The sequence below is a fragment of the Mastigoproctus giganteus genome, chromosome 11 (genome assembly GCF_048544385.1).
Source record: "Mastigoproctus giganteus isolate SK-2022 chromosome 11, ASM4854438v1, whole genome shotgun sequence".
Classification (NCBI taxonomy): domain Eukaryota; kingdom Metazoa; phylum Arthropoda; class Arachnida; order Uropygi; family Thelyphonidae; genus Mastigoproctus; species Mastigoproctus giganteus.
The window spans coordinates 60,747,891-60,892,069 of record NC_143585.1 but is presented as its reverse complement, the minus strand read 5'-3'; the positions used below and the strand labels follow the sequence as shown (position 1 = coordinate 60,892,069).

Sequence of the window (144,179 nt, the reverse complement as noted above, 5' to 3'; positions counted from 1 at the left end):
TTTTGAGCAATACCTCAAATTCATCAAATTTATTTACTAAACTCCTAGCATTGGTGTACACGCAAGTATACCTGCACCTGTTTCTATTCTTAGCTACCCTAACACAACCCATGTGTTTACTTGTACCGCAATGGCTCCCAGCAGTCTCTGAAATACCATGCATCTTGTTTTTCAGGCTTCTGCTCATTCTAATAGAAGCAGTGCAAGAATCTCTTTCACCTTTGCCAGTGGCTACTGTCAATCTATTGGTCTTTGTCTCCCCCCAAGCTAGCAGTTTTCCGACCCACCTAACACTGCCTCGATAGCATCAGCAAATATTCTTGCACCCTTTCTATTTAAGTGTATCCCATCCCTGTAGAAGCAATCTCTCCTGTTAACAAGTACAGTCCAGGCTGAAAAAATTCTACCCCTTGAGCCTTGCACAATCTTTCCAGGGCCAAATTGATCGACAAGGCTCTCATCATATACTCCCTCCTATCGTGTCTGGGCAGAATTGCAGACACTTTCAAATTCAACCCTAATTCTCGGCTTTTGTTCAACAGTGACCTGTACTTGTTAAGTAATTCTGCCGGTCTCCTACTCTTAATATCATTAGTGCCAACGTGTACAACTATATCACCTTTTGTGCCCTTAAAAGATGATATTCGCTCTACAACATCATCAACCTTTGCCCCTGGCAGACATACCCTGGTCCTGTTCCACCTATCTTTTTTACAAAGCATGTTCCCCGTTTCCCTGACAATAGAGTCACCAACAACTACTAGTTCCTTCGGGACCAGCGCATTCTGCCTTGGGGGTGTCTCTGTGTCACGCGATGCCCAAGTGCAAGCTCTGGCGTTGATGTGGGCAGCTGAGAGCTTGATGGGCCCCTCAATTTAGTTTCTTCGAGGGCATCCACCCTGTCCTTCAAGCTCTCATATAGGCCCACAAGAACGCCGAGTTGTTGCCTGATATCGATACACTCCTTGCATCGCGCACACACAAAGACATCCCCCTTGGCAGTATCATGTCCCGTACCCGATTGCTCTGCAAACATCAAGCAAACAGTGCATTTTATAAGGCTGTGAGTCAGAGGACAACTGCCCCCCTCAGTTCTGCTCTGAGCCACAGCGCTTCCATTAGCTTGAGCCTTTTGCTTTGCTGCTCTGGTCTGAGTCATGATTCTATTAATTTATTAATTAATTATGTTATGTTATTAAAACGTAACATTGAAATACAACGACTGATAGCTACAATTAAAATGATCACGGGTCAGATCTCAACACCGTCCATTTGGGATTCGTGTTACTGGCGAATACCCAAGCCAGAACTTCGGTCAACCCCGATGCTCTGCTCGAGGAATGGGAGGCTTCATATCTCAGACCGCTTCCTCCCAAACCAAATGCTACCGGAAGTACAGCACCTCGACGCTGACTTGCAGAAGTTTTCGCTTTAATCCCAGAATCGAATAAGAAGTTCGAGAAGTTCGCCACGAGAAAATTCGTTTGACAGAGAAGTGCCATTCATGTATATTATATATTTTTATTGTAAATAAAATTGTAAATAAGATATTTTTATTGTAAATATAACCGTACGATGTTACTTGTAAATATAGTTAATACTGTGCAATGTGAGGAAGTATAATGACATGTTTACATGTTACATTTTTAATATTAGAATGTGCATTATCATTATATATCCTGATGTGAGCATTATCTATTATCCATGTGCATTATCTATTATCTAATTATCTATTCTGATGTGAGCCCCTGGCCATTGGCTGTGACGGGACAATTGCAACTTCACTTAAATCTATATATGTACATTGTATTCATTTAGTTGCAATAAAGATTTTTTCTCTCTCTCTCACTGTCAAATATTTCTTTTTAGTTATATGGAATTCTAGGATTTCTAGCTCTATTTTATACTATTGGCTCAATATATCGCACATCGTATGGAAAAGTGGCGCCACTCAAAAATTGTGGAATTTAAGTTAATGTAATAGGAAAATGCATAAGGAGAATGAACACTACAATCCTGGATAAAGCGACAAATTTATAACTCCAATTTTAAGCCATTGGAGTGCACTTGTGTCGCTTTTCTAGTAAGCAGGTATCACCACTGGTCACAGCAGAAAAAATGACATATCAGACAAGATTGTATTTGTTGCGCTGGTAAAATGACACTTTTTAATTGTGACTGGGCGATAAGGATGATATTTCCTTATTCTATTACAAATCTAAGTTAAACTGCTATAACTTTATTATTTCAGAACTTAAAAAGCGATAAAGTACAGTGTTTCTTCTGGCACGAAGGTGAAGGTATCCGGGGGACCATAAAAATAGACACTTGCGTTTACAAATACATATTTAGAAGAGACTGCCAGATCCGTGAGTACTGATCTTGAGATAATCTTCTACTCAGACAACTGCAGTGGACAACAGAAGAATAAATTCACTGTTGCCATGAACATGCATGCTGTATCTACGTTGAGTATTAAGTCCATCATTCACAAGTTCCTAATTAGAGGACATACGCAAAATGAAAGGGATAACGTGCATTCCGTGAGAGAAAAATCTGTAAAGAAACATTAAAATCGGGACCAAATTTATATTCCTTGGCAGTATGTTAGATTAATACGTGCAGTGAAGAAACGAGGGAACCAGTGGCGGCTCGTGACTCTGATGTTTGGGAGTGCTGCGTCTTAAATAAAAGTTCAAGTCTGTTAATGGTAAATGTCTAGTTAATGTTTTGTAGTATTTTTAACTTGCTTATTATTATTACTGTGTATGTCTACATGATGGAACTTCATCATGTAGACCATTGTTACATTGCCTTGGTCTTATAACCAAGGCAATGTAACTTTAAAAACAAAATCCATTCTTCGGTTTTTATTTGTTGAAAATAGATTAATAACTTTTTCATTCAAGTTTGGTGCACTGTTGACCAAGCTTTTCTCTATTGAAAGCATTGCTTGAGCATTTAACCTTCCCTGATTCATAGTGCTCCTTAAAAATGTTTTTATTCTTTTTAATGTCGAATGGCAGCGTTCGGGCTCTGAAGTAGTCATCGGAATGGTCAAAATAACTTTGATGAGTTTTGTAAATTCACCAAGAACTTCAGCTAGATTATTTTCTGAGATAAATTCCAGCGTCAGTTAATTTTCAATAATTGTGTAGATCATGTGTGCTATAGAAAACTTATAATTCCGTAAGAAATTTTTCTCTTTCAATCATGGGATATGCCTCAGTGGTCTCCCGTACCTCTTCCATGGGCATTTTCGTACGAAAAATAACAAAGTTCTCCTTGTTAAACAATTTAGCAGCAATTAATTGCTTTGTAAAAAACATATCTCTCGCATATGTCAACACTTATATAGTGGCATACTTCCTTCGCTTCAATCATGAGTGTTTTTGAATGATTTTTACAGTACATTGAATTCGTGATTTTTAGAATGGCATTCTTAAAGTTTCATATATATTCATGTATTTTAACTGCCTCAATTTCTCGAGATTGCATTTGATTTTAATAACTTCGACGTGAGGCATTATCTGATGGAAAAGTAAAAGTTCTAACCAGAACTCGAATTTTTCATTACTCAAGATGTGCAAAATTCCAGTTGCTTCTGAAATCATCTTATCTGCGTTTGCTGTCACTTGTAGTTCCTCCATGCACTTTTTTAAGAATTCAAAATTTTCATAAACGCTGTTCACGGTGCGTATATTGAAGTTCCATCTTGTAGGGGAAGGTCGGGCAACACGGCTGTCCATATGCTTTCTGAGAACAGAGACACGCTGTAGTGGTCTCGAGAAAAATGTTGGTATCGACATGAGGTTCGAAAAGAATATTCTTGAATCTCGGGCACTACTTGCTGCATTTCTCATCATCAGATTCAGTTGGCGTGCATAGCAGTGAATAAAATGTGCATTTTTGTACGCTTCTTTTATTTTAGCCTAAATTCCTCCTTTCTTGCCTTTCATCACACTTGAGCCATCAAATGTCTGAGCAACCAGTTTTTGAGTATTTCCTTCGATGATTATGTCTAACTGATCTAGAATTGACTTCGATATTCCGTCTGCCGCTTGGTTTTCCGGAGTGAAAAAACCCCAAAAATGCTCAAAAATGTCTCCATTCAGTTCATATCCCAGAACAATTAACATTTGTATATGTTCTGAAACATCTGTTGTGTCATCAGCCATGGCATGTACGAATGAAGCTTCTTTAATTTCTCTTTTTATTTCATCCCGCCATATTTGCAGCAAACAGTCAAGAATATCATTCTGAATAGTTTTTGAAATGCCTTTAAATGCTGCATTACTTTCTAAATGGTTCTTTAAATTGGAATCTAATGTACATGCTAAATTTATTAATCCTCTGAATACTCCTGGATTTTTAGAATCGTCTTTTTCGTCATGTCCACGTAAAGGAATTTCAAACTGTCCACAAAATTTAATGCAGTCTATTATTTTAGATAATACCTCACAATTCTTGGTAACTTTTCTGTTTGAAGATAGAAAGTCTGTAGGCCTCACTAAGCTGTTCTTTAATATTTACGCTTCCTAAAAGCGATAGTGAAATCACATTATCAATATGTTTCTTCGAACTTTCATGTTTTATTTTTTTCTTTCATTCTGTTTATGTTTGTAAAGCCACTTTTTGTTCACGTTAAGTCACCTCTGAACAGTAAACATGGAAAACAAAACAATTCATTTTTAACTGCACAACCACAATAAGTAATAAGTAATCATTTCTTATTATTACTTATTCCCCGCTGAGAAATTTGAATCTTTGGTTTGTGGCGGCCTTCTTTTTTAATCGCATTTTTTTTCTTGGAGAGATAATTGTGAAGAACTAAGTTGCTGAAATTTATTCACTGTCACGATCATGTCACGTGTCATGAAGGCCACGATCGAATCAAATTTCACAAAATCGTGTCGTAGAAATAATGTTTTACTTACACATCACCTCATAATATAACTTCAACTTACCAAGTTCAAGCTCAATTCGCAATTCAGCTGTAATCACATAATTACTGTTAAATGTTGAGTATTGGCTTAACACTGATATTATTTAGTTATGTAATGGGAATTCGGGCGAATAACGAAAAGACACCGACATTGTGGCTATACACCCATCATGGTCAACGATGAAATCTGCACTGCGCGCTTTACAGTGGCTTTGATACGTATAAAAAATGAATATTGGCAAATTGCCAATACGCTGGTTGCCAATGGCAACCAACTACCAGATATTCACTGGAATGAAAAATGTGTCACTACCTGGCGCACGGTGAGGCTAGTTAAACTTCAAAGTTGGAAACGATTTCGTGCTTTTATTCGTTTATTATTGAAATGATTACTGGAAATAGATGTTGCGCATACTATATGCGGGTTCTGTTAATTAAAATATTCATTGCGTTGCATTGTTCTTCACAAAATTTCATATAACTCCGTTCACTTCATATCGTGGACTAATGTTATTAGTGGAGTCCCACAGGGTTCGGTGTTGGGTCCACTGTTGTTTTGTATATTTATCAATGATATTGATGAAGGTATATCAGGCTTAATGTCGAAGTTTGCAGATGACACGAAGGTTGGCAGGGTTGTTAATGACAGTAATGGCAGTGTGCTACTGCAACAGGATCTAGATAATTTGGGCAGATGGGCTAAGAAGTGGCAACTGAAGTTCAACCTTGACAAATGCAAAGTACTGCATATGGGTAGAAGTAACCCCAGAGAAACGTACCAACTGTGTGGTACTACACTTAAGGTGGTAGAAAATGAAAAAGACCTGGGAGTAATTGTGCAGTCAGATATGAAGTTTTCTGAGCAATGTAGACAGGCTTCTAGGGCAGGTCATGGGGTTTTGTCAATGATATATAGGAATTTTGCTAGCAGGGAAAAGGAGGTGATTGTCCCTCTGTATAAGGCAATGGTCAGGCCACGCCTTGAGTACTGCGTACAGGTCTGGAGGCCTCATTTTAGGAAGGATGTAGATTTGCTTGAGCGTGTACAGAGAAGAGCAACACGATTGGTGAGGGGAATGAAGGGATCCTCTTACCAAGAGAGGCTTAAGTTCTGCAAATTGCAGTGGCTGGAGACTAGGCACCTGCGCGGTGATCTGATTGAGGTCTATAAGGCCTTGAATGGGTTGAGCACGCTGAATTCTGATGGGATCCTCCCACTTGTTCAGAATACGAACCTACGGGGACATAAGTTCAAATTAAGAAAGGATAGATGTAGAATAGATGTGCGGAAATTTGCCTTTAGCCAGCGGGTGGTTAATTGCTGGAACAAACTTCTATCTGTCGTTGTGGAAGTTGATAGGTTAAATAAATTTAAGGAGGAACTGGACAGGCAATTGGAGGGTATGGTGTGATTTTTTTTTTTTTTTGGCTGATGCTGCATAAGCTCCTACACTTGCTTTCTTGCATCAAGTGCCACTACTACTACTACTACTACTACTATATCTAGATTTAAATAGCTGGGGATGCTGCAGTGCCTATGGACGAGCCGCCCCTGGAGGGAACTCATATAAAGTAACTGAAATTACATATGACGATTTCACTGATTTTAAAAACGTCTGTCAGCATTATGGGGACAACTCAAAGTCGGAAGATAATGAAAATGTAAAGTTAGGTGAAATCAAGATACTGAAGGTTGAAAAATGTAGTCCCAAGGCACTCTTCACAAAAACGTCGTACGAGCAAGAGGACTATAAAAAAATTGTGACTAACAAGAGACGTCAGTCGTCGCAGGGTAAAACTATCGAAATGAAATTAGCATACACCAAGAAGATACGAGTTTCAGATATAAAAAAAAAAAAAAAAAAAAAATCAGATATCCCGAACCTGGGTAAATCATATCCCTAAAAGAGACGAACCTTTTCTGTTTTATGTTTCGGCATTCAAACCTTAAACTTTATTTTGATTAATAAGAGAATTATTGTATTTTTTAATTAAAATTACATATTTTGTTTGCTTACATTTCATTTCAAATATATATTTGAATTGAACTGTAATTTCAAAATATGTTTTCATTAATTAACAAAATACGCTATTTTTTTCTAAACTATTTCTGTACCATTCCTATATTAAAAGTGTCACAACTGAAAAAATAAAAAAATAATAAATAAGAAAAGTGACGCAACTCAAAGTCATGGTAACACAAATTTGAATATAATATTTATAAAATCTGTTAGATTGGTTTATTGCACTTTATCAAGCTGGTAATTTTTTTCTAATCTATTATTAACGCCCTCAATTGAGATGAAACCCTATCTGGTTTCTTTGTTTTCTCTTTTCTGAAAAATCGCATTTTTTGAGTTGTGTCACTTTTCCATACGATGTGTGATATGAGTGGGTTTTTCTTTCGCGAGATATTGAAATTAGTGCAGACGCCGAATCATCTAGGTATCTAAGGCAGTGGGTTTCAACCGGGGTGCCGCGGCACACTAGGCTGCTGCAACAACATGGATGCCATGTTATTTGGGTTTAAGTTCACGTTAAGTCACCTCCGAACAGTAAACATTAAAAAAGTTTAAATAGCTTAAACTTTTTTTAAATTTATATATATTTATTTCATTATTAAAAAAGTGTACAGTATCCATTGTACGCTATCTTTTTAATTTTGTAGTGATCTATAATTGATGTTTATTTAGTACCTCTATATAAAGAATAAAATTATTATATAAGTATATATAATTTATATTATGAATTGTAATTTTGTTTATAATTATATTATTATAATAACTATCATGTAACATATATGTTTTTAAATATTATATATATATATACACACTTAGAGAATCGGATTATTAAAAGGTCGAAAACCACTGTGTTAGGTATTTCTTTTGGCCCAGGGGCACCGTGAAAAATTTACTAGGACACTTAAGGACGCCGTGAACGGAGAAAGTTTGGGAACCTCTGATCTAAGGCCATACACGGTTTCTCTGGTAGGGAAGGAGGGGAGGGTTGTAGGTGATATAAAGATAATGATATATATGATTGACAGTAATTGAAAATTAAGCTCCAGTTTATCTTGCTTTTATATAGAATTTTTAACTAGTTCTTATACAATATATACAATACCCAATTCTCGGGAGAAAAAGCCATGCAATCCTCGCTTCGCGTCCGAATTGAGGGTTGCATGGCTTTTCTAATTCAGCTACGTTGTGAAAAAAGCCTATTTATACAATATATGCTGTATAAATATGAATAGTCAACATAGAAAAATTTAATTACAATGAAAATGTACGAAAATACACATAAGAAAAATTTAATATCATAAAACACACAATTTATTCATATTCTGGGGTGGAGGAACCCGATTACAACACAAACATACGCTAACATTCATTTTTATAATTAACATTTGTACACATCCCACTTCAACCCACTCTCCCATTAAACTCAAGAGTACTAGCTCTACATTTCAAAGCAGAAGAATCTTGGCTGTTTTTCGTATTTAATATTATTATTTTCTTATATTTTAATGTTTTGTATAATAAGAGTTTCATTTGATCGACAACATATCGAAAATATAGCTACCGACGATAAAAACAGTTTTATTATGGATGCTAAATCATACGAGAACACTAGCTTAAGAATGGCACGAAACATTACGAAGGTTTAAAAACTGCCTTGATACATTCTAGCGTATGACATACAGTACCTGTTTCAAATGTCATTATTAATATTGCTTTTATGAGACTTTTACTTTTAAAAACCTGCACGTATTGAATTCGCGCCAGTTTTCATTTATTATCAATGCTAGGTTTGTATTTCAAAAGAGTTCATAAATATTCAGGCCATGTTAGTCTGCGATGGGTTTATAGAAATATTGTGTCACCATATACATATATCACAATGTACGAGATGCTCATATACATAGATTTATAGGGTTATATTTCTTCTAAAAAAGGAAATGGAATTCAAAAATTGTGAACACTGTCTGGAAGCGGAGTTATTGTAAAAAAAAAAACAAAAAAAAAAACGTATCTTACAGAACAAAAATAAAAAATGCTCAGCGCCTTAGACAGACATATTTGGAATTTCCAAGTTTACATCTGGATTTTTTATGTACGTCAAAGCAGAAAACGACGATAAAATATAATAAAAACGCACAAAAATGATAACATGAAAGTGGTAAAATATTTTAAATAGCTAAAAGAGGGATCACTGTTGAGTTGCCCGCGTTGGGAAAATCAACGAGTATCACTCACCTTCTTCGGCTTCGATGTCGTATACTTTTTTGTTTTTTCAAATTTTTCTCAATTTCACAGGCTAAACTTAACCATGACTTTAAATTAATATTAGTTACCAATGGTTAATATGCATTTTTCAGAAACTATAAATGATTTAAAAAAATTAAAATAACAAATATTTTAATTTTAAAAAGTGTGAAAACTTGTTGATGGGAACCAACTGCTAAATTTTTGACTCCTCCTTCAGTGCCCGCATTAGACTGATGAATCTGCTCTGCGCATAGTTTTACTATAAACAGCATAAATTTTAGTTTTTCTCTATTCTTGCTATAAACGGCAGCTAGCTGTAAATAACACTAAGCCACAATAATACTGAAAAAATAAAAGTAAACAAGTTTTTATATCTGTATATTTATTTTGTTTATTACTAATTTATATTTATTTTATATTTTTAACCGATATAAACGATTACATGTATATAACGTTGAACGCATTCGTACGCCATCTTAACGAAGCGAACTGGAACTGGACCAGAACCACACTAAAACTGGCCCTCATTGGTCCCTATAACAAATAACTCAACTTACGTATGCCATAATGAATCTTCAGAACACCAAAGTATCGACATCAGAGCAGTGTTGTCAACTCTTAATAATATTTCCCGCTAGCCGCATACTCAAAATCCGCTATTTTTAACACTTAACCCGCCAAATTTTTAAAATTTTCATTTGTTTGTACTTTGTACAAACAAACAAATAGTATATATAAATAGTTATTTATTTTCTGTTTTTAATATAAAATCAATATCTAAAAATCTAAATTAATTTCGAAATTCAATATCTCCTCATCATATGCTTCTTGTGTACCTATTTTGCGAAGTACTTCTTCAGGCAAAACAATTTTTACAACACTTTTCAACTCTTTTGAGCCCGTATCGTACTGATAAGATTGCATTAACCATGCCAACACTGATTCTGTTGCGTGTTTTGTTTTTTTACTAGATTTAAGTTGCTGAATATTCTTTCCACATCTGCATTGGATAATGGCAAAATTAAAATACCCAATGCAAATTGGCTAATTTCTTTAAATGGATTTTCACCGCTTGCATCTGGATATTTCTAAACTTCTGACCAAAACTTCATTGTATTGTTGATGTTTTCCCATTTAACAAGAGTAATGTTTATATACTGTTGCTCATTTTTTTCAATTTGATTCAAAAGATTTGTTTACTCTTTGTACTTCAGATAAGATAGTTTTTAAAAATAAAATATACGCCAAATTACTTTCATCTTTGAACATCGAATAAAGAAGTTGTGCAGTATAACGTTTGTCAGTCAAACGAGTTATTTCAAAATGGGCTTTTATTTCAATATACTGTTCTAAAATTCTTGTTATAGCAACTTCAATGGATAATCACCTTGTTTGACACGAATGAACTATCTTTTTCGGATCTGCACCATCGTTTATGGCACTGTATAAATATTTGAATTGATTTTGTCAGCTAGTGGATTTACTAAACCAATTATAAGTTTCAGCGATCATGAATTCTCGACTTCTAGGGAATGTTTCGCAGGTTGCATGAGATACTGCTAATTGCAAAGAATGACATACGCATTTAATTAATATCAATTTCGGTACATCGGACTTCGAATGTGTATAAACGCTGTTATTAACTCCAATCATAACGCTAGCATTATCTGTCCCAATGCCCACAAATTATTTAAATTCTGGTTTAAATCGTTTCAGCTAATTCTTCATATTATTTTTGGTATATTGTAATTATGGAAGGTAGACTAAATGATACTGAAAACAGACTGGCTCTGATGCCGTAGCCTAGTGGTCAGGCGCGCGGGTGCATAAGTACACGTGCCTTGAGTGACCGGGGTTCAAGCCCGTGACTGCTGAATACGGTACTGTTTCTTGTATTCTGTGTATCTTGTTAACTCCTCTGACCGTTTGGTCGTCCCGGAGTATAAACAGAAAATTCATTTATTTATTTAAAGTAAGTTTAAAATTTTCCAGCGTTATTTTAATTGAATTTGAAATATTTTCAGCGTTACATTGATCATTTCAGCGTTACATACTAATTCTACAAGAGCTAAGAATGTAGAAACTCTTTTATCGAATTGCTCATCATAATACACAATTGCAATACCTAATAGTTTCGTTACACTAATATCGTTTGATTCATCTAGTAACAAACTATAATTTGAAAAGCCATTGGGCACTGACTATAATAAATCTTTCTGAAAGTGGGGGTGTAGGATATATTTTATAACGCCGTTGCATTTTGTTCGATGAATTTTTAAAGTTTTGGCTGTTTGATCTTGGAATGCATTCTTACATAATTCACCAAGGTGGTCTATTGCCAGTATTGACGAGTGAGCACAAACAAACAAACTTAACTTTGCTTCAGCTTCCACTGTTTGTAAATTCTTGGTGGGAAAATTTAATTTAGATTGGTTGCCTGATCTATTAGGTGAAAATGGTTCTTCTACTGACTTAATATGTTTGAAAGTTTTTAAATGACTTTTAATGTTATGTCGGTAATTCGGATCGCATTTCTTGGAAGGCAATCAAATACGAAGAATAAAAATTATTCAATGCCATTTCTTCGCGGTTTCAAAATAAGGCGTCATTAGAATTTTTCCCACATTTTTAGATTTGATTCAACAATTAAAGCTATGACCCAACGGTCAGGTCGTTTGACCGCGGGCGTAACTACGTAAAATTGTTGTGGTTCACCTCAGGGAAATTCCAGAATAATATAAAACCGATTCTTCGCTTTATAAAAAAAAACAAAAAAAACCTATGAAATATGATATCCCTACTATGTTTACGATGTATATCAATAAAACATTTCAATTATGAAATATTTTATTGTTAATTAAATAATTAATTGAACAATTAATTTAATATTTGTTAAATAAATATTTCTTAATTTAAATGTTACATTGCCAAAATATATAAAATGCTAAACATTTATACTCTTCCCGCTAAAAAATCCGCTATCCGCTATTTCATATTTTAATCCGCTAAACCTGAAGCAATTCCGCTAAATCTAGCGGGAAAACCGCTAAAATGGCAACACTGCATCAGAGCAAGAATGTGCCAAAGAAAGCTTAGCTACACTTTCTAGTCTGCGTGATTTTGTTTATTCGCAGAGAATAAGATAAGTAATTTATTTTTAAAAATAAAAACCTTTTCGTCGCTGTCATTCCAAAATTTAAATCAGATGGACGTCTGCCTAATTAAATAATTGGGCAGACCTACATCTGATTTAAATTTTGTGAGAAAGCAATGTTCTAACGAAAAAAAAACAAAACTATTTCCACTTCCAGTTAAAATCACCATGGCCGCTTGCCCATATACACCTATTCAGCGTTATGTTAATTATATAATTGTATACTGAGTATAATAAACATTGCTTACCTTTGTATATCTATTATAAATTGAAAGAAAAAAAAATAATAAACAGACTTTCAACTGAGCATAGCATCTAATAAAAGCAACTGTACTAGTCGTTTGGCAAACAATTTTTTTTAATGCAAAAACATAAGCAGCGTCATCTAGTGACTTGCATTTTTAAAAATGCATGGAAATGTTGCCAACCGGAGGTTTTTTATTTTTTCAAGAAAGAAAGAAGGAAGCGAAATTTTAACATTCACATATCTTTTATTTTTTTTAAGGTTAAGGAAAAAATGATAATAAAATAGGGGAATATACCAGAGATGCACATATTATAAGGAATATTGGGCAAATAGGTAAACAATTCCATATATTTTTTAATACTTTCCGCTTGTTTTCATGCTGTTAATTCTTTAATTTGACATATTAAATCTGTTATATAAATAACTCTAGAAAAGACATTAACTAATACTAACGGGAACGTGAACTGTTTTTATTAAATTATTTCTTCTTAATTTCAAAAAAGCGAGTTAACTTTTACTAAAAAAAACTTTTACGTAGCTTACTCGAGTTACAACTGCTCATGAATATGTGTCGGGCAACTTCCGGAGTTTTTAGAATTACAAATCAGTAAGGCCCAAATGTATAAAATCTTGCCTCGAACATGCCAATTACTGTGTGATTCCATATAATAAACCGTAAGTGATCACATGAAATTCACTCTAACCCTTTGTTTAGAGAATAAAAACCTGTATTTATAAAGTTGAATAGAAAATGGGTCACGGACATCGTATGTGTCCGTGTGTAGAGCAGCACGCAACATTTTCAGGAAGACAGATAAGCTGTGAAAATACTTAATGGACAAAACTCTGGATATGTGAAATCAAGAGTTTTATAAAAGAAGTAATGACCACCATCATGGAAGTGCATTCGTAATCAGCGACATTTTGTTGACCTATCCATTTGTTACCGAATCGGGACCACAAATAAACACCATATCCTTGAAAAATCTTCTATAATTACCATGCATTACTGTATAAAATCACACAAACACAGAAATACCATTAGAATAAATCATCATCATCTTCTTCTTATTCTTATTCAATACTTTTCATTAGTTATTCTATTTCTCCTTAAATAACGTGCTGGTTTGTCTCAAATATCTACATAAGGCAGATTCTTAAACTGAGTGGTTGTGGTTTACGGGTTGTGTATCACGTAATATGTGCCCTGGTTTCCTCCTTGGTCTTGTACGCGCGCGCGTGTATGTAGCTATTTCATGAGTCCCTCGTATTCAACCCTTTAACTACAAGGCCAGAAAAAAAAAAAAAGTACAACTTTTTTGCTAGTCATTGTCAGTTACACCTCCAGTCTAATTCGTGACTTCAAGTCACTCGGAACGAATTAAAAAACACGATTAAAAAACTCACATTACTATGGGGGTCTAAAGAAACTTCAAACTTCCATATTTTGAGGATATTCTCTCTCTCTCTCTCTCTCTCTCTCTCTCTCTCTCTCTCTCTCTCTCTGTATGTATGTAATATGTAGCATTATATCACCAGATTCGTGATGGTTTGTACAAATGCCCAGTCAAAATAAAACCAAATGGATTTTATTTTGTCACACTTAGAAAGGTTAATACAAAAGTACAGTACATTGTATTTAGATACATTGTATTTAGATACATTGTATTTAGTACATTGTATTTAGATACAATGTACTGTACATTGTATTTAGATATTTTAGTATTAGGTAACAGATACGTTTGCGGGGCGCGAAGTGCTTACGCACGTGCTGGCATTCGGTATTATATTTTAAGCATATTGAAGCCCCGCTCTAATTCATGATCTTTGGAAATTTGAAAGACAATAGATCTTACTTTATTTAGTGACGCAAGCACATAGATTCCAACTGACTGAATATGAAATAACGAACAATGGTTATTTGCTACCACATAAGAGCGTTCTGCTGTTAAGAGCGAAGTGTGTAACTTCAAATAAATTAAATTTTAAAAAGTCTATGCAGTTTCTGCCACATTGAGCATCACAGTTGAACTAAGTATAAGTGTAAGTGTGTTTAGGTCAAGCGGCACCAGGGGTTTCCCCCATCTCCGCGCCGTTTACGTTGTGGTGTGTTACAGTACGCTGTAAATGCCAGAGATTTAAAAGTGTGTGGGTCTTGGATCGTTTAGTGTCGTGTACCGTTGTTCTTCTGGTCGTTTAGCCGCTAAACCCCTGTTGAGGCCCAACGTTGCCCCACTTACGCCCCGTGGAGGCAGACCAGAAACTCAGTGCTTATATATATATATATATATATATACTCTGGCAGGTCCTGCCACCTAATTTCCTGAGATTTCGGTGGCTAGGACCTAAAAGAAAAAAAAAACAAAAAAAAAAACGGGGGACACTTAAGTTTAGAAAAAGCCAGGAGAGGTTAATGTGGTTCAGGTTTCAATTTAGAAATCGTTAATCATCAATTGAACTGTGGGAAATATCTATACGAAATCTAAGGCTACACATCAATAAATTATAGAAATTATGATAGGCAAATCAAAATTATACACGGTTCGCTCTTGTATTTTAACTTCTTAAAACTCAAGTGTTAAAATGGGCACCCAAGAGTTTCGCTAAATACGAGTGACACTCGCTGTTTCTATCGTATAACCTCTAAAATGAGAACGAAATGGTATTTAGCTTGATAAGTGCTAATTCTGTGGTTTTGTCTATCATTTTATAAATATTAATATAGTAAATTTGTGATTATCTTGAATTTTATTGAAAAGAAATAAAGAAACGTATTTATTTGAAAGGGCGGATTAATTAAATTCCTTGAATTAATTCTTAATTTTTTCCTTTTTAAATTGGTCTTTTATAGTGCTTTATATATGGGTTTCTATTTCTGAAATAATAATAATAATAAATAAAAGAAGAGAATTCGAAGAATCTGAAGTTGACAACATACAAGGGATCCTTGTCTTCTGTTATTTTTCCCCTATGACTTCTCATCCAGGGCTGTGAAGCCAATTTTCGTTGAATGACCACTGTAATGATAATAATAATCAGGACGGGAAAATTTGAAGATAAGTGGAACGCTGTTGGAGAAGATGAAATGCTGTTATGCATGAGTAATAAGGATGGTCAATGAGAGTATGGGAATTGACCTTGGAAAGGTTGTAGACGATGTCAGTATACGAGAAACTGCAGTTGGACACGCATCACTACCTTATGAAAAGCCTTTGTATAAAAACATGGAAAATTAAGAGTAGTTCCGGGACGCCACACATGCTTTATAACTGCGACCTATGAAAGCCTGCTGTTATAAGAGGTCATTTCAAAATAAGCATGAGACCTCAGATTCCTGTAATTCATCGACCCTCCCAAGTATCTTCTGGAAAGTGACATACTTATTTAACACTTTTCATAATCGCAATTTTCATGCTAATCAAAAATGGATAAAATTATAATTATTTATGAAGTTTAACTAAGTTTTATACATTCATGTAATGTAATTTTTAGAAGAAAAGTTATTAATGCATCACCTGGTAAACATCAATGTAAATAAGTATTGTTATGTGAAAGGGAAATTTAATATTTCGAGTGAGCTCATTACCTGGAAATTTCCAGTGTCCTTCTGCAATTTTAAATAGCAGTAATATGTAATATAAACATATATTTGTATAATTAGCATGAAAATGACATCCATTTTCCTAAAATGACACCAAGGTTAAACTTAGAACTAGTTAATGAGCAAGGATTTCACTCAAAATTCAGAGGCATCAGCAATAGCAACAAATGTTACTATTGCTGATGCCTCTGAATGTGCTGAAAAACATTGGGTCTTGTATATGATATGTAAATTATCAGTTGTTTGATGCTGAAAGAATAGAATAAGATTAGTTTCTTCTTCTTTCTTCTCTCTAATACAATCCAGCTTTTTTCATGAAAAAAGCTGGATTATTAGAGTTGAATGTTTAGAATTGAATTTTCGTTAAGGTAACTAAGGCCATAAAGCATCAGTATATCGATTCTGTAAATTAATTATATTCTGTAGTCTGTTTGAGAGATGAAAATCTCGAATTTCTGGGAGGTAAAAACCTTTCATTCCTCCCTAGAGACTAACTTGTTCACGATGCAACAAACGCCAATAAAAGTTCGTTCCGTTCCTGTGGGTAGTATTTGCTACCATCGACGGGAATCGAATTCTCAACAAAACAAACATTTATAGTGATCATAGCTTCTTATATTATAAATTTTATGTTTATATTCTGGGACAACTGCAGTATAAACATAAATCTTCCCGTAAATCTTTCCCTTAATCCCAATACAGTACAGTATTCGAATAATTACGATTTCCTGGGTTCGAATCCCATCGAGACGGAAGGAAATTTTTAATAGCTTTTTTGTTGTTGTTTGTTTTTTTTTCACACCGTGGCTAATTTAGTTGGTGTTTCATATTATCCACATGCTCTGAACCGCATCACTTTTCTTTTCTATATATAAATGTCCTTTAATCTTTCGTTCATAATAGGATTTAACCTCGGGAAGAAACATATTCCTCTATTCATCTTAATTAATCCTACATCCTTCACTAGAATCAAGGTACAGAGCGATAAACATCTTGTGACAATTATTAAAAACTACGCTGTACTAAACTGGAAATGGAAGACTATCCTTTCGAGTAAAATCCTTGATTCACATAGCCTACATTAAAAGTACACAACACTATGTAACAAGGGTCTATGTGTACAACAGTTCACGCATTGCATGTTAAACTATCTCGGACATGATTTCTTTGTAAGCAAAACATCCTGTTGACTGTACTTTGCTCCAAAACGTCCATGAGATTATTCCAAATAAGCAGGCTTAGATGTATATGCTGTTATAACTGTCACTAGTGACACACACAATTACAATTTAAAGTCGCCAAGTAATAGGTTAATACTTAGTATACAAACAAGATATACGTCTTTTCAAGAGTTGATGCAGGCATCTCTAGGTTATGCGTGGGACGATTAACTAGTTTTGCAGATTAATGCCTCTCTCGAAAAAAAAAAATTTTTTTTGGCACTTTCCAATTATAATCTCATTCTCGCAGGTGCGTAATTGTCTTTCCTGATTATATTAAGCCTATAAGAATGCATTCATATACATGCAAACACGTGGGAGTGGCAACTGAAGAAAAACTCGAAACTGCTGCATGATAAATTGCAAATGATTATTATATTTAAATATTGAATTTATAACATTGTAATTAATGTTTCTGAACTTGTTCTACATCACCGGATTCTCATAGCCTGTATCCTCGAGAGTATTGGACAATCAAACACTGCTTACTTTTAAACTTTCTATACATTCTACAGGCCTTATTCGAGTTCCTTTCTGTTATCGATGACCACGGTGACATCTGGCGTACGTTGCGTGGAGGATTCCTCCGCCTTTTCTAAGGAAGGTCTCGGTCTTATATTTCGAGGCTTAACAGACTGAGGAAGACACACTGCTACTTTATAGCAAGGAATGTAAAGTTCGTTAATCAAGAACATCTCGACGCCTAGTTATGGGTGAAAAAAAAGGTAAAGTGCAGCCATTATCAACCCACTCCAGGATGGAAGCCTCCTCAACAATTCATGGTGAGGGAAATGGACCATAATCTGCCACGCTGGTCCAGTGCGGGTTGGCAGATCGACCGTATTCAGAAGTCAGGGGCTTGTACCCCGGTCTACTCAAAGAGCGTGTGCTACTGCACTCCCGCTCCTGACCACTCGGTGAAGCAAATGATTATCACTATTCATACCGCCAAAAGGTTGAAGAGTGTGCAAACTCTGACAACCCTGGAGCTTCTCATTATGCAAAGCTTTATTGCGATTTGATTTGTACATGTAGGATTAAAAATTAAATAATCCCACTATCATTTCAGTATTTCAGTTCGGTTTGGGTGCAGATCGCTTACAATGCCGTTGAACAAACATGTTTTTTCTGAAATACCCCTGAACTGTCGCAGTAAAAATTAATCAGATGGGTCGCACGATTACAAGCTGTTCATGTGCAAAGGACAGACGCACAAATTGTCATTACAACAACAGATACCTTTCTCTTGCAAGTAGGAAGAAAAAGGTATCTGGCGTTAGTGTAGCAATGACGCTAATTAGTTTTTACAGACATGCCTACTGTAGTTAAATATATAGAACACCCATTGATAAATTTATATTAAAGATTGTTAAAATATGTGCAAGACAATATACCGAATGTCTATCATTGCATTCCTACAATTCTGGTTAACTTTACCCTGGGTCAACCATTCAAAACGAAAAGAAAAACAATGATAAGGGGTTTCCGTTTCTGTGATAATCAGTATGCAGTTTGGGGTCACCAAATACATTAATCAGGCCTAAAGCATATGTATAACTATAACATTTTAATTTTATAAATTATATGCATAGCGCGTATTGATTATCGTCGATACTTTAAGAGTCAACGATAACCAATACAGACTCGCCATTTACAAAAGACGAGGCTTTCACGTGACCGAAGATGCTATGAAAAACAGGCGTATTTCGCCGGTCCAGCGTGGAATAGAAGACACGTAACTCGAGTCCTAGCTGGGTGAAAACTGAAGAAAATAGTGGTTCTGCCAAAATACATCGGATGGCCAGTGATTCTAGCAGTAAAAGAGAATTCTGGAAAGCACGAAAAGGACGAACAGAACCCATCTATGATGAAAGACAAAGTGCAGGTGCACAACCAGTCAATCGTTAACAACTAAATAAACATTCCGATATGGCAGACTGGTGTCATTAGGAGCATACAAAAATTCCTCACTAATAGCTAGAAATATTTAAAAATAACACCGAAAAGATTACTGGGCAAAAATTTACAGCAGTAGTAAAAAACAAAGGTAAGTAACAACGTTTAAATAAATAAAATGTCAAAATATGTAAAAATTTAACAAAATAAATAATGTCTCAAACACCTCACAAACATTTGGTGGAGAGGAAGGCAAATAGAAAGGGAGACAGGGAGAAACCATAGGGTGAGAAAGAAAAGCGTAAAGTGTATGTGTTTGTAAAGTGAGGAGAAATTTTACAAGGGGTTCAAGGTCACTCGCTAGCTCCCCTCCACCCACTTTGTATACCTTTCACCCACATAATTCGTGGTGCCTGCTCTATAATTATTCTTAAAACCAACAGTTTGATCACAGCCGTAGATTGTAATCCCACCCATATAATTTAAATACGTTTAAACTGCTGCACTAGTTCGGTTTGGGTGTTGCACAGCCTTTTCCAATAAATTTCTCAGATCCTTAATTTTGAAAGTATTGTTTTGTTTTTTTTTAATTCGACCTCTCTCTCTCTCTCTTCAGTTGAGCCGAGATCAGTTCTGCATAGTAGTGCGAGGAAGTCGTATAATCATGCTCCATTTCCGTTGCAGTTTCATTTAAATTAATATATTTTGTTTTTCTTCTGTATTGCCTAACTACAGTGAGAAATTCAGCGAAGGTGTGCGTAGTATCATGTGCAATATTGTTCTGCTCAACCATGCCACAATATCTGTTTTTATAGAATTAGTCATCGGAATTTTTCTTTCATGGTGGAATGATAACTTGCGTTATCCATGGCAATAACTCAACCTTCTAAACTCCTCAGAAGCTGAACAAACCATCCATTACACAGGGTACTGCTTGTCTCATCGTGATAATGTCCAGCACACTAATAAGAACACTAAATTTGCACTTCAATAAATCAATTCTGTACTGAAGCTGCATGGCAGATATGCAAATGCGATACGTTTTCAATGGGAATTTTAAGACCACCAATGGTGGCGATCCTAAACAGAGACTGAAATCGTCGGAATATAGCATCCTCTTATGATCAAAATAATGTGGATTTTTTACTGCTGCATGATAATTAAAGCTTAATGAGTTTCCGAACACTATTTTATCCCCCCCTTCTTTTAACTGTTTTAATTCCCCCATAAAAAATCCTGGGACCGCCACTGACCACCAGTGAATGCGGAATTCTGCCATGTGTATTTTATTGATCCATGTTTCATATAAATAAATTATTGGTCAAAGGTACTTTTCTAATGGAATACATTTTCCTCAAAAACTGACCTCTGGCGACGACTATATTATACCTTCGCATTAAAAATGGCTACTTCAAAATAGTTCGAATGATTATCTCTGGTAAAAAAAAAAAAAAAAAATGTTTTTCCTTTTACATTTCTTGAAATTCCTAAACTGTACGAAATAACTTCTTTTTGAATATCGTCCCATTCTGTAATCCAGTTCTCGTGCGTCCGGTCTCCCCCCCACCTTGGAGACCGGAAATTGGGTCCAGTCTTGGAACTCCTCTGCCCTTATGCATTTGGTTCAGCAGAAATCCTTTTAATTACGTTCTGTTACACCACATCCTACAGCTGCAGCCTTTTGTGTTGATGTAGAAACTGCCTTAATGTCATCACAAGTTTCAAGTCGTTTCGGAAATATATACAGTTTCTTTTGATTGACTCCGTACGCTATCGGTATGACACATCTTGACACGAATAACACAACAAGTAAAATGGAATGTGATTATGATGAGACGATAGCTGGAGGAGGAAGTTATAGCATGAGTGCTAATGAATGACAATGACTGCCTGAAGAATTTCAACTGACAAAAGACAGAAACTGATACCTAATTTAAGAAAAATTATTGCAGAAAAAGACTTCAGAATCGAACACGATGTAGAAATATTTAAAATTTATTTTCCAATGGAAAAATTATAGAACTACAAGAAAAAATAAATACCGTATATTCCATCGTATAAGTCGACCTTTAAAGCATTAAAAATGATCTGTAGTTTTAAGGTCAACTTATACGCCAACTATATAATCAAAAACTTCAATGGAATGCACGTGCTGAGGGTTGGAAAGATTTGAATTAATACCGATATATTTCCAATTTATTACCTATGTAATACTGAGTTGACTTTGTATTAGCAACACTCCCTTTGGGTAGGAATGGAATAGTCTATGACGCTGGTGAAGGCTCAAAGTCGGGAACGGCTGATATAAGATTGTAATTCGCACAAGTGGCGACTGTTTGATATTTGGAGTGGAGATTGTTTGGTTAAAGGGGGCATATGCCTCCTGTAACCAAAATTTTGAAATTAAATAAACAGAACGCAGGAGGCGTTCTAAAAAAAAAAAAAAACTCAAAAGCCTGGCCGTCATCCCACTCCCTTACTATGTTACCTCGACCTGGTTGCCATGCCCCCCTTATGATGATACCTGGATACGCCACTATCACATGGTTTAGTTTTTAAATGTATATCCTTTGTTTTCTGTCGGATCAATGATGTACTATGCATTATATAATTTCGAAATTTCTTAATTTCTGTTATATTTTATATAATCCTAAATTCTATTATTTGTTTCATAACCTCAAAACTGATTTTTCCATAGTGCACATTGATCACTACAGAAACAGAAAATCCCTTATCGTTGTTTTTCCTTTCAATTTGGATGGTTGACCCCGGAAGAAGCCACCCAAATTGTAGGTATACAGCGATAAATTTTTGCATATTATCCTTTTTTTTTTTATATGAACATTTTTGTATATTATTCTTTGTGTCTATGTAACATACTTTACCTACTCGTTCTCCATAGATTTATCTAGGTATGTCTTTTACGATACTCTTCCCCATAAACTAATACATATATTTGAATTTGATCGTATCATATTGAGGTAAATTTCTCTTATTCTACAAATATTTAATAATAATAATAATAATAATAATAATAATTAAAATATGTATAATATATATCAGGATTCATTGCAACAGGCAATCCTTTTTCGCTCCATCGCCCTATCGACACCATCACCCTATCGCTGCGCATTCTTTCGTGATGAAAGACGAACAACCTATTGCTCCTGATGGTGCAACACTCTTCTTCCTAAACTTTTTTCTAGGCTCGTGTTTTCCAGGTAACACGATCAACTTTTGTTGTCAAAATACGCGATATTTCTGATCAATGGGCAGCTGCCTGCCGCTAGCATAAAATGTTTCAGATGGAAGTATTCGAAATGCTGAGAATCTCCAAATCCATTGTACTCCAAATCATCCTGAATTATTCAGAAACTCGAGCGTGTTTCTACACGTTACATCTATTGTGAATGACATCTCTATGCCATTGCAGTGTCTTCTACAATATTTGCATGATGTACTTATTCAGTGTTCCCATACTTTTGGTACTAGAGTGTATATAATGTCAGCATATTCACGATCTTATTACAAAACAATAATTTGTATAAGGCAACTACTACAAGAATTAATTAGCTAACAAACTTGTGTTCTAACTAACAATCTGGTTATATAACTCGAAGAAAAAGAAGCCATTTTAAATGACAGTTTGTCGATATGGCTTCTTTTTCTTCGAGTAGAACTTCCAGAAAGAGTAGATAAAAAGACGGTGCCACCTTGAATGCACACAGAATGACTCATTTCCTCCTTACAGTTAGCACAGTTTGATCTTTTGTGCATCTCTGGAAGTTTTTTAATAAAAATCCCATTAAAAAAATAAAAAAGCCTTGACAGTTCTACGACTGTTTTTAAGGGTGAAGAGGGGAAACGGGTGAACTCTCCTATTATTCCATATTCCATCAAATAATTCTCTTCACATTGAGCTGGAGGGTGATTTTTCATTCAGAGGTCACATGGATGACCTGGGTGGGTGCTGTTACAGTAACCACGTCATCGGCGGCGTACAGTAACTACGGCGATATCAGTAGTTGGGGCCAGAGAGCTTTCTCCCACATCAGGATGTGCGATAGGAACCTGGCGTCTTCCCGTAGCCCGTGTGAGCTCACCAAACCACTTCCCATTTTCCACCACTCCGAGTCGGCGATTGTTGTCATTTGTGAAAGCAACAGCTACTATTTGACCGAGTGACCCACCGTTTCAGCGAGCGTCACTTTCACTCCGTTCTCGGAGTTGGCGTTCGGACGACCACGAGTTTCGGAGAGCTTCACATTTCAACAGGTAAGCACAGCCGATTGAGGCACTTAAGGAATTTAGCGTTTATTTGCGCGACTTTCAGAGAATGTTAATTATAGGATTGTAAATTCTTTCGTTGTGATTCTGATAGCGACACGTTTTGGGTGGTTCCTCGAGTAACGGTAACAATTCGCTTTAAGAATTTTAATTAAAAGGTTCTGAACGTTGTAATAGAGTTCTGGATTACCTGCAGTTCGTTCTTTAACGTCGATAAAATAGACGCTTTTTATCAATAAAGCGTAATTTGCGAAAGATATTGAAGTCGAGTTGAGGGGGGGGGACACAGCTGCTATTTGACCATGTGACCAAAGGGTAGTATGCTAGAGGGGGGGGGGTATGAAGTCTCAGACTCCCCAGAAACTTGAATATTTCCCTTATTCAAACAAATGCATGTGGCCCACCGAAGAAGCACCTCTTCTTTGGCTGGGTCCGCATTGCAATTGTCCAGGATCGGCTGCAATTTTCCGCGAATAAAGACTATCCATTAGAAAAAAATATTAATTGCCTTCCCCATCTCTGGAGATTCCCCCACCCCTTAGTGAGGGTTTGAATTCTATATTGTAGTTCAAGTATTCTTGAAGGCGCGTTTTTTTTTTTTTTTTTTTCAGTGACCTTCCCTCACAGTTTGTTGGCTGTAGGGGAATAACCAACGAGGGCGGTGCTTGCACAGAAGGTCGGCAGTAAGAAACTAATTAAGATCAGCGATAAGGCGGGATATATCCTGGTAATTTGAGAAGCAATGGCAACAGAACACCGCGAGAAAAGGTCTTCGTGAATTTTTGTTTTTTGTTATTTTTAAAATGTAGAATAAGAAGTTTGTGAACGTACTCGGACCTGCCAGAGTTGCAATTTCTATAGTTCTACTATTCCAGATATTCTCGTATGTTAAACAAAGCTCTCAATTGTCCCACAATGTTGATAAACAAAAGTTGTTGTAAATGGTTGATGAAACTAACTGTAAAAAAATAAGATAATCAAATAATGGAATAAATCGAATATAGGAAGTCTTTGATTTAAGTCAGACACGTGTTCCCATGAACGGCGACTTTAAGGTAAATACTCTTCGTTTTACATTGATTTGGAAGATGGTCCTCCTCCTTGTCTCCCTAATGGCGCGATGTTTTTATAATTTCGATGAAAACGGCATAAAAAATAATAAATTATAGTTAAAGGATTCGCATCTGTCATTTTAAAGTGCAGCTATCAGTTTTTCTTAAATGAAGATTTAAGAAAACCTTAACCTATTTAAGAATAATTGGATAAATATCGTTGTATCTCTTAAAAAAGCATATTAAACGGATATTAACCTTTAAAAATGTAGTTCCGAGGAAATTGATGGTTATCCACCCCGGTAGCCGCTAATTTCCTTAGCAGCTGTGCAAGAATTTCCCATTTCCGTTTCGTCACCGCATACATCTGGCTAATAATACTTCTCCAGATGTTGATCTAGCACTTTGATATCAGGATTAAAAATAAATAACTATTGGAACGTCTAATAAAACTTCTTTTTTTTTTCTTCTTTTAATTAAATTAGTGAAACGCACAAGCCAGTTCCGGTCCAGTCGGATTTCTGTCTGGCAGTAATGCAAGCTCACCATTCCTCCTTTCTTTGCTATTTATCTAGATTCTTTCAGCGTTCTTACATTTCCTCATTCTGACACAACTTCAACAAAATAAACAAACCCCCTCAAGAGATAGGAACACTTAATTAGCACAATGAAAAAGTTTGTTCTCTTTTAGGACTAAAACAATTCCGCTTCGAATTGTTAAAAATGGTAAATAATTAAGAGGGGGTTAAAAAAGGAAAATAACGAAGCCATCTGTTTCCTAAATACAAGCGCTTACACAGCGAACGGAAATAAAAATAAGCACGAAATGCATGCTTCAGTGAGCAGCTTACCAGCGGTAATTTCTGTGGAGAAACTCAACAGCGTTGCGGAAGCCACCGGGGGTGTTAGAGGGAAAGGGGGAATTCGTATTGACACTCGTCTCTGGGTGCTATTTTTAATGAAGTCTTCCGGAACGATTCATTAGCACGTAGATCGTTCCGATCTATTGACTTATGGTGGAACGATATAACCGCAACACTGGTGAACCATTCCAATGATTGCCAATGTCCAGTTTAATGCAAAGAAATGAAAACTACAGTACTCGCTTTTACAATTTTTCATTCGCTTCAGTCTTTGTTTGGACCAGAAAACCCTTAATGCTTTCTAATGATACCTTTCTCATTCGCAGGTCTCACCTAAAAAATCGACGGAGGTGTATGCCTCCAAGTATGGTTGGGGTGGTCCAACCTGATGTGCCGGACAAAGTTCCAAGCTGTGGAGGAGAGCCGTCCCTCGTCGGAGAAAAGACCACCGAAGTTGGCCGTCACTGGAGCGATCTTATAAGACGAGTTTGCTTGAACAGGTGGAAGGGCGGGGAGGCCGACCCTGCCGAAGATACCGTCGGTCCGGATTGCCAAGATGTAGAAGGTTGTGTTCAGGCACTGCGGTCTCCGTGTCCTACCGTGTATCTGAACCTAAAGAAAAAATTGACCGAAGCTCGTCCAGCATGGACTCGAGAATTCTTACGACTTGACGGTTTGTCTGTGCTGTTGGATTCTTTACACAGATTATGTGAACTGTCCACTATTCCCGACGTCTGCCTGCAGGTGGAGTGTGCTGGATGCGTGCGCGTGGTTATGGATTCCAGTATTGGACTTGACTACATCGTGGAAAAGCAGGAGTACACCGAAAAGTTGGCCACAGGTAAGTGCTTGTTACTTGTATTTCATTCAGCAAAAATCGTGGTTTAACAGCAGTTATACGAAGAATTGGATGTCCTGTTATTCCATAAAACTTTCGTTAATTGTGGGGTGCATTCATGGGAAGACAGAAAGACAGATCCGTCCCTTAATGAGAATTTAATAGCGTTGCGACTCGATTGAAGTAACTGCAATAAAGATCATTTGTTTTTGCCTCGACTGGCTTAATAAATACGTAAGTTACCTAAAGAGAGGAAAAGCAGAACGTGTCGTCCATTTTTGTTTAAATAAATTGCTGTAAAATTCCCTTAAAACTGGTTTAAAACTTGCATTTCTGCTTTGTTTACATATGCTGGAGTGCGGGCGATATTAATGTGATGAGGATGACTACAGGCGAAATATGGTGTACAGGTTTCTTCTCATGTGATCTACTATAAATAACGAACTATTAGAGAAAGAATGAAAGAGATAATGTTGATGTTAAACCCACAAAGTGACTTGTTTTCCTGTACGAGCTGCGCAAAAAGAAAGAAAAGAAAACGATACGAGAAAGAAATCTCATCAATTTGTTCCATTCCAATGCTAATTGCTTTTACGCTAAACCTGAATTTTTACTCTTCCGATTCTCAGTAAGATGAAAATAGAACTTCAGAAAGGTGGAAATATGTTAAAAAGTCTGCATATAGAAATGAATCTTTTATATTAATTTTTGAGCATATGTTTTTTATTTTTTTTAATTTATTTTGAGTATATTATTGTTGGTGTCCGGTTTTTAAGCGCATCAGCGACTTAAATCATATCGTCCCATTGTGTATTATGTCTGTAGTGTGTGTTCCCCGGCTGATTTGTACGTTGTGCGGGCTGAAAAACTCGGAATATCTCACAAGTAAAACCGTACTCCATCCTGAGATCGAGTAACTGAAGTCTCGATTGAAGGGTCCCTTATAAATTCCTCTAGTCAACGAGGGGATTCGAACTGAGACCTTTCCAAACAAATAACAAGAGGCGAAACCATTATACTGTTACACAGAACTATCAATAATATAGTCCTCTGTAACATCTTTGTATAAACATTCTATCTTCTAAATATCCTGTCTAAATTCTAAATACTCTTATCTTCTTTGTATAAATATTCTGTCTTCTAAATATTCTTTCTTCTTTGTATAAATATTTTAAACGTATTTAATACATTTAAACGTATTTTTTGGGCCTCCTAAGTTATAGAATATACTATTTTTCAAAAGGGGGCTTCGGACTGAAATTTCTTTCTTTTTAAATATGATAAAAATAAATTGAATATAAAGAATGTAAATTTATATAGAAAAAAATATACTACAGCATGAAAATACCTGACAAAACTTAACACGTGATTATTATTATTTTTTTTAAGGATTGTCAGCGAGAGCGGCGATTCCTTGTTGTTTTATGAAATCGAGCAGAGAATTCGCGTGCGACAAAGGGGGTTTAACCTGGGCCGTCGAAATCCCGGTTTAATCCGCCTCCTTAAAAACAGGAGTCCATTACGTCCATGGTATATTGTGCAGTATTGGAAGCATCGATCTTGATTAAAACTTCTGAAAAAAATTTTGCAATCCTGAGTCATATAAACTGGACTATACAAAAGATATATATATATTTGTTCTTCTTTGATGGATTTCTGTTCTTCTTCTTTGATGGATTCCACTACCTTTGGATTTCGAAGTAATACACAATTTTTAATATTTTCGTTAATTTATTGAAACATAAGATATTGCATTTATTCGAAAATCTGGTGAGCAAAAAATTTATTCCCATTGCATCACCTTGCAAAATATCCTGCCGGCACTGATGGTTGATATGCAATTTTTGAAAACTGGAGAAAAAGAACTTTTACCATTTTAAATCACAAATTTTATAAACATAAAATTCTTATGAAAGTGTTCTACGGTTTTGTTATTTTAAATAACAAATGTTTTGTTTCCATGATGTATACGTGCTGCTGGATGGGCTATTACACAAATTTGATAGCAATCGCGTAGTCTAGAAAGAGAGTTCAAGAAGGGGAGGGGGAAGTCCTCGTTACTAATGTACAGTTACCTACAATCACAAAGGCCATTCACGTCCTCTGCACGCTCCCTTTTGTAGGATTACGGCATAGGGTCATTTAGTATAACAAGGAAGTCCTCTTTCGATTCATATTTCTACTTGGATTAAAGCAACACCGGTGAGTCGTTGTGGGAAGAGGATAGGAAGGAGGAACATCACTTCCTTAATATACATTCTGATGACGGGATGTGTTATCATTGGCAATAATATGTAATGATTGGAGAGTTCGTTGAGACAATTTAGCTGTGGTGCGGGATTCAGTATAAGTCGTGCTGCTGAGGTCAATTAAGGCCACTTAATTTTTTCTGACAAGTTCGGGAACCCTTTTTTATCATACCAGTTCTCCCACAAATGGATAATATAATAAAATAAGGCGAGAATTAGAGTTAATAGCTCCGGCAGTTTCAGTAGGAAACAGGAACAGGAACTACTCTCCCCACGCTCCTATCTTTTAAAGAAGGCACTAACATCATTTTGAATTTGGTTGGAAGTTTTGCCGTTTTATATACCGTTCTTGACTAATTCTCTAAGGGTTATTCAGGACTTTCAGTCCTTGAAAAATTATTATTACGAGAAAAAAAAGAAACTGCCTTATCAAAAGCATTTTACAGTATGCGAATTGAACATCAAAAATACTACAGTATTTCAGAAATTGCTATACGAACGAAATATTATTAACAGAACTACAAAGATTTCGTGAAAAACAAAAAAAAAAATTTAACTGAGACTCTCTTATCTCTTTAAATCACATGCAGTAGTGGTACAGCACAGAAATATGTAAACTGGGATTTGTAAAAATATGTAAAAAATACAATTAAATTTATAAGAGATTCAAATTAAAGATCAATATGTAATTAAATATTGAATAATGCGTATTAAGTGACCAAACTATGCAACTTAAGGAGTAATTATAATGTATATTCCTCTGCATCAAAAAAACTTGGTTTTCTCTTTCGCTCTCAGCGTTACTTTTCTTCCAAACCGCAAATCCGCCCTACCGTGGAATATTGTTCCCACATCTGGGGATGGTGCCCCCAAAACCTCTCTCAGGCTTCTGATTCCGTTCAGAAGAGGGCATTTAGGTTAATTAATGATTCATCTCTAACAGTCTCTCCACTCACTGTCTCATAGAACGTACTGTTTCTGCTGCATGCCTCTTCTACAGATACTTCCATGGGCACTGTTCTTCTGAATTGGCTTCTATAATTCCTGCTCTTTCTTTCAAAACAGTCCGAACACGTGGTAATTAAAAAAAATCGTGAATAAATTATGCATGTCTGAAAAATGTGCGTGTGTGTGGGTTTTAAGCACATTCTTAACACACACCCATTTCGTATGATTTTTCATGAGTATGGTGGTTGCCCATTAAACTGGACTCCAAGCAACTTGGCGGGCGGTTCACCTTTCGGAACACTGAGTTCAGACGACACCTTTGATTTATCCTGCATCCAATTTCAGACGACACCTTTGATTTATCTTGCATCCTGTAAATGCATTGCAGTTCCAGATGATAACATGCTGTTCTTATATGTACGGTCAGAGAAAATGTGTTGGACCAAGTCTGGGCTTTGTACAGTACATGTATGAAACCCCTCTTGATTCAACAATAGTGCTCGGACTTTATATATATATGAAAACTCCAAACACGAAAAGTATTAGAACCTATAGTACTTGGTATTATGCATGGGTTGAAGGGAAGGGATGGAATGCCGGAAACTTTGCTCTGGAGACTAAATATGGGTATCAGTCACCACTTTAACCTCTGGTTGTTCTGCGTTTAGCTTAGCATTCAATGCGAAACCATTATTAGACACCATATTAACAATCAATCTGAGGATAAATAGGCCTGTTGTACTGGAATCCATAGGATATAAATGATGATTAGGTGTTTAGTCAGTAAAATAATATATTTAATATAAATAGATACTGAATGTCTTTAATTACAAATAGATACTGCAGCTTTCGAGACAAATCGTGTCTCTTCTTCAACAGAGAATGGAAACTTTAGAGATAAAATTATTCCAACAGACACAGTTGTGCGTGCAGTGAGGCGTGCGAGGGCACACAATCATTAAACTGGTGTTTATTGTTGCTGCATGGACGTGCATAGTTTTTCTCCAGCGCTTGTCTAAATCTAAAACGGTTGTCTCTAAGATGGGGTGTAGTCTCATGCCTTTGCAGCGGTTCATGGCTCTCGAATTGCACAATATATTGAGTGAGTCTAACCAGAGGCGGTGGTGAAAGTGTCGAGAGTGGTCAATTATTTCATAGTCCCGCTTGGGATTGAGGTCGTGGTGGGTGGACCAGAAGTGTTCCGCGATTGCGGACTGGTCGGTCTCAGCAAGGCGAATCGCTCTGTCGTGTTCTGCAAGGCGGTCTTGAAAACGCCTCGAAGTCTCTCCTATGTAGCAGCTGTCACAGTCGTTGCAGGCTATGCGGTATATTACACTGCTGCGTAAGAGTGGTGACCGGGGTCTTTACATTGGAAACTAGAGAACGTAAGTTCCTACCAGGCAACTGCACGCATTTTATGCGGTATTTTTGAGATCCGGCCCGACATGCCTGGATAGTAGGCGGTAGGTACATTGTCCTGAGTTGATGGTGGTCTCGGGTGGACTGTGAGTTCCTGTGCTTGCAATAAGTACTTGTCTAATATGTGTGTTGGGTAGCCAAAATTGATCAAGTCTGTCCTCACTCTAGAAATATCGTTGTGCCTAGCTAACGAACACCCGTTAGCGAACAACCGTATTAGTTGAACGAACACCCGTTCAACTAATACGGCTTCCTTTGTTCTAAATCGGAGCAGCAAACAACTAACCATCGAACAGCTCAACGTCTTGACCGTCGGTATGAAGTTCGCCGTCGAAGCCACCGATCACACAACTCGCTATGGGAGTAGAAGCAAGCATTACCAACCTCCCTGAAGAAACTGCTAATGAAATCCGTTTCAAAACTGCCTCCATCCTCCGAAGCACACGGCCCACCTGCTCAAACCTTAATCACCGTCAGCACGCCGCTCTTTCCTCTATAAGAAAGGACAGCACCATTGTCGTGCTTCCCGCTGACAAGGGACGTCGCACTGTCGTGTTAGACCGATCAGCCTACCGAGAGAAATCCCTGGTCCTCATGCAAGACCCCAGCGTATATAAACCTGTGAGAGATCCGCCCATTAAAGTCTTAGGACGTCTGGAGTCATGCGACAATAAACTTGTCTGTGCATGGTTTAAAGCAAAGAAAATTTCTGCTCCGACTCGGCGGCTTCATGCCACAGTCTGCCAACTACCACAGTTTTATCGGTTACCAAAAATCCATAAGCCGGGTGTTCCTCTCCGGCCCATAGTGTCCTGCTGCAGTGCACCTATATATGAACTATCCAAATATATTGCACAACTGCTCACTCCTCTTGTAGGAAATACCACCCACACTTCACTAACAGCGGCGAATTCATTCGCCTTATTAAAGAGCTCTCAATTTCTGACAACGCTGTTATGGCATCATTTGATGTAGTGTCGCTATTTACATCAATCCCTGTCCAACAGGCCGTACACTGCACCAAGAGGCTCCTTGAGAATGACTCAAACCTTCCAAACAGAACATCACTGTCTACTGAAGACATCTGTACCGCCCTCAACCTGTGCCTGTCAAGCACCTTTGAGGATTCCATATACCAGCAGGTACATGGCACTGGGATGGGCACCCCTGTTAGTTCCGTAGTGGCCAACATCACCATGGAAGAATTGGAAAAACAGCTATTCCTGAACCCACCAGTACCTATTACAACATGGTGCAAATACGTCGATGACATCTTCACCGTCATCCCACGTGGATCTGAAGCAACACTGCTAGACTATCTCAATTCCTTGTTAACATTCATCCAGTTCACTCTAGAGTTAGAAGTAGACGGATCTCTCCCATTCTTGGATGTCCTGGTAAAACGCGTGGGCCCACATCTAGAAACCTCAGTATACCGTACGCCTATGTGGTGCGGACATTTCACAAACTACAGATCCGGTCATGCTCCTAGTCATCTCAACAGCACTGCCTGCACTCTGTTCTCCAGGGCTTGGAGCCATTCCAGCACAGATGAAGCTAGGCACAACGAGATTTCTAGAGTGAGAACAGACTTGATCAATTGTGCCTACCCAACACACACATATTAGACAAGTGCTTATTGCAAGCACAGGAGCTTACAGTCCACCCTAGACCACCATCAACTCAGGACAATGTACCATCGCCTACCTTCCCTGCTATCCAGGCATGTCGGGCCGGATCTCAAAAATACCGCATAAAATGCATGCATTTGCCTGGTAGAAACTTATGTAATCTAGTTTCCAATGTAAAGACCCCGGTCACCACTCTCTTACGCAGCAGTGTAATATACCGCATAGCCTGCAACGACTGTGACAGCTGCTACATAGGAGAGACTTCGAGGCGTTTTCAAGACCGCCTTGCAGAACACGACAGAGCGATTCGCCTTGCTGAGACCGACCAGTCCGCAATCGCGGAACACTTCTGGTCCACCCACCACGACCTCAATCCCAAGCGGGACTATGAAATAATTGACCACTCTCGACACTTTCACCACTGCCTCTGGTTAGAATCACTCAATATATTATGTAATTCGAGAACCATGAACCGCTGCAAAGGCATGAGACTACACCCCATCTTAGAGACAACCGTTTTAGGTTTAGACAAGCACTGGAGAAAAACTATGCACGTCCATGCAGCAACAATAAACACCAGTTTAATGATTGAATGACTTACCTTGTGCCCTTGCACGCCTCACTGCACGCACAACCGTGTCCGTTAGAATAATTTTATCCCTAAAGTTTAAAGTTTCCATTTTCTGTTGAAGAAGAGACACGATTTGCCTCGAAAGCTACAGTGTCTATTTGTAATTAAAGACATTCAGTATCTATTTATATTAAAGATATTATTTTACTGGCTAAACACCTAATCATCATTTATAACAACAATCTGTTCGTGCTATTGCAGAAAAACTTCCATTACCACCAAATGGAAACGTCTTGGTGTTACTACAGCCGGTAACTATTCAGATAGACCGTAAAGACTGACAGAAAGAGACCGGAAGGTACTAAGACTAATAAATAGATCTCGTCAGTAATTATCGAATATTTACAAACCAGGAGTTCAAGGAAGCCATAAGAATAAAGACGATAAGTAGGGAGCTGCCCAGTATCGGATTTTGGAGAAGAGATACAGTGCGAAAACTAAACCTCCGGGCACGCAATGCACAGCATTGACTTTTCTAGTGCACACTCCATTGTAATTGAATCCCAGAACGTTGGAAAAGAGTATCATGCCCTGGACAACATTTTTTACTAGTGTGTGTTACTCCAACTGTGAAGTATGGCGGAGGTACCGCTCCCATCTGGGATTGTTTCTCGTGATTTAAATTTGGACCATTGTTCATTATTCCTGGAACAGTGAATAGTGTGGTGGATCGACGTTTTAAACAACTGCGCTCTTCCTACACTGTAGCAACAGTATGAGAAGGGCCTTTTCTGTTTCAACATGTCAGTTCATGCTATACTGCATAGCCTGTAGTGACTTGATTTGAATACATGGGCATGTAAAAGCTTCACTACCCTGTCCACAACTCCTACTTAACACCTTTGAAGAACTTTGGAATCAACTGGACAAACACGCCCGTGGTCAAGAACCTAATTGACTGCTCTGTTGACAGAGGAACGATCAAAATACTGCCTTTCTCTCATTAAAAATTGGTTCGTAATCTACCGAAGATGATACTGTATAATTGAGGTGGTATTTTGGGCCAACAAACATTTTATGAAATTATGAAACATTTTATCAATAAAAGATCCTTTGAAACATATGGGAGTTCTTAGCGGTTACTTTCGATAATATAGTGTATACGTATCTTTAGAAACAAAATAGCCATCAAAGAATTAAGTAGACAACCGACTACATTGCGGAGTTAATGCAGCGCATGCCGAAAATTAGAAATATATCATAGTACGTTTTAAACTAACAGCACTGGAGTACGAGGGGCCTTTGAAAAGTTCGTGGTCTGAGTGTGAAAGATTTATTCTGAAAATATTACTTTTCAGCATAGTCCCCTTAGCAATCAATACACTTTTGCCACCGACTGCAATGCTTTGATTCCAGCTGCGAAGGAAGTTTTCTCTTGAGCCTACAGGAATGCATCCACAGCAACAACCAGAGAAAGTAATACTCTTGATCTGGTTATCAGCAGTGATCATTCGTGTATTAAGAATTTGCAGATAAAGGAACCACTAGGTGGTAGTGATCACAGTGTGCTGATGTGGGATTTACTTAAAGATTTAATTACCATCAGGGGTAAAGGAAAGGGTTTTTGCTTCCGTAAAGGTGAGTACAGTGGTCTCCGACAGTTCAAGGGAAAGTCTTGTCTGACAAATTTAATAGGATATTATGATGTGGTTACAAAGGAACTGGATGCAAAAAATAATTTTGATATCATATATTTGGATTTCAGGAACTTTTGATACTGTTGCGCATGGAAGACTATTGTACAAATTGGAGCAGAATGGTATTAAGGGTAAGTTGCTACAATGGATAAAAGGATGGTTAAGTGCTAGAAGACAGAGGGTGGTAATCAATGGGTGCTGCTCTTCTTGGACTAATGTTATTAGTGGAGTCCCACAGGGTTCGGTGTTAGGTCCACTGTTGTTTTGTATATTTATCAGTGATATTGATGAAGGTATATCAGGCTTAATGTCGAAGTTTGCAGATGATACAAAGGTTGGCAGGGTTGTTAATGACAGTAATGGCAGTGTGCTACTGCAACAGGATCTAGATAATTTGGGCAGATGGGCTAAGAAGTGGCAACTGAAGTTTAACCTTGACAAATGCAAAGTACTGCATATGGGTAGAAGTAACCCCAGAGAAACGTACCAACTGTGTGGTACTACACTTAAGGTGGTAGAAAATGAAAAAGACCTGGGAGTAATTGTGCAGTCAGATATGAAGTTTTCTGAGCAATGCAGACAGGCTGCCAGGGCAGGTCATGGGGTTTTGTCAATGATATATAGGAATTTTGCTAGCAGGGAGAAGGAGGTGATTGTCCCACTGTATAAGGCAATGGTCAGGCCACGCCTTGAGTACTGCGTACAGGTCTGGAGGCCTCATTTTAGGAAGGATGTAGATTTACTTGAGCGTGTACAGAGAAGGGCAACAAGATTGGTTAGGGGAATGAAGGGATCCTCTTACCAAGAGATGCTTAAGTTCTGCAAATTGCAGTGGCTGGAGACTAGGCACCTGCGCGGTGATCTGATTGAGGTGTATAAGGCCTTGAATGAGTTGAGCACGATGAATTCTGATGGGATCCTTCCACTTGTTCAGATTACGAACTTAAGGGGGCATAAATTCAGATTAAGAAAGGACAGATGTAGAATAGATGTGCGGAAATTTGCCTTTAGCCAGCGGGTGGTTAATTGCTGGAACAAACTTCCATCTGTCGTTGTGAAATTGATAGGTTGAATAAATTTAAGAGGAACTGGACAGGCATTTGGAGGGAATGGTGTGATTTTTTTTTTTTTTTTTTTTTGTGGCTGATGCTGCATAAGCTCATACACTTGCTTTCTTGCATCACATGCCACTACTACTACAAAGACGTCACTGTCTGTGGGAAAATGGATGCCAGCCAGGTATTCTTCCAAATTACCAAATAGGTGAAAATCCGATGATGCTAGATCTAGTGAATATGTTGGATGGTCAAATTTCCCGAAGCCATAGCAATGACAGATTTGTGAGCAGACGCGTTATCCTGGTGAAACATGACTTCTTTGCTGAGTTTGAGTTTTCCTCGAATTGATATTTTCGCGCAGACTCCTCACAAAGTCTGCGTACTATGCCCCTGTGATTGTTTGGCCTTTCTGACGGTAATCCACTAGCAACACTCCATTAGCATTCAAAAAAAAAAAAAAAAACCAATGCCATCACTTTGCCAGCAGAAGGAATTGATTTGGCTTTCTTTGGAGGGGAGAACAGCTGTGTTTCTACTGTTTGTACTGCTCCGTTGTCTTTGGCTAAAAGCGTTGGATCCACGTCATCCATGGTCACAAACCTTGCAAGGAATTTTGCTGGATTTGCTAGAAAACGATGCAAATGTTCACTTGACTTAAACTCTTATGCGTTTTTGAACAAGGCCGTCGTAGCCTAGTGGTCAGGCGCGCGGATGCATAAGTACACGTGCCTTGAGTGACCGGGGTTCAAACCCGTGACTACTGAATACGGTGCTGTTTCTTGTATTCTGTCTATCTTGTGAACTCCTCTGACCGTTTGGTCGTCCCGGAGTATAAACAGAAAATTTATTTATTATCTGCTGTCAACAATTTTGGGACCCATCGTGCCGACACCTTTTTCATAGCGAGACTCTCTCTTATTGTGTGGTACATACTTTCAGATGGGATGCCCAAGACGCTGGCAATGTACCCAACTGTCACTCATCAGCAGTTCATGCGCACTCTCAACAACTTCTGGAGTGATGGGCGTTGCAGGTCTTCCACAGCGTAGGTCATCTTCCAGGCTCTCCCTCTTTCGTTTAAATTCTGCTGCCCACTTCTTAACCATGGAATAGGAAGGGCATCCTCCCCAGTGTTGTAATCATATCCTGATGAATTACGTTTGACGTTAGTTCCTTTTTTCCCAAATATTAGATGGCATCACGGTGACTGATTTAGTCCATCTTTCCTTATTCACAAAACATTGTTAGCTTCAGGATTATTGCGTTGAGATAAAATAACCTTGAAGAAATCTATCCCTTCTATTTACTTCCTTTAACTCTTCATTTTTCTATATATATATATATATATATATATATATATATATATATATATATATATATGTATGTGTGGGTTTTTTTTTTCGTGTTCCTCCAATCCTTATAATTTCTTCTTATACATTAAATATTATATTAGATTTACAGACACGCACTTTCCAGGTAGAAAAACTTCGTTTTTCTACCTGGAAAGTGCCTCCTGTTAAGACGAGAGGGATTTTTCTGGGCTGTTTTTTTTCACATCATAGCCGAGTTAGCCGGTCTCGGGAGAGGGTTGTGCATTCCTTCTCTCCGAGAATAGGCGTTTTAATTCAGCAGAGCAGAAAAATCGACATCGACCATAGAACACACACACACACACACACACACACTGCCATGTGAGAGTGTGTGCCTTCACAGCCCTTGTTATTTTGGTGCTAAATAAAAAAATAAAAATAAACTTAATGTACGTAATGCGTTGAATTTCAGGTGCATTAGCATCAGGTGCATTAGTAATAATATGTGATTTATAAAAGCAACGACTTTTAGCACAAACCGGGAGCATTTCGTTTCATACTTATCACGTCCTCCAGCATATTGTCCATTCATTCCTCAGCAACAAACACAATCCAGTGCTTCAGCTACAATATATATGGAAAGATTATGTGATAAGTACGGAAAAAAATAAATAAGAAATAATAATAACAATTGCTGGATTTTTATTGGTCTGAATTTAATGAAATTTGGAAAAGCTCAATAAATCGTTCCAAACGAGCCAAATATAAAATTTAATGAAAATCCATTCACTGAAAGTAGAGTGATATCATGTGGATGAACGGACAAAGAAATAATAATTTTCAGATTCGTATTGGTCCGATTTTAATGAAATTTGGAATGGCTCAACATTTTTTTTTCTAAAAGAGCTAAAATCCATCCATTAAGAGTCAAGTTATTACATGTAGACGGACTGAAGGACGGGCATGGTGAAGACTATAGGCACATTACGCATATGTGCTAACGCGTCTAAAATATAGTACCAAAAATACAGTAATCACTTATTATAACGATCAATGAGGAAACAGAACGACAAATTCAAACAGAATAAATGTCTTTGAGTATTAAGTATGAACCTGTAAGTTCATACTTAATTTTTTCCTTTCAGATCTGAATAAATCGATCGAAGTTAAATAATGAAAGCACGAATATCTATTAAACAAAATTATACAAAGCCACTGAATGGATATCATAGTACTACCGAGGATCCCCACCCACCAAATTTCCTACTTCCCCAGAAAACGGTCATTAAAATGTTCAGTTTCTCTAGAGCTCAATAGACCTGTAGTTCTTCACCCACAGATAATATCCACCATAAATGGACATTGTTTTGTAAATCGTGTTTCCTGTCTAGTAAAACTTCCCTTCTCACTTTGAGTTTATTTTCTCAATAAGCAGCTGCTGCAAGTGCATACAGACCCCACATGTGGGAGCACACCTCAGAAATCGACGGAATACCATTGACAAGGTGAGTGCTAAAAATAAGTAATACCAGTTATTTCTGTAATTCTCCAGTACTTCTTGATAAACCTCGTAATTCCATAATTATCATTACACAAACTAAAGCGCACCTAATATACAAATTCGAACGAGTTATGATTCGACAATAACGGGAAATAACAAACATTCTGTCTCCCTCTCCAGTGAACATAAATAGGACAATAAAGTGAGTATAATAATGGAGATATTTTTAAAACTTTGAAGTCGTTAGGTGGCAGTTGTTAGTTTATTCATCGGACTATTAACCAGTTCAAGGATACTCAGGAAATAAAACCATTCAAGACTACTTGGTTGATTAATACGGGCCATATGATGACATCTGAGGGAAATTCAGATGTCTCGAACAAAAATACTGTCATTAGCATGCAGACAACAGACGCCATAATATCTTTAAAAATCTTAATATTGTGCAAAGAGATCGCTACGCTAACAGCCATCAGGAAGCTACTCAGATTATCTGTTCAGATCTCAGCATTCTGCCTCAATCTTGGTTTCCAGTGCATCGTCATGGACCTTACTGAACTGCATTTTTACTAAGGGCTAAGACAAGAGATTCTAAAACAAAGTCCCTGAATTGATCGACATCAATGAACGGTACTGAATATTCCAGCAGGGATTCTTCACCTGCTCGCAACTAATTTCCTGTATTCATTAAAACCTCTGATTGGACCTTGGGATGCTAGATTTGAATTTTCATTGGATTACAAACTGAGCAGGATTGGAGTACATGGCCTGCAGCAGACTACATCCGAAAATCGAGTGTCAAGTGATTATCGAGGAAAGCAGTGATTGACTCATCGATGGAAATCAATGACTGATATTGTGTTACTGATTATGCATTCAGGAAATACAGTATGCCTGTAAAATTTTCCATTTGCCATAGAATTACTCAAATAAAGATGGATCACCACATCTTTAATCTTTACATTAGGACATTGTTTAAACCTGTCAATTTATATATTTTTTTTTTGAAGAGGGAGAAACAAATGAAAATATTAGATACCATCTTAAAAATTCAAAGGAAATGTCTTTTTGTTATTAAAATTCTATGTTGAAAAAATATCAATTATATTGTGCAGTATTATAATAAAAAATATTATTTCGCATGTTTATTTTCTCAAAATTCTAAGAAGGAACTAATCTTCCTAGCATCGCTCTCTCTCTCTCTGGAAATCTAGTCGTCTTAGGCAGACACTTACTAAGAATCATTTCAGGTATCTGATTAACTTGTCTAGCCTAACCTCCATAACCTGTCTATAGCTAAATTTTGAGCGCTTTGATTTATTTTCACTCACACGCTTTTGCATGATAAACGAAAAAGACTAGAAGTGATTCCTTTGGTTACTCAAGGCAACCTTAAAGATAAACAGCAGCTGCTAGCAGGAAACCATTAGTAAGTTGTGTTATTTTGTACGTCGATGTCAGTCTCCTTGCACCCATTCTTCCATCAATGTATAACAAAAATCACGAGCAGATTAACTACTACAGTACAAATTCTCATTAAAAGTTGCTTGGCTTCTGTGTTTCTAAGGTGTGTAGTACTGGATATCTCAAACACAGATCTTAATTCGCCCACCACGCTATGCTATGCGAAATGAGGAAATCTTATCAACCTTTGAGTTCAATTTCCACTGTTGAGATATTTTAAGGGTAAGGGTAGAAAGGGGGAGAGGGGGAAGAGCCGATCCAGTATTAACACAATACAACAGAGATAACGAATAAAAAATATAATAAAAAAATCGTGGTGCACCAGGACAAATCGAAATCTAATCTGCTTCTCCATCTGTAGTTGTCACAGTCCTGACAGGAATTAATAAATCTTACGAACATGTGAAGGTTTTCCCTACAAGGTCTGGCATATCCGTGAGTTGCCTGGAATAAAAACACGACTACTAAAGGCAGTCCTATCGCAGTATGACTGCTAGCAGAATAAAGGGGTGATGTAGGAGACAAGGAACTTTGTCGTCGTGGTAACCGATGAAATTTCAAGATAATTATTATACCAGGAAACTCCAGGATCAACAGCTATTAAAAAAAAAAAAGACTGAATCTATTGGCATAAACCCCTTGAACCAAAAGAAGAGTGTGTCCACTTTCTTATGTTACTGAATGAATAATTATGACCTTCATCCGTTCTGAATCTGTCAGTTCAATGATGTTGAAATAAAAAAAAAATAAATTGGTTTTTATTTTGCTTTTTAGTTGAGTCTTTTTAAGATAGAGGAGATCGAGGACAATTAATAAAGAAGGTTATTTTATAGACTGCTGCAATAAATAAATGATCTCAACAATGATTTTATTTTTATTAAAAGTAATTACCACCTGATTACATGCACCTATTATACAGTTTTAAAACTTTTTGAAAAGAATAAGCGAAGACGTCCAAAGAGATGATGTTAAGTCAGCGGTTACGTTTTTAATTTTTTTTTTAAAACATCCTGAAATCTCTTTCCTTTTGAAGGAAGTTTTCACCTTGAGAAAGAGGGAGTCTACTGGTGCTAGATCGGAAGAGTAGGATGGATGGTTTATCTGTACAATGCCATGTTTCTTCAGAAATGTCTTCGCAACAAGTGAGGAATTGGGCAGGAGCAATATCGTGCAACAAGAACTAGCTGCCTTTTTCTCGAAATTGCGGTCTCACCCAGGAAATCTGCTTCGATAGTCCTTGAGGCACTTGTACGTAGAAAGCAGCATTGACTCTCTCCCCTTCAGGTACAAACTCCTTGTGAATCACACTGTGTTTCTCGAAAAACATGATCAGTATCGTCTTGATCCTGTACTTCTGTAAACGAAACGTTTTGGGCTTTGGTGATGATTTTGAAGTCCATTGCATGCACTGACGCTTCTTCTCTGGATCGTATTGAAACACCCAACATTTATCTCCGGTGACACAACACTGTCGAAGAAATTAGAATTGTTTTACAAGTCTGCTTGAAGTCTTCTCTTGATGACACTCTTAGTGCTTTTGCTCACCCCGAGCTGTGCTGCACAAATTTTGCATAGAAGCAGAATTTGGGGAATCGTCTCCTTGTTCATATCCAACTTATCAGCTATCATTTTAAAGGGCAAACGACGATATTTTGCCACAATTTCCTGAACTTTTGCAACTCTGTCCTCATTTTAAGAGGTTGACCGACACGAGATTGACTTCTTGGGTCATCGCGAACATCCTCACGTCCATCTTTGAACGGTCTGTACCATTTAAACACTCTGGTACAACTTAACGTTTCATCACCATTAACAGTTTTTAAAATTTCATATATTTCTGTTGCAGATTTTCAGTTCAAACAAAATTTGATATTCCTTCGTTGCTCCATTACAAAATCACACGGAATATTAACCTTACTGATGAAACTGGTTGCTGCTTGCAACCTGTCAGCCTATTAGACAATCCTTTTACCACCATCTGATGGACAAAGTTTGAACTACAACATACAACTACAGTTTATTTTCAAATTCATCGAACATGACCGGAACGGCATTAGTCCGGGAACTTTATTTCCACACTTTGTATATAAAACTACTGTAGTGTTATCATATTATCATAAATCTGTATCTTATTTATTTACACGTCCGAATCAATACAGTGAAGTACGGAAGAACAGAAGAGATGTTAAAGGTGCCAATCCAAAGGTAAATATGGGCGTCACGAAATTGGTGCCTTGGGCCATGATCAAATTTTTGACAAAAAAAACAAGGGGAATGGACCAAAAGCTGTTCATGAACGCCACGCGAAAGCTATATATGGAGATGCAGCCACTTTTGAATAACAAATTCAAATTCAAGTTATTATATTAGGGCCACCTGTAAATTGTGTGTGTTTTCTGGTCGATTTGCCTGTTTAGCTGGACAAAAAAAAACAAAAAAAACCTCAGTTTCTGGGTAAAAAAAATTTTTTTTTCTATCTACGCCTGAGACCGACTAACTTGGCCACGGAGTGAAAAAAGCCCATTAAAATTTCACTTCATCGACGGGATTCGAACGCGGGCCTTTTCCACCCGGTGTAGGGAGGACGGTGACGTACCACTGTGCAACTCGCGCAGATACTTCTGAATAACAGATCAATTTTGGTTTGAGCAGTTTAAATGGAGTCGAAAATCGATAGAAGATGATCCCTTCTAGAGATGATCAACAACACAGGCGCCTCCGTAGCCAGGTGGGAAGGAGCAGCAGTGCGTAGCACACGCTTCTTGATTAGACCGGGGTTTGAGCCCTTCACCACCAAATACGGAGGATGCGGAAAGGTCAGGGAATGACCACCGCATATCCCCAGAGCAATATGGCCTTAGTTGCTAATGCTCCTAAAAACCAAATAACGAACAAACAAACAAAGCCTGCGAATGATTTGTGGCCCCGCTTCCTAGCGCCACAAATCATTTCCCGTTCAAACTCAGTCATGTCCTTCCCTTTCCCCTATTGCATGGGCTTCGTACTGACGAACTGAAAGGCGCTATCCGTGCCGTCACTATATATGCCGCGCTGGTCGGCTGCGTCACTCCTAGGGATGCGTCCCCTCGTGGAAACAGGGGTAGTCATAATGTTTTGGCTCATGAATGTATATATATTGATGGGGGAAAATAGGCTATGTTGTTTTTTTTTTTTTTTTATTGCCGAGGTAGATAACTTTTTGAGGGACTCTCGCACCATACAGATATTAAACAAAACCGATTTCGTATGCCAGAGTAACCTCTGAAACCTTGCGTGTACCCAAGGGGTGTGCATATCACCGGTTGAATACCGCTGCTACAGAGTAACAGAGTATTACAATTGCAAACTCCTATGACCCTATAAAAGGCCTCCGTAGCCGAGTGGTCAGGGGCGAGCGTGTAGTAACACACGCTCCTTGAGTAAACCGGGGTTCAAGCCCCTGACTGCTAAATAGGAATGATCTGGCAACCCGCACTGGACTAGCGTGGTAGATTATAGTCCATTTTCCCCTCCTGCAGTGGGTTGATAATGGCTGCAGTTTACCTTTATGACACTATATGGAATATTAAGAGATAAATTTTCTTATAATGTAAATATACACAAAATTAGCCAATCACAAAATTTTTTTAAAACTTCGTAGCTAAAACATACCAAGCAGGGTAGTGCGGTTGAATATGTGTATGATCATTTTATTTTATGGGCTTGGATTCGATTGGTGTGGTAGTGTTTTTTTTATTTATTTATTTTCTTTCTCTCTCCCTTTTACAAAATACAATGACTTCTATGGAAATGATTTTTATATTTAAACATTTTGTCTAATAATAATTATTTAGTACAAGAAATTAATTCTAACTCAAAAACTTTCTCGTTCAAGAAAACCTTCTAAAAGTTGCGTTTTCTATTCGTGTGTGTTGTATTGTGAATGAATAATTGCTGACGAGGTCAAAACATCACCATAAATGCTATATTCAATGTATATACTCGTATACCCCGGGATTTATATAGACTCGTCCAAAACTGGTTTTTCATTGAAACGAGCATCTTTGCTGCGTATCGTTGGTATTCGGGACATTCAGCCGTGAGATGTGAACACGTTTCTGAACTGCTCTCTCTCTCTCTCTCTCTCTCTCTCTCTCTCTCTCTTATTAGTGTCGCTATCAGAAATGGTTCTGACTTCATCCGACTGTAACTAATCTTTGTCACGAATTACTCGAGATATTGCAGTTAGGAGGTTGATGTGCAACCCACCTGGTTGCCAGGGGCAACTCCTATCTTTTAGGGGGGGGCCTCCACTTATCGCCTTACTGTCCACAAGCTACAACACAGATGAACTTTTCGCAGCATTCCTGCTTCCAGTCGGCATGCATTTCGTGCGTGCACCAGAGAGCGCGCGCGCGCATATGTTTGATGTCATCCTCCTTATCTCAAACTTCCTTCTTCCCCCCTTCTGTCTCCACGTGAGACGATAACAAGCTGTTGACCCACCTCTTCTAGGTGTGCGGGATTTGATAGCGACAAACTCTGCCCTCTTTCCTCAAGTAAAGTTCAATAGTACTAAAAGAAAAAAAATAAATAAAAATAATCGTACCAGCTCAAAGAGTGTGAATGGTAAATATTTTAATGAAAGAGCCAATGGAAAAATGATATAGAATGAGCGTATGTAAGAAAAATTTAAAAATTATGTGTGCCAGATTTTTTGCATTCTATTCGTGGAGCACATGAACGCCATTATGGGCTCAAGAGAGAGAGAGAGAGACAGAGACAGAAATGGAATTTTATGAAGGCTGTATAAAATATGAATTAAAGAACAAGAAATTAACGTAATTTCTAATTATACAGTAATGTGAGCTTGTAGGTAATTGGTACAGTAATGCGATTTGTAGGCATGAATATGTACAGAAAGTAATTAGTGATGATGATGATAACCTCAAGGGTATTAAAATACCCCGATAAGGAAGTAATAGTATCATAGTAATAGTATCATTTGTGCTTATAGTATTCCAGCAAAAAGTTCATTTCGGTAATTTTGCATTAAGATGGTGAAACTAAATCAGAATTTTTAAGAAAATGTCATTTGATTCATTGGTTTCTCTCAATGTCTAATTTCCAGACAGGTTTGCATTAAAATTTGAATTAAAGGGAAGCGTGAATGAGTACTGGCCGATCAACACTTGTAGGCGGGTACTGATAAATCATGTAGGCAGCAGGCGTGATTGCACAACATCTGGTCATTTAGTAGTAGCGAACGCAAGAGCGAAAGAGAAAGAGAAAGATGTCCGTTCAGGCAGTTGTCAAAATTAATGAGCCACGTTTTGTGGAAAACACTGAAAATGAATTCTGCAAAACCTGATCAGATCAGAGGAAAACGAATAGCATCCGATTTCACAAGCGCATCCAGTTTTTTTCTTTTTGTTGTTGTTGTTGATGTTGATGGAGAAGACTGGAAAAAATAGTAAGAAAGTATTATAGCAGTATGATTAAACTTTATATATAGTGGTATTAACTGCCCCAAAACGTAAGATCATAATCGTAAGCGTATTACCTCTAGAAGCCAATTTGCATTTCGTGAGGTATGAAAACCAGGAATAACCCACTTGGGGGAGAACCCTACACAATCCGCCTAAGATCGGTTAACGACAACCTCGAATGAAGAGGACTTTAGAAATTCTTCCAGTCGTCAACGGTAATGGAGTCTAGACCTCTCCGAACAAGGACAGACGGTGATGTATCGTGCCGACTAGGATTGCCACAAAGGACTATGATTAAACTTTAGCAATGAATTTGTTTCACTCTTCAATCTCTCGAACAGGCCACTCATAAGGATTCGTATGAAAATATGGAGTGTCTTTTAAATCACGCTGGCTATACAAAAGTCATGGCCACAACGTCAAGGAATGGTTCTTCCCGGATAGACAATTTTTCTCATCAAAACTCTGCAAAAACTGCTTAATGTTCTTTGATTATTTTTTAATGCTTCCATTGCACATTAAATTACGTTCGAGGAAAAATAGTATGAAAAATGACTGATTGTATTTTTTATTTATAAAGGAAATTTCAAAGAATATATTAAAATTAAGGAAAGAAATTTTATTGGTCCATATATGAATGTTGTCATGAATGATTATGGACTTGAAATTGTGAAGTAAAAGAGTATATTCTGGGTAAGAATAGGTCAGAAAAGTACACTCGTCTAATAGAAAACAGTATCAACGATTGCAAGGCAATAGGACGTGTTATTCCATTGAAAATACATTTTCCTCAGTCCCACCTCCATTTTTCCTAGACAACCTGGGAACCGTCGGCAATGAGTGTTTGAGAGTCGGCGGTAATGGTAAAGCACTACTAAAGTGAATATCGTGATTTATTTCAGGTTTCTAAACCCTCTCAACCTCAAATTTGCCCCTGAAAACACATACATGCACCTGTCCAGACATACACAATAAAGACCATATGAACTGCCCTCGTGGGTAGCATAGTTGGTAGAATCGCCGTCCTCCCCACACCGTGTGGAAAAGACCTAGGTTTCAGTCCCGTCGATGACGTGAGGAATTTTTATGGACCTTTTTCACAATGTGGCTAAGTTAGTGGGTCTGAGACGAGGGTAGCCTGGTTTTTTCTCCCAGAAACTCGGGTTTTTCGTATAGCAAACAGAAAATCGACCATAGAATACATGCAATTTACTGACAGTATACACGGAAAAACATGACCATAGTCGCTGATGCTCTTAAAACCCTACTACAACAACAATCTTGATAGGGAGTGATAATCAAATGGAGAAGGTAGCTATGATTTCCTGCGTGTTGTTGGGTTGTAGGCGTATCAACAACTTAGGCCATATTTTGCCGTATATAAAATGTCTGTAAACTGGGAAGGACGGTGATCATACCAACTGTGCTACCCACGGAAGCTTACTACGTGAATCTGAATAAAATTTTGTACGGAAACCCAAACTAAGGTTAAGACCCGAATGGTACCCAAATCTTTATGGGACTGTCCACATTCTAGGTTGTGGCTGTTGTTAGCGTTTTGGAAAAAAAAAAAGTTATCGCTGACTCATTCAAATGCAGAACGTGTTTCATACTGTACTCATAAACCCCAAGATATATTTTTTTAGGATTAAAATACTACTGTGACATGAATAAATACATTAGTAATATGGCTTATTTCCATCTCACATTTCCTTGATAGGTTTATAATTCTTTATGCAATTCTCGCAGCTGTGTTTTGAGCTATAAATTTCAGATAAAAAAAATAATGACAATTAATTCGATATGTGAACATACCAGAAATACAGTACTTCAGAAATAACGTTCAGAATGCAGTCCTAGAAAAGGAACCATCATAGCATGTTAGGCATCCTCAGATAACGGATGAGAACAACTATAGCACAGACGGAAAGGTCAAAGCCGCTGTCTTGTCTCGTTCGTTCCATTACCTAGGTGCGTGGTGGAGAACGTTTGTTTCTCAATGGTGATGGATTTAGTGGAGTATCTTACTGTGTATTTTCTTCCGAAAACTTTCTATTTCGGGCATCTTCTGTAGCTGTTAAAACTGAGTACCGTTTCTGTTCCCGAAAAATAAATGTTTAGTTCAAAATGTAGCCTTTCGAGAATCATGAAACAACTACTTTGTACGATCGAACAAAACAAATTATAATTCCGGGTGAAATAATAAGAAAATCTCGTCGTTAGATCCGGACGTTTATTTTTCAAGTCACGTGATGTCTTGAACATCCTTTGTAAAATATTTCTGCCTTACTGCCTTTCTTTTATTCCCTAAATTGCGCATATGTTACCTCCAGGTACGTGTAAGAGTTATTGCCTTCCAGCTTTTTCTGCCTTCTTTTTTTTAACTTACCTATAAGAAGAGCTCTGTATTCTCGGAACGTCTTGAGACAGTCGGAGCGAATGAGTCATCATTTTCTTGAGGCCCCTGTCGGTTTTAAGAAGTGTGAAGTGTGGTATTTGTGTAACGCACTGGGAAGCCGCTTTAGCTTACGACACACCCTTTCTTTTCTTACGGTGACAGGGCCCAGCCTTTTAAAACGAGTTGTCCGTCCCTTTGACCGCTAGCTCTGGTGATCTATGCGTTGTTTACACACCTCAGGGCATGCTTATCTTCTTGAACAGCAGTGACAACCTTGAGATATTGTAGTACGGTGGGTTCGCCAGTGAATCCATCCGGAGACAGGCACAATTACAACATACTATTCTATAGTAGGCTGAAAATTAGGCAAACAGGAAAAGAAAAGTATAGAGTCAAGAGAGCAGAGGAATGTAGCGCCACCTAGTGAAAGGTGAACTTATTTATTTATTAATTTAATTTTATTTTATTCATTTTTTGGAGGGATGCTTGAAATCGTATTTTATTTAAGGAGTTGTTTGATATTTCTTTCTTTCTTTCTTTCCTTCTTAACTTATTTATTTTTTTTAATCGTTGTTGTATATCTTTTTCATATCCTTCGGGTTCTTGTAGATTTAATGTCACGTAATTGTGATAAAGATTTTGCTTCGTTTATTCTTTAAATTAATTGAGTTAATCTCCTCTAGGATGATGCTGATAATTGATAGTAAGACAATAGATACTTGAAATTGAACAATTACACGCATCTACTATAATTTGATTGTAATTGAATTGCTGGTCCTTTATAATTGACCTGCTGCTATTCAGTGATAATATTATCACTGATTAGCTGGTTTTGTATTTATTTATTATTTTTTTTTTATTTCTACATCATCATTATTCGTCTATTAATGAGTGGTAATAGGGTTTTAGGCGCATCAGCGACATTTTATAGTCTGTAAATTGCGCGTGTTTTGTGGTGAAAAATGCGAGTTTCCGGAATTGAAACCATGGCACCCTCTCCTGAAACCGACTAACTCAGCCACATTGTGAAAAAGGCGCATAAAAATTCGTCAAGTCATCGATGGGACTCTAACTCAGGTCTTTTTCACCCAGTGTGGGGAGGACGGCGATTCTACCAACTGTGCTACTCACGAGGGCTGGTTTCTTTTTCTGCAGGATTCCATTTCCATAGCAGTTTTCGACATCCTTCCTTCCACTTACTTAACATCACTAAAACATTCGAGTCTCTTTATTTTAGCACGATCCATAAGTTTTTTTTTTTCAAGTTCGTCATCTCTCTGGGTGTCATTAGATTATTTTCTTAACCTTGATTGCCTTTCCGATTCACTAAAGTCTATTTTAAATCCAACAATTTTTTTTTCTGTTCTTCAAGTCCACGTTTTTTTGCAATACTGTGTGATGCTCTATAAGATGCCAGAAATTATCTTCTTAATGTATTGTGGGATGTTCCTACTCTATAGATGCATATTTAATTCACACTCTCCATTTTTCATATTTCATGATTTTTCTGTATTTGTGTTTTTTTTTATCAGTTCTTTAGTGTACGATAATCACGTGGTCGTTTGCAAATAATCATGGTCGCTTTGGTTTTAACATCAATCCCATTGCACAGTGCATTCTTTATTACGGCGAGAGAGACCGAACAATGTCCACTTTGATTGTAAAGAGTTGATGACATACTGCATCCCCTTTTGTGTGTAACATTTCTTGAACAGAATATCCAACTTAACTCTGCATTTATTTTCTCTATAAGCAGCCTTTACTGTTTTAATTAAGGCTTGCTAATGTGCAACCCTTCCATAATAATTTCCTTAGACCTAGTCGTTTTTAATATAATAAGGAAATTCATTATATGACACTTTACTAGTTTGCCTTAATGTGAAGGAGTGGTCTATGCTATAAACAATCCGCACTGCTTTGAGATTCTCACCTCGTCTTTGATACGCTTTTTGAGCCGTTGGCTCAACACTGTGGTTATTGGATTAGTACACGTTTTCCCTCTATAACTGGTACAGACTCTTCTGTCACTTTTTATTGACTAATGTTAAGAAACTTGGTTGTCATCTCCTCAAACAGATGCCACTTTCAAGGATCCAAATAGATGGTGATTACTTGGTACCATCTATTTGGATCCCATTGCCATATTGCGTAGACGCGTTTGGAAACGTTATTTTTCTGGAATGTTTGTGGTGGCTGCTTAAACATTTGCAGTACCTCTCACTGTTTACTACACGCTCTTTCAACTGTTACTACGACACCATGTCCCAGGAAACTGGTGGTACTGGTAGAAATGTGTTTAGGCTTTTGTATCCGCAGTCACTTATGGACACGTGGTGGATGCCAACTCATATTCATTTTGAAACTGTGACATAATGAGTATATGAATCCCGCCAACCTAATCCTTTTGTACGCGTGTAGAAGATAAAAGTTTGCGAAACCATAGAAAAAATAAGAAAATAAATAAATTGGCTTTTAAAGCCAAGCTTTCAAATATTGTTACAATTTTATAATATCAATAAAAACTTTTTTTCCTTTTTTTGTAACACGCAAAAATTGTTATATTTTTGCCCTGGAAGTTTCCACAATACAATCGTCATATCAGAATTGCGAAAGAAGGCTGAGTTCCCAACAAACCTAATTTTGCAACCCTTATAGTTACAGATAAAATCTCTGTACTGTAATGGTTTTAGCTAAAGTACCAACTGTCGAAAAAATATAATTTTGTTGTTCCATTTTTTTATAATAGGGTAAGTGCTACTATACTTTTTGGCGTACCACTGTACAGTGGTACACGAAATGTCGTGTACCACTAGTATTGCACCATCGAGAGAGAGAGAGAGACTGTAAACTGAGCAGAACAAGATAAGCAGTCTATTTTTTTTTAAAACATGCGTACATTTACTACATCAGATCTGCGAAACCACAGCTGGGTTTAGCAGCTGTGAAAACTGTTGTAGCGTGGGAAATGTTTTCTTATGGAGAGGCTATGAAAGGGAGAGGAAGAGGCACGCTCTTATATGTCTAGGATGTGATCACTATCTGTGATCGTGTAGATGACTTCAATATTATCACCATCTGTCACTCTTTTTCTTACTACGTTTCCTCCAACATCAATTGTTACTCCGAATACAAAAAATTCTAAGTGTGATTGCCAATTACTACCATTCGCGCAACGAGTTCATAATCAAAACATTTTCATATTTTATCACTCGTCGTTGTATACACTTACATAGTATCAAACTGAATTTTTATTTTTTATTTTCTAATCTAATGATTTGAACAGCAAATAACTAGGAAATTAAACAAAACAAAAAAAAGGCAACCTGTGTAACCACTCACATACGTTACTTATCCATCTGGCTTTTGAATTTCCCCAAGCAGTCTTCAGCCTCACGCACAGAGAGGCATCTTATTCAAAAAGTACTCGCTGGATGAAAGCAGCGAGTTGCTAATTATTTCCTGCAATTCCTGTATCTATTTTTTCCATAATTTGAATGTATGCCCCCCTCCCTCCCGAGTTCTGGAATAATTTATAACAAAATTTGGCCTTCATTCGTTTTACCATCTCTCTTCTTGAACTCAGTGTTCCAACTGCGGTTTTGCCTTGTGCAGTTGTCCATTTTCGGATCACCTGTTGGTAGAAATAATTTAGTCATTTATTGCTCAAGGTAGACCAAATGTCGGTGAAGAGAGCTTAACACAGTATTACTTGAAATGCACTGGTGCCAACTAAACTACTACGAAAAAATTCTGATGAACACGTCATCTTCTCAATGGCAAACAAACCCAGCCTCTACGATAATCGTATTTTATTAAATGAAAAGTAAAAGGAACTGGACATTGTGGAATACCCAGTTGCGATGTATATGTTAATCGTGTTAATTATGCGATGTATATGTTAATAGCAATCTGGCTGGAGATACTTGATTACCTAATTTCAACTTGGCCCAAAGGGGAGTGTTAATTCCGAAAAGGTAGATGTATCATGGTGTCAGATAGAACTAGTTTCAGACAAACTTATACAAGTTAAAAATTTTATTATATCCAGCCTTAATTATTGAAGTTTATTTACACATGATATTATCTTAAGGCAACAAATTTATTATGATAAAAAGAAGAAAACTTTGATTATAATCACCATAATCTTCAAGATGGTAAGTTACAACTGCATTTTTAAACAGATAGTTCCTCTTTAATTTTAACCAATTACACAGTCTAACACTAGATTTCCTATAGCCCATCTACCACGGTCCACTTGGGATACATGGCTATCAGTGTCTTTACGAAATTCCCTCATGAACTTCTCGTTCTTTACTCTGTACACGTCTTACCCTTTTAAATTTATTGCTAAGCTTAAGGCTGTTTTCTCGCATATACTATCCTTAAGACTGCACACAGACGCATACACAACCGACAACTACAAGAGCTGAATAGGATCGTTCCAGCGTTAAAAGGGGGTGGAGAACCGCTGGTAAAGGAAAACGTCCTGATTTCTTGGGGTTTGAAAGAGATACGTCAGTTGATGCCGACAGAATAGGCATCTCTCTCTCTCTCGCTCTCTCAGCCCGTAAAAGCACTTCTGCTGAGCTGTTTTTGAGCTGTCGTTATATATGGACTGGCAACCCGCTATCACAAACGATGCGGTGGAAAATGGATATTCCGATAAGCAAAGGTTAGAATGTTTAGTGCTTGCCAATGGGTCAATGACATGGGGAAACATTCAATGTAGAATACAACACCGAATGGTCCGGACTCAATTCCTTCAGAACGTGTATCATAGCAGTTCCAAGTGATATTCTTCCTCAGAAATGCTGTGATTGAACGGTTAATAAGTGGAAAAGTTCCTTTTTTGCATCCTGTCAACGGTGGACAACACTGCGTAAGTTAGTATGGTGAAAACAACATAAGGTAATTGCCCAATGTGCGTGGTTCAGACCAGGAACTATATGTGGGCTGGACTCGTTGCATTGTCTCGTATTACGGCTTCAATTAGTAAGCTCGTTTGTTGTTGGATTTTTAGGCTATGAGCGACAGACCATATTGCGCCTGTACGTGCAGCCCTTAGGTAATATATAAATAACTATCCTACATTGTATAATAAAACAAAGATAAGAAAATATACATACAAGTGTATTAAATAATAGTTCACTTCGTTTTAAGATTTTGTCTTTTGCTCATAATACGAAAATAATTTTATTTATAATAGGACATAAACTGCATTTTTTTTAAGTGAATAGTGATTTAATGGAGGGGGTTGATGGGATGGTGTCATAGTGCAGTTTCGGTAGCAGTCGGCACGTTACATCTCCGTCTACCACTCATTTGTGGAAGTCTGGGCTCAATTTGAAGATTGGAGGAAAGTTTTCTTCAATCAAGCATCTTCCACCACGAGTTATTCCTGTTTTTTTAGCATGCGCGATATGCAAATTGTTGGTAAACACAATGAACAATATATAAATGTATGTTAAATGAACATAACCATTATTTGGATGTCGGATTTATGAGGTTCTACTGTACAGTATTTAGATTTCTTGTTGAGTTTTAGGCACTTTTAAACCTGGATTTTAGAGATTCTATTGTAATTCTAAATCTTTTCTGACCATTTCCTATGAGAATAAACAAAATTCCGTGTCAATGAATTTCTAACTTCCACTTCCCTCTTACGTAAGTAAATTAATTACCTTTAACCCTATATGACCCGGAGTGTGAACAGAATTATTTATTGTTTACCCTCACTGGGTTAAAGTGCCTTAAAAGTTCACGCAATTATCCAACTCTACCGGTTCTAACGTCGCGAAGGTTTCCACAGATTTCCGTTAGTGTTAACTTGAACAAACTTTAGTTGGACTTTGTTGATGTGCCGACACTGGTTACATCATTGTGAAATAAGGAAAGGCAGCTGAGTTAAAAATGACCCATTTTAAAGACATCCGAGTGTGCAGTTCCCATAAAACTCCCTTGTGGCAAATGATCTTTATTTTTCCACACCGTTGCAATGTCAACAAACTTGTGACTTCTAGCAGTTGGCTTCTTGAAGCGACACACGAGATGCATTTAAATGAGCGTGTTCGGGGACGTGGTCACGTGGAGGGGGGACAGTCATATGTAAGTGTGTTTAGTATTTAAACTAATAATTCCTTCTGAAGCTAATGGACAAACAGCAATCTTACCTTTCCCACATAGCGTGCATCGAGGCCCAAATCAAATAAAAGCAAAGTGGTTTTAATGACCGGCAGAGTGATAAAAGAGTTCGAAGGCATGCACGAAAAAATAACAGACGCCAAATGAACGGAGACACGGATGAACTTTCGCCTTAATCGTGGAATTAGGAAGCAACTGACGTGCGCCAGATAACAATGGAGTCCATCAGTTCCTCGGCTAGGTGGGTTCCAACAGGGTGCAGAAACTTAGCAGAGGCAGGTCGGGGTAAACATATCGTGCTGCTGTTGACGTCACGAGTAAGAAAGGACGACCTCGGGTAGCAGTTTTCCAAACCGAACAGTGAAGTTATTGAATGTATTTTAAGAAGCCATAAGCTCAGTATTTTTACCTTACAACTTCTGTTCAGCTTTTTTTTTTATCCCCTTTTTATAGCTCAAAATAGCTGATCGATCTGTTCTCAGTTCTTTCCAACTACAGGAAGGTATAGTCAGAAATATTTTCGATCGCCTCTAAATATTTCAGAATTTAAAATTTAAAATATTTAAAGCGTCAGAATTATAAGCAATCAAAATCCATTTACAAAAGTTTCGGACTAAGTTTCGTTATGAAATTTTTCTTTTATTACTTTTTATAATAACCCCAAATACACTGGTGTGCAAAACTTAAGGACCAACACTATTTCTAAAGGTTACAACCACAAAATCTTTACTTAAGGTACTCTTTACTGATGAGAGTAGATTCGGTCTCAGCAGCGATTCTGGACGTCAGCCAATCTGGCGAGAGGTTGGCACACGGCATCTCTCCTAAAACATCACTGAAAGGGATCGATATGACGATTGAGGTGTTCTCGGCCTGGGCGGCGTTATCTTGGATGGATCTACACAACTCCAGATACTGGAAGGCGGTACTGTAACCGGTGCAGCTACTGTACTGAGGTAATTCTTCCCCATGTGCGTCTGTTCCGAAGTGCTATTGGCCCTGAGTTAATGTTTATGGATGATAACGCCACACCCCAACTGCAGCTGTTCATATGCTTTTGGAAAGTGAGGACATTGTTCGTATGGATTGGCCTGCCCGTTTACCGATCTAAATCCCATCAAACACATATGGGACGCTCTGGGGAGACGCCTAGCGGCACATCCACACCCACCAGAAAATGTTCACCAGCTGAAAATGGCGCCGACAGAGGAATGGACGATGTTACCGCAAGAACTTATCAACAACATTGTTCTAAGTATGGACAGGCGTTGCAAAGCCTGCATCGACATTAGGGGTGGCCATATCTCCTACTGAGGACCACCTCTTCCCTTTGTTCCATCTTTAGCAGTAATGCATCTGTATCATGGTAGCCAGTGCTATGTTGCCATTTTTGAATAAAGTCCCTCTGTACCGTTTTGTTTCCATTGTTGTGTCGTTGTTGTTTCCTTCATCATTTCTGTACCTCATGAGGTTCCTTTGGCATGCTTTTCCCATATCCAGGCCACTCCTATGAGAAGCTACAGGTGAAAACCTGACTAGTCCTTAAATTTTGCACACTAGTGTAGAAAGGTTATTGGAATCTACATTGAGTGGACAGAAATCATGGGATACCTACCTAGTAATGGGTAGGCCCACCTTGTGCTGGGATAAGGGCAGTCTCACGGCGAGGCATTGAGTCCACTAATTCACGAAAGCGTTCCATAAGTATTTCTATGCATGCTTGCTGCATCACTGTCCATAATTCCATCGCATTCCTGGGTGGAGGATCCAAAGCTCAAACGAACCTTTCCACAACATCTCAAAAATGCTCCATGGGGAGGCCATATCCATGGTGGTAAAATCTGCGGAATGCTCTTCTAACCATGTTCTAGTCACCACGGCTCTGTGGAGAGGCGCATTGTCCTGTTGGAAGAGTCCATTGCCCTGTGGGTGCACGATGACCATGAAGGGATGCAGATGGTCTGCAAGGATGGACCGTTCAGAGATGCGTCTAGACATACCAGAGGTCCCAACGTGTGCCAGTTGAACACGCCCCAGACCATTACCGACCATTCATCTGCCTGAAAAGTTCCTTGTTGACATGACGGGTGCATAGCTTCGTGCTCTTCTAGTATGTATGCCTCGTGGGTAACACGTTGGCAGAATCGCCGTCCTCCTCACATCGAGTGAAAAAGACCTGAATTCGAGTCTCGTCAAGAATTTTTACCTGCTTTTTTCACAAAGTGGTTCAGTTAGTCTGTCTCCGGCGAGGGTAGCATAGTTTTTTTTTCCCGGAAACTTGGGTTTTTCGTCCAGCAAACAGAAAATCGACCACAGAACACACGCAATTTACAGACTATATATACGGAGCAATATGGCCTTAGGGAGCGTACATGTAGAACGCAGTTAGCTGTTTACCGGAAACCAGCAGCGACATTCAGTTGAAGCTTCTCACTGGCTGTGACCACATAGAAAGCAGTTGGCCAGTGCAAATTCTCTGTATGCGATGAGGTAAAGTTTCGCACTGGTCAACTGCTTTCTATGTGTTCATAGCCAGTGAGAAGCTTCTGCTTTATGTCGCTGCTGGTCTTCGGAAGCGGCTAGCTGCGTTCTTCGTATAAGCGTCCTTAATCGCTGATGCTCCTAAAACCATACTACTACTACTTGTGTGTATGGATTCAGACAACAGATGATACCTGTTAATAATTGGAATTGAATATTCTAAATCTAGGAAATATATAAGGAAGGTAAGTATAAAAGATAAATGAAAAAAAGAAGTTATTTCATTAAGTCTGGAATTGAACTCTAAATGGAATTTTGATTGCTTGGGGAACATGTTCTGAGTGTTTTGAAAGAAAGCGTTGGAATCACAGATGGCCGTTCAGAAGAATAGTGACTTACATCTCTAGAAAAGGCGTACAACAGAAACTGAATGTCTGTATGATAGGGAGTGGTGCGAGATTGTAAGAGAGGGATCATTCAACCAAACTGGGATCACCGTTGAATATACATACGTATATATATATATATATATATTTGTATAGAGGTAGCACCTATCCAGAACTAAAATAACGCCAAGAATTAAGGAGAAAGACCAGTTTTTCACTATGTAGAAGAAGTATTTGCGATATGCTTAAGCCAAGAAAGGCAAGAAGGCAGGGTTGTCACCAGTAAAGATATGAATTCTTACCTTGAAATCTGAGTATTATTCAAGATGACTATGAACGCGACCGGTTCTTTTTTATTTTTTGCTAGAAATAAGATAGGATCGGGTTTCCAAGAGTCTACACAATTATTGAAAGATCAGCAGTTAAGGAACAGGTGAAAGATATTCGAGAAATTGTAGGTTTGTTCAAAGCAGGGTTTATCGAACTGGAAAAATGAAATGTAGTATGTTATCATCATCAAAACTATGGGAAAGATTTCCAGTCAGTAGAAGATCGTGTATAAGGGGAAAAGAGTGTTCGAAAGAACAGAATGTTTAAAAATTTCAGCATTAATTGAGAAAATATCCACTGGTGATCGTTAGTCATTGTAGGGTTGTTGGTCTGTAATTCTTCCGTTACTTGAGGAATTGGCTGAATATGAAGGAAAAAACACAGTTTAATAAGAGAGTGTGAAACGACACAAAACAGAATTTCACTGATGAGCACGTTTTAAAAACAAACGAAGAATATGTGCGAACAAGTTGGTATAGAGATTGTTCAGGATTCTTCTCCTCACTGTAGGAAAACCAAGGGCGGCATTGAATTGGATGTGTTCGACATTGCAAGAGGAGATTTACAAAGATCATCAGTGAGTGAAAGAACTAGAGGAAAAGTAAAATGCTAAAGTTAAGTTAGTCAAGAACTATTGAGAGGAAAATGAAACAGAGGTGGGGTATGGATAGATAGAAGTAGAAATGAAAGTAGAAATTTAATGAACAGCCTTTAGCGCTTTTTTTTTTTTTTTTTTGGAAAATTGTGTTTTTTATATACAAAGGAAGAAGAGTCTAGGGTGGAATGGGAAAAAGAGGATTTCATCCTCGCAAGAATAATTTTATTTTCAAGATCTGCGCAGGTACTGGGATCAGAAGGTTTAAATCATCGTCCAACCAAAGGAAAAAAGAAATAGAATTTTGTAATGTCAACCAACAAGAAAATCCATCTCGTCAAACTATTTATTATCCGAGGTACCCAGAGGACGGTGTATTTGAGATTCTGCCTTCTGTTGTTTCACAAAAAAAAAAAAATAATAAATAAATAAATAAAAAATAAAATTGACATATTGGAACAACGTTTATAATGGTGGTGTGTGTGTATGTGTTAAGAGATATGGAAAAAAATGTATTTCTGCTTAAGTTACTTCAAGGAAACGTGGGTGTCAGCAGATATATTACTTAAAATATTTATAATGATGAATTTCCACACCCATATTCATAAATCTTTCTTTCATTCTCAAGAAAAGTAACATAAAGTGCAATTCTCTTCCTCTTAGTTGGTAAAATCTTCCAGTCTCGTAGTTCTCTAAGCACTTCAGTTATTCCAAGTGACTTCAGCACTTCAACACACCTTGACCTTCGTTTGTTGGAATACCCAGTGATTCATCCGTTATAATGAAGAGGAAGAAGATAAAAGTCGATATAATTAATCCGTGACCTTAAACTCCCTTCTCGGCAGGACTTCGTGACTCGTCTCTCTGCGGTGCTAAGTAGGCAAGAGAAACTGGCTCTTAAATAAGATATAACCTTTTGTCTAAAGATTTACTGTGTAACTACTACGTCATAACAATAACCGTGGTTAGCAATGGTTGTTGTACTACCGTTTAAGAGATGTATCAGAGATTGTTATTATAATCGTTATTATACGCTGATGCTGTTATCGTTATGTCCAATACACGAATTATTGCTGTTACCTGACACGTTTGTATGAAGGTTTAGATGAGCTTTTGTTAAAATCATTCGGACTTATCACGATAAGAAAACCAATGAAATATGATATCTCTTTGTGTATCAATCTTTAAATTGCAATGCATTATCCAATGTTAAAATTAATGAATCGGACATCCCGATTACAACTCCTCTTATCGAATCTAAATAGATTCAAATAATTCACCAGTAACGAGTAGGTATCACAAAACTGGAAAATATATTAGCATATGGTATAATAAAACTCGCATATCAATATTACTGATACTGATATATCGAAACAAATACAGTATATCGATAGAGCGGAACATTAACTTATGATGCTGTTGTACGTCGAATTAAGAGAGATCCAGTGGAAATCATTAGAGCTCCTTCTTCTCCTGTTTAACAGAATTTCCAGCTTAAGAAGACCAAAATCTCAAACCTCAAAAAATGAAAGAAAAACGGAAAAATACATTAAAATTAAATGTATTTTTTTTTAGAAGTTTAAAACTCATCTAACGATTAGAATGGCCTCACCTGGGAAATGCATTTCAATAGTCTTTGAAGCACCTGTACGTAAAACGCAGCATTGGCTTTCTCTCCTTCAGGTAAAAATTCCTTGTGAATCACTCTCTTTTTTGTCAAAAAATATGATGGTTGGACCTTGGTGACGATTTTGAAGTTCACTTCATGTCCTGACTCTTCATTTCTGCGTCGCACTGAAACACCTAACACTAATCTCCAGTGACAATACAGCAGAGGAAATTAAGTCTTGATAAGTCTGTGTGAAGTCTTCACATGATGACACTCTTCATTGCTTCTGTACACCCTATGGCTATGCGGCACAAATTTTGCGCAGACTTACCTTTTCTCTGAATCTTCGTGCAGAATTTCACGAATTATGCATATCCAACACATTAGCCATCATTCTGAGAGTCAAACAACGATCTCTTTCCACAATTTCCCGAATTTTTGAAACTCTGTCCTCGTTTCGAGAGGTGGACGCTCACTCCTTGGGTCATCGCGAACATCCTCACGTCCTTCTTTAAACTGCTTATAGTCTAGAATGCTGCTCATTACAATAGAAGCAGTGCAAGAATCAATTTCGCCTCTGCCTGCGGCTACGGTTAATCTTTTAGTCTGTGAATTCCCCCTCCCAATCTAGCAGTTTTACGACCCGCTAACACTGCCTCGATAGCATTAGCAAATAGTCTTGCACCCTTTCTATTTAAATGTATCCCAACCCTTAGAAGCAGTCTGTCTGTTAGCAATTGCAGACACTTTAAAATTTAACCAAAACTCGCGACTTTTTTTCAGCATTGACCTGTACTTGTTAAGTAAATCTGCAGATCTCTTACTCTTAATGTCATTAGTGCGAACGTGTACAACAGTATCACCTTTTGTGCCCTTAAAAGATGATATCTGCCCTACAACGTCATCAACTTTTGACCCTGGTAGACATACCCTGGGCCTTCCCCACGCATTCCCCACAGGTCTAAATCTAAAAACATCAAAATTACTGCCCGACCTATTTGGCCCTAGAACAAGTTATCAGCGAACAACCCTACGCTCTGTTAAAATTACAACCGTTGCTCAAGAAACAGCGATCATCTCATTCTCAAATCTGGTCCTAGCCACTGAAATCCCAGGAAAGTAGGTGGCAGGACCCGCCAGAGTACTCTAGCTACAGTGGTACACCCGGTCAGCCTCCCCGTGGCATGGTGTGGTAACGTCGGGTCCCACTAGGGGCTCGGCGGCTAATAGACCGGAGGAACAAAGGGCACAACGCAATATACAGCACATGACCCCCACACACTTCAAATCTCTGGCCCCGATACAATGTACACCCGCGGAGATGGGAGAAATCCCAGGAGCTGTTAGACACTAACATATCTTATACCCTTATACCCTGGGCCTGTTCTACCTATCCTTTTTGCATAATATATTCCCAGTCTCCGTGACACTTAAGTATTAACTTTCAAAATAGAGTCACCGACAATAATTAGTTCCTGTGGGACCAGCTCATTCTGCCTTGGAGATTGCCCCTGTTTTGCCTGATGCACAGGAGTGAGCTCTGGCATTGAGTTGGGCAGCTGAGAGCTTGATGGGGCCCCTCATATTAATTTCTTCGAGGGTATCTACCCTACACCTCAAACTCTCTCATAGATGCCCATCAGAAAGTTGAGTTGGCGCCTAATTTCTTCACAGTCTCTGCTCCTAGCACACGCAAAGACATCCTCCTTGGCTAGATCATGTCCTGTTCTAGACATGTCTGCAAACATTTCACATTTCACGCATTGTTTTAGACTATGATGCATTGGAGAATCGCCCCCTTCGGTTCTCCCGCGAGCCACAGCACTCTGGCATTCTGTGAACGCTGCTTTGATGCTCTAGTCTGGGTCATGGTTCTGTTAAGTAAAATTTAATTAACAGTGAACTTTAATAAGATAAATACATTTTACTGATTAATTGATAATACTATATAATCTAACAGATTTCTAATACAGTGCTACGTATTTCGCTATGTAGTTTTATGTTAAACCTTACGCTATTCCGTATCGTATAACAATGGTGGCAAGTTACGAACGTAAAATCTACGGACACTTAAGTATTAACTTTCAAAACCGCTATCTAAATTAAAAAAAAAAAAACCTTTAGCTGGTAAGATTACGGCTACCATTTTTTGGAATGCTGAGGGAATTTTGTACATTCACTACTTGGAACGCAAGCAGACAGTCACTGGGGAGTCATATGCATCCATATTGTACAACCTAAGGGATGCCATAAAGAAAAAACGCCGTGGAAAACTTTCCAGAGGTGCGCTGTTTCTTCAGGACAATGCACCAATGCACAGGTCACATGCTGTTGCCGCTGCTATGAGAGACTGTGACTTTACAGAACTTGCCCATCCACCTTACAGTTCGGATCTGGCCCCTAGTGACTATTTTCTGTTTTCGACACTAGAAAAGTGTACGTGGACATCGATTTGCTGATGATAATGAACGTCTGCTGTTTCTATGGTACACCACCGTACCAAATTTTGTTCGCTTCATCGCAAGGTGCACGCGTTACACCACGTTTTCTACGTGTTCTGTTAATTTTTTCGAGCAGTTTAGAAAGACCAAATAAAGAAATTCCTCCCTGTTGTCTTCTTTGTTGATGCGGTAAACTGATATATTAACATTTACCAATCCATCCTCCCCCAAAAAAAACTACATAAGAAGTTTAAACAGTTACTGAAATGTATGCTCTCAAATAGATAAGAAACAAACAGTTCCACAGAGGAATTATTCTATTTTAATTCCAGATTATCGTAGTGTTAATAAAAGCTCTTGAAATCATAAAGTCAATTAAAGTGCACGATCCATACATACAGCTACAAAGAAATAAGCTGAATTGAAATTATTTGAAATTTCATAAGAAATCAATAGCATATCCAGGATTATTCTTTGTGAGGAGGATGGAACAAAACCATTCCTTTGATCTATATAGAAAATTACTGAGTTTCTTGTTTTCGTTTAAACTGAGTCTCTTTGGAGGGGGACCGAATTCCAGCAGACATCCTCCTGGGTGTCTGCTGGAATTCGTAGAGAGGTGGAATATCTTCCACCTCTCTACGAATCTATAGAAACTTTAGCATACTGAGTGTGAAAATGTTTCGAAATATTGCTATTGGTCATTTCTCCTAAGAGAAATTTCTTTCTTTTCTTAATTATCTGCTATTGTATCGAGGTGAAAAATTTCGGTTTCACTCGGTCCCTCTGTATAGAATCAGTATTGTGCCCTTCCTTGTATCAATAAGTATTTTAAAAGAACATTGTTATTTGTCCAGTTATAAAGGTTTTAAAGAAGTATTTCTACAGGCAGGAGCGTTATAAGCACACTAAATATAGGACGTAAAAATTCCAACAACGAGGTGGAAAAATTCGAATACAACTCATGCAAAATATCAATATCTGGGGTAAATATATCGAAATGTCGAATATATTGTTGTATCGTTGTCAATCCTAATAATGAGTGAGTGAAAGAAGAGGGCACAGCTGCGAGAGTATCGGTGCGGACTCTCAAGGTCGACTGAAAAACCAACAACCAGCTCTCGACATATCAGAAAGCGGTACTGCACGATTACGACCAACTGCTTCTCTCCCATGAAGTGGAAGTTGTGTGTTAAGCGTAAAAACAGCTAAAGCCACGAGGTGTCAGTGTATTGTAGCTGTAACTGCGTGTAATCTTCGGTCAGTTTGCCTGTTTGCTGGAGACACCTTTCTCATAATGTAAGCAAACGTCGAAGTGCAACGTTGCATAAAATTACAGACTCGTGGAGCTAATGGCAATGGGTCTAAGCAGTTGTAACGAAGTCCATAAATGTTCTGCATCTGAGCAGAATGGACATTCTGCTCAGATGCAGAATGTCCAGTAGTGTCATGTGTAAGGCGGCCTCTAAACGTTAGTTCAGCTCTGCCATGGTTCTCTATGATGATATACAAAACTCTGTACAATGACCAGAAATGAGTGTCATGCTACATTTTTTTTTTCTGTTTATATTCCGGCACGACAACCAAGTCAGTAGAGTTTACAATAAATCGTCAATACAAATATTTATCGTATTTAGTAGTCACGGGCTTGAACCCCGGTCCACTCAAGGAACGCGTGCTATGCACCCTCGCTCCTGGCCACTGGCTAGGTCAGGCCGAGTGGTCAGGAGCGAGAGTGCATAGCACGTGTATTTGTGTAGTATGTGTGTTGTTTAGTTGTTTTTGGCCACTTAGCTACCAGGAAGCAGCGATCACCAGGAAGGCTGCTTCTCATTGTGTCTGAGCAGAATAGATATAACCGTTAGATATAACGATTAAAAGTAATTATTAGTTCATTAGAAACACGTGGATACAAATCTCATTCCACGCTATTTGCTACTCACGGACAAAGCAATGGATAATCTAGAACTGCTTCACTGTCAGATTTGGCTCCGTTTTTGTGGCACACTATTGGTCCTCTCATTATCCTTGAGATTGGTTGGTTGCTTAGTTAGAGGATGCTCATCAGTTGCAATGGTCATAGTTCTAACAATTCTCATTGAAGTATCAGTAACAGCAGTAAATGAAGTAGGTGTATAGTTCGATAAGGGAAAAGTGAAAAGTTGAAGACCACACGAATTCAGGACTAATAATGGATAGTAAGATCGTATGTTCGGGAAACGTATCAAATAACTTAGCCCTGTGTTTAAAACCGTTAGGTTCAAGAATGAAGTCACAGGACTTCCCAAACTCAATTGATAATTCCATACTTAACAAGGTATTTTTATTCGATTGCAGTGTATGTTACCATTATCTGGTCATTAGTATCCCTGAACCAGATTAAGAAAATAATGGAACAGAGTATCGTGTTAAGGTAGCTAATAAAGTTATTCGTCAATGGCATACCATCTCTAGAGCAGTTTTATAAATCTAAAAACTAAACCGTTGAAACAGAGAGCAGGAGATAAAAGGAGGTACTCTTGCAAGGACTAATCGAAAAGAAACTGGCGTGCCATATTTACTGACATTATACAGAGTTATCAAATTAAAATGCAAGCCGGTTTGCAAATACAACAAAGTTTTCTTTGAGATTGTTTGCATTTTCTTTTCTTTTCTTTGTTTTTAATTCCGGACAATTCCTCCAGAGAACCAAAGGAAGAAAGAACAGTACATAATTTATGCTCTTTTTGCATGCGTTTAAGAATAACTATAATTCATAAACAATGGAGGAATTTACAATGGTACAGCCTTTATCAATTCTACTTATCTTCAAGATACTTCTGGACTAAGTTTGCCAGCCAGCGGAACGTCAAGGTCTGTGTAAGTTCTGATTATGGGATTATCCCACACCTGCTTCAACTGGAAGAAAAGAAGTGTTTTATGATTACTGTATATGTGTGTGTTGAAAAGATAATATTAGATATAAAGAATGGGTTGCCAACTGCAGAGCACTTTGTTTCATTTTCAGGTCATGAATTTAAATTTTGTTGTTTTTTGGATCGTTTTCAGCCCTGTTTCGTCCATTCCTTTCAAAAGCATATTAAATTTACCTGCTTTTTAAAATAAGTGGTTTATCATGGTTGAGAAATTCATAAAATATTAGGTTTTGTATGCCCCATCTACATTATGTAGAATTTCCAGTTTAGGCAAAGAAAATTGTTGATAACAACTGTCCTAAAAACACAATTAACACACAAGTGCTCTTTGTTTAATGGTGACTGCTATGCAAGGTGTAATCAAAATAATAATAGCCGTGTTGATGTATAGAAAAACAACAAATGGTGACTCCACAGACAAACCGGCCTTAAAACACTCAATTTACAGTATGAACTCAGTCAACCGATGTCCCGAGTTGTTAGAAATCAATCCTGTTTCCACTGCTCTATGCAAAACTAAACTAAAAGTCGTGATAGATTCTTTGTTATGCAAGGAAAAAGTTTAAGACATTCATAAGTTTCTTAATGGGAATTAAAAAACGCCTGAAACTGCATTACTGTTCTATTTTGATTTATCCGGTTAAATCACCAATAATGACAACCTAAAGAGAGTTATATGGGTTGTGCTCTCTCTTTTGACATAGTACACGCGCCAAGAACATTCTATTACCTAAAATTCCTCCTTAGGTAGCGATAAGGACAATGCTGACACGATAATTACCTGTCGGGACCAATTACTGAGTCATTGTGGTAAGGGCAAACCTGTCTTTCCTTACAACTGATAACGTAGATTGATGGATGGTTGCATTTCTCTGGCATGTGTTTGATCAAGGTAACTCCTGTCATACCCATGTGCAACTATATAAAGAAACAAACTTCAAAAGTTTGTTTAAATCTCCCTTATCAGCTGTCTGATTGACTGTTTTTAAACTCTGATGTCGATTAATTCTTAATGCAGTATTGTTCTTCCTAACAAGGGGAATGCCATTAAATGAATCAAATATATTGATTTTATTATTTTTTCTCAAAATCTTCATCGATGTACGAGTACTTAAGTGTGGATTTCTCACACGTTGAGAATGAAGTTAAAGCAGCGAATGGATGATAACATTAATACAATTTCTCCTTGACCCTGAAAGCCCTTCATTAGACCACAACGTGAGTCATGAAGTTTTCGAAATAATGTTGTGTAGCTGGCACGATAAATCGCTTGTTAAAGGAGATAAAACGTTTTGTCTTTGAGATTAATTTTGCATTGTGACGTTTCAATGGGTGGCGTTCACTTACCCGGATCTGGACGTAAAAGTACAAAGGAACCCGCTTTCCTATTACGTTCCACAAGCCGTGGAGGTGAACAGTCGGAAAATTATCCGGCACGCTCTCACTAATCCGAATAAATCACTCTAATGGACTTTGAAATTACCGAAATGGTAAGGCGATCAATCAAAACATCCGCAGCAATTTCACGATAATAAATATTCCACGAAGCCCTGTTTAACTTTTTTATCCTTTCTCAAAGAATAAGTTCTCTTAGCTCATCAACGTAAGGCACAGAAAAGGAGGAAGGAGCACACGGAAATCGTCGGCAGGGAGCAGCTCATTTGTATCACTGTGTCACTCTCTCTCTCTCTCTTAGCAGCATAAATGCGAATACCGTACATAAATTCATAATTAACTCCGATGTTTGTGTGGTTGTGGTGGTTAGAATCGTTCTTTCTCTTCCTCTCTGAGCAAGATGCGTTATTAAAATATATTAGCATCCAGCTGGGTTACCAATCTGGACACAGCGTGTCGTTCCTGCACACCCATATCTAGTTCGTGGGAAGCGAAATACGAAATCTTGCCGCTTCGGGCTAGCCTACTCCGAATACGATTTTTTTAAATTAGATCTTAACTTTCAAACGTCACCTGTGATCATATTTAGCGTTGTTTTTAATTACAGTATTGCTAATGTAACCGTTCAGTATTTCGTTTCATTTTTTGTCCCACGATAGAGGAATATAGAAGTTTTTGAGTCCGTTTCAGCTTTAATCTGTACATGAGTATTTATATTTATTTATTTATCACGTTTAAGTAATTTACGCTCTCCACCTTAATAACAAACCAGGCTAAAACTTCGCCCAGCAAAGTGAATTCGTAGAGGTTAATGGTAAATTTTCTTAAGGAACGTATAGGACTAATTTCTAACTATTCATCTGCTGTTTTGTGGAAGCGAATGAATAGTCTCAGAGGTGGAATTATATCTCAATTCTCAGAATTCTTTTGATGTACGTCATTGAAAATTGCTGTTGTCATCTTGTTTAACGATTTTAATTGATTTTTCACAGAATCCACAATGAGCACTCATCCGCCCAACATCGTGACACTGCAGTTTATGTTGCATTTTTCTGTTTGCTGCATGGAGGGGGGAGAAACACCTTCAGTATGCACCAGTAGATGTAAGGATGGGAAGAACCTGGAGATATCTAGACACAGGAGAGATCTGTGTGTGGGGGGGGGGAAGATTCGTTCAAAAAGTTGGTTCATATTTTGACCTCCTTATTAAGGTGCTGGCTTTTGTGGTAAGGGGGTATAATTTAAAGATCTTTATTAAATCTTTTATAGATTTGATATTTTTATTTGTATTATATATTCCTTCACTACTTTTCCTTTTATTATTCTTTTGTTTAGTGTATTCTGTATCCTTTACCTCTCCTTTGGTGTCTCTTAATCAACACGACAGTGCAATTTCGATTAATCTAATGTAAAATTCAGCTCTCGCTTACCTTAACAATTCAATATACATATTATATCTCAATTAATCATTCTGGTTCAACCAAACCTATTAATACTTATCATTTAAGCTCTGATGAAATACCTATAATTCTTAATAACACAATTATCATTACAACCGTTATATTTCTAATTTAACTTCCAATCCCAAAAACTGTATAACATCTGTAAACTATTGCTAATGCTTTCTAAATAAACGTAAATTAATTCGTACTAAACTTGAACAATTACTTCTTTCTTTTAAGTTCTTATTACACTACACAGCATTATACCTATTATTCATAAAACTGCAATTCATAATTAATTTTCTTACATAACACCTATAATTCATAGCCTTTCATACACAAATATGTACGACTATTGCACGTCAGAACCGCTGCGGACCTCCACCAGAGTTTCCTCTGGCTTCGTCCTGCCCAGGCATAGTTCACCATCTTTCGGGTCCCAACGTATTTACTCGTATTAAGCTTAGATAATACCTACGAACATCAAAACGAAGAGTATCTAGGGCCTATAAACACCTAAAGACGGTCCTAGGTTGTGTGCTTACAATTAATGAACAAAGTACTCAAGAAATTATAAGAATCTGCGATCCAAGTAGGCAGTAGAAATGATCATTAAACGAGAAGCTTGTTGGACCACTGCAACAGTAACTTGGACTCTAACCAGAAGAAGTTTCATGCAATGAAAGCATCGAAAGTACAAGAAGAAAATGGAGGTGGAAGAAAGAATAACTAGAAGAATTTCTGGAAAGAAAGTGAAAGGTGATCAAAACAATGATGTAGCAGAGGCTAAGGAAGCAAAGAATGAACCAAAATTAGGAAATACTGTACTTTAAGAGCAGCTAATACAGAACAACAATAAGAAATGAAGCCAGCTGACTCAGAGAGAGAGTTGACCCAAATGGAACGAGTTGACACGACAATAAACTGAAACAAGAATCTTCAGATTTATGGAATTTTCCTTATGTAAATCTGCGAAGCTTTTTAACAGAAGGCTCACAGCGCAGCCTTTGATCCAGGCACTCGTAATTAGTCTAATACTGCTGCACTATTTTTTTATACACGTTTTCCTCCTTTTCTATATGTGGTTTTACAAGAGACTTCGAGCTCTCAAATCTCCTAATTAGGGGATCAAGTCACGAGTGACGAACGCCCTTTGACCTGCATCCGTTGTGGATGTCCAGATTACCATAATTCCAGGTGTGCGATTTGAAGGTTTTGTGGAGGAAATGTTAATCAGCCGTAAAGAGGGGAATTAATATCGAAGGGCATTTGAAACGTCTTTGATACCAGTGTGAGTCATCCGTCAAGGCCACACCGCCTGCCAGCTGAGAAACAAAAGCGGTTTCTACTCCAGCGTTTTTGTGGTGATTCATGCTGCGTGTACCCCCCTCCTCGAGAAGCTAAATGAGCCTTGTAATCACGGTTTCCTCCCATTCCTGTTTATTATTTATATCTTTACTCTTGGTTATAAAATCTTAATCCTATTGGATTCGGGATGGACGTCTTCGGGCTTTTTAATTATGTTTTTCTTTGTCTTTTTGTCACTCACTCCGTTATTCTTTCCTTCTATGATTGTAAGATTGTCACAAGAAGCTGCGAGTCCGAGTCGATAAATGAAAACTCAAGCCTAGATCTGTGACGTCATATCTGTCAGAAAAGAATAACGAAAAAGAATGGGTCACGTGATAAATGACGCAAGTGGCTTATCGAAGCTGACTGTTGTGATTAAAAGAGCCTTGATTTTTGCAGTAATTAGCCCAGTTTGGAAAGGCGAAAAAATTCAGCTTTGTAGGTTAATAGAGTAAAGTTTAAGTGGTCTTTGGCGTGTGAAAATGATATGAGCTTTATATATATGTGAAAATTCTGCTTCATACGGAAATAAATAATTTTTAGTTTTTACTGGCGTTATTCCAAAAAAATTGTAACGAAAAACCGTCACGCGAAAAGCGTTATTACGAAAATTTATTCCAGTTTAATTTACCTTCTACTGGACCAAATTTAATGAAATTTTTGCACGCAGCTTCATCTTAGCTCTATACAAGAGGAAAAACTTTCAAACCTCTGAAAATTGCAGTAGTTTTTCCAGGACAGTGGAAAATATGAACATGTGATCAAGAAATTTTTCTCACTTAATAAACGGGACAATGTGGACGTATATCACATCGTTGGAAAGCTAAAGAATTTAGAAACAGAAATATTAAGATTTTAAGATACTTTTGGAAACTGGGAAATGCGTTAATTCGAAAACGCATCTGGTGTTTTCAAATTGAATGTAATTTTTTTCTTTACAATTAAACTCTGAGGCCGGAAATGAGTTCCGAAAACATTCTTCAACTTGGACATGTCATCAGATCTTTCGATAAATACTACACGTAATGGAATAACTATGGATGGTGTATTTAGTCGCGAACTCTTCAATGTAAAAAATATCCTACTTTGGTCATCACAGACCAATACTTTCAGTAACCGATATGTAATTATTATTAATAAAATAAAAACATTGTTATATTATTATCCACGAATTTTATTAATATCTGAAAATTAAAACGTTTTTAACGCCTGCCGATGACTCTTAAATGTAAAACACGTTAAATATGCTAGCGGCAGGATTGTGATTACCAGTACAGCCTCCAAACTCCATCCAATTCCTCTCGATACTGCCAATTTTTCTTAATTAAGATAGCACTTGACTTCAAGATAATTTTCACAACCGCACGCACCACTTGTTAAATAATGCCAAATAATGCCAAGGTTTGTTAGTACTGAACCGTACACCAGTACTGACCCCTTTGAACTAACGGAACTTCATTTGTGAACTAAGGCTAACAGACAGGGTGAGTCACGCTTTAACAATGGCTACAGCTCTCAAGTGACAATACAAGTCAAAATATCTCACGCTAGCTAGAGGTGCTGGAGATAAATGTTTATTAAGAATCTTCACCCTCGACATTACTTGGATGCCACGGAGACATCTGTGTACAGACTGACTTGCAGCCAAGTGAACACGTGACATAGATTATTGCTTTTAATATAAAGGATGGAAACCTATGGCTGTTATAAACATGAGCTATAGTCATATAAATGTTTCCTTTCCTGCATGAACCAATTTATATTATCTGCAGCGCAAAATCTTGACAGCTAGCGGTTCAGAATTGTACACATGTTTATATAATTTGTTTTCAGTTTTTTTTTCAGTTTAATATTTAAAAAAAAAAACGTACAATTAATATTAAGTTAGAATTAATACAAATATTAATATTACAGTAGAGAATATATAATTTAAAACAAATTATATCAAATAATAAAACACAATTAGTCACATTAAAATTTCACAAAGTCATCAGGAGAGTTCAGAGCTGACTCGGATCCAGCACCACGCATTTCGCATGCCCATGTCTTTTACTGCTCAGCATTTTAAGAATTAAGGCGTCCTAAATTGAAACGTGGTATACATATTGCTTGGCCGCATTAAACCGAAAACGCATAAATCAAAAAGTGAGTGTATAAAGGTAGCCTAAATCTAGGTCTAGTCATGTCCACACACCACGTACTTCAAATAAACTGGCAACTCTCTCAATGATTCATTGTAAATTTTTCGCTATTCGGGTATTATATTTCGTTAAAGTGTAGATCGTTATGGGGTAGGCATTAAACCTTTGCTTTCTAATGTCTAATTTAAAATGTTCATTTGCAACAGAAGGGTTCAAATCTTTATAAAACTTTTAGATCAAAAAAGAAAAATGAAACAGGGAAGAACTGTGTACCCCTGGCCACTTAGGCAAATACTAAATAAAAAAAAATAAAGTGCAGCCATTATCAACCCACTGCAGGATGGAAGCCTCCTCAACAATTCATGCTGAGGGAAATGGACCATAATCTGCCACGCTGGTCCAGTGCGGGTTGGCAGATCGACCGTATTCAGCAGTCAGGGGCTTGAACCCCGGTCTACTCAAAGAGCGTGTGCTACTGCACTCCCGCTCCTGCCCACTCGGCTACGGAGCAGCCTTGCCGTATGACAAACTCAAACAGAAAACTTTAACAAAATAAATTGAAGATAAGTGATGAAATCTAATAATTTTTGTTCATTGGCAAAGCGTAGAGGATAAACACACGGACAATAAATACAGTTCTTTTAAATCTTTCTTTTTGGTAATACAGTAGTCGCAGTGATAATAAAGATCATGTGGGTCAGCATCGGCTTATTTTTCATGTACTTAGCATTAGCAAGTGCAGTATTCTATCCAGGTATCCACAAATGTATCTCCACAGATAATGCTTGTCTGAATCCAAAATTTGTTGGATTCAGAGTAAGGGACTAGACGTCTGTTTTTTTTTTTTTTTTGCATTTAAGGAAGCTGGTTTCTTTTACTTAAAGGGCATCTTTCAAAATCTGTGGATTTTTTCGAGTTCAGTACAGTTTCTTTTAATCAGAATTAGATCTGTTGCGTTGTTACTTCTGCCTGATGATTTTTTTTTAAGGACTAGAAGTCAGGATTTCATCTTTTGGAGCTTTTCTATTTCCAGCTGTATTGCTGGCATTAGGCAGTGCGATAAATTCTTTAATATTTTTCCAATCCATTTATTCTCAGCCTGTCATTTTAGTTTTTGGTTGCTGTAGCCGAGTGGTCATGCGAGCGGGTGCATTGAGTGACACGGGTTCGAGCCCGTGACTGCTAAACACGGTGCTATTTCTTGTATTCTCTCTATCATGTGAACCCCCTCTGACCGCGTGGTCGTCCCGGAATATAAACAGAAAATGTATTTATTAACTATTACAAGTAAAACAATATGTAATGCATTTTTCATAGATTCTTCACTCCAGGAGTCTCTATTCTCTGACTTTCCTTTGAACTTAGACATTCTGATCTTTTTATATGCAATATTAAATAAAATACGTATAGTTAAAAATACATTCGAGGGAACTCTATCTGTTCGGGACTAACACACTTTGAGCCATCCGGGTCAACCCTTTCTGACACTTTTAACTAAAAGTAGTAATCATGGGAATTCTTAACGCTGCTAACATGAAACATTAAAAATGGTAAAACCACACTTATGAATTTGTTAAAAAATTAAATACTTCGAAGTGAATATTTAGCGACTTATGGTGATGTGGGAAACCGTCGCGAAGAATCAAATGGTTGAAGTTAAGATTTGTTGTTGTTATTGGTCCGGTGTGTATGTATTATGTGCGCGCGCTTTGCCCTCAAGGTGCCCACCACCACGGTGGCCTATTTGGATTTACATTGCACGCTAGTGTAGGTGTCAGATTGGTGCTTCGTGACCAGCGTGGCGCCAGCCTGTCCCTTTCCTCAGAGGATTTACATAGTAAACAACAGGTGATTCAGTTCTCGAATTGTTTTTCCATTCTCAGCTGCAGTTTTCATTTAGAAAAGTCTCAACGCTTCCGGTCAAGCGGTCCTTCCGGTTTGCACACTATGACACCTCCCCGTTGGTTTAGGCAGCCGCTGGGGTACATGATTAATTATTTGGAACGAAACGGTTGCATGGATAAACCTGCACGCAGTTCTATAACAAAAACATATCTTTATGACCAAAGTTTGCATTCGTAGTAACAGCAGGTTGTTGGGAAGGGCTCCGAGAATCACGGAATGAACATAAATGAAACTTCTGCTACTTGTATGTTTTTTTTTTTTTTAATTGAGTTTGGTGGCACTTCTAAAGAGTGATAATGCAAAATTCTCTGAGATATTGAGGTTATAGTAATGAGAATTAGGCAAAGGAAGAGTAGCAAAAGAAAAAAAAAAAAAACATGAGAGAGGGGGCCAGCCTCGGCTACCTTGATTCAGTTTTTGCTCTTTGTACATCTTCGTTTGCATGAGCTTTTAAGAATTGCTTCTCTGACAGGATTTGAAATACAGGCCATTCCCAACTATTTAAAAGTGGCAAATCCATTATACTGACGTGCAAGACCCTGGCGAACTGCTTTAATCTGTTTAGATAGCGGATTGAAATAGAAACACCCTCTTCGAGAAAGTCTAGGATCACTGACCTGTAGGCCTACTTTGTATTCTGGTTATATCGGATTACAAACACAAAAGTAGAAGGTGCTATAAAATCAATGAAAAATGGCAAAGCAGCAGGACCCGATAAAGTCACTGTCGAAAGATGGAGGCCAGCCCAGCCGGTATGTAAAGCTCTAGCCACTCTAGTTTCAAAATGCCCTCTACTTAAGAAAGTGCCTGTATCATGAAAAAATGCAGAAGCCAGCCTTCTGCACAAAAAATCTGATAAGTCAGATTAAAAAACTACCGACCAATAAACTTATTGCCAGTTATCTACAAGGTTTTTACAATGATACTTCCAAGAAGAATAAGCACAATACTTGATGCGGCACAACCCAACGAAAATTCAGGTTTTAGAAGCGGCTTCAGCGCCACCTTATTATCAAGGTGGCGCTGCTTCAGTACAATGGATCACATCCAAACAGTGCAGCAAATTATACAGCTGCACAGTGAATCCAACCTTCCATTATGTATCGCCTTCATTGACTATGAAAAAGCATTCGACTCAGTCACAAAACAAGAAATAATCGACGCTCTAATCAACCAAGGTGTAGACAGAGGCTTACGTCAATATTTTCCAATCAGTATATGAAAAGGCGACTACATCGATACGGGTCAACAATGATAACGTCCGGTTGACATCTGGAACTCTGACATCAACAAATTTTGTAGAGACATCTTCGGGAATCGGCAAACCATGAAGAAGGTGTGGCCACTTTCTTTATGGTTTGCCGATATCTATCCATCAGTTTTCCTGACGGATTGGATGGTGATTTAAATGTTTTGTCACCGAAAGTTTTCCATCTTTTTTGCAACTTTGGCTGCTAATTGACTTCTGCTCAAACAGCCTATCGTAGTATACACTGATACATTATTAACATGACAAAGAAAACCATTGCTATTTAGAATTTTGTAAGCTCATTTTAGAGATTTATTTTTCAATCTGGATGTTTCGTGAAAGCTTTGTCTGCATTACCTTAGCTAACATCGTTCATTACTTTCGAGGGGTGTTCGAATATTTTTGAGAAGCTGGTGTATAAAATTATAATAATAGCGCAGGAAATTTAACAGTACACGCTGCCAAAGACTGCATTAAAAGAAATAAAAATAAACGATTTGTAAAGATTCTCAAGAATAAAACACTTCAAGGCAAAAACAGTTACCGTTGAAGGTGTGAAGAAGCAGCAAGGAATTTAAATAAAGATAAGCCAGAGGGCAATTTTTATCTTCTGTCTTTTTATTTTTAGTAGTAATTTATAATCCGAGAAGTATGCTTGAAAAATTACCTTTATGGGGTAATTACTTTCGCATAAGTGACCTCACGAATCCAGCTGTTTGTAGAAACGTTAAGGGCACGTATCCTGTCGTCTTTTCCACCATCAATCCTCCTTTTTGTCTCTACTGAATTTACAAAAAAATTACAGCACAGTACTGAAGCGAATACAACGGAGTTTGCATGTGTTGGTTAAAAATCATTGATTAAAATGCATACACTTAACCTAAGGGGACGGAGTGAAGTTCATTGATGGATACCAAATTAGCACATCTAATTAATTAATATTATTATTAATAATAATTAACAAACGATAATAATTAATTATTATTAATAGTAATATAAATAATATTAATAATCTAATTAAAAACAAGAAAAATGCTTGTTTTCTTTTGCTATTAATTGAATTCGAACAGGGTACAAGAAAAATAAATAAAAATAAGTTGTAAAAGGATATTCACTTCAACTGATTCAATTTTATTCGACTAGGCGGCATCAGAATTTAAATCAGAGCAAGAAATTTCAACTTTTACCAATATAAAAGTAACTTTTTTAAAAAGAGGAGTGAAAAAATACGTTACAGTCTTTAATAATAATGTAGTAGTAGTAGTAGTAGTAGTGGCACATGATGCAAGAAAGCAAGTGTAGGAGCTTATGCAGCATCAGCCAAAAAAAAAAAAAAAAAAAAAAATCACACCATTCCCTCCAAATGTCTGTCCAGTTCCTCCTTAAATTTATTTAACCTATCAACTTCCACAACGACAGATGGAAGTTTGTTCCAGCAATTAACCACCCGCTGGCTAAAGGCAAATTTCCGCACATCTATTCTACATCTGTCCTTTCTTAATTTGAACTTATGTCCCCGTAGGTTGGTAATCTGAACAAGTGGAAGGATCCCATCAGAATTCAACGTGCTCAACCCATTCAAGGCCTTATAGACCTCAATCAGATCACCGCGCAGGTGCCTAGTCTCCAGCCACTGCAATTTGCAGAACTTAAGCCTCTCTTGGTAAGAGAATCCCTTCATTCCCCTCACCAATCGTGTTGCTCTTCTCTGTACACGCTCAAGCAAATCTACATCCTTCCTAAAATGAGGCCTCCAGACCTGTACGCAGTACTCAAGGCGTGGCCTGACCATTGCCTTATACAGAGGGACAATCACCTCCTTTTCCCTGCTAGCAAAATTCCTATATATCATTGACAAAACCCCATGACCCGCCCTAGCAGCCTGTCTGCACTGCTCAGAAAACTTCATATCTGACTGCACAATTACTCCCAGGTCTTTTTCATTTTCTACCACCTTAAGTGTAGTACTACACAGTTGGTACGTTTCTCTGGGGTTACTTCTACCCATATGCAGTACTTTGCATTTGTCAAGGTTGAACTTCAGTTGCCACTTCTTAGCCCATCTGCCCAAATTATCTAGATCCTGTTGCAGTAGCACACTGCCATTACTGTCATTAACAACCCTGCCAACCTTTGTGTCATCTGCAAACTTCGACATTAAGCCTGATATACCTTCATCAATATCATTGATAAATACACAAAACAACAGTGGACCCAACACCGAACCCTGTGGGACTCCACTAATAACATTAGTCCACGAAGAGCAGCACCCATTGATTACCACCCTCTGTCTTCTCCCACTTAACCATCCTTTTATCCATTGTAGCAACTTACCCTTAATACCATTCTGCTCCAATTTGTACAGTAGTCTTCCATGCGCAACAGTGTCAAAAGCTTTCCTGAAATCCAAGTATATGATATCAAAATTATTTTTTGCATCCAGTTCCTTTGTGACCACATCATAATAACCAATCAAATTTGTCAGACAAGACTTTCCCTTAACAAACCCATGCTGTGTTTGAATTATTGCTGCAGTCTTGTCTAGATGATCCTGCAATGCATCTTTAACCAGTGACTCCATCATTTTACCCGGAACAGAAGTTAAACTAACTGGTCTGTAATTACTCGTGTCACCCTTCGATCCACCTTTGTGAATTGGGACACATTTGCACATCTCCAGTCCGTGGGAACCTCCCCTGAGTCCAAGGATGCTCTCATAATTATGGCTAAGGGTTTGCTTAGTTGCTTTGCCGCCTCCTTTAAAATAACTGGATAGATCCCATCCACCGGAGGTGCCTTTCTTATGTTTAACTTCAACAATTTCTCCTCCACTTTGCTCTCAGTTATTACAAAATCATTAAGCACACTGCTACAATTTGATAACCTTCTTCCATTTTCAAATTGTAATAATTCCTCACGTGTGATCCGTTGTTTCAGGTGTACACAATTGTACAGATTGCACACAATAAATACATACAAGGGCACAATATACAATTAATTTGGTAGCAGTCCTATAACTTGTATACACTGCTACTGTTTTGGTGCCGATAGGTAGAAGGGTAATGACGAACTGTGCTGCTTGAAGGTGCTTCGAGGAAAAATGTTCAGGAGTTGATGATGGAACTAGTAAAATTTAGTGGAAGGTGCCACTTTGGAATGATGAAGGGAAGGTCAGATTGGTGATTTAGGGCATATTGTGGCCCTCTTAAGGGATACCAATGGGACCTGTGATGGTGGGGAGCATATGTTTCTTGGATTCTTAACATGTAGATATTACGCTGACGTCCTCAGTAAGATCGTGCCGATCTGTGTTCATTGCTGAAATCTGTTTCTTCCTATTCGGGAGGTCCCATTTTTACCGAATACACCCATCCCTGATGTCTTCATATCTGGAGCAGTGTTATATGAAATATTTCCAGTCCTTTTTCCTTTCCTCACATGTACGGAGGTGTACGACTCTGAATGGACCAGAGCTCATCGGAACGCCATCCCCATCGGTAATATATTTAATGACAATTCTTAAAATTTTTTATTTCTATCCCTGCGGAGGTATCTGTTAAAGATGCCCATGATGAAGAAGTACATACGAACGATTACCCGATACTCCGGCACATAAGTTGACCTTTAAAGCGCTGAAAAATCATCTAAAATTTTAAGGTCGACTTAAAATTGACTTCTGTGTGACTTCTGACTTTAATGGGACTTTTGAAAAAAAATCATCAGAAGCTACATATAGGTGTTATCGTTTAGAACTCATGGATTATGAAATATGGCCGCGAGCGGCACTAAATAGCCACCAAGAGCTTCGCATCCTGTTATCAGCAGTTTGACAGAAATAGTATCACTCATATAAAGAATCATTCCTCTTCACTCTAGACGACAACTCCATGGGTCTTTTTTTTTGTCTACAACATCATGAACTCTGTTATCGATTCTCCATCTCTTCTTGAACAAATACCTTTCACTATACACCGTTTGAATTCTCGTTATAAATAAAATTCATCATTCCAAACCACTAGAAATTGCCTATAATGCACCATGTTTTCGCATTCCACATTTTGACTTGTTCACCTTTTGACCCGTGGATATTTCAGCTGTGTATGGAGAAAAAGAAATTTTTTTTCCCTCATTGCTGCAGGTTTTATGGCAGTACTGCAATAAACCTTTATTGATCCTAAGGCGAGTTCCAAGCCGTTGACAACATATTACTACCTGTTTTACCTAGTTCCACTTTATCTTGTTGAGAGAAGGCGCAGATGCAGTACAAATATTATTATCGTTTTAGCAATAAAACTTTTACACAGTATGTACCAAAGAAGACAGCCCAATCTGTTGCACTATTGACCTCTGAATTTTTTTGAGACGGGGAGGGTCAACTGCAGCAGATTGAACTTTAAAAAAGAATGAGTTTCAGGCTACTCCAACCGAGTCGTTTTTGTCATCGTAGCTTCTGGCTGTGCGAGGCTGATTTACAAAAGAATTACGAAAAAAAAAAAAGGGAAGAAGAAAGCTTTATATTGTCTGTTGGAGCACAATACTTCATAAACGCATATTCCAAGAAGTTTTATAAAGAAAACGAAATGTTGAATGGCGGCTCCTTGCCGTCAGCAGGTAATTGCATAATAAGAACAGAGGAACCATCAGGCTTTAAAGGAGATGAGAGGAAAAGTATTTCACACCTGGAAGAGTTGATCGAAAAGTCTATTATCTTGCTAGCACCGGTAATGGGACTGGTTTAGTGTGTGTTGCTGCAGAGCTAATTCGATTAAAAACATGTAAGCAACGAAGAAGAGGAGGGTTATCGTTGTGATTATGTAACTTGTAATTTTACTTTAATCAATAATAAAACCAGTTGGGATAACTTTCTTTTATTAAAAAGAAAGTTATCCCTGCCTTTTTTCGTTTTAGGAAGCGGGTAAATGAAAGGAGGTTTTCGGTGTTTTATTTCATCGAAAAATATTAATTAACAATCAGAATTATTTCGTCTACTAACACATTTAATAATTCAAGAACGATCAAAAGTCGGTATAAAATCTTTATGACGTTTTTTCACTTTGCTTTCCCAAGGCAGCCCTCATGGATAGCACAGTTTATAGGTTATCCGTCCTCTCCCACACCGGGTGGAAAAGATCTGAGTTCGAGTGCCATCGATGACGGGAGGAATTTTTATGGACATTTTCCATAACGTGGCCGGTTAGTCGGCCACGTTATGAAAGGTGACAGGTGAAGGTAGCGTGGATTTTTCATCCAGCAAACGGAAAATCAACCTCAAAACACATGCAATTTACAGACAATATACACAGAGCAATATAGCCTTAGTTGCTGATGCTCCTAAAACCCTACTACTACAACAACAAAGCTTTCCCAAGAACGACATAACCTACATATATTTATCGTGTCCCCAACCAAACTATGGCAACACCCCACAGTAAATTGTGAAGATATTGTGTTGATAAAGGTCAATCAGTGTAGTAGCGTAGGTGTACTGTCGTGTAGCGTTGGGTTGTGTTGTAAATGTTGAGTGACTGGTAGCGTAGCCCCAGCAGTAACTGCCATTGATTGGTTACCATCACTGCCACAGAGCGCATTAAGATTATACAAATTCAACGTTTTATAGCATCACAACAAACTATTTGGTAAGAACAGAACAATCCAGTGCTTTTTATTTTATTTATTTATTTATTTCTGTGTTAGTTGGTTACCGATATTGCTGCATGGGGTCCTCGCAACGTGTTAGGAGAAAAATGGTGACAGTGGAGAAGAAAGTTTCATATGGCTTTTGGGATGAAACCTTCAAATTATTAGTCCATTCAGATGTATGAGTTTCTTAAAGGCAGTGGGCCTATTTTAAAGGAAAGAGAACAAATACACAGCGTGGTGTATTCTTAGGACGTTTGCATATGAAACAGTCCAGTTACCAAAGGATAATAAAAAATACTGTTATAAGTTTTATTGCCAAATATTGAAGAAGTACGTGATTGGACGAAGGTCAGTGATGGGAAGTTTCACTGATTTAGATTAGTTCCATCAGTACAATGGGCGCATTTATCTTTAGATATTTATGCTCTTTAAATGTTTCTTAAAATTATTTTTAAATTCTTTGGAAGCAAGGTCTGAATCGAATGGTATCATGTGGGCGTACATCATCATAAAACAAGATGATTCCTTCTGTTTACTCTTGGAACTTACATCTGACGCTGGACTGCAGGCAAAGTTTCAACATATTGTTATGAGCAACATTGGCATAAGATTCTTTAAAGTCTAACAGCAAAAGACATGATGGCGAAAGAAAACTATTACCACAACTTTTCCTGTAGAAATCCGAGATTGATATTTTTTTGCTTTTGGAGAACGAGAATGTTTCTACTGCATTCCTCTGATTTCTTCACTATTTTGAAACAGCCGCTGTTTTACAGCATCTTTCGCCACACACAGACAACATTCTGTTATGAATTTCTTGCAGCTTGTCTTTCAGCAGCAGAAACTAAATCATTGAACTTATCCATTTTGGGTTGCACCGGCTGTTCGAAATGTCATATATACGCAAAAATTTATGCACACAACCGTAACAAAGTGCAAACGAAACGAAGATACATCTTGTAATGAACGACGTGTTGGTTTAAACTTACTCTCTTCCGTGACAGTATAGTGGTTTTGTCACGCATTTGTGGTCTGAGTTTGAATCGCAGACCTCAACATCGTCACCATAAACCTCCAGCAACATGTTGCGAGTTTCTGTGACAGTTTTCATCAGTCATAATGCTTTATGGCTGCATCTTTTGTGTTTACGTCCATAACGAATTTGGGAGGTGGCTCGAAAGAAGCTGAAGTCACGATCGTGCATACTCACAGAGGGCATGAACAAGAAGATTGCCCTGACTAATAAAGTAAACAACTGCCAAGACTTTTCAAAAAAAGTAACTGTTTTGTCATTTAAAAATATTAACATAATTCTTCGATACATAGTAATACAATCAAAGACCTAAATGTCAAAGGTGGATGCATGTACGATAAGGAGATACGTTCCAATAATTCACTCTTTTGTTAATTTACATCCAAGTTTTCGAATAAATTAAATGTAAGCATCTTGGTTGACCTAATTAATGGTTTTATAGGGAACACAACAATAAAACGAAAGGGTTGCGTTATTCGTACACCCTCCTTTCTGACTCCTTCAGTATTGCACATGAGAAATGTGCTTATATAATTACAGTAAATGAGTAGGTGGATGATAACTGGGGAGAATAAGTTACACCTGCGTCTCAAATTCCTTGATAAATGTTTCTGTCATTGTTATCATAAGAAGAAAGGGAGATAATCGGAACACGTCTTTATATTACCAAATAAGATCGCTCAGTTGACCCTTTTTGCATGGCCCGAAGTAATTAAGTCACGAATATCCAAAACTAACTCCACAGTCTTGGTGAAAAAATACAAGAACAGCCTTGTTACTACCATTACAGCTTCATTATAAACGCACGGAGATCTAGAAGACGGTTCCTGGTACGTAATAAACTACTCCACTGATGCAGATAAACAGAACTGGCCTTTGTTCTGGCTCCATAAGACACCTTACGCCTACATCTTAGGCTTAAGGTGTCTCATATATAAACTCGAGGTAAACAAACACTTGAAGATTCAGTTGGAACAACAGATAGTGCGCTATTTGAATATTAAATTTTCGACACATCTTGTTGTTGACTGAAAGGTGTTCCAATAGGAGCAAATCCGACTAAAATCATCTGTCAGATTGGGGTAAAAACATTCTGTTTTTTTCGCTTGTCAAAGCGTATTCATCCACATCGTAAACAGAAACTGGTGGTATCATTTTCTTGTTTCTTTTATTGCCGAATATAAAAAATAATTGAGTGGGTTCTCTTGAGTAAATGTTATTGTATATCAAATCCATATACAAATGGCATGCTCATAAATGAATAGACATTTCAAGATCTACTAATACAACTGATATTACAAAAACCATATGCATTGTTTACGCAGAAGCCCTGAATGCCAAGAGGTGTAAATGGTGGCTTTTAGAGTTCCAGTTTCTGGGAATTTTTATGGAAGTGGATATCGGGATTTTAGCTCACGAAATGTTAGAAGGAATCAGCACAGCACTTAAGTTTGTGCCCCTCTCAATAAGCTGCTAAAATATTCAAATTTAGCGGTTTAAGTTCCACATGAACTTATTTGTAACGGTTTCTACTTTATAGTCAAGGCCAAAAGATTCAAGGACACCTTTTGCTATCAGTCTACAATAAAAGCTTGGCTATACAACCTATATTCACTTATCAGTCTTCCAGAACGTACTAATCCGGCTGTCGCTAAAATTTCTCCACAACTGTCAACCTTGATCATCCAGTAAGAGTTTATTGGTATTTAAACCTCTTGGTTTTTGTGTCGTTCATTCCATCCCGCTGTACACCTCAATAACATCCCCCCCCCCCCCCACACACATACAAATGATGTCAGAACAGACTTACGAGTAGAATAGGCTTTTGGTTCGAAACCTGTCCTTGAGGATATCCAAATTTTGCTGAAGAGATGGAATTTAGAGATGGAGAAGCTGTTCGTGACTAACGTCATCATTTTTGTGTTTCTAACAAAAATAACGTAACAGAAGCCAAGTTCCTTGAAACGGTCAAATAATCTGGTGTAGGGAAAGAGGTTTCTAAGTGGTTTCCCTACATGCTTTTTGCAAATGTAGAATATAATTAATTATTCTGTGATCGATCTTTGTCACGAATATCCTTCGACCTAATTGTGCTCAACAGGAAAACTTGTGCATCCATTCAGCTCCACTTCATTTACCCTACAGCCTTGGTTTCGCTTTTTGTCTGTAAGATAGATATAGTGTACACTGTATTTACTGTGGTTAAACCACACTCTTTCTTTACCCATCATTCTTTTCGTTCACTTCCCCTCCCCCGCATTATTTTCGATGGTCACGCGCAAACCCGACTATCCTTCTGTGTCTTCTGTCGTAAATTGCAGACATCATTCAGGACATTGATGGCGTGCTACTAAAGTTTTTCAAACGAAGTAAAAAACTAACTGCACTGCAATAATAATAAACAGGAAAACCACTGGTACCTCGCCACTTTTCTTTGTTGAGATGTAAGATGAAGGGTTTAAAGAAAGCGATGAAAGAAGAGATTAGATTTCACTTGTATGACTAAGACTATAATCTTGCAATCAGCATTGTCTAATAAGAACAAGCAGACATTAACAGTAGTTAGGTTAACAATAGAAGTTGTTTCCTTAATGGTTCTATGAAGCAGGCAATTTTGTTTTTTCTACCTGTCAGAAACAGTTTGGTAACTATCGCCATCTGGTAGTTAACTAATGAATTGGACAATATTATCCGTGTTGATAATTCGCAATACATTAATTGATTGCTATCAGAGATAAACAATTCGGTAATATTTACTTTTATTAATATTCATTTAATTATTGTTAAATGTGTACAAGAGAATATGTTAATATAGAGAATACTTTTGCCAACAGACATACAGTACTTTACTTTTTTGCCAACGGACATACAGTACCTCTACTTTTTTACCAAGCAGACGTTAATAACTGGCAGTAGTTCATTTCCATAGAAATTAGCCAATCGTGTTTCTCTGGGCACGTGCTTTTTTTTTTTTTTTTGTTGTTGTTGTTGTTGTTGATTACATTATTTAGTATAACGTTTAATTTCCTTTCGTGCTTTTTGCAACAAAATTTGTATCCGGGTTTCTGTACTCCGAATTGATTCGAAAATTATTTAATCGCTAGACATTGTTATTGTACCCAATAAAAAAAAAAGAGACAATTCTTCAGACGTGAATATAATAATTTTAAAGACGGCATCACCAAATAGATCATAGATCACGTTTACCCCCTCGATTCCCAGCTTGTTTGCCAGTGTGGAGGAAAAGTATACCGAAAAAAAGTCACCTTTACCCCATGTGCAGACCACCAGCTGTTTCCATTGTCTCCACTGCTACATCATTTCCATGGCAACCGAAAAACGTGCTCTCAAAGTATCAGTGAGTACACACGTTGGTATCCATTAGAGCATCCGTGTATCCACGGTCGGATCCCTTACACCTGTCTGCCACTCCCTCTGGTCGCTGTCTTACTCACGGTGTTCGGCATGATAAGGCCGCCCTCTCGTGAGCTGACGGTAAGGATCATAGTCAAGGCTATCCACCATCTGCGGAGAAGAGAATAACTAATTACATCGAAGACACCTGCTTGCTGTTACTTAGAAAGTCAATGCATGTGTCTTCTGGGTGAAGCAAACGGAACAACAGCTTAAAGTTTGCAGTGTGATTTCAAAACGAAAGAAAATTGTTTAGAAATAACCCGTAGTTTCTCCACATTTATTTATCCATTTCGTATTTTATTCTTTTATACAAATGTACTTCTTTATTTTAAATAGCAAAAAACCGTTTTTAGTTATTTGGAAAAACTTTCTCCTTGAGTTTCTTCCATACCATCTTTTATTTATCTCCTAAAGTCAAACTAATGGAACAAGATTATCCACGAAAAACAAAAAGCTTTCAAAAAACTTCCTAATCCATTTTGCAAATGTAAGGGGATAGTTCCACGAAGTCTGTTTCCTCAACTCACTGATTATTCTTCATTTTGAAAAGTGAAATCTTAAGTACGAATATTCTATACCATTGATTATGGCTCAGCCCTCGTGGGCAGCACAGCTGGTAGAAAGATGTCCTTCCCACACCGGGTGGAAAAGACCTCAGTTCCAGTCCTGTCCATGACGTCAGGAATTTTTATGGGCCTTTTTCAAAAAATGGCTGAGTTAGTCGGTCTCAGGCGAGGGTAGCATGGTTTTTTTCTCTCTCCGAAACTGGGGTTTTTCGTCCAGCAAGCAGAAAATCGACCATAGAATACACACAATTTATAGAATAAACACGGGGCAATATGGACTTTGTTGCTCCTAAAAAACCCAACTACAACAACTAAGACTCAATCTCTTCTTTAATGTTTTGCTGTTTTTACCAATTTCCTGGATTGGTTTCACTTTGTTTCCTAAAGGCCATTAAGAAATTCTTTTATATTTATACCTTGCAAATAACTCCAGATATTCAAATCCATTGTTAAATAGATTCTGGTATCTCAACTGTCAATGGTTCTAAAGTACAATAGGATCATCATCAATCTTTTGTGTTTAGAATTACATTAAAATCAAGCTCATTGCTAACAAATCATATGGCACATTACTGAATACTAAATTTTATATTGCATTTTCTTTCAGCTCTGGACACAACAAACGTCACCGTGAAGAAGCAGATTTTTGAACTGTTATCAGCTTTATGCGTTTATAGTTCAGAAGGTTACATCCGAGCCATAGAAACTTTGGATCATTACAAAGTGAGTAAGAATTTTATTCTCAGGGATTATAGTTCTAATCAAGGTTTTTTTTAGCTTTTATCATTGATCTTACCAAATAAAAATTCACGGAACTTGCATATTTTACAAACAGACTGATCTCATTATGAATGACATCTCGTGCTATGGAAAATAGAAGCCTGACTTCTGTGTAATTTTTTTTTTCGCTTTTTTGGAAAAAGAACTAATTCAAATATAAAATATTTGAATTAATAAATATATGCCATTACTTCAAATATTTTATATTTGAAATTAATTACATTATGCAAGTATTAATACATAAAATCTTTTATATTTTAATTAATGTTTTGTTCGTTTTCCAAAATTCATTACGCTAATTAAACCCCTAATTCGTTTAATTTAAAACTTCGAAAAAGCTATGATGCCAATAACATTTATAAATATTCGAAAACATAAACATGACAACAGAAGAGAGAGAGGGAAAACAAGTTCAGTCCTGCTATACTTGCAATACAGGTAGTGCACAGAATAATGAAAACACATAAAAAGTCAGTCATTGTGATGCTGGGACACCGTGTGTGGCAAGATGATATTGATACAGCGTGGCACCGAATCCATCAGGCTGTGGAGTTGTCCTACAAGGATCTAGGTGCAAATGATTTTTCAGGATAGTTGCTTTGCTCGCCAGGTAAATGGCCTCCACATCAATACTGGCGCCCTAGTACCAGAATGTTTCCATTAGTTTGTCCATCACCGTGTGTACACTGAGTTGGCTTTGCATTAGCAACACCTACCTAATACCTCGTAGGGCTGCCTTTTGCCAGTAATACAGCCTGTACCATGGCATAGATTCCAGAATGTGTTGCTGGGTGTACTGTAGTAACGCTATCCATGGATATACAATGTCTCCAGTAATACCCGCACATTGTTCGGTGAATGGTATAGCAACAAATATCCTTTTCCAGTAGGTTCCAAATATGCTCAACTGGGTTGAGATTGGATGAACCGGGTGGACGAAGAATTCATTGTCATATTTCTGAAACAAGTTAGCAACCAGCCTGGCCTTGGACAAGTTAGCAACCAGCCTGGCAGTGTATATTCACCGGAATTGGTGAATATACACTGCCATCATGCAGGGGTGTGCTTAGTCGGTGAAGATAAAAAGATAGACATTTCCATCGAGCCGTTGATTAATGGCTCGGTAGTACCCAGAGTACCCAGGACATAGTCCCCATATCATAACACCGTCTCCAGCTTGCCAAACACCAAGAGCTTACCAGGTGCCGTGACCTCTGTTGATTTCTCTCAATCTGGAGACATCCATCAGCAGGATAGAGTTGGAAACGGGATTCATCGGACCAGGCGATAGATTTCCACATGCCAGTGGACTAAGTGTTGGTGCTGATGTGCTCATGCAAGGGCAGTTTCTTGTATCTTGCAATGAGCACGGGTACTCCTGACGGCCGTCGAGTGTCATAGCCTATGCAAGCTAATATTAGGTACATAGTCCATGTGGATATTGGTTCTTGCTATTCCTATGTTGTACTGGGTGGTTAGCAGGGCTACTAGCTGGAATATTGCCTAAATAGCTATTGATCAACAACAGCAACAGCTGGGCCACTATGCTCGTCCTGCTGGGGTACTAGACGAGGCACAATTCACCATGGGCATCAACCACACGTGGCTGTCCCACGTGTGACTTTTTTTCTGGTCGTTCACCACTCTTTTGCTAGTCACTGTAGACTCGTGACAACACAGAAGGGGACCATAACGTATTGGCTGTCTGTGAGGGGAACAGAGTGGCAATGTCACCGTCCTTCCCACACCGGGTGGAAGAGGCCCGGGTCCGAATGCCGTCAATGACGCCAGGAACTTTTTTTCACTCCGTGGCTGAGTTAGTTGGTCTCAGGCGTAGATAGCACGGTTCCACCCCTTCCTCCGGGAAACTCAATTTTTTCGTCCGGCAAACAGACAGATCTACCAGAGAACACGCAATTCACGAACATTACACTTGGGCAGATGAAAGTATATTCTGGATGGCCCTACTGTGAATCTTTTTTTTTTTTTTTTTTTTTAACCATATTGGCGGTTGTCGAGATACTGGCACCTGCATCTTTCCCCCCCATAATCATTCCACGTTCGAAGTCGGAAGGCCGCCGACCCATCCTCGCAGAAACTCAAAAGGTGATAACCACGTATGCGAGCTACAATCTCATATCAGCTTTACTCAACTTTGAGCCTACACCAGAGTCATAGACCACTCCATTCCTACACAAGGGAGCGTTGCTAATATAAAGCTAACTCAGTGTATGTAAGTTTTCTGTATTGTAAAGCCATAGCCAGAGAATATTTGTGGAAAACGCGTTATTTATTTTTTATGTATTCATAATTTTTCCCATTTTTAGGTCCAAAAAAGTTTGAGGTATCGTTTCAAAATTATAGTAGATGAACTAAAAAGTACAGACAATATCCACTACCAGACGGCGCTGTTGGCATTTGTTAACTGCGTCATCATCTCAGCAGCTTCCAGTCAGGATCGATTTCGCATCAGGAATGAGTTTCTAGGTAAGAAAGGATATTTAGTAGTTTTAATAATTTAGTACTTAGTACCGTGCATGGGTTCAAGGTTGAGAAGATGAAAGAAGATACGTGTTGACATTAGACGTGAATATCTGTAGATTGTAATTTTCAGGAAATAAGTGTGAAGGGAGGTTGTTCCATAAAAAGGAAATTTAAGGGATAAATGAGAAGAAAAGTTGATTTTGTGAGTTTTGAAGTTCAATAGTAAAAATGTTTGCTGGTTGCAGCATGTGTTTGAACTGGTTTGGAAGAGAGAGAGAGAGAAAAGGGAATAATAGGAGCCAATTCAGAAGAACAGTCAATTCAGAAGAACAGAATTTAGAAAAGGCATGCAGCAGAAACGGAACGTCTGTGTGAGAGAGAGTGGAGAGACTTTGTTAGACATGGATCATTAACTAACTCAACTGTCCTCTTTTTAAAGGAGTCTATAAGCCTGAGAGAGGTTTTGGGGGCACCGCCCTAGGTGTAGGAATAATATTCCACGGTAGGGTGGATATGAGATTTTAACAGAGTGAGTAGCTGTTTGGAAGAAAAGTAACGCTGAGAGCGAAAGAGAAAACTCAGTTTTTTAGAGATTACAGTCCCAATGGAGATATATGATCTTGTCTAGAAATCAGTGTGTTATAGAAGATAAGCATTCCTATGCTTATCTTCGATGTCAGGACCAGAAGAATCCTTTTTGCGAGATATAAGACAGGACTGAGTTTTAGAAGGATTGAAATCAACTAAGTTGTCCTTGCCCCACTGGAGAATTACCTGGAGATCAGCATTTCAGGAATTAATAGTGGATATTCTAGAAGTTGAAGCTGTTTCTCAAACTGGAAGGTGAAATGTAATGTACTATCATCAGCAAAACTATGGACATGATTTCTGGTCAATTGACGAAAGTCATTAAAGTCATTATACAAGAGGAAAAGAGTGGGAGAAAGAACTCACAGCATTGGTGGAGAAGTTAGAAGACAGAGAGCCGTCTACCATCACACTCAGTGATCGGTCAGAGAGAAAACTGGATATCCAATTGCAAAAAACAGTTGGCAAACCATAAGATGGAATCTTATTTAGAAGACCTTCATGCTAAAATTGAATAAGAGGGATTCATCAACCTTTTTAGGAACTGGCTGGATATGAGCAAAATTCTAAGCAAAAGGGAAACACCTATGGCTGTTGTGGTCAGATCGGTTGGTTGGTTGTTGTAGGAGTTTAGGCACATCAGCAACTTAGGGTTCAGCAATTTAGGCCATATTGCGTGTGTTCTGTAGTCGATTTGCTGTTTTGCTAGACGAAAAACCCGAGTTTCCGGGAGAATAAACCTTGCTATCCTCGCCTGAGACCACGTCGAAAAAAGGCCCATAAAAATTCAGTTCGTCATTGACAGAATTCGAACTGAGGTCTTCTCCACCCGGTGTAGGGAAAATAGTGATTATACCAATTGTGCTACCTACCCACTAGGGCAGCGGTCAGGCGCGAGGTGCATAAGTATGCTTGCTTTGAATAACTATAGTTCAAGCTCGCGTGACTACTAAATAAACTGCTGTTTCTTGCATTCTCTATCTTGTGAATTCCTCGGATCTGGTCTCGATCCGGAGTATACAGAAAATTTACTTATTTAGTGGCTATGATCCTGTTTTTCCCCACCATGTGTAAAAAGGTCTGGGATCTAATTCTATCCAGATGGAGATGATTTCAAGGTGGAATTTTATCCTCAAAAAAAGAAGTGTGATTACAAGATTTGTATATATGGATATTTTGTTTAGTCACAAATAAGAGCTTGTGTTATTCTAATGGGTTTCATTTTAAGTCTAAGAAAGTTTTTCACATTCTTATAGAGAGAGAGAAAAAAAAAGACAGTCTGGATCACTGCGAGGTAGTTAAATAAAAAATTCACAGCAATATTATTGTTAGTCACATTCACCTTTATACGCGTAACTGTACGCTGTAACAGTCTCTGGTGATATACGAGGTGTGGCAATCAAATTCCCGGACTGGTGCTGTTGTGGTCATGTTCCATGGGTTTGAAAATAAACGGAAGCGGTGTGTTGTAGATCAAACTTCCTCCAACAGATGGTGGTACAGAGTTTGTCCGACAGGTTGCAAGTAACAACTAGTTTCGTTAGTAACATTAATGTTCCGTGTCACGATTTTTCAATGGAGCGACGAATGAATATCAAATTTTGCTTTAAAACTGAGAAAATCTACAACAGAAACGTATGAAATGTTAAAAATTCTTTATGGTGATGAAACAAATAAATTTTCTGTTTATACTCCGGGACGACCAAACGGTCAGAGGAGTTTACAAGATACACAGAATACAAGAAACAGCACCGTATTCAGCAGTCACGGGCTTGAACCCCGGTCACTCAAGGCACGTGTACTTATGCACCCACGCGCCTGACTACTAGGCTACGGCGGCTTTCTAGTCATACCAGTGTGTTTGAATGGTATAAGCGTTTCAAAGAAGGAAGTGAGGATGTTCGCTATGATCCAAGAAGTGGACGACTCTCGAAGTGAGGAGAGAATTGAAAAAGTTCTAAAAATTGTCGAATGAGGTCGTCGTTTGACTTTCAGAATATGATGAGTTGGATATGAATAAGAAGAGGATTCGTCGAATTTTGTATGAAGACATAGGGAAAAGAAAGGTCTGTCTGTCAATATTTCTTCTGCACAGCCTCACGATTAGTAGAAGAAACGAAGAGTGTCATCATGCGAAGACTTCATCCAGACTTTTGAAGAAAATCCTAACTTCCTCGACTGTATTGTCACTGCAGATGAGTGTTATTTCGGTACGACGAGATGAAGTGTCGGCGCATACAGTGGACTTCAAAATCGTCACCAAGGCCCAAAAAAGTTTCGTTTACAGAAGTTCAGGAGCAAAACAATACTGATCATGGTTTTTGACAAAAAGAGTATTGGCTCACTCCCCTTCAGGTACAAATTCACAAGAAATTTGTACTTGAAGGGGAGCGAGCCAGTGCTGCGTTTTACGCACAGGTACTTCAAAAACTACTGAAGTGCATTTCCCGGGTGAGGCTGCAATTTCGAGCGAAAGGCAGCTGGTTCGTGTTGCATGATAATGCCCCCAACCGTTCGCTTGTTGAGAAGATATTTCTGAAACGTGGCATTGTACAGATTAACCAACCACCTTATTATTCCGATCTAGTACCAGCATTCTTCTTCCTATTCCTCAAGGTGAAAACTGCCCTTAAAGTAAAGAGATTTCAGGATGTTGAGGACATAATATTATCCCCAGGGGCTCACATCTGGTGAGTTTGGTCTGGCGCACCCATGCTCCTGAGCTGGATATCATCATTCTTCTCTTTCTTGGCGATTTCCTTCTACTTCTCTCTCTCTGTCTCTCACTAGAGTTGGCTGGGGAATAAAAGGTAAGGCGCTGAACTAGCTATATGAATGTGTATTTATCCCCATGGTTATGGTGCACCAATTTGGTTTGAACGTGTAAGTGGGAAAGTATTTACTAGAAAGCTCAGTTCCATTCAAAGAGTAATGCTCCTTAGGATGTGCATGGCATGCAGAACTGTGTCAACCCCAGCTTTGCAGATTGTGACTGGAAAATTGCCCATTGATCTGCATTTATTGTATTGTGCATTGGCTTACTTCATCCGCCGTGGCATTCCCTGTTCTTTTCTAAATATATAGGTGGACATTTTGGCAGATCCCAGGAAGGAAAGGACAAGAATCTGGGATGCTTTGGAAAGTCTGGCAAGAGCGTTGGAGTGTTTGTGATAAAGGGCAGATTACACGAAAATTTTTCCCAGATTTAAGAAATGCAGCCTCGATAAAATTCAAATGGTTTGCCCCAAAGCAATGTTCTTATTACAAGCTATGTTCTTATTAACTCGTCATGGTTCGATTAATGCAAAGTTGCACGATTTAGGAATTAATTAAAGATCTAGTTGCCATTGTGGCGAAAGAGAATCATGGGAACATATTATGTACAACTGTGAGGAGTACTGCGATCTACGAATTGAATTGGTATCTCGGATTAGTAATCTCAATCTTATGGCAGAAGGCTGCGAGACAATTCTAGTTGATAAACAGGAGAACGTCTTGGCTTTCCAAGCCTTTGCAACTGCAATATTTCTTAGCTGGAAGATTCTTCTGCATCTGGAAGCCTTGGATTTGTAATGCGGTATGGTGTATGCCAATTACCTAGAATTCTGTGAAATCGTGGAGGCTTGAGTCTGCTATATCCACTGCAACTTCAGCTCCTTGTGCTAGCATTTCTGCTCTCGGCAGCTCCTGGCGCTGGTATTTCTCTTCTCGGCAGCTCCTGGCGCTGCTGGCTTTCCAACAGACTGTGAACAGATGCAGATGTTTTCCAATTAAGTTTGGACTTTGTCTGAAATTTAATTATATGTATATTTTATTTTTTATGTAATTTGATTATTTTTCAATTTGTTCATATCAATCTTTTTTGGTCGTGGCAGGTTTTTCCCTCCCTGTACTTGAGCAAACAGGAGAGGGAGTATACAAGAGTATTGCTAAATTATGTGTAACTGACAGCGGGGTTGCCAATGGTTGGCTGGGACCGCTTTAAGTAATAAATGTCAATATCAATCAATCTCTCTCTCAAATTCAGATTTTTTTTTTTTTTTTTTTTTTGGCTGGTGCAGCATAAGCCTCAGGCTTCCTTGCACTATATGGCTAATAATAATAGTAATAATAACCAACCACCAACACCACCCGAAATCAGCCGCGGAGAGACTGACAGTTGCCCAGAGAGAAGGAGGAAGGGGCCTGATAGACCTCATTGAGCAACAGAAGAGAGCGATTGCTAACCTGAAGTATTACTTCCAGAAACACACAGCAGCACTCCAGCAGGCCATAAGGAAGGTAGATAAGCGGTATACCCCACTTAACCTAAGCGAGGAGTCCCCTTCCAACCAGGAGGCACAAACGAAACTAGAAAGATGGGCAGAGAAGACACTCCACAGCAGACACTACAATGATCTCCATCAAGATCACATCTATAAATTTGCTTTCAATGCATGGCTCACCAGCGGGACGCTCTTCCCCGAAACTGAGGGATTCATGCTGGCCATCCAAGACTAGGTAATCAACACCAGAAACTATAGAAAATACATCGCAAAGGAACCACGAATGTCAGATGACACATGTCGACGATGCCATCTGGCCTCCGAAACGATCCAACACATCACCGCGGGGTACAAGGTGATCGCCCAGACTGAGTACACTCTTGACACGAGCAGGTAGCCAGGATAATACATCAGAAGCTAGCGAGGAAATACCAGTTGACCAAAGAAAGTGTACCATACTACAGGTACGAACCCCAGGCAGTACTAGAGACCCGAACCCACAAGCTGTACTGGGACCGCGCCATAATAACGGATAAGACCATCCCGCACAATAGACCGGACATAACCCTTGTGGACAAAATGGAAAAGGCTACCTACCTGATTGACATAGCGGTGCCGAATACTAGCAAAGTCCAGAAAACCCATGAGGAAAAAATTAAGAAGTACACGAACCTGAGACATGAGATCAATTGAGATGTGGCATATGGAAGAAGTATCAAACCATCCCAATCAACGTGTCAACCACCAGTATGGTACCAAAGACTCTACATAGCAGCCTAGCAGCAATAGGTCTCCCAGAGAACACCAACAAGGAACTACAGAAAGTCGCAATCCTGAACACCTGTAGGATAGTCAGAGGTTCCTCGACCGACAGTAGCACCAGACATTACAACCACCCTGTGTACTTGGTAGCAGTACCCGTCACGGAGTGGAATCCCCCAATCATTGAGAAATAATATAAGAGCAACAACAATAATAATAATGAAAACCGTAACCCCCGAAATGAACATCATCTCTTTGGACACCTTCGCTGTCTCTTCTCAGAAACTTTTAGAAGGTGTAACAAGACATTCAGTCAGATGGTGATTATTTTAAATAAAAATAAAACCATTTTTGAGCTCGTTCACTTTGTGTTCTTTTTATTACACTGGTCCGGTAAGTTTATTGCACACCTCATATATCAACAGACATTTTGCAACTTTAAACAAGATACACCAATGAGCCAAAACATTATGACCAGCAAGTCGCTATGCAAATCGAAGCAACTACAGGTGTACTACGGCACGTGCTCGGGTCAGGACATGATATAAAAAACACCTGATACTGAGCTCCGTTAATCATTGTTACTCTTGTTATTTAGATAGGAAAAGCATTGGACTTAAGTGAGGTCGACAAAGGCCAAATTGTAATGGCTAGACGACTGGGTCAGAGCATATCCGAAACGGCACGGCTGGTGGGATGCTCACGGTCAGCCGTGGTCAGTACTTTCCGAAATTGGTACGAGAAGGGAAAAGCCACGAACAGCCAGCGAGGTGTTGGACGAACACCGCTCATCGATCCTCGAGGTGAGCGAAGACTCTCCCGGATGGTAAGTGGCAACAGAAGGGCGACTGTGGCGCAATTCGCCAGTAATTGGAATGCTGTAGCGGGAATAATGTGTCACAACACACAGTACGTCAAACAGACCGCTCTGAGTGCCCATGCTAACCACGGTTCACCGGCGACAGCACCTACAATTGTCACGCGAGCATCGAAACTAGACCTTGAGTGATTGGAAGAAGGTCGTCTGGTCCGATGAATCACGTTCCTGTTGCACCATGTGGACGGCCGGGTATGTGTGCGTCGTTTACATGGCGAAGCACAGTGGGACAAAAACAAGCCGGCGGCGGCGGTGTCATGCTTTGGGCAATGTTCTGCTGGGATACCCTGGGTCCAATCATCAATGTGCTGGGCACTTTGACATCAACATCTACCACCTACCTAAACATCATTGCTGACCAGGTACACCCTTTCATGGCAACTGTCCTCCCCTCTGGCGGTGCCGTCTTTCAGCAGGATAATGCACCATGCTACACCGCCTGGAGTGTTCGAGACTGGTTCGCGGAACATGAGGAAGACTTCCAGGTATTGCTCTGGCCTCCAAATTTATCAGACATCGATCCCATCGAGCATCTGTGGTTTCTGTTGGAACAGCAACTCCGATCTGCTGCGTCTCAACCACAGACCTTACAGGAGTGTCTTGTGGTATCTGGACCTTACAGGTATCAGATACCACAAGACACATTTAGACATCTTGTAGCGTCCATGCCTCTCAGGATACGAGCTGTTTTGGCTGCACGTGGAGGACCAACATCATATTAGGTAGGTGGTCATAATGTTTTGGCTCATCGGTGTATTTGCTTCAGCCTAATCGAACTTACGGATTACACAGTAGTAATTGACTAAATAGCTGTTATGGATATTTTGTTTTTCTAATTGGTTTTTTGCACCTTTACTTCTTATAAGATACAGAAAGTTTATTTATTTATTTATTTATTACAAAAATAATATTATTTCATTTTAAAAAGAAATTTCTTTAAAATTGTATATAATAATCTTTTGTTTTTATTTGTTTCAGGACTAAAACTGTTTGAAGCAATCAATCTTCTAAGGTAAGTTTAAGAACAGCTGAACAGTCTGCAACCTACCCAAAATATTACTAAATTATACTAACATTTCAATTGTCCGCCTCTTCCAAAAGAATGAAAGTTGAAAATTCATTATTATCTCGGTACCCTTCTATTTCCCCCCAAAAAAATCACAAGTGCTAATCCTGATCTTCTACACTATAGCAAATGATTTAGTAGCCTTCTCCTTTGGCTGCTAATTCTCAAATCCCTTATAGTTTTAATCATTTGTAAAATGTTTTAATTTTGAAATATGGTTTTCTCTTACAGGAAGAAATGTTCAGAACATGCAGACTCTGACCTTGCCGTCCAGTTAGAAGTATTTGAGGAACAACGCAACTTAGACGATGCTAGACTGTCCGGACCAGATGGTGTCGATCTTAATTCCCACATGGATGTATTCTATGCAATATTGCGCCAGGTGACCTGTTTTTCATATATTACCAACAAGTTTCCTCTTACCATTCATGTATTATAAAATGTTCATAAAATGCTACAATGCATTATGGGGAAATTCAAGCCATAATAAATAAATAATATGGCTTGAATTGGAATATTTCGTTACGTATAATGGGGAGCAGTAGGATTTTCTGATTGCAACTACTAGATGGTATTATTGAAAACAAAAGAAAAAGGAATCCCCTCCCTATCACAACAGAAAACAATTTAACCATTCCGTACTAAAACTTATATTTAAATATAGAGTTGGCGTGATAAATCGTGGCCATTATGACTATTGTAAAACGAATTATAATTATAAGCCTGCGATTTTTCATATCATTAAAACATTTGAAATTCCGTGAATCATTACAGGCATCAAAACTTTTTTTTGCCATGTTTCTAAAATTTGTATAATTTTATGATCATAACAAAAGTCTTACTTAACTTGAACTGTAGTTTAATTCTTCTGTCCATCTTCAGAAATTCTTAATTGTGCTCATGCCAGTAATAAAAAGAGAACTGGACTGGTAAAAATAAAATTAACACCTTTTTTTTTTTTCTGTCGACGATTTGAGTGACAAGAAATCTTCACGCATACCTATTTGGCATGGTGCCAGCACGTTGGCCCACTTGTGGCGTTCAGCTCACATCCCAGGATGCAGGGTGATCATCCAGACAGAATACATCAGAAGCTAGCGCAAAAATACCAGTTGATTAAAGAAAGTGTACATTATTACAAGTACGAACCCCAGACCGTACTAAAGACCCCTATAACCTCACAAACTATACTGGGACCGTGCGATAATAATGGACAAGACGATCCCACACGGCAGACCAAATATAACACTCATCGACAAGAAAAAAATGACTACCTATCTGATCGACTTAGCGGTGCCTACCACCAGCAACCTGCAGAAAACCTAAGAGGAAAAGATCAGGAAGTCAAAGAAATGTGGCATATGGAAGAAGTAATGATCATCCCTATCACCATGCCACCATCATACTGCCAAAGAACTTCATACGAACCTAGCAGCAATAGGCCTCCCAGAAAAGACTTGCATAGAATCCCAGAAAGCCGCGATCCTTGAATACCTATAGGATAGTCAGAGAGTTCCTCGACCAATAATAATAACCGGACATAACCGTCCCACGCACCTAGTACTAGTACCGTTCGCGGGATGGAAAAAATCCCATAAGAAAAAAAAGTAATAATAATAATAATAATTCTTATGTATTTATGCAGAAATATATTTTAATGGAATCAATTTCTGTTATTGTGTAACACTTAGACTTTCAGACTATTCAGCACAATTTTCTACTTGGTTTTTGAATTTCAGGTTGCTGAAACTCCACAGGAGATTCCATTTCTTAACATACTGCAGAATCTGTTGAGGATAGATGCGTCTCAGCCCATTTCGGACATCATTTGGGATACTGCCGAGACCCTTGTTCATCGATCTACCCTTCTGGAAACGAAAGCAGACTCTGAGAAACTCCTTCGTTCCCCGAGTTCACACCATGCTCTGAACAAGTTGAGGATAGTTGACAGTTTTTGTCAGTGTTCGTGTCATCGTTCCGAGGAATGTCATGGGCGCACAAGGAAGCGAAGCATCTTGTCTTTGACATTCAAAGATGGATCAAGGACACCGGGACTGCTTTCACCAACCAATCCTTTCTCACCCTCCATTCCTTCCACCCCAAGAGACTTAGTACCTCCCAAAACCCCAAATGTACAGACTCCAACAGCTCACAATCCGTCAGCTTCTCCCCCGCCCCCTCCGCCACCTTTACCAGGCCCTGGTTGTTTATGCGAACCGTCAGCTTTGACCACGGTATCTGAATCCGCGTCCAGAACCCATATCTTCTCTCTTGCGGCACCACCACCTCCCCCGTTACCGCCTCCAGTTGCTACCTCAGGACTTACCACCAGCGTTGGCCCTCCTCCACCTCCGCCCCCTCCCCTTCTACCGGGAGGTTCGCCAGCCCAGGTTTTAGCTTCTTCAACTCCTCCTCAAAAAGTGCCGAAAAGACTTCCTCAACAAGACACTCCAAAGCCGAAGAATAAAATGAAATCTCTGAACTGGAGCAAAATTCCTAGTCATAAAGTAGTCGATGGTGACAACCTATGGATACGCGTGGCCAATGAGCACCATGGAAATCCTCACGACTTAGACTTCGATGCTATGGAGGGATTATTCTGCCAACAGAATATCGTGAATGGCCAAAGTTCTCCTCGTCTTGGCCGCGAAAGAGCAGATAGTGCGGACAAGAAAAAGAAAGATTACCAAGAGGTAAGTGGTTGAGCAATTCTCGCTGCGCTTAGTTCCCTTGAGTGTTTACAGTTAATTATATGCATTTCTTAAATGGATTGTAGGAGTTTTCTTTCCCTGAAAGCAGTAGAGGATCTTTGGAGAAAATCCTACTACTTTCAGGTTCTTCAATAAATATTTATTTATTTAATCAATTTACACCAAACATCAACACCTAAAGGGCGTATTTTAGAGTTTTTAATGTAAATAACAGTTCTGTTAACAGAACTGTTATTTACATTATACAAACATCAGTACTTGTGTATTACAAGGGCATCACATCAAATGTTCAATACGATGGGCATCACATCAAATGTTCAAGTAGGGTGCAACATTTCTATTCACATAGTTTGTCTGTGTTATACCATGAGACTTTTCAAGAGCATGATGTACAAAGAGAAATAAATTTATTTAATTATAAATCATTTACTTTTAACTCATACTGTGGAATTGAAGAAATGATAGTATCAGACTACGTCGTTCGCTTCTATTTTTAGTTATTTCATTTTATTTTCAGGTCAATCTCCTTGACGGAAAGCGAAGCCTTACCATTAACATTGTGTTAAAACAGTTCCGTTGGTAAGTATTTATTAGCAATTTCACTTTTCTTGACTTCTTTGAGGATGTCATTCTTTAATTAGTCGGTCTGAAAGTTAGCAAAGAATTATTATTGAATATTTTTGAGTCGCGCCAAAGCTCTATGCTTATTTTGGTAAGATAGTAATCCGAGAGAAACCTATATCCATGTGTATGGTGTATCTGTAGAAGTGTGCATGGGCCGATTTGCATGTAATATGGGCTGAAATACTCAGAATAATTCACTGGGAAACCCTACTCTTATCCCTGAGATCAACTATAGCCTCGATTGAAGAGGACTTTAGAAATTCCTCCAGACGTTCACGGGACACGAACCAGACTTCTCGAAACAAGTGACAAGTGGTAAAGCTACTATACTGTCACAGAGGGCAAATGACAGTAATCATAACTGAGCAAGAGTAATCATTAATATTGTTCAGGCTTCTTTAAGCTTAAATCACAGACAGCCTGATGCGCTCTAGCTTCCAACTGGATCTGTATCCCTTCAATACCTTCTTTAGAAACACAAATATATAGAAATTGCAGAGAATCGCAATCGGGACTCTAAGGAATGTAGGAGTGCTCGAACATGATGGTCTTTGGAAACATGAATATTCATGTTTGCAAAGACCATCATGCCCTTGACAGAATTTGCTACATCCTTTTCAATCCTGTCTCGAGGAGGAACTTACATAGGCTCTTTTAAAAATGTGGCTCAGTTAGTCGATTTTGGGCGAAGATCGTATGGTTTTACGTCCAGCAAACCAATCGAAGAATACACGCCATTACAGGCACAATATAATTGCGCCTTAGTTGCCTTGGCACTAAACACACGCACACCATAGCTACCATTGACGAATAAATTTTCTCTTACAAAATAGTCACCGCCCCTCCCACACTCAAGCTATTTTCTATTAAATTTTTATTATTTTTTAAATTTCACTTGGAATATATAGTTTACCACCTTAAGGGAATACTCAAATCTGGAAAACACACAGACCAAAGTTATTGCCTTTCTTGGAAACGATCGGTAATTTCTTTGTCTTTCTTTAGCTCTAAAAGCATCCGTTACTCCTTCGTCATCTATTTGACACCTCGATATTCATCTGACACTTCCCAAATATGATTACTTGCAGGAAGAAGGAGGTCACAGTGATGAAGAAAGGTCAAAATTTCCAGTCACAACTACCTGACTTAGTAAAATGATAAACAGAAAAACGGACGACAGCCGAGACGTCGTGGAAGTCGTTGGACTTCTTAAGGGAAAGGTGAGAACCTTTGAGTTCAGCGAACCATTGGTAGTAAGGAATTGTATTGAATATCATACAGCTATTCTTCTGCTGTAACAGGATCGTTCAACTGAAACCGTCTTAGACCAGATAACTTTGTCTTTATTGTAAAATTGCTACGCAGTGGTAAGCTGAAATAAGTCTGGAATTATGGGCACTGGAGAGAAACGTACCAATGCGCTCTTTCTAACTGATATACTTCGATAAAAGAGGCAGTCTTGGTGAATACCAAGTTTTAACTCGCACAAATATCGGGAAGTTTGTGCTTCTTGATATTATTGTTGTCTAGATATTATTGTTGTTAGGGGCATTCAAGCAGTACTTTCACCATCCTGTATTTTCGTTCTGTCAGATGAACAATTATTCTCATTTAAAGGGTAAAATCGCTTAATAGAATAAATAAAATTAGATCTCGACGAAATTGTTTTTTTTTTTTTCTTGATAAGGAAGTAACATTTTTTTTGGGGAGATATTATTTGGATACTAAGACTTCCCTGTATTTTAGACAATATTACAATATCGACTAAAAATACAACTTTTAATTCAATCAAGATTGAAACTGAGTGATTTAATATTAATTAATAATATAGTAGTAGTAGTAGTAGTAGTAGTAATAGAGGCATGTGATGCAAGAAAGCAAGCGTATGAACTTATGTAGCATCAGCCAAAAAAAAAAAAAAAAAAAAATTTACACAACCATTCCCTCTAAAAGTTTGTCCAGTTCCTCCTTGAATTTATTTAAGCTATCAGCAACGACAGATGGAAGTTTGTTCCAGCAATTAACCATCCGCTGACTAAAGACAAATTTCCGCATATCTATTCTACAACTGTCTTTCCTCAATTTGAATTTATGTCCCTTTAGGTTCGCAATCTGAACAAGTGGAACAATCCTAGATCACCTCGCAGGTGCCTAGCCTCCAGCCGCTGCAATTTGCAGACTTAAGAGGACCCTTTCGTTCCCCTCGTCAATCCTGTTGCCTTTCTCTGTACACGCCCAAGCAACTCTACATCCTTCCTAAATTGAGGCATCCAGACCTGTACAATACTCAAGGCGTGGCTGACCATTGCCTTATACAAAGAGATAATCACCTCCTTTTCCCTGCTAGCAAAATTCCTGTGTATTATTGACAATAACCTATGACCTGCTCTGGCAGCCTGTCTGCATAAATAAATAATATTATTTATTATGATTCAATTAACAGTATTAATTTTATTATTAATTAATATTATTTATGAAATAAGTTAATAAAATTAATCGGTAAAACTTATTTAAAAAAGTATAGGCTTCAAATTGATGAGAAACTTCATAATTACTAGCACGATGGCCATATAAAATGATTTTTTCTGTTTTTTTTTTTTATAATAAGAATTTTTTTTTTATAATAAGAATGAGAATATAGAGCGACGAGTTTTCTTGTCGCGTGTCATGTGTGGAGCAAATTTATAAATAGAATTTATTTTAAAAAAAAATCTAAGATAAAATGATTAATCATTGAATATTACCATTCTAAAAGAATTAGTGTCCCAAAAAATCAAAAAGGCATTATAAAAAAAATGAAAATAAATAAACTCTCCACAGAAAATCCTTCACGCTACTCAGTTCACAGTAACTGTTATAACTGTTCAGAGAAGATGCTACTGCAGGGGAGTATCTCCCACAGGTGTAAAGAAAAAGCGAGTTCAATGGTAAGGAATATTTTTGCCATTCGCACTCTCCTTCTCGACAAGGAATCAGTTTTACGACGACATCATGCTGTTCCTCTAAAGTTAAGAGGTTCTCCTAATTATCAAGTCTTTTAAAAGCACATTAGCACCTGATATATATCTTAAGGAATAAATTTCGATCTTTCACAACTTCTATAACTTTCAAAGAGGGTTGGGTTTGAGAAAGAAACGTTCAGTGGAGGAGAGAAGAAAGGGAAATCACGTTATAGAATTTATTGCAAACAATTTTAAATTCCCTTTCATAATTCTGACTTCTAAGAATGACTCTAAATATTATTTGAGAGAAGGTGGGGTTTAAACCCTATGGACCTTTCATATATGCAGCTGTTTGATTTTGCACCAAAGCAACTAAAACTATGAGGAGTCAGTAGTTGTTTTTGTAGGATGAAAAACCCGAATCTAAGGGGAGAGGGGAACGCAACCCTAGCCCGATTAACTGCGCCGCGGTGTCAAAAAATCTATAAAAATTGTTCCTGTGTCGATTGGTTCGAACCTAGATCAGGGTGAACCTGGATCAGGGTATACAAGCAGAGCGGACGTAGTCATAATACCGCGAGGTGAACTTCTGCAGCAATTTTTCAGGAAGAATAAATCTTCGATGATCGTTTTTTAAATAGCTTTATACTGTTAACAAATGCGATTTTTTTCAAATTTTTTCGAATTTAATAAGATAACCTCGAATAAAAATGAACACTTTCTGCAAATGAATGACACTGAATCCAAGTAATGGATTCAGTGTCATTCTTTAACAAATACCATGCTTAAGTTTTAGTGAATTAGCCTACCCATGCACAAGCCTGGAGGAATTTCTAAAGGCCCTTTCAATGGGGCGGGGGCTCTAGTTAGCCAATCTCAGGCGTAAGGAGTCTGGGTTTTTCATCCCACACAACTCATCTGTATACATACACACACCCTTGTATGGACATAATACATAACACAACATGGTCTAAGATGTTCATACGCTTAACATCAGCAAGAGTTATGGTAGTTTTCTGTCTGAAAAATGCGTGTATATGTTAGTTAATTTTTTTCTTTTTGTCCCACCTAAAGTTTGGACGCCACTACTATTTACATCCCTCGTGTAATTTATTAGGCTATCGAAACGACAGACTCGAATTTTCACGACTCAGTTTTCCAATCACGAAATTAGCATTTTGAATTTGTGATCCCATTTAATCCACTGAAAAATTGGAGATCGAATATTCATCTCTTCATTCAGCGTCTGAACTCTACTATTGAATCCGATATGATTACCCTTTAACTAATATTTTATAATTACATAATTATCTCAGTTTCTTTGAAAGATTTAATCAACAAAAAATATTTTTGGTTAAAATATACGTTTAAATCATTCATTAATAATTTAAATAATAAAATATGTAAAAATCTCAAAATGATATAGTCGCTAAATAACCATAAAAAAATCTTCTACTTGTACCTTCTCCAAGTTTCGGAGTCGCTATAAAATACCTTTTGGCAGCGAATATCTTCCGTAAACAACATAATTTAAAGTAGACATCATAACCGTGACTCATTCGCTCTTTTCCCATTCTAAGTAATGATGGAAAGGAAAGGAAAGAGGTGTCATACTTTCAAATAAAAGCACGCAAAGAGGGAAGGAAAAATTAGCCGTTGTTGGGCCATCCATAAAAGGCGGTCTTACTGAGTTGCGAAGGTTAAGAAACAGTCCTGGTGAGGGTAAGGAGGTTATGCGGTCAGCCTGTAAAGATGAACGGACAACGCAGAGACAAGAAAAGGTGCGTTGAGAGACGAAAGGGTGGGATATCGTGTTTGTGTGTCAAGACAGTTGACCTCACCTATGAACGGTAGTGACGGCTCCACAGGGATCAGCTACCGACAGTTCTTGGCGGCTTTCAGAAGTACAGTCAGTGATGTAGCTAAACAGCTGCGGCACGTGCACTGATTCATCTCCTTGAGGATAAGAAATTTAATCTCGTGCATGCTACCATGGCCACGGGATGAGGACAATTATAACTGCACCTTTTCTGTTGCCCTTTCGATGGCGATAATGTGTATAGTGTCTATCTGACTGTATATTTGAATTGCGGGTCATTTTGTCTTAATGGAGAATTTTAATTCCTTTAGCTCTCACGAAGAAATTATTCGGATACTGCGAGAGGGCAGACACGAGGAAGTAGGTGCGGAGAGACTCCAAGAACTGCTCAAGTACCTTCCGCAGACAGATGAGGTGATATTTCGATTTATTTATAAAATTTATTAATTCGTATTTAAATTTCCAAAAATGAATTTGATTTTTATCCCAGTTCATATTTTGTATTTCAACTTAACAATTGAATTATGAACATTCTAGTATATATTTATGTTTTTGCGCAAAGATGCAATAATGTTAAGTTATATTTATAGATTTTCGTGTATATTTATTCTTATTGGAATTCTGGAGACTTTCATGATTATTTGGGCCGTGAATTGATTTTTTCCAGATAAAATTCATTTTATCTGGAAAAATAATGTTAGTTTCACTATTTGGTTTATAAATAGCAAAAGGGCAAGCGGCCATGCTCAGAGATAATTTTTATTTCCAGAGGATTATTTAACCAAACAATGGTATGTGGTGTAATCAACCAACATAGTGATAAAGTAGATGAAAAAAAAAGGTTCTGATAAAACTAGTGTTAAGGCGCTATCACTGAGGAATTTAATGTTGTGCAAATAAGGAAATTTCAGTGTTCATTCTATCTACGACGACAGCTTAGTATAATTTATTGCTTGGTCAACATGAAGGCTTCGAGAATGTTGTTATTGTTTTTGGAGCATCGGCGACTAAGGCCATGTTGCTCCGTGTATATTGCTGTAAATTGTGTGTTCTGAGGTTGATTTTCTGTTCGTTCTTCGAAAAACCCCAGTTTCAGGGAGAAAAAACCATGTTACCCTCGTCTGAGACCGATAGGATTCGAACTCAGGTATTTTCCAGCCGGTGTGGGAAAGATGATGATCCTACCAATTGTGCTACCTACGAGGGTATGGCAGATGTGTACTATATTTACTATAAATAAATATGCATACTACAATTTCGTATTTATTATGTCAGATAATGATGACAACGTGTAATAAATATGAAACTGTTCGAATCCGAGAAGAAACACCGAACACTGTATTCGTTAGTATGAAATACACTATTTTAATCTATCTCACAATTACAATATTAAAAAAAATTGACACTAGGGTAACTCTTAAAATAAGTAAAGTACAATACAGTATATATATATAAAAACAGTAAAAGAGAAAAATAAATAAATTCTGACCCCCCCACCCAGCTAGATTGCTGAGTGGCTTCCACGTGTCTTACTAAACCAGTCATTGGGCCCATCTCGTCAACAGTCTCGGCCTGCCGCAAGGTGGAGTGCTTTTGGACTTGCTGTTCTTCACAATTTTTTATCCTTTTTTTCTACCAGAACTGAAATTGCTGTGCATATGCTGATGATTTGTTCTTTACTATTCCCACTCCTAATTTCTGTCAACTAACTCGATATGCTCTAACTGCAAACAGTGCAGTTTCTAACTTCAGAGATTATATTGCTTATTTTGGGTTATTTGGGTTAGAATCCCATCTTCCCCTTCTACGTTATCTCTTTCGATTCAAGCTGTTAAACTCCTTGAAGTTTATTTAGATACCAAGAAACAGTTTACCACCCATTGCACTAACCTTTGAAACACCGAACTGAGTGCTTTCTAGGAAATACGTTTCGATATTGCGTTAACGTTTAACGCCTGGATCCTACTGAACTATTCGATAAGCTATTTTCCTCCCTAATTTATCTAAGCATTTGTTCTCTGGTCTTCGACCTCTAATTCAAGTTTATAGCGGTTTTCTATTGTCTTAGCTCAATACAAGAGTGCATTTATCACAGACTCGCTTTACACATCAAATAAAGTCAAGATAACACTGGTTACGATTAGATGACGATTGAAAGTAACTGTCTGGTTTCTGAAGCCGAGATGATAGTTTGAAAATCTGGCAAGTTATTCAGTGGAGGCTGCGAGATGATCTCCTATACTTACATCCAGTCTCTCGTGCATAAGAGATTTAGATAGTTGCTTCATAAATAACGCTCTCTATGTCTACAATCTCTATTCTCTTCATGACAACATGTATTTTATGGACACCTTGCTCAAATAACAAAAGACTGCCGAAATTACTTCGGACTATTAAAGAATGCCCATTATATCAGTAACAGCAAAGTTGTTTCCTTCCAGCTCTAACAAATTCATCATTGCCATGTTCTTGGACACTCCTTTCTGTAATTACTGCTTTGTTGATCATTTGCTTATCATTATGAATATTATTATCATCAGTTATTGCATTATTATATAACATTAGAATTAAGTATAATATTTTCCTATCCTACTTATGGGCGAGATTACTTTTTGGTCAGCTTACAGTTCTAGAAACATGTATATTTAACTTAAAACAAAAAACAAAAAAAAATCGACGCGCCGAGTATAGGTTGAGTAATATTTGTAAGATGACCAATCCAACTTTTTAGTGTTTGTTATATTTCGCAGAATTATTACATATAAAAGTGTAAATAATTAATTATAAATAATAAATTGAGGATGAACGTTGTTTTAAATCGCTTTAATTGCTATCTATGTTACAGTAAGGTCTGTATGTATTTTTAGCTTTTTAAGCGCTCTCTCTCTCTCTCTCTCTCTCTCTCTCTCTCTCTCTCTCTCTCTCTCTCTCTCTCTCTCTCTCTTGTGGATAGCACAGTTGGTATAATCACTATTCTCCCCACACCGGGTGGAAAAGACCTGAGTTCGAATCCCATCAATGATGCAAGGAATTTTTATGGGCCTTTTTCACAACGTGGCTCAGTTAGTCGGTCTCAGGCGAAGGTAGCATGGCTTTTTCTCCCGGAACTTCTGATTCTTCGTTCAGCACACAGCAAATCGACCACAGAACGCATGCAATTTACAGACATATTAGATACGGCTTAAGTTGCTAATGCGCCTAAAACCGTACAACAAACAATCATTGCTGTATTTTATGGGGCGGAGAAATTGTCCTGTTTTTGTGGTTTTAGTTCACATGCTTTGTCTAAAACAAAAATATCGCCCTAGTTAGCAAAGAAAATATACCGACCTGAAAAAAAAAAAAAAAAAAAAACCATTAAACTTAATACAAAACAATTCAATCCTTTTTTTTTGTGCATTACGATATATGTAATACCTATTAATCAGCAAGGTGATCTATTTTTTTTTATTTAATTATGAAGCCTTCAGAAAAACTTAATTATAGTTCTTGTTATCGATTGCTGATCTGAAACTGAACTCAGAAATTGTACTTAATTAAACGAGGAAACATAATATAATAAAATATTTAGAGAAAAGGTCTCACTTTGAAAAATAGAAGATACTGAAAAAAAATGTTTAAAACTACTTGGTAATTTTCAATTTTATTCGATCTGTAAATAAATAAATCTGCAGCCATTGCCAATCCACTGCAGGATGGATGCGTCTTCAACAAATCATGTTGAGGGAAATGGACCATAATCTCCATGCTGTTCCAGTGCAGGTTGGGTTGGTAAATCGACAGTATTTAGCAGTGAGGGTCTTTAGGCTACGAATGGCTTAAACTAGTTTAAAATAAACAAAGGTACAACGATGTTTTTCTAGGATCAAAGAATAAATAAATTATAAAAACAAAAAATCAAAACCTTCCATTAAGTTTATACACTGGTGTGCAAAATTTAAGGACCAGTCAGGTTTTCACCTGTAGCTTCTCATAGGAGTGGCCTGGATATGGGAAAAGCATACTACCCCGTGAGGTACAGAAATGATGAAGGAAACAACACTGACACAACAACGGAAACAAAGCTGTACAGAAGGACTTTATTCAAAAATGGCAACATAGCACTGGCTGCCATGATACAAATGCATCACTGCTAAAGATTGAACAAAGGGAAGAGGTAGTTCTCAGTAAGAGATATGGCCACCCCTAATGTCGATGCAGGCTTTGCAACGCCTGTCCACACTTAGAACAATGTTGTTAATAAGTTCTTGCGGTAACATTGTCCATTCCTCTGTCAGTGCCATCTTCAGCTGGTGAACATTTTCTGGTGGGTGTGGATGTGCAGCTAGGCTTCTCCCCAGAGCGTCCCATGTGTGTTCGATGGGATTTAGATCGATAGAATGGGCAGGCCAATCCATACGAACCATGTCCTCACTTTCCAAAAGCATATCAACTGCTGCAGTGCGATGGGGTGTGGCGTTATCATCCATAAACACGAACTCGGAGCCAATGGCACCTCGGAACAGACGCACATGGGGAAGAATTACCTCAGTACAGTAGCGTGCATCGGTTATAGTACCGCCTTCCAGTATCTGGAGTTGTGTACGTTCATCCAAGATAACGCCTCCCCAGAGGAGAACACCTCGACCGCCATATCGATTCTTTTTACTGATGTTTGCGGGGTGATACCGTGTGCCAACCTCTCGCCAGATTAGCTGACGTTCAGAATCGCTGCTGAGACTGAATCTACTCTCATTAATAAAGAGTACCTTAAGTAAAGATTTTGTGGTTGTAACCTTTAGAAATAGTGTTGGTCCTTAAGTTTTGCACACCAGTGTATAACAGTAGTCTCTGTTGTATCAGAGAACTCCAGCCTATAGTTTTGTTACTACAGTACTTTGTAACCTTCCCCTGAATAGATTTTATCTAATTTGTCGAATTAATATTTCTTTCTACTTCTTTCCATTTATTCTTTATGTACGATGCACAACTTCCATCCTCATTCCATTTAGGCGGACTTCATTTTATTCTTCTCTAAATTCACGTTCTAAGCTTGCGACAACTTTTTCAGTGAAGGAGACATATCGTCTTACTGGCATTCTGGAGTTTTAAACTTCAGAAACTCCTTCTAGTCATTCTATGTAATTCATTTAGTCATCATTTTATACCTGAAAGGAGACATACCGTCTCGTTGGCATTTTGAAAAATCTCCTCCTCTTTTTAGAATCATTCTGTGTGCTAAATAAAATCCGCCTATATAATACAGACGGATTTTATTTTATTTCAGAGACCGTTTTGGTTGATCTTTTTCAAGCTCTATTTCCTTTATCTGTGGGCGAAGATATCACATGAATCAATAAACTGCTTCAGTGTGTAGGTGTGGTCCTCTGCAAAACTGAGGCAGTTATTTCACTCAACCTGAAGTGGATCAAAGTTTGCTGCAAAGAGAAGTGTTGAAAAGTCACTCCCTCCTTGCAACACTCACCGCACATCTGTGCATTATGGAAGAACGTCTTGTTCAGATTGCTCAGTAAGAAGAGTTATATTTTAGAGAAGAGCACTAAGGAAGTGAAGGATTAGTCACCTGTTAGAAAGTGCTTGAACATCAAGCGTCAAGAGTTCCTTTAATATCTAGATAAGTTACTGGTAGGTTGGCCTAAAAAGCAACAAAGAGAATGGGGGAAGGGAAGGAGTTGTCACACTTAACAAGGCGGCAGGTAGATCTGTTCTTTATCCCACAGTGAACAACCTGTTCTAGGTGATTTTTCACAAAGCAGATTTTAAGAACTGGCAGGTGTTTTTTCACAGAAATTTTAGAAAGCACGATGCAATCTGTCTGTTTTGGCTAGTTAAGGAAAGTACCCCAACTTTTGAAAGAGGCTGGACCCGGTACATAATACTACTATTATATTCTTGATATTGTAAATTTGGAGTTTCAATTTGGAGTCATCAGTGGACTTAGGTATTTCAGCAAGTACTGGAAATGCAAAAATACAGGAAACGAAGAATTTAGAATCTACAACCTGGTTTTCAAAGAGATCGAGCAATGTAAGGGTAAGTTCATAACCCACTTCACGGTGCGTCTTGTGTAGGGCTGGAATAGGAAGCTCCCTCTTCCTGCTTATTTCCTTGCCTCTGTAAGAGTTTCTGAAAGAGAATGCAGGGTGATTAAATCCTTTCTAATGAAATTTATTGTTATAAATGGGCTATTCGGAAGGTCGAGAACTTGGCTGCTTGCTGGAAGGTTCTGATTGCTTATAACACGTTATTTAAAAGAGAATAAAATTTTATTCATTAATAAAACGTCATATTCTTATATATAGAAATATTAGTACAAAAAAAAAGAGCAAAGGCGGCTAAAATTCAATAAAATAGAATTTAGATTTTTTCCTTTTTTTTTCAAAAACCAACAATATTCACTCATCATGACTGGTTTTAGCTCTAATAGCGTTGTTCCATGATACTTATATGCTCCTGATAGAAAGTTGCACTTTGCTTATCGATAATAGCGCCAAAATTTTAAAGAAAAGAATTGGAATGTAAAAAGTGAATTAAGAGACATCCGGAAACCTAAATTTTATAGTTTCGTAACAGGTCCCAGTTGTTTAGAATTTTTCTTTTTTCCCTAAAAATTTGTGAACGAAGATTTAAAAGACTGCCATGCAGCTAACTGACTTTGGTTTTGGTTCGAAACTACTATCATGCAATAGTTTTTTAGTTTGTTGTCGAGCAAAGATTCCTTCTTTGAGTTTTGCATCGCTTACTTTTGGAAATTTTTGTCTTTAAATAGTTTAAACAGTCACTTCTTTGTTAAAAGCCTTCACAAAATTTTTCAGTATGCTCAGCGAAGCACCAAATCACCTAATGGCAAATATTTTATATATCTCTTTCAGTCTCTCTGGCTCTGGGCAGAAGAATCTTGGGGAGAAATAGCACTGTTCTGATGTTCGACTATATACCACAAGCAGAGAAAACAGCAATACTTAATAAATCCACCCTAAAATCCAACTAATAAAGTGCGATGACCTTCAAATCACCATATATCTACAGAGGTTTCCTTATACTGTATTTGTTTTAATACTGTATTTCAGACGTGCTCTTGCAAGTCCCAATATTTTATAACACATTCTGTTCATTACAACAAAATGTATTACAGTTGTTGAATTCAGGCTGTGTTTTCGTTATTCGTATAATAAAATACCTTTCAACTTAATTCAGATGAATCGATAAATAGCCACCATTCTTTAGCGTTGTTTTCAAATCCATCCCTCCATTCTTCGCATACATACTTTCGATATCGATATCAGCAACTTAGCAATTGCGACAGAGGACTGATTATGGGCCTTCGAGAGGCTGGATGGTCGCTTCGTTGTGTAACGGAACGTGTGGGCGTTGATAAAATGTTGGCAACAGTGGCTGAGGAAAGGTACGACTACTCGGAGAATGAATACCGGAGAACTACAGAACGGGAGGATCGTCTTAACCGTCCACAAGTTTACACCACACCTACACTCATCGCTACTATCCAACGAGGCGTGACATCAGCTGGTTGTAACCAGTGGTGTATTCAGGCCGGAACTCACCGGAACGATGTTCCGGTACTTTTTCTAAATGTCATAATAGAAAATCATTAAATTTATACACCTAATATTATGAAACAATGGCATAATCAAAAGGAAGGGAGAAATATCTTTTTACCCATTGCTACTAAAAATACATATTAATAGTAATCTTTAAAATTAATAATTTCTTCAAAAAATGTATTTAAAAACAAAAAATATAAATTTCGCAATGAAACTTGAACGTTTCTTACTAAAGTACAATGTGTTAGATAAAGAGGTCCAACAAATGATATATACTATGATGCGTGAGAACGCTGCATTTTGATTCGCCATGAACTAAACGTTAGAACTGGTTGTTCTATGAACCGTGAGTCTGAAGTCTGATTCAGTTACTGTACAGTCGATGTGGAGTTATCATGTAGTCTTCTGGAGAACGAGCGTTCCGTTACTATTTTTTTTTACGACGAGCGTTCCTGTACTATTTTTTTTTTTTAAGCAATACACCTCTGGTTGTAACCCCATCGCCCGTCGAACCACTGTACGCCGACTGGCAGAAGGGGATTGCGTGCATACCAGCCATTGTGTTGACTACCCCTGACTGCTGCCCATCATCAACAGCATCTGGAATACAGAATGAAACCAGGTAGTCTTCAGCGAGGAGTTCCGCTTCTGCTTGGGGCCCGATGATCGTCGCATACACGTGTAGCGACGATGTAGGGAACGCCATGATCCTAGAGCCTTTGTTGAAGGCCATACTGCAGACCCTGCTGGTGTTATGGTGTGGGGTAGCGATCAGATTGGATAGTCGGTCGTCGTTGGTGTTTCAACGGCAAATCTGACTGCTCGCCGCTCTGTCGCCGATCTTCTGGAACCCGTGGCTTTCCTCTCTCTCTCAATGGAGTACATGACGCCATATTTCAGCTGGACAACGGCCGAACACCTATCGCAGGGGTTTCCTCTGAATATCTTCGTCGTGTGGATGTATTGTCTTGGGCAGCCAGGTCTACGATTTCTTCCCCATCGAGTACGTGTGGGCCATGTTTGGACGCCATCTACAGAGCCACCTGTAGCCAGCACAGACCACGGATGTCCTGTGGTGCCAAGTGCAGGAGACTTAGTGGGAAATACCGTAGGAGACTATTTGACAACTATACAACTCAATGCCGAGATGCTTAGCTAATGTATCCTCAACGGTGGTGGATTTAGATCATATTAATCTGTCCATTGTAAGCATCATTTTGTGTCATCAAATATGTTCACAATACACACAAACATTTGCGTCTGCAACTTTTATCAGATGTTCCTTAATTCCTTGGCTGTCATTGCTCTAAGTATCTTTTCTGTATTCCTGTTCCTTCAGGGTGCTGCAATTTTAAAATCACAGAGTGCACATGTTAGTTCTGCAATCTGCTTGGAATTCACTGGCAGTTCCCATATGTGTAAGATTAAATATCCGTGAACTCCCAGATCTCTGCCTGAGACAGATTAACCGAACGCCAAGTAGAAAGGCCTTAGGAGTAAAAATTTCTTACAAACTACAACAGGAATACACCTTTCTTATCTAGCGACTAGTTGTGTCTTGTTGCCACTGAGGGCTCTCCCCTTTAAGTAGAATATTTAACTTATTTTGTTACTTCTACATATTAGAAAGCTCGAGAATATAATGAGTTGTCAGTAAACAGGTTTTCTTATTCATAATAATAGGTGGATATGCTGAGAGGATACGAAGGCGACAAAAACAAACTGGGAAATGCAGAAAAATTTGTCTTACAGCTCATCGATGTACCTGAGTGAGTAGATTCTTGAAATTCGTGTCGTTTATTCTATTTATCTCTTTAGGAAGCAATAATCATATTTGTAAGATATTCACGGGAAAACTTTATCAGACAAAAAATTTAAAAACAGTTAATGAATTGGGCCTTTTGCCAGGCCTGAATTTTAAATGCATATGTTAATCGAGTAAACTTTACAGATTATCGGTGTTTCTAGATTTTTAAAAAAATTATTTATACGCACTAATAACAGTAGTAGAACATATCGCGCAGGACACCAATTATTATATATCTAGAGGGTATATCCAGATATGGATATACCCTCAAGGGCTCACATCTGGTGAGTATGGACTTGGCACACCCAGGGTCCTTAGCTGGATATCATCATTCTTCTCTTTCTTGGTGATTCCCTTTGACTTTTGACTCTCTCTCTCTCTCTCAGGGTAACTCGGGAATTTTTTTTTTTTTGTTGTTTTTGGCTGGTGAAGCATAAGCCTCAGGCTTCCTTGCACCATGTAGCTAATAATAATAATAAACAAAAAAAATATGATATTAGGATCTCCCATAAATGATTACATCTACCCATTTATTTTGTCTGTAAATTGCGTGTGTTCTCTGGTCGATTTGCCTGTTTGCTGGACGAGAATCCCCAATTTCTGGGGGAAAAACCTTGCTATCTACCCCTGAGACACTAACTCAGCAACGGAATGAAAAAAAGCCCACTAAAGTTCCTCACGTCATCAACCGGATTCGAACCTGGGCCTTTTCCACCCGGTGTGGGGAAGATGGTGATAATACCACCGTGCTACACGAGCAGATTATGGATGGATATCAACAGTATGTGGTGTAAAGATCCCAAAGATTATTTATGAACACTTTTTTTTTTTTTTTGAAGATTCTCAGAGCAGCTGTTTGCAAAAGCTGGCGCTGACTCAGTTTAGCTTTAAAGGGAGGCTTTATTTGCAGGAGATGTTGCCTTGTTACGGAGAATGGATTTGTACATTGAATAATTACTAGAATCGTGTAACCAATGTCTTGTGGTCCTTCAATACCCAATCTGTTTTCTATTTACTGCAGTTTCAGAATTCCAATTTCCAAAATTCGTGGCTGTATGACGAAGAATGGGACTATACTTTATAACCAGGAGTAATGTAATTATCATTCCTTCCTGTTTACATTCCGCAAATGATGTTTAAATAAGCTTCCCCAACTTCAATGCTCGAAGCGATATTTTTATTTATTGTATTTAGGCAGTCCCTGCCAAAGTTGATAACAACGCTATTTATTATACAGATAATCATAATATTATTCTAGGGTGTTTATTTTTTATTATTTTTTATGAACAGCCATTTATGTTTGTTTTTTTTTCCCTCAATGTTCCCACTGTACTGATATGAAGCCATAATGTTTTACTAAGTGAGCCTATCCACATGCCGTTTTCTTTTGGAACGGCTTGATTTAAAATAAATAATTAAACTTCCTTTCTTTCTTTCTTTCTTCTTTTTTTTTTTTTTCTTCTCGCACATTAGCCTAGTTCTTTTAAGTCGTCCGTTTCTCTGAAAGGCTACAAGAATGGTGAGTAAACAACTGCTGTAATATTTGCCAACCAATCTTTATGATGACCTCCACTCCTTTTCATTTGTTGGGTACTTGAGAGTGTTTTATTTCAGGGTAGTGTCAGTCACCATATCCAAATTAGGACCCGGTACACATTTTTAGTGGTGCGCTCACACCGGACAACAAAAATCTAGTTAGTCAGCCCAGCGAATAATAAATAGGTCGGTGCCACCTTTTAAGGCAGCCCCTGATACGAACTTGATAGCAGTGACCCATTTGAGTACTTTTCACATTAGTGGCTGGTAGTCCTAATTCGGCACCCCAATATGCAGCACTGACTCATAGCAGCAGATGCCCTATTCCATCTACCTTCTCTTTATTTGCCTGGCTTTCTGTTTATCGGGTCAGATCCATTTTCACGTAGAGATAACGAACGTAGATATTAACTGCATAATCTTTCACAATTAATCAGAGGATCATTAACCTAATGGTTAGCAATTTCTCTTCTTTTTCTAATGCTCAACTTGTTTATACACTAACAATAACTTACGTTGAGATTAGTAACGCACGTAAATGTAAGTGAGATGTAACTCTTACTAGATTAAAATTAAATTATTTAAACAAATATTGCGCTTTACATTAAATATTTACAGTTGCTTTGTCCCATTTTAATATCTAGTTAAAGACACCAAAGATTTGGTAATATTAAAATTTTAATATTAGATTTTCCCATTGTTATTTTAATAGATGGCGCTCCTCGAAAGTTGATATATTTTATAAATTTTCTATTTACATTTATTTTGGGATTCTGTTGTGATGTGAAGAACTTTTATGGGCTTTTTCTCTCCGCGGTTGAGTTAGTCGGTCTCAGGTGTGGATAATCTTAGATTTTTACCTCCAGAAACTCGGGGTTTTCTTCCAGAAAAACTGGCAAACTGACCGGAGAGCACACCCAATTTATGGGCATATTAAACGTGGACAGATGAGATCGTTCTCGATTATCTGACAGTTTTGTATTTGAGATTCATAATATGATGTAATCTGCTGGTTCATTGTTGGATCAATCCAGCTTTTAAATTTTTTTCTGAACGACATGGTGTTCACGATCTGAACCTGAAATAAGAATAAATTTCTTAGGTTTCGAATAAAAGTCGCCTTTCTCGGTCGTATTTTCAGTATTTGAATATTTCGGCAGTTCCTTTCTCATAAAATTTGAGGATTTAACCATACGAAATTCTGTTCATACCAACTATTCAGGTACTTCGTTTCACCTCAAACAGTATACTAAACATTTTTTGTTTATACCGTTTAAAAAGAAATTTCGTCCTGTCATTAAAAACAATAACTAAAAATGGTATCAATGATTTATAGAACTTACACTTTCATACCAAAAGTATGGGACACCCCACTGCTTGTAAAATATATTGTGTGTGAATATATTTTGAAATTTGTAAATATTTTGGTCTATAAATGTGATCAATGGTTAGCCTGAAACAGGATCGAATTAAGGATAAAATATGCCCCCGGCCATATTTTAATTTGAGGCACTTTAATATATATATATGTATTCACCCATACATTGATGCATATTTTTCCGTCATTCGTAGAAATTTTTATCACTACTTTAGTACACTGAAAATCAGGTCCCTCTTCTGGTAAATTTCGGGTCAGTTTGGCCTTAGCGTTAACGCAGCCTGGCCTGAAATTAATTTCCAACGTGTACGTGGAACTGTAAGTGCACTGAAAACTAACAAAGTTTCAGAGCAGTGGTAGTTGGGAGTCATATTTTGAAAATGACTGTGCATACTACTGCCTAGGGATTAAACATTCCTAAAATTTCAGCTGACAACTTGTTGAGTTTGAAGCTGCGAAGGGACCACTGGCAAATTTGCCAGCGTTCCCACGAGACTACATTCCACGAATTTTCACGGAGGAGCTTTATCTCACTAGCCTTTGAAAAAAGCAATTGGACACGTCGATTGGTATGGCACACTGAGTCTATTTTGTGGTTCATAGAAATTATCTGTTCTGTGAAACAGGAATCCCGTGACATACTCTTGTAATCCGACGGACGTGTTTGGGTATGGAGATGCCTAGAGAACTATTTCTACTTGAGTGTGTTGCCCCAACTGTAAAGTTGGGAGGCGGTGTTATGATTTGGTATGTGCTAGATCCATTGATCACAGCGCCTGGCACCATGAATGCTGCAAACAGTGATGTTCTGAAAAAATTCTGTGTGCTACATAGTGCGATTGTATGAAAGTGGCCCTTTACACCTTCTAACATGACAATGCATCACATCACAAACAACGATTGTGAACGGTTGAAGCGAATAACATTGGAATATTTCAATGTTATTCATCCCTTTGGGACGACTTGGTAAGCAGAATTAATGTAAAGCCAATAAGGCTTTCTATGTTAATGGATCTATACTTCGCTTAAAATGCTTTAAAGGAGGAGTGGAACACATCATTAGCTTTCTACTAGAAATTAGTAAAAAATCTTCCATGATGTATTACACGTTAAAGGAGGCAACCCGGAGAGTGGCCTTCACACTTCAGCTATACCCGAGGAGATAAAACGAAGAAACCAAAAAAAATAAAATAAAATAAAAAAAGAGACTAATTTTCTTTCTGTCAAAGCAGAGGCTCTGCTCCTCAACCTTCTCCAAACAAAATTTCTTCGAATAACAGTTCATAACTACAAGTGTACCACGAGTTTCGGTAGGATAATGAATTTTCGGATGGCTTTTCCTCTTTGTGGATGTGCGATAGTATTTAATAGATAACTCTTTAATGTCTTTTTCTTAATACAATTTCTTTCCGTAATGGCGGTGCTTATATGTTTTGCAGTTACAAGCTTCGAATAGAGAGTATGCTACTAAAGGAAGAATTTATGCCTAACCAAGAATTTTTGGAGTCTGCATTGGAAAACATAATGCTAGCAGCCCAAGGTAAATTAGTATATAACATCTAACGACTCTCAACTTTAGTTATATTATGTTTCATTCAGAACGAAGATGACATGGTGAAAGGCCTGCAATTTAAACTAATAGCAGGTCTTTCACCATAACTTTCACTGATCTGAAGTTTCCAAACTTTTATACCTTGCTACCCCTTAAAATATTTCATAAAATTCGTGCTCCCTTCCAGAATAAGTACAAATAAACAGATCTGGCATAGCATATAACTAGGAACAGGGCTGTAGTGGAGGGTATACGCCTCCACTATTTTTTTTTTTTTTTTTTTGGTGAATAGTATACCTTCTGGTTTTTGAAATATTAAACATTTGTAATATTCATCGAGTATACCTTCCACTAATTTTACGACTACAGCGCTGGCTAGGAGTATACATACTTTTATAAAACATTATTGTAAGTGCTGGCCAAAGCCATTTTCAGGGCGTACCCTATATACATACTAAGCACCTATTGTATTCATCATGTCCGCCCGTCCGCACAGAGGGACTCGTAAATTTTCATGAAATTTTGTTTCGGCTTGTTAAAAATATTTTCCGAGCGAAATCAAATCTCATTAAAATCGAAGAAATAGAAATCCGGGAATTATTATTTCTTTTTCCATATAAATTGTATGTAAAAAAAGAATCATAGATTAAATGTAGTTTTAATGCAGTATTATCGTTAGCTTTAGGCAGTCCATGCATGTTATGCAAGACTCGTGACCGTGGTGTCCCTTGTGAAGAGATACATCTATATTTATAAAACACTTAGGTATGCTGTCCAAATTTTCCAACTGCTAATTGTTGCCAGTACCCCTTCAGGCGATTCACCTCGCATGGCCACCATACCGAGCATTATCAGCCATTTTCAATCCACTGGAGGATGAAGGCCTCTCCAGCAACTTTCCAGTTCCTTCTGTTTTGTGCAATGGCCATCCATTTACTACCCACGAACTCGTGAATTTCATCTCGTCGTCGTTGTCTTCCAGGTTTTCTTCTAGCTCTTGGGTACCATTCTGTTATTTTCTTGCTCCATCTGTCATCATGTGTGCGAGCTATGTGTCCTGCCCAAGACCATTTTGGTTCTTTAGTTTTGATAAGAATGTCCTTTACTTGAGTTTGCTGCCTAATTCATGTGTTTCTCTTCTTATCTAACAGTCTGATTCTCAATATAATTCGTTCCATTCTTTTGGTGAGTGCCCAAGTTTCACTTCCATAAGTCATGGTGGATAGTATACATTGGTTCATTGCTTTACGTTTCAGACAAATTGGGATATTGCTCCTCAGTATGCGACTATATTTCCTGAATGCTATCCACCCAAAATTTATTCTTCTCTTGACTTACAGCCATTTATCATTATTACAGCTAATGACTTGACCCAGATAAGTATATGAATCCACCTTTTCAATTACTGCTCCTTCAATGATTATATCCCTTTCTGTGGCATACTTGTTCATCATTACTTTTGTTTTAGCCATATTCATCTTTAGTCCAAAATCCTTACCAACTCTGCATAACTGATTAAGATTTTCCTTTAATTATTTGGGATCGTAGCTTATGATCACAATATCATCTGAAATCGTAAATGGTTTAGGTACTCTCCATTCGCATTGACTGCGACCAGTCTAATCTTCTGAAACGATCTAATAGAAGGATATCGGGTATGCCGTATGTGTTACTAATTTGTGGTCCATCTTCCTCACTGTTGGCATCATTTCCTCGATCCTTCTATAATTCTCTGTATTAGTCTTCTGCTATTTGAATTATGCCTTCTCTGCTATTTATAAGTACACCATTCTTCAGTTTCAGTATCATTTGTCTTTCTGTATTATTACTCATGGCTGCTGATTTAAGTCCTTTGCTTTCCCTTAATGCTTGTCCTATTTTTCTTGTGTTAAATCTTTTTTATGTCCTCTCTGAGTCTCTTTCTAATGTCTTTGCATAACTCAGATACTCAATTTTATCCTTGTCAGTGTTTATCTTGCTCTTCATTTGTCGTCTTCGGTTCACCAACAAGTGTTTCTTGACTAATTTTTTTTCTTTGGATTTCTTTTTACCTATAAGTTTCTTGGGCTTTATCACTTTCAGAAAATTGTAGTATTCCTCGTCGATATCTTGGTTCTGAACAAGTCTGCAGAAACTCAAACTTTTTCTTAAGTTTCAGTATCTTAAGTTCTTAAGATATCCACTATCTTAAGTTCTGCTATCTCAAAGGGTTCATACCGGGCAGTGTTTATTAATTTTTGTACTAACGTTTTTCGACTGAAGAAAGGCAACCTATGCCTGAAAGCTATCTGATTTATGTTTATTTTAACTGTTTATTTTATCTGTCTTCAATTTTAATGAACCGTTCAAGTTTTAAGAAGTGTAAAATGAATGACTGAACTTTGTGTGTAAGAACTTTGAAAAAATGTAGAAGAAATGCTAGTGAAACATTAGAGGAGAGATCTAATAGACTAAGAGACCAAAACGAGACTCTGTCTACGACTACGAAGACAGACAGAAAACATTGAAGAAAGAGAAAAAATATTGGAAATGAAAATACGAGCGAAACGCCGTAGGACTAATCTAATATAAGTACCGATGCGAATAACCAACAAGCTGTAATTAATGTGGAAGAGCATGACATAGGAAATATGTGTTACCACTGTGAGTATTGCAATGCAAGATATTGGGAACATGAGTTAAACACATCGAATAAATACACTAAATGCTGTCACGATGAAAAGGTTTCACTCGACCCAAAGTCTGAGACACCTACTCTATTACGAGACTACTTACAGTGGATACACGTGAAGTAAATAACTAGAGAGAACATATACGAGAGTACAACTCAGCAATGGCGTTCGCATCAATGGGCGCAGAGATTAAATCATCACCTGGAAATGGTCCATACTGTTTTAGAATACACTGCCAGATTTATCATTTGGTCTCACCACTGTATCCAAAAGAGGCAAATAAGCCAGGATATGGACAACTTTATATTTCCGATTATAATGAAGCAACAACAAAACGGCTTGAAAAACGATCAAACCAAGGGTCGAAGTAATGCAACAGTTGCACGAGATGCTACGACAAGTTAACCCATTTGCCCGAGTCATATAAACAAATGCATCAAATAACCCAGGCCAATCCAACAATGAACGTGCGCATGGTATTTATAGAAGACCTGGACTTAGATAATGCACCTACATCCAAAACGGTGGTTGCTGCAATATTTGTTGTAGAAGACGGGGAACCACCTGCAAATAGAGCCACACAAGTTATAAAACCAGCCTCTCGTCAGGTGTCAACTGCCAGGATTGCAAGCAAAACAACATGTCTTCATTTCTTATGTAAACCAAAGTCAAAGGGTAAAAAGCACAAACATAAATAAAAATGAGAATAAAAGTTTTAAAAAAAATACAAGGATTAAAATGGGGTTTCTTTGAAAATGGTTTGTGAACTTTACAGTTGACACGAAGAAGAGAAATTAAAAACTGGAATCAACAACAGAAATTTTTACAGACATAAATAATAAGTCTAATCCAAGTAAAGGTAAAGAGATTTGAAAGCATAGTAAAAAGGATGGTAATGATTATTATACAGTTGCAATGAAACTAAAAAGGCTGAGTTTAAAGAACCTAAATCTGTAGAGGTTTTGTTAAATGTTCTTTAAAGTTATTTCTAAGTAATTAATTGATAAGGAGATAACTAATATATATATATATAATATATATATATAATGTGACGTCATCCACCAGTAGAAAAATAAACATGAGACTTCCTGGTGGCAACTTCGGGTGGGAGAAATTATGGCGGTCGATGCTGCAAACAATCATGGAAAGGAAAACGGTAATCATATGAATGATTGGCATGACGTCTTGCTCACTCAAAGGAGACAAAATGCGTTAGTATAACCAGGTATTCCACCGTCGGTGAAAAATTTTCATGCCCAAGTTCATTTTCCTTCTTTTTAGTTAATAACAATGGCTGGCACCATGTTCATCTCTGGCAACAACAATCCTGGAAGCCTGCTTCCTCCTGTTGATAATGCATAACGTGTTGCAATACAGCTCCATACACGCTTTCTTTTGCAAGTACATTTCGACATTCACATTTTCTAATAGCGCAATACTTGAGAGCTCATAAGATGGCTAGCGGTTTGATGAACGTCTGGTAGAGTTATTTCAACCTCGTATTAAAATCGACTGCCATTTTGACTAAATTAATAAAATGTGTTTTTCTTTTAAGAAAATCAATCTGCTGAAATGAAATGACCTTATTGATGGGCAGTTGCATATTGACATGACACGAATGACAATCTAACCTTGAACATTCAACATCATTTATAAACTAACAATAATGGATTTCTTAGCGAACCTGCATGAAAATAATAAAATTTAATGAAATGGAATGTGTATTTATTCAAACAAATTAAAACTGAATGTCAATAATGGGGAGAACAGCAGTGATACAAGAAATAGAAGGAAGCCATCATACAATAATTGCTTATCTTAGCAATAAAGGTAGCTCGGAAAATGGGCACAGATATCCTAGAGAAAAATTCATCTATCTGTTTTTCTCTTTAAACGACTTACTTTTTGCAGCGTCACTCAAATATGAAGCCACGTGTTATGGACCTAGTTTTGCTGATTCATCTGCGAACATATTTAATGAAAGTGGATTCTGTCGATATGATGACCTAAGCTATTTTGGCTGCTGTCGCGTCTTGCATATTTTTTGTTTGCATCTTTCAGTGTTCATTGAACATTTCTATTGCATACTGTGGTATTATTAGCTTGGGTACACTCGTTAAACTATGAAATTTGATCTGTAACACAAAGCGAGTGTCCGAAAAACATCCGCTGTTAACATAGAACTTTAAACACATTCATTTTACAAAAACATGCCAAATTAGTCCTACCTGATCATTTAAAATTTTATACTTGTGCAGAAATCCAAGAATGTCGAAACCTGCATGAAATCCTGTACATGGTTCTAGTGGCTGGAAATTTTCTGAATTCGGTGAGTATTATTGCTGTTTATTATTATTTATTTATTTTTCTTCAATTCTTAAATACTGTATCAATAAAACAGTTGCTGAATTTGATTTCTTAATCATGGCGCATTGGGAAACAACTTCGGTTCAGTATTAAACCACACAAAGCGCTCTCCTTTATAAGGATCAGTTATTTCAAATTTATTTATATGTACACATTGTGACACATTTGACAGGGAATAAACTAACTGCAGTTGTAGTAATGCCGTATTTACAATATGTTGATTCAAATACTGTAGACTCGATTAACTGGAGGCGGATTATCTGGGAATTAATGCGTAGAATTCAGTTACATATGTTATTTGTTTAAATTTCGTGATGTTTCTTTACAAGACCCCTGAATTTCTCAGGGCCCCATCCTATCCCTACCTTTGCTTTCTGCCTACCCTCTCTCTCTAGTCATATTTTAGCAATCCTCCAGTTTTACAACTATATTGTTAATTTTAAACATTTTTCTTGAAATCTGAGTCCCTACGCATCCCCCATGTTAAAACGGAAAAGGATTATTCTTTCTATTGAACGAAAACCTCAGTCATCAATAAACACGGGGAGGAAAAACCCCTGCTAAAATATCAATTAAAATTCTACTCGACAATATGAAACAAAAAGGAGACACCATTCTCGTTGATAGGATTATGTTTTTCTTTTGTTATGTAAAAATATTTATAATTTGCCATATTTCAATCACTGCTGTCTTTTGAAATGAAGAACAAAGTCCTCCAGTGTTGTGGACATGACAATTTGCAGCCTCTCTCTCTCTCTCTCTCTCTCAAGGTTGGATCGATTTTTCAAAAATATGGTGTGCGTTCCCATACATCAAATGTACTACGTTTCTTTCACGAAAATTTTTGGTAGCCATGTACTATCGAATCACTCTACCGATAATCGTGTGAGCCTATTAGATTTCGGATGGTTTACCGAGTCAATGTATACTCCCCACCATGACTTATGGAAGTGAAACTTGGCCACTCACCAAAAGAATGGAAGAGAAGCTAAGAACTACACAGAGAAGAATGGAACGAATTATATTGGGAATCAGACTGTTAGATAAGAAGAGAAACAGATGGATTAGGCAGCAAACTCAAGTAAAGGACATTCTTATCAAAACAAAAGAACTAAAATGGTCTTGGGCAGGACACATAGCTCGAAGACATGATGACAGATGGACTAAGAAAATAACAGAATGGTACCCAAGAGGAGCTAGAAGAAAACCTGGAAGACAAAGGCGGAGATGGATAGATGAAATTCATGAGTTTTTGAGTAGTAAATGGATGGCCAGTGCTCAAAACAGAAGGAACTGGAAAGTTGCTGGAGAGGCCTTCATCCTGCAGTGGATTGAAAATGGCTGATGATGATGACCGAGCAAATTTTTAAGATTAATTAATTGGTGCATTATATTTGCTATGGGATTTTTTAAGATCGTGTCTACTGCAGCAATCCATTCAAGAGCATGGCGAAAATTGGAGTACTTATCTAAGAAGTAGATAATGGCACGTTCTTTGCAATAATGAAGAATTTTTCTTTTCACTTGCAAAAGGGAGCAGACCTCAGAAAACGGGGTCGGCCGATTGACCATCCTTGTGAAATCAGTACTTCTCGAAAGATCGATATTACAGAAATTATTGTTAAGAATATTATGCTTCGATTTCAGAACTCTGCCTTTATCTTATTTCTTTATTTCATTTAACTTTAGGGAGGATATGCAGGGGATGCTGCAGGCTTCAAAATGATGTCTCTCGTTAAGCTGGCAGATATAAGAGCAAACACTCCAGGAATGAATCTTATTCACTACGTGGCGTTAGTAAGTTCATATTAACCTTTCATAAATGAATACCTTTTTACTCCAAAAAATAACTAGTGTATTATATAATTTCAGCTAAGTTTTTACAAAATGCAATTATGGTGAATTTTTTTATATGTTGATACAGCCTTGATTGTTTTTAGCAAGCTGAAAAGAAGAATCCACAATTGGTAAATTTTACCGATGCAGTGCCCAACTTAGAAGAAGCATCTAAGTAAGTCAAATTAAGTGAATTTGTAATTTTTCTTTTTAATTAACTTTTTTTTATTTTATATTCATACTTTGCATTTTACATTTATAACAATGAATCTTAAATTTAGTTTAGAAGGACAAAAAATCCTCAAGTTTGATGGTAATGTTAAGTGTACTGAAAGTTTGACAGCAAAGTAAAATTCTCTATTTGTTTCATCTTTGATCGATTTATGTAAAAAGACAAAATTTATCTTCTTCCAAGGGCAAGCCGATGAACTTCACATAATACCATTTTTCAAATGCCCACACACGCACCCCCTTCCTTTTTTTTTTTTTTTTTTTAATAATTACTATGCCAATGCAACATTATACAAGAATAGTTACAGAGAAATTAATAGAATCATTTTGATTATTAAAAGATATTAAACAATAAAACATTAAGTTTTAAACTCTTGGCTAAAAGGAACGTATAACGAAATCAGTATGCAATTAAGATCGTATATATACAATAAGGCGTGAAGTAGCCGAGTGGTCAAGAAAAAAGTGCAGTAGCACACGCTCGTTAAGTGGACCAAGCCATCATGACTGCTAAATACGATTAAAGATTGCATTTTGCATTTATGATTTATTATAAACTCCTCTGACTTGGTGGTCGTGGCGTCATTATTACAATCATAAAACTATTAAGCATAATGATTGAGTAATATGATTAATAATCTATTTACTTAATTCCAGTTGGTAGCTATTTTCAGAGTTTTAGATGGCCTGTGAATTTAGATGTGTTTTTAGATGGCCTGTGAGCTGAAATCATAAAAAAAAAAAAAAATCCTTAGATTAATTGAAAGGTGGCTGCAGGGTAGAAGGCAGAGGATTGTGATTAATGGTTACTCTTCAGATTGAGTTAAGGTAAGAGGTGGGGATCCCCAAGGATCGGTACTGGGGCCATTGTTTTTTTTTTAAACTTGGGGAATAGCAATCTAACAATAACTTAAGTTCTCTGAGAAGTGTACACAGGCGACAAGGAGTGCCCGTGGTGTCCTCTCCTATCGATGATTTATCGGACAAGCCTTTAGAGATAGGGAGGTCATAATCCTGCTGTATAAGGCCACACTTTTGGAATACTGTGTACGAATAAGGAGACCAGACCTAATAAAAGACATTGAGCAGCTTGAAAGAGAACAAAGACGGGCAATGCGATTGGTGAGATCGGCAAAGGGATGTCCATATGAGGAAAGACTTCGAATATGAGAGCTGTAGAGCTTAGAAACTAGATACATTAGAGGAGATTTGATTGAGGTGTACTGTATAAGCCTCTGAGAGGTGAAAGAAAAATGAACGAAGGTGAAATTTTCACTGTTATAAATGATTCCAGAATGCCGATAAATTCAAATTACGGGGAAGAGGTTTAGACTGGATTGTAGGAAGTTTTCTTTTAGCCAGAGTTGTTGTTGATTACTGGAATAAGTTGCCTCCATGGGTGCTCGAGGCTGAGAATTTAGGGAAGTTCAAAGATCACCTGGATAGATGCCTATATAAAAATAAATATTTATTTATTTTTACTTTATATTATTTATTATTTTTATTTATTTATTTTTGGCTGGTGCAAAAAATGCCTTGGGCTCCTTGCACCATACGGATAACGCTAACTCTAATACTATTCATCCAACATGGAAAATAAGTGTTTTCACATTTTTTTAAAGAATATTACACGAATTAACTGCGTGCTTCTCTTTCAGTATATACTGTATTTATCGAATTGTGTTATTTTTTTGTAGAATATCTATAGATACACTAAAAACAGATATCAACAGTCTCAGTCAGAAAGTGGAAAAAGTGTCAAGACAATTAGCTACTGCTGATCAAGAACTTAAGAACCAGATGCAGGATTTTCTTAAGGTATGTGTAATGATCGACTGTAATCTCTCTCTTCCCCTCCCCTCTCTCCTTGAATAGCATTAAATTGTTAAGAATGATTGAATAAAATATATTTTATAATTGTCTGCAACAGACGGCAATTAAAAAAAAAAACATAGATTGGCGTATCAAATAACTCGTGGTAGGGTCTTTGTATACCACTGATAAATTTCAAAATTCAAAACAGCCAGTGAAATCAAAGAGAGAGTATTCACATACGAATCCATAACTAACGAAGGCTATACCGCTATGTCCGCCACTTTGAGCATTGTGGGAGGGGTAAACCATAGGGTTGGGAGGCATCGGTTGATATTGATATAGCTATTAAAGAGCACGCCGAGGACCTCCTGAAAATCTTATGACCGCAATTTGTAGTTATTCCTCGGATAACCAACAGGCTTGAATGGAAAGTTGGACCTATTTTTCATCTATCTGTTGGGTGTGAATAAACAACATGGATAAACCTATTTAATATTCAGTTTAAGAGCAGTTCATACAAAAGCTAACGCAATGAAACCAAACAAATCAGACAGAAACAGTCAAAACAAAATTTTCAGAAACCATCAGCATAGGATGCTTCATTACTATCGCCAGAATTATCTCAACTCTACTAAACAGACTCTTTCTCTGAGCCGTTCCATGTTAACTCAGCCCGATGTATCGAATTTCGTCTATACATTGAATAGAACGGACGGTCGGACATATGTGATTATTATTTAATCGATTATTTACACTGAGTGATCACTGAATTATGACCGCCTAGCTAATACTTTGTAGGTCCTCCTTTTTCCCTCAGTACAGCAGCTATCCGAAGTGGCATTGATTTAACAAGATGTAGGAAGCGTTCGGGAGGTATGGTTAACCAAGCTGTGTGTAATGCAGTCAGGAATCCAGACGCCTTATAGTGTCACACAAGTGCTCTATGGAATTGATAGTGGAGTTCGGAGGCCAATCGATATGCTGGAAGTCAGAACTGTGTTCCTCAAACCATTCCTGCACAACAAGTGCCCGATGGCTCGGCGCATTGTCATTTTGGAAGACGCCATCGCCATTCGGAAAAAAGTGTAACATAGCGGGGTGTACACAGTCAGGAAGCAGTTGACGATAGCAGAGACCACTGATACGTTGTTCCACATGCACCAGGGTCCAAGTGCCTGCCAGTGAAACATGCCCCACACCATACAACCGCCTCCACCGGCCTGCACTTTTGATACCATGCGTGATGGATCAAGAGCCTCATGTTGTTGAAGCCAAATCCGTACACGACCATCCACGGTGTGGAGTAAATGACGTGACTCATCCGACCAGCACACCTGCTTCCAGTCTTCTAAAGCCAACTTGCATGCTCTTTGCACCAGGCGAGTCTTTTATGCCGATGAACCATGGTTAGGAGAGGATGTCGTAGGGGTCGTCTGCTGGTATAGCCCATACGTGCGAGCGTGCGACGCATGGTCATGCCAGATACTGTTCCAGATTGGCCCATGTTGTATTGGGTAGTCAACTTTTCAACAGTGCTGTGCCTGTTCGCCTGTACCAGTCGTCGGACCCGGCGCTCACCTCTAACATCAACCTTTCGCTGACCTTTGCAGTTTTGCCGTCAGGTCATTGTTTGACCTTTTTGACACCAGTCCTGGTACACTTTAACTACGGCGGCTCTCGAACACCCCACCAGTTCAGCCGTTTGGGAAATCGAGGCACCAGTTCGTCGACGACCCACAATCTGTCCTTTATCAAAGTCCGATAAATTCTTCCTTTTACCCGTCACGTTCGGAAATTTACTACCCACTGACACCTTATCTATGCTACTTAGGTCGACTAACTGTGCACTCTAGTACCTCACGTGGCCAACGGGTCGCATTCAGTTTTTATAGGGGTGGTCATAATTCGGTGATCACTCAGTGTATTAGTACTGGCGTAAATATCTTGTTTCCTTTCGCAGAAACTTTATTAAATCAGAAAATTTAATTAATATGATACAATTTGACCTTCCAGTTAATTTCAATTTCATTTTCATTGACTTGAAATAAAAAAACCTATGCTCTTATATCAGATGCTAAATTTTTTTTCGTTGGGGCTGGGTATTTTCTGTCCATCATATACAGTATATGTATTTATTAAGCAGTGAAGAGCAGTTTTGAGCTACAAAAGGAAAGCTGGCAGGGCCACCGCGTGCTGGTGTGCAGATTGTCCACCACAGGCGCACAACCTGCGGTACGCAACCTACCAAAGGCGCCTAATCAAGGGGAGGCCATCCAACTTTTAATACTTCACAAAATTTAAAACTTAAAATAAATAAAATTTAAAAACAAGAATGATTATTTTCGGTTTTATTTGTCCTAGGCGTGGATAGCAACCAACTGTGTGTGTGTGTGTGTGTGTGTGTGTGTGTGTGTGTGTGTGTGTGTGTGTGCGCGCGCGCCTTGAATTCAGTGTTAAAAAATTGTTGTTTTTCGTTCGGATATGCATATGCGCCTATTGTCTTGTCCATCCGTCTGTCCGTCCGCAACTAAAAACTCGATTTCCAGTGGAGGATTTCATGAAATTATATATTTGGACGTTTAAAAATTAATGTCTAAAAATATTTCTCCAGTCATTCCAAATTTCATTTTGATCGGACAAATAGAAATTCTGCAATGATTTCTTTTTTCCCATACAATTTGCAAAAGAAATTCATAGATTAAATGTAGTTTTAATTCAGTATGTTATGTAAGGCTCTTGAAGAGGCATCGCTTTTGTAGAGGTACATGTTATATAGAGAGAAAAGAGACCAAAGAAAGGAGTATTCGAGATAATCAGTATTATACAGTTATAATTAAGCTGAACGGTTAAGTTTAGAGAATGTAAACTATACAGTTTTAAGTGATATTATTTTGTTAAGAGTTATAAGCTTAGCTATTAATTGATAAGGAGATAACTATATTTACTTTTCACTTGCATTAATCATTAAAAAAACATTCATTTAATGTATTAATTCTAAAATGTATTTTGTTATGTGCTCATTGATTATTATGAAATATATTAAAATAACTGTCTACAATTATTTCTAATTTTTTTGGAAGGGGGAGGGAAGCGCAGATAAGCCTTTGCACAAAGGCTTATCTGCGCTTCCCTCATAGACACGCAGTATTTCTGAAAATTGGTTTATCTCTAATTAAAAATAGGACTATAGAGTGGGTGAGCTGTTTGATCCTACAATTATTAATTGAAAAAACAAAGCTTTTTCAAGTATTATGTTAATAATGCTTTCAGTATGCTGAAGAACGAGTGGCCCTAATTAAAGAAAATATCGACAATCTGGAGAAGGTTCGCAAGGATTTAGCTGAATTCCTGTGTGAAGATTTGGGAACTTTTAAGATGGAGGAGTGTTTCAATATCTTCTTTAATTTTTGCCAAAAGTTCAGAGCTGCGGTAGAGGTAAGTTGAATATCTGTCTTTATTAAATAAAATAGTTGTAATTAAAGGTCTTCGTGGCTGTGATGTTAACTTTATATGAAACAGCTAACGCTTTAAACACGTTCTGACTTTGAAATCAGTGCCCACTACCAAATATCATGAGACGAAGTTAACCAATCTGGGGGGAGGGTAACATAGTCCAGAAGACATGCTGAACTACGATATTATTGTATGAATTATGAGCTAGATACAGTTCGGAATACATACCTAAAAGGCAAGATCGAGACTTGTTTCCGATTGTTCTGGAACCTTCAATTCAAGAGAGGGTAATATACTAATAACACTCTTTTATATCCGTTTACTAATCTGGTGCTAAGTTGGATACATATTGTTATTCTGGACTGAATATGCAAAATAAATTTAAACTAATTTTAAATTTATGCTTTAAATTGATCTTAATTAAAGAAGGAGGTTACAATCGAAAACGTAAATTCAGCTGTTGCAGCTCAATTTTTTTGGGAGGAATACTTTCTTTAGCTGGTGGAAGTGCTTATAGCGTCCATTAGGGAAGGATCAAGAGTACCATCGTTGTTTTACGTCAGCAGCAACAGTCATGGCACAGTCAAAGTGGGGTGTTTTCATTCAGTCCGTTTTTGAGTCCTTGTTGCTGAATAATTATCTTCGGTGGAAGAGGAGGACGAACAGATCCCATTTAGGAGATTTAAGCATCAACTCTATCCATCGGCATTCACAGTTTGAATATTTCAGCCATGTGTGTGATAATATGAAACGCGAGGTGAATATATGTTCACTGGCTCATATTTCAAGTTTTAGTATTGAATCGACATGTCTTTTAATTACTTTATGATCATATTAGATTATAAAATTGCCACTAATATTGATCCTATATCAATTAATTTCAGGACAATGAAAAACGAAGACAGCAGATCAAAATGGCGGAGGTCAGGCGTCGTCAAAGAGAAGAGCAAATTGCTCTAAAGCGGCGAAACCAAGAAGGTAAGGATACTACTTGACAAGTCAATGATAGACTTATTCCAAGCACATTATCTATGCATGCACAGATAATGTGCTTGGAATAACCACAGCTATCTAACTTATCTTGCAATTGCATCTAGCTTTGGGATCTGCAAATGAAAAAGTGGTTTAACATTAAACGTGTGTAATCAGTGCATTTCTCAAAGTTAACTTGAAAATGTTTGTATGGATGTTTTAAAGAAGCAGGTGGCCCAGATTTGGTAGGTAAACATATTGGGTAAAAAATAAATAAATAAATAAAACATGTTTACCCTCTTAACAGGGGCTCACGTTTTGTTAGTATGGGCTTGGCACACCCAGGGTCCTGAGCTGGATATCATCATTCTTGGTGATTCTTTTCTACTTCTGACTCTTGCTCTTTGTCTCTCAGGGTAACTCGGGAACTTTTTTTGGCCGGTGCAGCATAAGCCTCAGGTTTCCTTGCGCCATATGGCTAATAATAGCAATAAAAAATTGGGCTCTGCTCCATTCTGAAATGAACCGATGGACTGGAGTGCGCTGATAATATCATCTACATACTTGATTATTAAAAATAACGTTTTATTAGCGAGCGTTCCATTTTGTAAAATTTTTCCATTTCGACCTGGATGCTATTTCAATAAATAATGTTTTTTTCTCAGAAGCACTTTCTTAGAACAGTTTTCTGCTCATAGAAAGATGAAAAATGCAATCATTCCGAATACAGATTACAGTCGGGTTAAGTTTCTTCCAACATAAAATAAGAGTAATTAACTGAGTGTAATTAACTTATATTTATTAAAATTTATAAAATTAAATACGAGTTAGTGGCTTAACGTTTCCTTAATTTATAAAATGCACCCTTCATTAAAACAGTAAATAGAACCAAGCGGTCAAGGCTAAAGGATTGTAGAACATGTGTTTGAGTTGGCCATGGTTCAAGCCTCAGAGCATAAAAGAACATTAAGTTTCTCACTCATTAATTGCCAATTTGATTTAGTATGTAAATATTTTATTGTCATTTACTAGTAAATTGATAAGAGGAGTTTACCTCAATATAGTACGTGGAACACTTCCGTATGATACCCTCCAGAAATTTAAAACGAAAAAATCGACAACTTACCGGTACATTAAAGTAAAATATAAATAATTAAAGTGAAATATAAATAATTAAATAATCAATTTAACACAATTCAAAATCAATTCAAAACAATTAAAATTCAAATTAACGCAATTAAAAGAATCTAACGAAAATATTCAAAACGATTTTCCTTCCTGAAGCTGACAATGCTTTTCGACCGACTGTCGTGATCACAGGAATGAAAATTATCGAATCAGGCTAAACCTGCAACTTAAATAGTGATTATGTGTCTTCGCGCATGCGCGTAAAGGTCCACGCATCGGAGATCAAATATGGCCGCCGAACATTAACAGAATTCTCGTGTAATTTAATTTCAACGGTTTCTGCAATTAATAGTCGCGTATAATTACGTTGAACGTTAAGTATTTTGGCCTCGTTAAATAAAAAAGTATGTTTTTCGTTAATGGCATGAAAGGCTAATTCTGACGCTGCTGAACGAGAAGCACGAACAGAGGCTTCGTGTTGATTTACACGGATATTAAGAGAAAACCGCGTGGAACCCTGATAAGACGAGTCGCAATCACCGCAAGAAATGTTGTATACTAGATCATTAATTTGTGTTGCGAACGCCGAAAGAACCGAGCGATTGTTCAGTATAGTGTGTAACTTCCGTATAGGCCTAGCTATAATTTTAAATTCGGTATCTTTAAAGAATCTGTTAAGCTGTTTGTGCCACTGTTCAACATATGGGACAGAAATAAAGTATTTTTTGATATTACTATTGTTGATTGGTGCAGTATTTTGTATCCTATCCTTAGCTTGTACCCTAATTCGATTTATTGTGTTAATGGGATAACCCCTGTTCAAGAATCTGCTAGTTAATATTTGTATTTCTGAGTCTAAAGCAGAATCCGTCGTTGAATATTTATAGGCATTTAGAAATTGATTAAAGATAATCGATCTTTTGTAGGTGAACGGGTGGTAGCTATTATAATGTAGAAGCATACCGGTGTTTGTGGGTTTTCGATAGATGCTAAATTGTATTTTGTTCGAGTCCCGGGTAAGCGTGAAATTTAGAAAGTTTAATGACTTAGTATCCGTATCTTCCCTTTCCAATGTAAATTTGAGTCTAGAATGAATATTGTTAAACGAATGTAAAATATCTTGGATAGTACTACTATCGGTAATAACTAGAACATCGTCTAAATACCTCCCATAGTATGTGATACGGGGACGAAAAGGTGTCAAATGTATCTGCTCAATCGTTGAGAGATAGATCTCTGACATTAAGCCACTCAGGCTCAAACCCATTGGTAATCCAAAAATTTGTTTGTACACCTTGTCTCGAAAGGTGATGTAGTTAGCCTCAACTAATAGTTTAATTAAGTGAAAAATCTCCTTTATAGGCAGCTTCGTATAATTAATCGGTGTCGAGTTTTTATTTAACATATCCCAAATAATATCTAATGTGTATTCAACGTTTACATTCGTATATAATGATGTAACATCTAATGAGAATAAATTGTCATTGTCGCCGAGTTTACAGTCCTTAAGATTATTAAATAATGTATCGTAATTCTTAATCCCAAATTGTATAACCTGTCTAAAAGGTTTTATAATGTTATATACATGTGTGGCTAAGGCTGAAAATGCCGAGTTCCTGTAGGAAACAATAGGTCGAATCGGAAATCCAGGCTTGTGTAATTTTACCTGACCAAAAAGTGCAGGAATATTGTATGTTCTGGACTTCAATTCCTTCAACTGAACCATAGTAATGTAGTCGTTTTTACGATATGTGGTTAACGTTTTATTGTATTGATTTACCAAATTGGTAAACAGTGTCGGGTCCACTTCACAATAAGTGGAGCTATCAGATACAACTGAATCTAACTTATTAATATAATCATGTTTATCTAGTATTACCACTGTATCTCCTTTATCTGCCCTCTGTATAATAATGTCCTTATTTTCTCGAAGTTCTCGTAAAGCTGAACTGTCATGTGTATTCAATTTAGGAAGTCGTGTTTCTTTTATGTTATTCACTACTTGGTTAACTTGTTGAATAAATACATCTTTTTGTGGAACACTACGAAGTCCAAATTCAAAATCAATTACGCATTGTTTTTTTGGCAGCTTTCGAGGTGGTAAATTATAATTTAATCCTTTGGATAAAAGTGAAATCTGGTCCTGCGATAGTGTACACGAGGAAAGATTTGTAACCTGTTGATATGTCGGTTCGTTGGATACTGGGTGAGGGGGTGTTCGTGAACTAGCCGACATATTCTGTGGTAGTGCGTTATGTGTCTGTGGGGGGGATGTCACCCAACTCGTGTGAACTTGGTCGCAAGCTCGCGACAATGTGTTAGAATTCGTATGAACGTGTCTTGAACTATTCGATAATGTTTGCAACTTATTAACGTGTCTGTTTTTTATTTCTGAGGCTTGTGCTTCCCGTCGCAAATCTATGGAGGTCTTCAATACAGACCAATCGTTCGGATGTAGATAATTTTTTAATTTATCGCGAAGCTTCCTAACCTGGGAAAGGTATTTTTGTTTATCCGAATATCGAGATTTTAAGGCAAGCTTAACAATATTACGTGATGTCGCCAGTGATAGTTGTTTTATGCCTGAAATTTTTTGATTTAAATTCACCCTGGCAAACTTCGGAACGATGTTGTTTTGAAGGCAATATTTTAGGAAAGAAATATGGTAACTTTGGGCCGAGTACCTTAGTGTAGATTTAATGTAATTTTGTACCAAGCCATTCAAAAAATCTCCCAAAATCTTTCCTCGTGTACACTATCGCAGGACCAGATTTCACTTTTATCCAAAGGATTAAATTATAATTTACCACCTCGAAAGCTGCCAAAAAAACAATGCGTAATTGATTTTGAATTTGGACTTCGTAGTGTTCCACAAAAAGATGTGTTTATTCAACAAGTTAACCAAGTAGTGAATAACATAAAAGAAACACGACTTCCTAAATTGAATACACATGACAGTTCAGCTTTACGAGAACTTCGAGAAAATAAGGACATTATTATACAGAGGGCAGATAAAGGAGATACAGTGGTAATACTAGATAAACATGATTATATTAATAAGTTAGATTCAGTTGTATCTGATAGCTCCACTTATTGTGAAGTGGACCCGACACTGTTTACCAATTTGGTAAATCAATACAATAAAACGTTAACCACATATCGTAAAAACGACTACATTACTATGGTTCAGTTGAAGGAATTGAAGTCCAGAACATACAATATTCCTGCACTTTTTGGTCAGGTAAAATTACACAAGCCTGGATTTCCGATTCGACCTATTGTTTCCTACAGGAACTCGGCATTTTCAGCCTTAGCCACACATGTATATAACATTAAAAAACCTTTTAGACAGGTTATACAATTTGGGATTAAGAATTACGATACATTATTTAATAATCTTAAGGACTGTAAACTCGGCGACAATGACAATTTATTCTCATTAGATGTTACATCATTATATACGAATGTAAACGTTGAATACACATTAGATATTATTTGGGATATGTTAAATAAAAACTCGACACCGATTAATTATACGAAGCTGCCTATAAAGGAGATTTTTCACTTAATTAAACTATTAGTTGAGGCTAACTACATCACCTTTCGAGACAAGGTGTACAAACAAATTTTTGGATTACCAATGGGTTTGAGCCTGAGTGGCTTAATGTCAGAGATCTATCTCTCAACGATTGAGCAGATACATTTGACACCTTTTCGTCCCCGTATCACATACTATGGGAGGTATTTAGACGATGTTCTAGTTATTACCGATAGTAGTACTATCCAAGATATTTTACATTCGTTTAACAATATTCATTCTAGACTCAAATTTACATTGGAAAGGGAAGATACGGATACTAAGTCATTAAATTTTCTAAATTTCACGCTTACCCGGGACTCGAACAAAATACAATTTAGCATCTATCGAAAACCCACAAACACCGGTATGCTTCTACATTATAATAGCTACCACCCGTTCACCTACAAAAGATCGATTATCTTTAATCAATTTCTAAATGCCTATAAATATTCAACGACGGATTCTGCTTTAGACTCAGAAATACAAATATTAACTAGCAGATTCTTGAACAGGGGTTATCCCATTAACACAATAAATCGAATTAGGGTACAAGCTAAGGATAGGATACAAAATACTGCACCAATCAACAATAGTAATATCAAAAAATACTTTATTTCTGTCCCATATGTTGAACAGTGGCACAAACAGCTTAACAGATTCTTTAAAGATACCGAATTTAAAATTATAGCTAGGCCTATACGGAAGTTACACACTATACTGAACAATCGCTCGGTTCTTTCGGCGTTCGCAACACAAATTAATGATCTAGTATACAACATTTCTTGCGGTGATTGCGACTCGTCTTATCAGGGTTCCACGCGGTTTTCTCTTAATATCCGTGTAAATCAACACGAAGCCTCTGTTCGTGCTTCTCGTTCAGCAGCGTCAGAATTAGCCTTTCATGCCATTAACGAAAAACATACTTTTTTATTTAACGAGGCCAAAATACTTAACGTTCAACGTAATTATACGCGACTATTAATTGCAGAAACCGTTGAAATTAAATTACACGAGAATTCTGTTAATGTTCGGCGGCCATATTTGATCTCCGATGCGTGGACCTTTACGCGCATGCGCGAAGACACATAATCACTATTTAAGTTGCAGGTTTAGCCTGATTCGATAATTTTCATTCCTGTGATCACGACAGTCGGTCGAAAAGCATTGTCAGCTTCAGGAAGGAAAATCGTTTTGAATATTTTCGTTAGATTCTTTTAATTGCGTTAATTTGAATTTTAATTGTTTTGAATTGATTTTGAATTGTGTTAAATTGATTATTTAATTATTTATATTTCACTTTAATTATTTATATTTTACTTTAATGTACCGGTAAGTTGTCGATTTTTTCGTTTTAAATTTCTGGAGGGTATCATACGGAAGTGTTCCACGTACTATATTGAGGTAAACTCCTCTTATCAATTTACTAATATTATTACCAACGTAGAACATATTGAGTAATACAGCTCTGATTCATACTATCTAATTGTCATTTACTAAAAAAATTAAAATATTAATTTTGAGAGAGAGAGAGAGCTTGCTAACTTATTTTATTTTCTTTTTCTAGTGCCGGAGCGTTCTAGTTCTTTTCCTGGAAGCGAGCCTGACCACATCATGGATAAACTACTAGGTGATATTCGCGATGGATTCCGTCATCAGCGCCTTGGAGATAGTCCTACTTCCTCCCGACGAAACAAACGGATTGCAGATGGAGAATGGATGAAACTATCTAACGGTTACTCCCATCCTGAAGACGAAAACAGCAAAAGAAAAACATCTGGAGGAGCAGGCCATCTGAATGGTGATATTAGTGATGATGTGTACGACACAAATCCAACTGAAAGCCTTCGACGACGGCGTCCCAGACTGTCTTGTGGAGACCAAGATGACAATCTGATGGAATATTTGAAGCAAGCAGCGGAAATGGATGCTCGTGACCGTCGTTCGTGGAGTAGCGTGGAAGGTGTGAGCAACGAAAGATCGAGTATTCGCAGATCGGGAAGAAGACGACGTCCAGATCTTGTTTCAGGGGATAACTCTGACAGGGAGCGAGCTATATCCCCCGTACCACCATTAGAAGATACAGAAAGCATGGGAGAAGACAGTAGGCAGAAGCAGCTAAGCAAAAAAGTTGACGAATGGCTCCAAGCGAATGAAAAGAAGCAGCCCCTTCAACACAGTGTGCTAGAAAGGAGGAGAAAATTTGAGATGGGATCTAAAGAGTTGGAAACCTGTACTACAAAGTGTACGAATGGAGATGTCCTTCATAAAAATGGTGAGATTTTCAATAAAGAGGAATACCACGTTAAGAGTGCATCAGAAATACAAAACGACCTGGAAGTATCATTGAATAAAAGTGATTGTCAACAAGATCAGAGTAATTTACCACAATCTAAGGACTGCAAAACAGTATGTTCCTATTCTAGCATCCAAAGACCTAAGTTTCAAATGAATAGCAATAGGGAAGAATGCAAACTGAATGGGGAGATTACAAAATCTTTGAATAAGGGCAACTCCCTGGACAAATTTACTGAAAAAATGGTGTTCAGTAATAATGAAGCAAAGATATTAGATCGAAACACTTCAAATGTTTGCCAAATAAAAGAAAAATATTGTGACAAAAATGATGAAAATCTTATTTCTGCACAGTCTGTTCCAAGCATTTGCAATTCCCATGATTCTAGTGAGAAACAGAAAAAGCATTCTAATGAGATCAAATCTTCTCAGTCATCAACTATCACTCTCTCTCTCTCTCCGTTATCATCTAGCAATGATGACAGACCAACATTGACGAACGTGAACGGACAGGTGCAAGAACCTGAAGAACAGCTTCAGGTGATAGAGACTAGTAACAGAAAACGACCGAAAGACAAAATTACTACAACAAAAGAAACAAGTAATCCCCAAATTACAGATCCTATACAGGCAGAAAGAAGGTTGAGACGTTCCTTGAGATATAAAAGATTCTTAGAAGATCAAGAAATGCTGCAGAAACAGAAACAAAGTCCAGTGATTGAGGAACCTCCCCTATCATCTGAAGAATTAAGTGATTTCAAATTTGATCGATTCTCTGCTGCAAGAAAGACAAGAAGAAGGACAAGACAACATATAAAAGTCCTCAAAGAAGATGTTTCTTGTGAAAGCTCTAATGAAGATGTTAAAGAGCCTAACTTAAAAGCTGATAATGACACAGAAATAGATGAGATAACTAATACTAATGATCCTGTAGTTCCAACCCAGCCCACTCCTTGCAACGCTATTAATGCTAGTTCTCAATCCATTCCTTGCAGTTCTACTAATACGAATATTTTTAACGGAGACACTGCCTGCACTTCTCCAAGACTTGTTAGTGGCCATGAGACTGAAACTGACTCTCCTAGAGGTCCAGAGAAGGAGAAACCGACTTCTCTTTCAAGGTCGAGAAAATTACGACTTGCAAGACGTTTGGATTCCTTAAGCAACAAAATTATATCTGTTCCCTCACCTATATCAAATTCACAGGCAGCAAAAAGCATTCTGCTATCTAATCAAATGGGAACGAATCCACCGTCGAAAGAAAATGTGAATATTACTCCAAAACCTAAAATTGAATCTGAAGGAAATCTAGCAAAAACACCAGAAGATTTAAATGGTGACAGCACCAAAAGTCCTTCAGATAATCAAATTGGCGCTCTTAATAAAAAGAGCATTGTTCAACCTGTAAAAAGCATAAAATCACCAAAAAGCTTTGTACATTCCGGTATAGCAAAAAAAAATCAGAATAACCAACTTTTGACTTTCACTGCGGACACCAACAGCGGGTCTTCTCTGCCTAGTACAAAAAGCCATGATTCAATATCTAGTAACAGTTCTGCAAATTCGATGACAAATAAAGCAGTTGCAAATTTAAGAAGTCCTCGCCTCCCTAATCATGTATCTTTAGCGAAAGATATAAATTCTCCTTGCATTCCAATGGCAAAGAAATCAAGTGCAACAAGTTCTAGTCTTTCAAAGTTCAATAAGTTGTCCAGTGCACAGATTCGTCCAAAAGCGAGCACTAAAACTGAAAAATATTCTAGTATTGGTTCATATGAGTCTACTCTTTTACCTCGTGAACAAATAATAAATCAAGATGGCAGCAGTCATTCTTCAAGGACCAGCTTACATGAAAACTCTTTGCCACGAACTCCAGAGCCAAAACGTAAACCTCTTGTTGGACTGAGGACGAAAGATGAAAAGAAGATCATAGAACCTTCCGGAGAGAAGTTGAAGTTCACAAAATCATTAAAACGGCCAGTTTTAAAGCAGTCTGATAGTTCAACGCAAAAAAACGGACATATCATTGTTCCCTCAAAAAGCAACTTAAAAACAACTCGCCAAAACGACATAAAAAAAGTCGAAAGTCTTCCTTTATCGCTACCGAATGGAAGTTCTCCAAAATTTCAGAAACCGACTATGCAGAAGACATCGTTATCGCGATCCACTTCCGCTAAAAATAAGTCACAGCATGCTGAAGAAACCCGTATACACTCAAATTCAGTGCCAATCTACCATCCTGATAATTCATTAAAACCCAATGTTTCAGGACCTAATTTGTTACCATTGCCAGATGGGACGAAACATAATGAAATTAGAGAACCTGGATTTTCTAAAACTACAGCCATAAAAGGAGCAGGTAAAATCCAAAAACTGCAAGTAAAACCAAGTGGCCTTAGGAAGCCAACAGTCATTTCTAAATCATAATTACTTTTTCAACATCAAAAACGAAAATAATACCTCACACTTGCAGTGATGAAGGACGCCAAACTTCCTGAACTGCGAAGGCAATCATAACACTCAATACAGACAGACGCGCACACCCTACTTTGATGTTAATAATTCATTGGGTGTGTTCATGTTAAGTGTAAATTTTCACCATGTTGTCATTCTTCACCGTGTAATGTTACTTGTTCCAAATGTACATAGTATTGTCATTTATCCTGTATTATATTTAATACATGTAATTAACATTATTTTGGGAAATTTTATTTCTGGTAACCTCTTGATTGTTTCTTCCACGATTATCCCTTCTTCGTTTAATTTACCCAGTCTCCGAATACACTCTGAATTATTAATCACTCCTTTCCAGAAAGGGGAAGTGAATACCCTTTCAGTTTAGGTAAGGATCCTCTTTCCAGATTAGAGATGTTAACTTTCTTTAGATATCTTTAAAAACGTTGAAACTTTCAGATATTTCTTCAGCAGGTCGCAGCATACTAAAGAAACTCATATTCACTCAAATCCACTGCCAATGTACCATACTGATAATTCATTTATCAGTATAATAAATTGGTTATGAAGAAAAAATAATAAAGCAATATAAATGCTTGTATATGAGGATAGCCTCAGAGGTAATTGCTCGCGTTAATTAAACAAAAACAAATCCAATATGGTTTCTCTAGTCGGTCTATTTTTCATGATAAAAAGCTACATTTTATAGAAGAAAGAGCAAGTCATACATCCTACCTTTTTTTGAGTAATGGAATAGGTAAGAATTTGAACAGGAATACGGAAGGATTGAAGGAACGTCATATAACATATGGTGTTCTGCATTGGCGTTCTAATAAAAAGAAATTCAACCATGATGTGCAGTAACTCTCAGATTGTTTACAAGGCTAGTAGTAAGGCCCACTACAAGAGTAGATTTCAGAGAATGGAGGGTTCTCGGAGGAGAATGACATCAAGTCCTACCTTTTTTTTTGAGTAACAGAAAAGGGAAGAATTGGGATATGTAACTTTCGGATAGGTAAGAATTGAAGGAACATGATATATATATGGTGTTCCACAATGGCAGAACACCAACTCTGTGTAAATTATTTCGTTCATTCACTTTCACTACAAAAAAATCTTTATCTTCATGACTAGAAACAATGCAATTCAAATTAATTACATCACAAGAATTTCTTTTTAGTATGAGATATAGGGAATATATATCCTTTTTATTTTACAGTGCATCATGATATCGAAATATAGATATATGATCATTTTTGGTTAGAAGGTTTCGTGGAACACCGGTTTAAAACATTGCCCTAAATCAAGGACATGCCAACCCAATGCGATTTAAGTTCAAACACCTCGCTTGCCGCTCCATCTGCAGAATATCGTCATTGAAGGAATTCCCCGATCAGCTGGCTGAGCCCTTGTGGAAGAGGGTTAACGTCCATGAAAATGAATTCAGGGAAAAGGGCACCTCTGGAAAGCCATACATAGGGCTCAATGATTTCATCAAAGATGTGGAGATCGGTATGCATCATTCATTATAATAGCCACCCTCCAGACTACTATCATGATTGGCGTCCAGAGCCTTACACTAATCACCGGCCTCACAGAGCGAGTGGAAAAGGACTGAGTTAGAATTCCATCAATGACCCGAGGAACTTTTATAGGTTTTTTCACAATGTGGCTGTCGGTTTCATGCGAAATTAGCATGGTTTTTATCTCCCAAAAGCTCAGATTTTTCGTCCAGCAAACCGACCGAAAAATATACACAATATACTGATGCCTTAGCTGATTTGGCGCTTGGCACACACACAACGAACTTAAACTAATCTAGCTCGAGACTAGATGAATGGGAACGTGTCCCACATTCTCTCTAGATAACACGTTGAGAATAGTTAACGATAATGTCGACTCATCTATAAAGAGAACATTGGCACAGCGGTCTTAGTTCCAAAGACGGTGTTGATGGACCATGTGGGTGGAGAAAGGATTCAAAGAATCACAAAACATAGACAAGCCTGATTTGTCTCGCATCAAGTCTCCTATAATAAATAAATAAATTTTCTGTTTATACTCCGGGATGACCAAACGGTCAGAGGAGTTCAAAAAATAGAATACAAGAAACTATCTGAAAGCTTTCTATGCAAATTGCCTTGAAACAGGCATGGCCAGGGAAACGGACCAATGGTTACAACGAGACCTTGGAAATATCTTGATCGGATCTTCAACGTTGTTTAATTAGATATCTCCCATTGGCTGTGGGGATTAGGGCCTGTCCAAACACTCGCGATCAATGGCAAATGAAAAACGTTGTGTGGGAGGAGGGTTATTCCAGATAAGTTGGAAAATACAGGAACGCATTTCTTAAACAATAGAAATTAGTAATGTAAATTATGCATGTAAAAATAGGCAAGTGTTTAACATTATTGAAATGAAAAATTATAATTCCTCAGAGCGGTTAATACTAGAATATACATATAGAGAACGGTTAGTATTCAAAAGAGCTTTCGGCTGAGTAGACAGCCTTCTTCAGTTAGACATATTGAATGGCAGTTGGAATGGCGATGTGCACTGCCATGTTGGTGCGTGAGGCGCGTGGCTAATTGTTTGAGGTTGAAGTTTGTGGCTGTGACGTATGGTGGTGATGCAGCCAGCGTTTGTCTCAAACAATTAGCCACGCGCCTCACTCACCAACTTGGCAGTGCACATCGCCATTCCAACTGCCATTCAATATGTCTAACTGAAGAAGGCTGTCTACTCAGCCGAAAGCTCTTTTGAATACTAACCGTTCTCTATATGTATATTCTAGTATTAACCGCTCTGAGGAATTATAATTTTTCATTTCAATAATATGAATCCGGAGCGCATAGGCCTCTTTCACCAAGTGTTTAACAGTAATCAAAAAACATCTATGAGGCTTGACAAGCTGGAAACAGCTACGCTGCTCGACAAAATTAACAGAACATGTAGGAGCAGCTTGCGATGAAGCGGAACAAATAGTATAATGAATGAAATTAGGAGGCAGCGAAAAACTTCGGACAGTTACAAGGGACATTTATAGAGGTTATATAAGAATTACTAAAAAGGTCACATCACAGAAGTCGATACAAGGTGCTCGAAAAGATGGTCACGACATCAGTACGACGTATGATCCCCTCCAACGGCTAAACAGGCCTGATAGCGATGAACCATGCTCGATATTAGTATTAGTAATGGCCATATGGTGCAAAGAAGCCTAAGATATATGCTGCACCAGCCAAAAAAAAAAAAAAAAAAAAAAAGAGCAAAATAAAAATAATAAAATTAACCACCCATGTATGTAACATATTCCAGTAATTTATAACTCGCTGGCTAAAACAAAACTTTCTGCAATCCAGCCTAAACATCTCCAACTTGAATTTATGGCACCTGGTTCTAGAATCATTTATAATCGTGAAAACTTCGTCCTCATTCATTCTACTTTTGCCTTTCAGTGCCTTAAACACCCCAATCAATTCTCTAGTTTTTAAGCTGTGGA

At 37.7% G+C, this 144,179-nt stretch overlaps 1 protein-coding gene across 1 annotated transcript; it reads left to right on the top strand.

Moving 5' to 3' along the window:
• The first annotated feature begins 23,501 nt into the window (after nucleotides 1-23,501).
• Nucleotides 23,502-140,831, top strand: LOC150078047 (uncharacterized). The gene is made up of 18 exons (XM_090385477.1): nucleotides 23,502-23,606; nucleotides 25,860-26,374; nucleotides 85,729-85,844; nucleotides 88,229-88,388; nucleotides 95,856-95,889; nucleotides 96,175-96,325; nucleotides 97,683-98,636; nucleotides 99,172-99,233; nucleotides 104,351-104,453; nucleotides 113,285-113,370; nucleotides 117,762-117,862; nucleotides 122,805-122,875; nucleotides 124,603-124,710; nucleotides 124,854-124,924; nucleotides 126,678-126,798; nucleotides 130,066-130,230; nucleotides 131,133-131,226; nucleotides 137,493-140,831. Exons 2-18 carry the CDS (start codon nucleotides 25,888-25,890, stop codon nucleotides 140,645-140,647), a joined length of 6,039 nt encoding a protein of 2,012 aa, XP_090241603.1. The 5' UTR covers nucleotides 23,502-23,606; nucleotides 25,860-25,887; the 3' UTR covers nucleotides 140,648-140,831.
• Nucleotides 140,832-144,179: the final 3,348 nt, after the last annotated feature.

What these genes read in the sequence shown, in the direction of transcription:
- LOC150078047 (XM_090385477.1), top strand. Translation starts at nt 25,888, where the DNA reads ATGCCTCCAAGTATGGTTGGGGTGGTCCAACCTGATGTGCCGGACAAA. An exon ending in CACCGAAAAGTTGGCCACAG is followed by an intron (nt 26,375 to 85,728) that starts GTAAGTGCTTGT and finishes ATTTTCTTTCAG; the next exon opens with CTCTGGACACAACAAACGTC. An exon ending in AGATGCAGGATTTTCTTAAG is followed by an intron (nt 126,799 to 130,065) that starts GTATGTGTAATG and finishes TAATGCTTTCAG; the next exon opens with TATGCTGAAGAACGAGTGGC.